Genomic DNA, 144179 nt, shown 5'->3' on the forward strand with positions numbered 1-144179 from the left:
TTAGATTGGAACTGTCTACAGGTAAGGTGTAGGGTGTTTATACATTCTGGAGGACCCATATCTGCTGAATAGAGAGCGGGAACCATTCCTTTTGTTTATACCAGTCTAAGAAAGCGAGTGTATGCATGCAACCTATTTTGCTCTTCGTGACTAGTCCTGTACTATCTCACATTGTCAGGCAAACTGTAGAGTTTTGGATTCTAGGTGCTGGAGAAACACTCAAAATGGACTTTGTTTTCCATTTACACACAGAGGGAGCTGGACCATGTCCGTACAACCAACCACACATTGCACTCAGAGAAAGAAGAAAATCAAAGAGCTCAAAACCCACAAAAGCTGAGGATGAGTTCACCTCAACCTACGTGCATTATGTCGGCTCCTCCAGACAACTTGTTTACTGAGCCTTTGTACCGGTTTGCTTGTGCAGTGCTTGCACAGAGACTTGACAATTGATTTGTTTTCTTTGCCAGAGGTTTCTATGACAATGAACATTCGTCCTGGTTTACTTCTGCTAGGAATGAATGAATCTGCCAGTTTTTGGTTTCTCTCTGTTTCTCATTTTCTAATCTTAAATTCAGTTCTCCCTATTTCTGCAGCAATTTCCAATTTAAAAAAAATCATGAAAATTTGTCAGCATTTAAGTGGAACTCTCTCCTAATGAACACTTTTTATATATGCAGAGTAGTCTAATGTCCACATTTTACAAGCAATTTCCCCTAACATAATTTATGTATATTTTCACTAATATATGCATTTTTATGCATACTTTAACTTAACATATACATTTTTGTACACATTGTTTGATTGAAGAACTGCAAATTTTGGAGCACTGTGAATTTCTAAGGATAGCTGTGTTTCATTTCGCATGTGGGTTTGAGAAGTGTGAATTAGGTAGTTTGTGGCCCAAGGGCGAAATAAGACACAGACACATATGTTGGGTTAAGTAGCGGGCCACTTTTTTAACCATATTCATATTTGAATAATGAAACTGCAGAGGGGGACTTAAGTGCGGGAGCCTCCTGATGAGTCAGGCAAAGCCTGCTTGCAGCTATTCAGGCAACCCAACCTCTGCTGAAGCAAGGGCCTGCCAATTTGCCAAACCCTTGGCCCAACGACACCAAGAGGGTGCGTAGGGAGGGCATCCTGCACCACCGCCCCCCGGTGCCCTAAAACTCTGAGTGGATGAGTCATGTTGGCCCCAAAGGTGACCCATATCCTGCACCCGGGTTGTACAGCCCTAAGCTGCAGGCCTCTAGAACTGCCTATCACCCCCAAAGGTGCGTAAAGGTGTCACCTAGCTGCCCTTCAACTTTAACCTTTCCAGCATTTCCTCACTAAAGCAACTGATTAAAATATTAACACCAAACAGCCAAATCAACCTATAACCCAAAACACCCATGTTAACCCTGAACACCCTCACTGCTAACCACAGTGTGGAGTAGGCAAGAGAAACCTACCGGCAAAGAGCGCAGGCAGGCCAAAAATCCCTAGTTGGCCCCGGAGCAACCAAATTAATCACACTGCAGTAGAGAGAGGGTAGGGCGGGCACCGAAAAATCAAAGAAAGCACGGGGTAGACGGCATGGGCTTAAATAGGCTCGGCTGCCCCACCCCCTGTAGCGTTGCCTTCTCCTTCCCTGGCACACTCGCCCTCTTCCAAGATGGCGGCTCAGGATTCAGCGCAGGCCGCAAAGCATGCCCCGAGACCTGGTAAGTCCCGAGTGCGGAGTGGGATTCTCATTGAAATGCAAACAAAATCAAACTTCTACTACTACACAGAATAACATTTATCTTAGTACACTCTCTCTGTTCCACTCATAATTTTATAAGAGGTCTATCACATTTGTGTCCCCCACTCTCACTGTCATATTTTATTTTGTAAACTTCCTAAAGAACCAAACTCTGTAGCCTTTCCTTATAGGAAAGATGTCCCAGTTCCTGAATCATTTCTCTTTTCCATTCCTATATTTGCAGATCCATTATAACCTTTTTGAGATGGGGAGAATACACAGCATGGGGATATAACATACATAATATTCAAAATTTGGCTACACCACAGGTTTATAATGAACCATATCTTTCTGATACTTCTTTATCATTTAAAAACAGCAGTCTGCTGATGCTCACATACAGATCTATGTAACTAGCCACCCAAAAGTCTCCACTCGTGTTTATTATATCAACTAAGAGATTCATGCCAGTGTTTAGAAGCTGGCAGAATTCGAAGTCATTCGCAAATACCCTTGAGAGTTCATTTCATTCTATTTAACACATTTTTATTCTCTGTGGTTTATAAGCTCTTAAACAAATGTAAGAGGAAGGAAAAGCTCATGTATCTGATAATTCACTGTATCTGACTGACAGCCTCACTGAATTTCCCGTGGTGCTAGCAAAACACTGTTCCAAAAAAGTAATAACATACAAAAAGAGAAAATAATCGAAAGGATCATAGGGATCATGCCGTCAAATTTCATTTCAGAGAACAAAAACATGTAAGATGATTTCTGTTTAGATCAGTCACATACGTACTAGTTGGGAACACTGGTGCCAAATGCTGCAATGGGGTAATGTGATCTGAGCTTAAAATAGCTGCCAAATATACCATGTGGTGACTGACACCATTAAATGTGTTGCAGTGTGAATGATCTGTTTCAAAGTAAAGCCACAGAACATCAAGTCATGCTGGTGTAGAAAGGAAATGCTTTCCATTTTATTCTTCTGAGTTTCATTTTCTTGTACAGTACTTCTTCAGTCTTCTTCAACAGCTGAAAATTAAATTTCATGCAAGTTGTTCTATTTCAGTGTTGTGCCTAAGTGCACACCTATAAGATTTGGTTTCCTATGGCACAGTGGTAGAGCACATGTGTTGCATGCAGAAAGTTCCATGTAGATAGACTCCTCTCAGCCTGAGTCCCTGGAGTGCTGCCGCTAGACAGAGAAGACAGTACTGAACTAGATGGACAAATCATGCCTGATCTAGTATAATGAAACTTCCTATGTTCCACTGGAGCCAGCCTTTGCTTGCTTGGCAATGCTGCTGCTGCCTGCCTTCACAAAAGAAACGTATCGTCCACCTGACCTGTGTGGTTTCCAGATCCAGGCAGATATTAGCATTGCAGCATGGGGTCCCAAAAGCTGTAACTATGCTGTATATGTAAGAGCTGGACCACAGAGAATCCTATACATTATTGAACTAAATAGGACATACTTCTGATTAAACATACATAGGACTCAAGGCTGGTGCCAGGCATGACTGGGCCCTTGGACACCATCTTGCCCGGGCCTACAGTGCCCACCCACATGTCACCTCATCTTGTGTTGTGTTGCATGAGTGCCATGCGTGGGTAGCGCACATACCTGCCATCATCCAAGATGGCAGCAGCAGCAGCATTTCCTTAGGGAAACCATCGCCGCTATCTTAGTTGATGGCAGGCATGCAGCACAGCATGCATGGCATTCTCAGGGATGGGAGAGGTAGGTGGGGCATGCATGCAGGCTTATTGAAGCCCACACTGTCTATATTAGGGGGATGCCTGGGAGCTCCCTCTCCGCGATCCATGGCAGGGTCATGACCTGACCCTGCTGTGGATTGCAGAACAGGAGCACTACCCTCCCACCCTAAGGAAGGGCCCTTAAGGGGTCCCTCTGGGCCGCAGGGACCTTGGCCAGGGCCCAACCTGGCCACCCTCTGGCACCGGCCCTGGTATTAGGACTGCACTGTAACTGATTTGAAATTAAGGGAACAGTCCCATCCTAAGATCCTCCAGGATGAGTCGAGTTTGGAATAAGTGGATCTCTGGCTGAGCCAACTAAAGTCCCTCATTCCAGCTTGACCAAAGATACAGCAGTGTAGGTGCTGCATCCTGGCTGAGCCAAGGCCAAGGCAAGCCCAGAAAAGGGGTGTGGCAGGGGCAGGGCAGGGCACTGGAAGACTTAGCCTTATTCCAAAGTCCTTTCAGCTCAGTCACATGACCTAGTAACCCAGCAGAAGTTACACTGGCAAAAAAGGGTGGTGTAAATCAAACTCTATTTTAAAGGCTTATTTTCCCTCTGCAAGACTTGGGCCAGCTCAGATAGCAATAGCCCCACTCTTGAAAGGGGTTTGGAATAGGAATAAATTATACCAGCATAATGTACCCCAGCATAACTAATATAGCTTCCTTTGGTTTGGATTGCTCTGCTCATGTTTTACAATCCTAGCACTGACTCTAAGCTGCTCAAGCTGTCCCAGTGTCCCACTGCTATTCTGTCTGCTATTGAGCATGTGCTTGAATGCCTCTGAGACATGTTGCTTGACCAGTCCCTGGGTAACAGAATACACAGAGCATTCCAATTAGGAGCAAAGCAAATTGCTCCTCTTCGGGACTGAAGCTCCCATAGGTAAATGAACAGTTACTCAGAGTAGTTGAGATTGTAGATCTACCTGAACTAAGGAGAAAGGCAGCCTCTGCGATGATGGGAATCTCCTTCCAGATCCATTATTTGTTCTTCTCATTGGTGAATGATGAAGGGGTTTGATATTATGCTTGACCTTTTTGATCATCTTTTCTTGGCACTTCACTTTTGCACCAATGAAAGTGCATTTCTACTAAAGATTCTACAAACAAATTAAGATCTATTGGGGTCAGTGATTCTTTGAAAAGTAAGAAAATATGTTGGCTTTATTGGTAGAACACTGAAGTACTTGCATTTTGGGCTCAGGCAAAACCAGAAGGCCGGAATTCTAGATACCGTTAATTCAGTTTAGTTCAAAAATAAAAACAAGGCACCTCTTCTGTAGTGTGAAAACACCACTCATATCATCACTCAAATATGGAGTTCTTCTATTAACAGTTTACTAGCATATCTTGGGGCAATTAGGAACTTTTACTATTAATAGACACCCTGATGAAGTGAGAGAAACAATAACTTTCTAGCTTTCTTCTCTGTTAAATGGGATAATTCTCTTACCTTTTTTTTACCTTAATAAATTACCAGGAATCGAATGAAAGACTTAGCAAGAACTCCAGAAGAGCACCTAGAAGTTAACAAACCAAAGGAAATAGTTTTGCAATTGTCTACAAGGTGTCAGTGACTTTCTTATGAATCAATAAATCCATAACTACTTAAGATGGTTTATTTCCACTGGGACAGAGATATGGTGCTGTGCATATCTCTTGAGCTAACTAGATAATGGCTCATAAGTATAACAAACTCCAGGCAATTAGCAACAAGGGCATAGTCTGACAGAACCACTCAGCTGGTGCCTGGATCAGGTACCTGGATGGGAGACTGCTTTGGAACTCCAAATATATCATCATGAGTTCAATGAGAACAAGGAAGGATATAAATGCAGAAAATAAATTTTGAAAAATCACTACCTCAGGACTTGCCTGGCAGTCTTCCAGGATTTATTCTAAGCTTTATTTCCTACTGCCTGCCCCCAAACTTTTCAAGTAATTAGTCCCACAATATACCATTAGATTTTTATTTTATGTGTGTAACAGTACTCACTAATATGGAGAACCAGCACCTCTTTTTTTTTCTTTTTGCAGCCGATGCCAGCCATTTTGTGATGGCATCCACAGTACTTTTATCAAGATATGAAAACTAGCATCTCATTTTTTATCAAAAAAGCACTGACTAGTAGTATAAGGTTATGAAGATTTGAAAGGAAGCAATATTTATCTTTGTTTTCTATTTCTTTTTAATCTTTTCTCATCTATTTCTTTTTTAGAAACTACCTAGTTCCTTATTAAATTCCATATGCTCAACTGCACAAAAACTTTTTTCACACTGCACAAAATTATTTGATGCTACACAAAATGTGTCTAGTTGCACATTAGAATAAACCTTGCAGTATTCTTGTGCTCCTACAGGCTGAAAACGTAAGAGTGTATGTGGACATTACAGCAAGTGATAAGAAACAGATTAGGAGTAACAAAATGACATATAAGGGCTTTTCAGGGACTTATGGAGATATCTCCAGGCTTTTGTCCAGGGGAATCTTCAAAAGCAGACATCAAAGTGGATAGGGTCCAAGCATAGCATGGCTATTCCAAAGTGGCCCTCCCTTCCTAGTCTGCAATATCTAGTAAAGCAGACACATGTTGGGATACAGCCAATCGTGTCCCTCCGCTGATTGGAGATTCTTTCAACTGGCAGAGGATTCTCTCAGAGGAATGTGAAGGGAGTTGACTTCTTGACCCTCTGTGCCCCCCATGTCACTTCCAATAGCGTTCTGAGGCATCCCACAATCAGCTAGAGCAGATTTGAGGAGTGTGTGTGTGCTTGGGAAGCCTCTGCTATACAGTCAAAATGTCTTCCATCAGCAAAGGGACACCACTGAATACAAACTGTTATGACTAACCGAGGCTGCCATCTGTATATTTCAGAACTACTTAATCCCTGGAATGCAGGACAAAAAACTCACCATCAAACCTGGCTGGCAGCTGTAGTCTTTCTTCTCCATTGTCCAGAAAGAGTTCTTTCTCAGTTACTTTATATTTCTTACCTGAAGATACTGGAACAAGCCAGGAGCATCCTTCATACATAGAAATCATAAGTGTACTACTAAGGCTTCAATACTATACACACTTACCTGGGAATAAACTCCATTGAAGTTAATAGGTTTTACTTCTGAATAGCCATGTGTAAGGGTCATGCTGCATGTGTGTTACTAAGGTCCCCTCTACATGGAATAGTGTACAACAGGCTTCCTCAACCTAGACTACAAGTCTCATCATCCCTGACCACTGGCCATACTGACTGGGCCTGGGACTGATGGAAACTGTGATCCAAAAACATTTAGAGGACACCTGATTGGAGAAGGGTGCAGTATACAGATTCACATGAAGTCTAACAAAATATAATTTAATTTAACATTCTGTTTCCCTCCATAAACTTTGTATGAGTCAACCCATAACTAATGTTAAAATCAGGATTCTAGTGTGGGAGCCAAATTAAAGTTGACATGTCCTGATAGGTGAAAGCACTATCACACCTTGATATATTATATTACCATACAATGTGTTGAGTTAGCACAAAAATTGCAAACTCATGTTACTTTGCAATTATTTCCAATCCTTACCACTTTCAAGTTGCATGCTAAAATACAAAGGGCTAATCTTGATAAGTGAAAATGAAATAAGTAGTAGTAGGGGAAAGTTCCGGACATTTCCCAATTGCAAGGCTTCCTCAATCGGGAGAGAGATCCCATTTATCATACCGCAACTCTTAGGTGATTGCTATTTTCTTGACTTCACTATTCAGAACAGCTGTGGAATGAAACACTACAAGAAACCAACGGAAAATTTCTGCTCCAGGATCAGACTATTGTGCCTAAAATAAATGAAAGCAAACTGTGTAACTTTACCACATGTTCAGATCAATTCAGTTTTAACAAGAACCATTATCTTGGTGGTGGTGGAATCCTCATATTAAAAGACCTCTCTCAACCCTACAATTGATTTGTCCTCACACAGCTTACTGTACATAATTATTTGAGAGCCAGTGTGGTATAGTGGTTAGAGTGTCAGACTAGGACCTGGGACAACAGGATTCAAATCCCCACTCAGCCATGAAGCTCACTGGGTGATCTTGGGCATCACTGCCTCTCAGCCTAACATACCTTACAGAGTTGTTGTGGGGATTAAATGAGGAGCAGGAGAACCATGTATGCCACCTTGAAATCTTTGGCGAAAAGGTGGGGTATAAATGCAATAAATAAATAAAATATGCACCCAAGTCTTACTAATAAGAGCAGCCAAAGGCCCAGCTAGACCAACATCCTGTTCTCACAGTGGCCAGCCAGATGCCCATGGGAACCCCACAAGAAGGACCTGAGTGCCACAATACTCACCCCCCCTTTGATTCCCAGCCACTGGTATTGGGAGGCAGACAGTAGAGTTAGAACCTAACCATCATGTGTTGCTGTATAAATAAGTACTTTATTTTTTCTGTTCGAATCTTCCAACATTTGGCGTCATTAGATGGCCCCAAGTTTGTTCGTTTGTTTGTTTATTGTATTTGTATACCGCCCCATAGCTGAAGCTCTCTGGGCGGTTTACAACAATTAAAAACAAATATACAAATTTAAAAACACATTTTTAAAAAGCAATTTAAAAACACATGCTAAAATGCCTGGGAGAAGAGAAGTTGTAGCATTATGAAAGACAGAGAAAAACGACTCTCCGCTTCAATATTCTCTCTATTATTATACAGCCACAAGAGTGGCTGTATACTGTAGCCAGCATAGATTTTTCGCATTCCGCAATGTTAAATTGAAAATACCCTCATGCCATTCTGATGCTTCCCATAACCACATTTCAAAAGAAAATGTTACAAAACTTATAGCCCTGAACTCAGAAACGCTTACTTAACAACCCTCTCAATTTTCATGGGGATACATAAAACAGTCAGAGAGAATCGAGAGTTCAAAGTCTAAAAAGAGAGAAAAAAACCTCAGAACCCTTTTGGACTTTTTTCTGTGAGAGTTCTCACAATTTGTTGAAATTAATTAAAAATCAACCATGTTCACGAAGTACCTGTAATCCTATTACTGACCTTGCCTCATACTCTGACCTTCATCTTCTGCAGTTTAAAAGTTTAAAAAATGCCTGGCTGATTTAACAGTCAGCCACACTGATTGAAGCTCTGTGAGGGGAACAGGGCGTCTCCCAGCAACTCTCAGCACCCTTCACTAACTACACTTCCCAGGATTCTTTGGGAGAAGCCATGACTGTCTAAAGTAAAATAAAGGTCTGGTGTGGATGTGGCCAGGGACAGCTTTGGTTTAAATTTGGGTGGGAGGCTACATGTGCCTGCTGTAGAATAAAAAGGTGAGGGAAATGCTGAAAAGCAATGATACTGTTCACAATGTTTTCCTTTTGGAAAGGAAATGGGCTTCCCCTCTGCCCAGTGCCCACTCACCCCATCTCCACTCCCTCCTCCTCCCCTCCCTGCCCCTCCCCCAGGTCAGTTTCACCTATCCTAAACATGACTGCACAGAACTAAATCCCATTGAACTCAATAAGCATGCAAATGAACAAACCTGCCCTCCCCTCCTTCCTCCCATTACCTCCCTTTTGCCCCTTCCCTCCCCCTTCCTTTGCCCCTTCCTTTCCAATACCCTTCCACTTCTCTCTCCTTCCACTCCCCTCTCCCATCCCTTTCTCCTTCCTTCTCCTCTCCCCTCCCCCTCCTTCTCCCTCATGGTCAGTTTTACCTATCCTATCCATGATTGCATGAGAGTAAATCCCATTGAACTCAATAAGTATGCAAATGATCAGACCTGCCTTTCCCCTCCTTCCCCTCTCCTCTCCCTTCTTCCTCCTCTTCCTTCTTTCTCATCCTCTGCCCACTCCAGCCCTCCCTCCCTCCCCCAGGTCAGTTTTATGTTTCCTAAGCATGATTGCACTGGAGTAAATCCCACTGAACTCAATAAACATGCACATGATCAAAACTGCCCTTCTCCTCCCCTCCCCCTGCTCCCCTCTGCCCTTCCTCCCCTCCCTCCTCCTCCTCCCCTCCCATCCCCATCCCCTGTGGTCAGTTTCACCTATCCTAAGCATGATTGCAGGGGAGTAAATCCCACTGAACTCAATAAGCATGCAAGTGATCAATCCATTCTCAGCAAACTTGCACAGGACCCCATTTCTTACCTCCCAGATTAAAAAGCAGAGAAATTCACTAATACACAAAAAACCTTGCGATTTAAGAACATACCTATAGACCACAGATATTTCTATCAAACTTTAAAAAGCAGGGAAATTGGGAAGCTATAGTGAATGCACCAGGGGAGCAGGAGACCTGACCTCCAATCTGAGATATTGTACTGCCCTACAAAGTTGTCAAAATGCAAATATAATTTGGGTTGGTCTTTCACAGTCCAATCCACTTCCTGTGTAGCTTGGAAGAATTTGGTAACATGTGCCTCTTAGCATACGGTGAATGGTGGCAACACCTGCAATCCACCCAAATAATGGAAGGAAGACATGTGCTCTGCTGATATTGTTTTAGCAGGGAGGAAGCAACAATATTATGATACAATTGATATAGTTCTTCACATAGTCACTTTAAATATGTTTGATTTACTTCGCAATTTTAGTGAAGTTTCCTACAGTAAATCATTCTCTTTTGCTTTTGTTTCTGTGAATATGTGAGGCACAACAACACTTTGCAAAATATACACTAAAAAACTCCAAAAACAATTGTGGAACAATAGCACTCACTATTCTGCAGGATAGTCTCCAGTGAATATCCAGAGTGTCTCAGTTTGCACAAGATAAAACGGTGAAATATATTCTAGCAAATTTCTAGGTGTACTCTATGTTTTTAATTGACTATGCCCACCTTTCCTTAAATGAAGTGGTTTAAACATAGCATGCTGAAAACATGCATCTTGGGCAGGCCAAGTTTGTTTTTCCCAACAGCTAGAGTCATTGCTTAAGTAGCAATATATTGTAACTAGTCTGATTTTACATCAAACTGCAGTTTCAGTTTAACAGATTCAACTGTTACTGCACCCAAAACAGAAATAGAACATAACCTCCAATTTGAAACACAAAAGGCTGTCTTCACCATCATATGACATTGACCAATAAAAAGGCTTTGAAATTAATAAAAATAAATTTGATACAGGTTTCTAGGATGAATAATGAGGGAAATAAAATTTTCTAGATTAAACTCTCTGAAGAAACAATAGTAACACAGGAAAGAAGCAAAGTAAGAACACCAACAAACATACAAAATGTAATTATGCACCTTTGGAGATGGCAGGTGTTGCCACCACTCACCATATGCTCAGAGGCACATGTTACCCAATTCTTCCAAGCTACACAAGAAGTGGATTGGACTGTGAAAGACCAACCCAAATTGTGTTGACAAATTTGTAGGGCAGTACAATATCTCAGAGAGGAGGTCAGGTCTCCTGCTCCCCTGGTGCATTCACTATAGCTTCCCAATTTCCCTGCTTTTTAAAATTTGATAGAAATATCTGTGGTCTATAGGTACGTTCTTCAACCACAAGGTTTTTTGCCTATTGCTGAATTTTACTTTGTTTTAATGCGTTGGGATTTTGATGCTGCTGTTGTATGTTCCTGTTTGATTGTGAGCTACTTTAGGGGACCCTTGGTTCTGAAAGCAGCACGGGGATGAGGGAAGAGAGGAGAGAATCCCCAAGATGCCAGAAGAAAAGGAACGCAGGTGATAAAATTCCAAATGAATTTATTGAAAAAATAAGCCCAACGCGTTTCGGCCACATAAAACTCAGCCTTCGTCAGGTGCGAACATGGAATCTGTGTACAAAGTCATCTAATAATCAAAATGTACAAATACTGCAAATAAGCTATAGTTTTCCACAATAGAGTGAATCAAGTGTGGAATTTTATCACCTGTGTTCCTTTTCTTCCAGCATCTTGGAGGTTCTCCCCTCCCTTCCCTCACCCCCGTCTTTTTGGATGTCAGCCACTTCTGTTACTCTGAAAGCAGCGTGCAAGTTGAAATATTATTATAATTTTTCCCCTTTGCTTTTAATGCCCATCATTTGTCTCTTTGGATATCTGCCACTGTTCTTTTGTACATTTGCTATCAAAAGCTGATGAGGTGCCATGAGGAAAGAGTTAAAACAATTTATCACTAATAGACTGGCACCCATATTCAGCTTTGTTGGGGGTAGCCTGAGATGTTTCTGCCGCTCCAGGCGCCTGCACCACACTGTATTTTCATTGGAAGTTTTGTAATTGCTGTTTTTTTTAATAATGTTATTTGTTATTTAATTTTGTAAATTGTATTGTTTTATAGATGTATTCCTGTATTTGTGTTTTTCTTGTAAGCCACCTTGAGGGCCTTTTGGCCATAAGACTGGGTATAAATTAATTAATTAAATAAATAAATAAAATAAATATTCACAACTAAATCTCCCAGAAGGTAGTTGCTCCCACTACCTATGGCAAGGCTAAAACATCTACTTGGACATTTCAAGAAACAGGCTGGGAAAGCGACCACATCTTTTATGAGATACTACAGGCCAAATGGCATGTTTGACAGAAACCTGGGTCTAAGAACGCAAGTCTCTGCTGAAACATTTAGAAGTGGCAGTTGGAAAACATAAATTAAAACAGAAAAACACAGGGCAGAAAAGAGGTATTTAGCCCTCTCCTCACTAGCCAGTTTTTCCCCAAGTCAGAGTTCCAGACATGTGCTTGCCATGTTGCAGGGGATGATGGGCAACATTGGGGGAAGTGGGGGGAAACATAGCATGCTGCTTTATCCTGACTCAGCCTTTTGGTCTGTCTAGATCAGTATTGTCGACATAGCGACTGCCAGAATTCCAGGGTTTTAAGCAGGATTCCCCCCCCCAGCCCTACTTGGAGATGCCGGGGATTGATCTTGGGACCTTCTACATTCAAAGCATGTGAGGTACGGCCCTTCCCACCCAAGCATAATGCTGGTTAGGCACTCCCCATCTCTGCCTTCTCTTTTCATGATTTCACATCTGGGCCTGCCCTGACAAGACCTGGATGTCCACCAAAGCGGTTGTGACAGAATAAAACCTAGAAATGGACTCCTAACTGGAGAAACCACTTGGCAAGGAACAGGCTGCACCAATTGTTCTGGGGTATGCCTTAACATTGGATGTAACATTTTCAGCCAATTCTAACATTTCATTTCTTTTCATTCATGACAAGGAATCAGTTTTTTTTTTAAGTAACCCTACCAGTGCAAACATGTGTTTATGTTACATGTGAATTGTCTTTTTTTGCCCCCTGTATGGATCTGTATGTAGGATTCTAAACATTTGTCTGATGCAGTTCATGGCATTTGACTGTGGATAATTTACATGGAGAAGTAGCTTCCATGCAAATTGCTGACAGCACAGACCATGCATAGATGCTCACAAGATCCTTTCAGGCTGTAAAAAAAGAACCAAAGATTGATAAGCGCAAAATGTTATACTGGAATGGGCCAAGAATGTTGCTTGTTTTATATAGGCTTTCAAGTCCTGATCACACACCAAGGAAAGAAGATCGATCAAACTGTTCACATCCTGCTTCTGGGCTTCCCATAAACATCTAGTTGGTCAGTCCACTGTGAAAACAGAGTGCTGGACTTCATGGGCCATGGGCCAGATCCAGCAGGGCTCTTCTTATGTTTATTTATTTATTAGATGTATATTCTGCCCTTCCTCCCAGCAGGAGCCCATGTTCTCATGTTAACAGGTGTACAAGGTATCTAAGAAAAATAACAGAGAGCGCTTCCAGACTGGTTGTTTATTGGGCATTCAGGTTGACATATTGGCACAAAACTTGCACAGAGGTTATAAGGCATTGTCTTTATATTAAGCATTTGTCCTGCGCCTGCGGTTATAGGACGTTCCCAGTTATCCAGCACTTTTCAGTGCAATTTTACATCACTTTTCTGACCGTATTTTTTGCAGTGAAAAAAGTGACAGGATAGTTGCACTAGATAGTGCAGGATAACAGCCACCAAATTTTGTGCCAGTAAACAGCCCACGTCTAACATTTCTGCAGATAAAAAGGGCTACAACCTTCATATCATAAGGTGGTGGTGGCAGCCACTCATCCCCCAGTCTACATAAGGGCAGCTGATTTGGTTGTCATGAAAAGGTAGCAAATTGTTTGATATTTATTTATTGTTATTGTATTTTACTGGGGTAGCACTGCAACAGTGACAGAAGGGAGGGTGGCAGGTAAAAACAGCTGTAGCAGAAGGAAATGTAGCTTGCCACTTGCCTGTTTGCCCAGAGCAATCAGTACGTCCCAGGGAATGATCTGAAGGCAGGGAGGCAACAAAACTTTGATGGATATGCTTATTGTTTTTAACTGCAGTATTGTGTTTTTAGACTGTATGCCACCTTGTAATAATTTTATATGAAAGTGTGATCCATAAATATTTAAACAAAACAAAACAACTTATGTCTGGATGTGGTCAGTGGCTGAATGGGAAATGGCCTGGGATACTATGTATGTCGCTTGGAGGTCCATAGGGGGACGGGAGGGAGAGAGGGGAGGATATAAACAGAAGAACTAAAATAAAGGACCCATCCACACTAAGTGGCAGGTTGTGCTAAAACAATGGAATTCAGCTTCAGTTGGGGCGCTAAGGAAAAAAGATTTGTTTTCACTATTTTCTTAATTAACTTTTTTATTTTTAAAAAAAACAATATATACAGGCATTTTTCATATAAAACGTATGTCAAATATATATATTTATTTGTAATGAAGTCCAATTATCATATATTGCTGGTAAATGTTGACAGAAACATTTTATCTGTCCATTTTTTTCAGGACGTAGATTCGGCCTACTTCACAGTTGTTAATCACTTTCTCCTGGGGTAGATTGTGCAATAAATATGAAGCTGCCCCTGATCTGAAGCTCTGTGCACACAGGTAGAACTTCTGTGCAAGTAGCTTTCCCAGTCACTTCACAGGGAGTCAGCATTGAGAGGGTGAGGGCTGGAGCTGCAGGGAACTCTTAGACTGGGTCATAGGACTTTCATACATTTCTGTACAAGTAAGTCATCATACAAATTTATTTTATTTGTACTCCACCTCGATAACTCTTTGATCAAGTGGTTTATCAGTTTTCTAAATAAATAAATAAATACCCAGTACCATTACAGGAAGGGAGTAGGGAATCTAGAGGATGGGTTTATAGTCTAGTGAAGCAGACATAGGCTCACTATCAGGAACGTTACTGTAAGAAGTGTAGACTATAGAACAAATTACTCAGTAAACTTACAGAAAGTCTTTCTCTCTTTAGCTGCTTTTAATAAGAAACTGGGTAAATGCAGTATCATAAAACTCAGAGGGCTGCCAAGTACCATGTAGTTGAACACAGCAAGGAGGGCTCCGGGTTTGAAGAGCCCCTGGGCAAAGTGTGCTCTGATGAGAACCCTTCTCTGTCAGTGAGCCCTGGTGAGCTTATCTGGTTGTCATGGCAGCCTTCCAACAGCACTGAACAGCAAGCTCTGGCTGCCCTTTAAATGTGACATTGGGGGCATTGTGGGAAATTAAAAGGGTAGCTAAAAAATGGGCCAGAAAAAAATGGGAGGGGTAGGGCAGGCACACTCAGCCCTGGGCAGGTGCCCTAAGACTCCGGGTGTCAACACGAGCCCAGACTGCAAGGCAGGGCTATTTCCCCACTAGCCTCTTATAGATGTGGGGCGGGGGAGAGATTAACTATGCAGAAGCTGCAGTTATCTATAGTCTCGAGCTAATGTGGAAAGGCCCTATCACCTATTATTTCCTGCTTCAAATTCCCAAGCAGCCACATGTGGGAATGGCAAGTTTCTCATATGGTCCGAGGTTACAGATGCCATCTCATCACCCTTTTCATGTGGTGAGGTTCTACACATTTATTGCAGTGTTCCCAGATTTTCTTGTATGCCAAAAGAAGAGACCAGGTTGGCCACAAAAAGGTGACTGATGGACAGAAATTGACCAAAGGAGTCAAGCCATAAAGTACAGGGGAAAGTAAATAATAATAAAATAAATACCCTATAATAGACAACAGAAAAGCATGCATTGCTGTGAAGCCCAGGAAAAAAACTGCATTCACAGAGGACTGGACTAGATGACCCATAAACTTTCCAGTTCTGTTACACTGATTGTTTATGATTTGGACCACGTGAAAGCATACAAACAGTTACATATTCATAGCAGCATCAAAGCACTATTGCATTGACATTGTCTTCTGTACTACTGCCACATTGGCTAAAGCAATACATGGACAACTGTCCTCTATTTTTACGAGCAGAAATATTTGTTCATATTAAAGCTAATGCCACATACTGAAAGAAAGGGCGATTAATGTACTCTATGGCACATTTGTTCTGTTCTGCACAAGCAGTTCTCTCCGGACCAGTTCACACATTTACTTTCTTAATGAGGAAATGCACATAATCAAACTTGCTCTTGCTTAGATTATCCACAGAAGATGGCAGGAAGCAATGCAACTGCTTGTGGATGGGCACCCCCTTATATCATTGACCTTTGCTTTGCTTTGCCTTATGCTCCCAGCAAGGCAAGATACAGCACTCACCTAGCCAGTTTTAACACTTGCCCCTCTGTTACTGACAATGACTATTCCTATTTAAGCACAGAGACTCTCCCCTTGGAAGAAGTCTCCAAGGATGGAGGAACTCAATCTTACATCAAGAAAAAGGAGCCATTGCTAAGATGAGCAAAGTGTTTTTACTGGAAGAGGTGACTTGTGGCAGATGTGGGGCAATGGTTTTGGCCTTGCTGGAAGCATGGTACGAGGGATTAGGCAAATACTGGAAGGGTAATTCTTACATGATTTCGTATTTGTATCCATCCCCCAGTGTGTTGAACATAGAGATATAAAGTTGCAAAATATCTTATGTGTTGCAACCAATTCATCAAGATCTGAAGGAATTTGAAAAGTCTAAATTAGATTATTATTCCTTTATGACAAGGATATGTAACTGAGGCTCCAATCTTATAAATGCTTACCTGGAAATAAGTCCCACTGAACTCAACAGGACTTATATCTGAGTAGACATGGATGGGATTGCACTAGCACCCTAAGCAGATCTAGAATAGCACCAGCAAACACTCTGCTATAAGAAGGATAATATGGTATAAAAATAGTTTTTCAGCAAAACTTCACCATAATTCCAGTATCTCAAACATCTGATTAATCAGGGTGCAGATAGATTGTACGTCCTACCAGAAGGAACAGCATTCCTGAAAACATAGCAAAAAATATTCCAACTGGAGCCAATATAAAAGACCAGCCATAGCGCACAGAGACAGAAAAACCAGGACAGTCTATTTTCTTCATAATCGCATAGTTTTTGAGATCAGCCATTGACTGGACCCAGATGACATACAGCATAACAACCAGTGTGAACAAAATACCTGAAGGAAGAAGGGAAAACAAAGTTTGAGTAAACATATGATAGCTCAATTTGTCTGCATAACAGAAATAGCTGGGAGATACCGGGGCATTTTTAAAGGAATTGTTACTGGTTGCCCTGACATTTGGATTGAGGCAAAAGTGATTCAAACTAAAAACAAACAAACCAGGGAGTGAACATAGCCTTGCAAATGCATTTACAGAACTTACTAGTCTAGCAAAATTCTTACTAGCCTGCCTATCCACCAGTAAATTAATGAATTAAAAAGTGAACTATTTTTTTTAAAATCCTGCTTATGGTCCACACCCTGCTGCAGCAGAATTCTTACAAAACAAAAGAATTACGATACAGAGAACCAAACATCATGATGTACAGATTTTGTTAAGAAGTTTTTCAGAACGACTGGTGGTTTATAATAACCCTAAGAAATATTGTGTAATGTGCCTCTATGTTCTACTGTTTCTATTCAATTTCACTAAAATTTCATAACTCTAGTCAGTCTTTCAGTAGCTTCCAGTCTGAATTTGTGTTCTTGGTTCATTGATGAAATTTTATGTGTCCATTTGTGTCCACTGGGTGTCCAAAAGCTATGAATGAGGGGGCATTTGAACACACAACCGTTACTTAAAAAATGCCTTGGTAGATCCAGTGGAAAGTGGCTCAGTTCTCACATACAACTAAGCCTTAGTTTGGCTTAGCACAAATGTGTGAGGGGCCATTGCTCTCTTCCCCATGTTCTCATGTTGTTCAATGTTCACCATCTAAACCTGGGCTTATAAAATAAAACCTTTCTTTATTACAGTAAAAGACCAGCATAGAAAGCATTCAAAAATAGCATAAAACATATTGTCCAAATACATAAAACAAAATAAGATAGTCTCCTCCAAATAAACTATGAACTGTAGTGTAAACCCAAGAACCAACCTGGTTACAGCTTCTACTGTGTCTGGAGTGAGATAAGCCACAAGCTCAGCTTCAGATGACACAGTAAGCAAAATCATGCCTTAGCTTATGGTGGCACAGCAGCCTCAATCTCCTCTCTAGGAGACCTGCACACTTGCATCTTCACACTAAGCATGCAAACTCAGTCATTGTCAGATTGCTTCACACAGTTGGCTTAATATCGGTGTATCTTCAATAGCCTTGAAAGCTGGGGTAGTGCAGTGACAAAAAGTTGTTGAAAGTTCAGACTAAAATCTGGAGCAGATTCCGCTGGCCCACTAATATGGAGTCACCAACCGCTGCTGGATGAACCACCTCATGCATTAAAAGCAAATGTGATGAAACACAGGAAGCTGCCTTATGCTATCAGACCATTGGTCTATATAGTTCAGTATTATCTACCCAAACTGCCAGCTGCTCTCCAGGGTTTCAGGCAGGACTCTTTCCCAGCCCTACCTGGAGATGCCTTGGATTGAACTTGGGAGCTTTTGTGTGCAAGCCCCACCCCCTACTGCTGATGTGCACACCAGTCACATGCCCCACCAGCCATGCATCCGGTGTCATCTGTGTAAAACTACTGTTCATGAAGTAGCATTCAGTCCTATAACTTGCTGAAGCCACTTCCTATATCCTTAAGCTATCACTGTTTGCTTGCCTCTCTTCTTTCAAAACATTTATGTGCTTTGAAAGGCAGGAAAGGATCAACTACAAGCCTAATTGTAATGTCAGTTCATTATGAAGTGGGAAGTGCCAAATGGAATGTATTTATTTTGGGGAAACTGTTCTCAACCTCTTATGCTGGCAAATGTCAGAAAGGGCCATAGCCAATGTTTTCAAGCCCAGTGGCTGAGATTAACCTCATCCCTGCCATCACTTCAAGAAGTATGCATTTTTAGAAACATTTCAGACTGCAAACATATTTCCTCATTTTCAGCTTGTTAGACCTTTGCTTGAAGCACAAATATCCGTTGTATAGTCAAACAGAATTTTTTAAAAAACTGCAATGAATCACAAAGGACTGGGGGGAATTATTTCTAAAATATATGTCAGAGAGATTAGGATAGAGAACCACTCTTGGTCTTTTCCCTCTCCCCATGCCTTTTCTATTTTGCTAGTTTATTTTTAAAGTAGGCCCATTTTGATACACAGCACTGTGCAGTGAGATAAGACACAGGCTTCTCTGAGGTCAGTCATTTCTACTATTAACATTTATTCTCTTTAATCTGTTTCATACACACATACACACACATACACTCTTCTGCTTATTTCCTTTAGAAATGCCTTATGAATTCAAGAGCAATTTTCTGGCCTTACTTATTCCTTCCACATAGCAAAATGTCTTTTGCTCATCAGCACTGAATGGCGGCTTGTGGCATAAAGCTTCCACTGTACAGACATGAAGTCAACAGGTGCTGAAGAGAGTGACAGGAGCCTCGGGCTGGTGCCTTTAGTAAATGTAGAACTATGCTGATTTGTAAGCAGTTGTTTTGTTCCTGGGTTTACCTCACAGATTTTGCTCCCACCATGGGTGTTGTCAAGCTACATATTGATACTTTTTACACATAAAGCAATAACTGACAAGTTCCGCTATTGAGGCTTTTCATAAGACCCAAGTTACTGCAGTGAGAGGGTGTAATTTAGCATGAGCCGAGTAGGGGGGGGAAACCCAGTCACACAGCTGCTTCTGTAATGATAGCAACTTATAGCAGGAACCAAAGTGCTCTACAACAAGTGGCTGGACATTCCTAGGGAACAGCAGGCAAGGAACATAAACCTAAGAAGGCATATTTAAATCAACCTTGCAAGAGTTGTGCACATAAAGTTCCTTTGATGCCAACTCCAGTCTCTACTTTTAATATAAGAAAAGCCGGCTGGATCAGGCCAATGGCCCATCTAGTCCAGCATCCTGTTCTCACAGAGGCCTATGGGAATGCAAAAGCAAGACCCAAGTGCAACCGTACTCTCTCCACCTGTGATTCCCAGTACAGTAACTGGTTATTCAGAGACACACAGCCTCCCACAGTGGAGCTAGAACATAGCCATGAGGGTTAGTAGCCACTGATAGCCTTATCCTCCATGAATTTGTCTAATCCTCTTTCAAAAGGCATCCAAGTTGGTGGCCACCACAACCTCTTGTGGTAGCAAATTCTATAATTTAAACACGGTGTGAAGAAGTACTTTATTTTACTTTTCCTGAATCTTTCAAAATTCTGCTTCACTGAATGTAACTTAATGAGAGTGTTAAGAGAGAGGGAGAAAAACTTCATCTCTATCCACTTTCACCATACCATGCATGATTTTATACATCTCTGTCATTTCTCTTCTTGCTTGCCTTTTCTCTAAACTAAAAAGCCCCAAATGCTGCAACCTTTCCTCACACGGGAGTTGCGCTATCCCCTTGTTTATTTTGGTGACCCTTTCTGAAACTTCCAGCTCCACAATATACTATTTGAGGTGAGGCAACCAGAACTATACACAGAATTTCAAGTATGGTAACACCGTCGATGTGTATAATGGCATTATGATCTTGGCAGTTTATAACCCTGATATTATACCAACAATGCATTCCTATATATGTCAATTTCCAATAAATTCAGTGTGGCTTAATCCCAAGTAAATGCATATAGGATTACAGCCTCAATGTTTCAAGTACCAGTATTGCAATGCTGTATTCAAATTGTATTATAAATCATAAGTCTTCTGAGCATGACTTGATTCACCACAGTGTTCTGTACAGAAATAAATACCCTACTCATACTAATACAAATTAAATTTTAAACAGTAGTAATATTAATAATGTAGAACGCCTAAATAACTTGAGCTCCTTTTTCTTGTAGGTCCCTCCTACAAAGTCCCAAAAGTACCCAGTACAGCACATGTCAACAGAGTGACATTCTTGTATACTGTCCATCATTCAACTGGAGATCAAGCCTTAATGCATTTCCAGTTTGACATGCCTTTAACAAGCCAAAGTTATTGGATGATGAACATTAAAGAGTTTAATTAATACTGAAATATTGGGGGTAGGAGTGGTCATGTCATTGTTATAGTTATTGTTATAAGTTGGTAAGTTATCCATTGTAAGGTTTTTCATTTTTAAAATGTAGCCTATCTTAACTCATATTGTCACACTGCAGTGGACCTGATGAAAAATTGCTTCAGCTTCTTAGGGCTTCATGTACAACAATAATGTCAGTAGTTTGGCAACATTATGTCTACTTCAGACAAGTTAGTTGCACTTATTTCCCATTGAAATTAATGGGATTTAAGTGAGAAGGGAAGACTGAGGGGAGATATGATAGCACTCTTCAAGTACTTGAAAGGGTGTCACACAGAGGAGGGCCAAGATCTCTTCTCGATCATCCCAGAGTGCAGGACACGGAATAATGGGCTCAAGTTGCAGGAAGCCAGATTTCAACTGAACATCAGGAAAAACGTCCGAACTATTAGAGCTGTACAACAATGGAAGCAATTACCCAAGGAGGTGGTGGGCTCTCCAACACTGGAAGCATTCAAGAGGCAGCTGGACAGCCACTTGTAAGGTATGTATTACCTGGATTCCTGCACTTAGCAGGGGACTGGACTCGATCATCTTGTAGGCCCCTTCCAACACTACGATTCTATGATTCTATGAAATCACAACTAACTTTTCACACTGATGTTGATGGGACTTAAGTGCAACTAACTCAGTCTGGATCTAACTGTTGGTCATGGGTGCGGGTGGAGGGATTAATTTGATGGTACTTATTCTAGCATGAGAAATTTCCATATGACCCTCTAGAATTAATTTCCAGACAACAGAGGATACCACTCAGCCAAATTAGGAGAGGCAGTGAGTAACTCTAAGTCGGTGGGAGATGTTCAGCCCAAGAACTGCATTTCCTCATTTTTTTTAAAGTGTGTTTTAAATTGTTTTTAAAAGATGTGTTTTAAACTTTTATATTTGTTTTTAATGTTTTTAGTTACTGTAAACCGCCCAGAGAGCATCGGCTATGGGGCGGTATACACATACAATAAATAAATAAATAAATGGGAAACTTTTGGGAGCTGCATGACACTGGTGGGAGGGGCCAGAGGAAAAAGTGGACAGAGCAACAGCTGTGACTCTTACTGTTGTACAGTAGGCTGTATTCCAGCCATGCAAAAGCCAGAGGTTTCCACGCACACGTCTCTCTGTCCAAGCAACCAAGAGATATCGCATTCCAGCCAGGCAAAAGAACTCAGGGTGAGCAGGGCACAGAGCAGGGCTTGTAAGGGGTGGGGCCTGAGGGAAAGGAGTGTGACCTGGGGAGGGGCATTGTCTGGGGAGAGCCTCACGGGCCAGACAGAGAGGCCCGGAGGTCACCATGTGGCCCCTGGACCTGAGGTTTGCCACTACAGCTCCAAATACTTTAAAGGAACACATACCAACAGGAAAGGAACATCAGTAAATTCTGAAGAGTACAAGGATTTTTCATCTGTACTTTTAAAATTATTAATAAAACTACCTCATATTTGTGCTGTGCGTGTTCTTGCAGGGAACTCAGGTCTTAATCAGGCTCCTAGGTCCCTTGTGGTTACAAGGCTACTGATTATGCTTTTTGACAAGACTCCAGGGGCAGACAGCGTGGCTTTTTAGCTCTTGTTCCTTTGGGATTGCGGGCAAGCCCTTACAGAGTCTTTTCCCCTGGATGGAGTGATGGCAGTAGACTACCTGGCAGGGCTGTTCTGTGGCTGTAATTTCTCCTGCTTAAGACCTATTACTATCAGACCTACGTAGATGGAATATGAACTCTCCCATTTCTTTCTCAGTATCCATTTCCTTCTATGAGCCTTGTGCCAGAAATTTTCCAGATATATAATTTAATATATATATATATTCTTTTTATGGAAGTCAAGATAAAAAATCCTTCCCAAGTGCTGTTCTTTTAAAAAGGTTGAAAGTTTGTAAAATGAATAGGGTAGCTGAATTTGGATTAAAATGTGGCACTCACCAGCAGTGATGAAAAAGCCTCCTCCTGCTTTGTAGAGCACGTGACTACCAAACGGTGCAGCACAGATTATGAAGAAGCTGGCAACGACCACAGTAACCACTCCCAGCAGCATGATAACAGACCAGAAACCTCGATAAACTAAAGATTGCCGGGGGGGGGGAGGTGGAAGAGATACAGAAAGAGGATTTTTCAAAAACATCCTTAGAGTGTAAGGCAAGTCCCCTCCCATTTTTCTTTTTTTCCTAATCAGCAAGCTGAACACTTATTCCAACACCGCTTCCTGTGCAAGAGTAATCTAAGGCACCATATGTCTTTCATTAGACTTGAATGCCAAATCCTATCAGATGATCTTGGAATGTAATGATGTAAATAAGAGTGCTACGAAACCTGGTTGCTTGATATCTACAGTATATGTGTGCGGTTAATAAGTTCATCTACTTGGTGAATGGAAATTGTTCATAAAATGGTGTGCTGAACTATAGCCAAGATTCTTCTAGATAATTATATGGTTTCACTAGATGCAGCAGGGTTTACCAAAGTAGAAACAGACACAAGAAAGAAAGTAAATCTGGAAATTCCTAGGATAGGGCCAGGATAAGAACTTAGAATCCTTCCCTATTCAAAATATAAATTGACTTGTGTATTTCATAAAATGCATTGACGTATGATTTTTTTAAAAATAAAACTGAAAACACCCACAGGAGAACCAGGGGGAAAATGTATCAAACGAGAAAGTCATATTCGTCTATCATCAGAGCCATTCAGTTCTTTGTATATTATTCAAATCAAAATGCAAAATTACAGAATCTCATTGAGCCAAGGGCAAGCAATGCTGAATTAATGGAAGCAGCTGGTGATAAATGGGCTGAGAGTTTTGTGACATATGGTGGCCCCCAAAAATGGTCATAATACAATAATTTAGCTGCTTAATTACACATCTATTTTTGGAGACACTTTGAAGACTATGGTATTGGAAATAAATTCATTTTGTACATTGTAAAAGGGGGAATATTAATTCCTCGTTAGACAAATTATGTTAGAGTCTGTTTTCCTAGAGCTAAAATAATCCCAAAAAATGTAGGCCTATGTATCACAAGTGACAGCTTAAGTTTAATAAGTGGCTTTCAAAAGTAGTTTAATACCAGGTTTGGTATTAACAGCATTGAGCAAAGACAATCTGTATTCATACAACTAGTCATATGTGACAGAAGATGTTTAATAAATGTTACAGTATATGAGAGTTCTAGCAATCCATACTGTATATATTATCTTCAATGGAAGCAGATATTTATATTTATTGATCTTAAAATATTTATATTTTTGCCCTCCATAATAATTCACTAAGTAGAATTTTGCTGCATGCTTCTTTTCTCTTCCTCACCTCACTTTATTTCAATTAGCATTAGAAAAATCCAACATTTTTGCATTTGAAAGAAATTAGCTTACATCACTTTCATTATCTAAAAAGCAAAGCTCTGCCATATTTTAATTAAGTATGTCATGACATCACCAGCCATCATAGAAAGCTTCCATGTTGTCACAGTAGGTCATCGTTTTTCTCTTCAGGAAAAGGGGCTGTTGCAGATATCTTGGGATTCTGTAACCCTAGAGTTTTTCTGTTGACCAGACTATTGACTTTACATTAGCTCAGTCTCGTAGTATCAATAGGCAATATACAGCTCAAAATTAGTATGATGAACTCCTCTAGATTCAAAAGGAGAGATTTATGTATGCATTCAACTGAAATATAAGACATCTAGTTTTGGCTAGATCTTGTTAAGTCATCTGAAGCTTTATATTTATTTTATGAATTTATATATTTTTTAATCTATCAATAATTGAGCCCTCTTGGCAGTTAACTATTTCAATAATAATTTCAAAAGCTAGAAAACAGTCATAAACAACTAGCACAGGAGCAGATAAAAAGCCACCATTATATATATTTAAAATAACCATCAGCAGCCATAAAACAAGAGTAAGGATACAATACAACTTGTATTTATGCTGGGCTGAAGGGAGTTGGATTCGGTGGATCTCCAGCTGAGCCAGTAGGGCCCTGTCTCAGCCATGCTACACCAACTTAAGTCCCTCAGCCCACCTTAGCCAGGACCCAGACAGCTCAGCTGAGACTAGTGCAAGTGGAGCTGGTGGAGCCCTGGAAAAGGGGCATGTTGGGGTGTGTCAGGGAGGAGCTGAGGTGAGGGGACTTAGGCCACATCCAACTCGTGTTTGGAGTGTTCCTTCAGGTCCCAATCCAGGCAAAAGTTACACTGGGAAAAAGGTAGGTCTAAGAAAATAATTGCAATTGAAGTCAATGGAGGGGGCTTACTCCCGGCTAAGCCGGCTTGCAGCCACTCCAGAGGCTCCTGAATGGCAACTGGATGTGGTGGAAATTTATGCCGGCTTCTCTTGCTCCAGCACAACTTATGCTGGCTACAGATTGCTCTGTAAAATCATAACATATGATGATGATGATGATTAAAGTTTTTAATTGGTGCCTGAATGCATGTTAAATTGAGTCCAATAGGTTATCTCATGGCAACATGTTCCATATCCTTGGTGGTGAGTTGGCCCAGTCCCTCATGCCCACAGACATGCTGGGGCCATAATAAGGCCTCCTTTAAAAACTAGGTCTGCAGGTAGTTCAAATGAGGCAGTCACTTATAGTATCCTTTTGCACATGGCATCTACCCCACAAGTGTTTAGATTATCCAGAATCACAAAGGTCTTAAACTTTGAAATTCTTTTCCAGTGGAGAGTCATCAAAGCCTGTCTTCATTAAGTTGTGTAAGATGTTTTCATTCAACCAGTATTTTGGCTACCAGGAATAGTGCAAGATAGAGAAGGATAGGGTATTGGCATATTGCTATCTACTCTCTCTGACACCTTGAGGTGGGTAAGATATAACTCCAATTAAACAATTGATTCCCAGAATTTGTATTTCTTTCTCTATAAAGTTCTACATTTCCCCCCATGCGTATGTGGAAATGAGCCTATTTATTAATTGTCTTCATATGACTATATAATAATGAGGCTCTACTTAAATACTATCTATTGACTGCAATATCATGTTCCATTCACAGAATGGTATTTCTCATTCCTTTCCTCCCGAAGAAGCCTCCTGAACTTCTCCTAAATCTGTTCTGAAGGGTCCCACAATTCTCCACTGCCAATATTGGGGGCACACAGAACTGCAGAGGGAAGGGGAGGAAGGAGAAGCCTTGTTGTTTCCCATATATCAGTCAGTCAGTCAAGTTTATTTGCTAAAAACCATTGGTCATCACAAAACTACAAACAGGTTGAGCATAAGTGGTCCCCAGCATGCTGGACCCTATGTTGTGCAATGAAATGTTGTCTAACCACTAGGCTGCCAAAGCAAACCTTATACATCACATATTCATCCCCATCCATCAGCAGGTAACAAATTTTCTCCCTACTGTTCAAAAAGAAAACTCTGTAGAATCCTTCTGATAAATCTATTCCTAGGGGAAATATATAGGGAGCAACATAGTACATAATGAACAATATCTTCCACTTTCCCTGCCGCAAATACATCAACGATAATTTACAGATATTCTAGTATATCTCCCATATAGAAATCAGAACTATTTCCAATATCTACATTCAAGATATTTCTAAAGCAGAGCAGTGTAAGAAAGTAGCATAGGAATTTAACCAGTGCTATGCATCTGAAGTCTGACCGCTCTGTGTTGTTGCAACAGGATAACAGTTTCCATAACTTGGCTTCGCAACATTTTTCCTCATCATGTCACAGCACATGCTTTGGCAATATTACACAAAGCTAAAAATATAATGGAGTCGGAACAGGACAAGGGGGATTGGACTGCATGGGATGAACGTAAGTCTGACTTCTGCCATATTGATACTGCCAATCCCAGAAATAATAAATTACTCCTAAAAACTCTTCACAGTATTATTATTACAGACTACATTAGTAATTAATAACAGTAATTGTTCAGTACAAAAATGTCCCAAAGCAACCTAACAAGTTAATATACAAGTTAGTGTCACAGAATTTGGAGAACAAAGAGCAACCCTGGCATTTCTCTAGGCCCATAACCTTTGGCAAAGTGTGATCTTAGCCTGGTGAAGCATAGTCAGGTCATTTTTAGAAAAGGAATGAATCCCAAACTTTGCCAGTGTTTTGGTGTACTACACTGATACAAATAACAATCATGAGTCCTAGGCTGCTTTCACACTGCAGATTATTCTGTTATTCTGACGATTACTTACCTGGTAATTTGTGCATTATATTTGACTTTTCACATGACGTACAAGCTAGCTACGGAATTATAGTGGAATGTAGTGGAAGTTTAGTGCAAATTTCCATGATAAATGATACCAGAAATAATCCTTTAGCAAGGCTGAGAACCTGGAAGATTGCAGGATTTTTTCTCTAGCTGCAGCCACTCATGTGACAGGCATCCCAGCATGCAGTGCATTCCCGCCCTTCAGTTGTGCAGGGGATTTTTTGCCTGATGAAAATTTTACCGGTATTTCAGCATCGGCACAGATAGTAGCATTTCCTAGACATACCCCCCAAGTCGATACAACTAGAATAATTTAAAAAGTCAGATCCTAAAAGGAGAGGGCTTGCATGGCAACGGGACAAGATCTTAGACCTCCTACACAGTGGGGAACAGTGCACATATGTATAATGGGTGAGGGACGAAAAGGAGCCATGTGAAAGACAGTTGCCAAAAATGCCGGTATATTGGCTAAAAAAACTGCTGTTCCTTAATACAACAGATACTGCAGTATGAAAGGGATTTTTGAAATCAGGACAGAAGTGCTACCTTTTTAAAATCTGTTAAACTAAAGCAATCAGCCCCATGTGTGCAAGAAGCCCTGCAGCTTCAGTAGAGAATCTCACTAAGAGTTTGTTGGGTGCAGCCACATTCTATGATTTTACTTGATCTGCTTACTTATTTTGTTTTATTAAATAGAATTTATATACCACTTAGTCATCAAAACCCCTCAGTGGTTTACATAAAATATAAAATATACTTCTCTTCCATTCCTCTCAAAACAAAGCATTACCAACCAAGCTGTGTCTGCTTCAAATTATTTAATTACCCATTGTAATTGTAACCATTTTCAGTATAAAATCATGATTTGTGCTGATTGTTGTTGCTGCTAAAAATGCAGTTGGAACCCCAACCGGCATACTGTGGACAGGCAAAGCATCATTCACCTTTTCAGATCATTTAAACTGAAAGTTTCCTGTTTGCAGGTTCAGTCTATTTTTTTTTAAAAAAGTATCATTAGCATCATTTTGCTTTCCTGCACATTATGACAGGAGGAATTGTTTCCCCTGATTTAGTAAGCTTTCTCCCCTTTTTATTTTCTATTATAGTGAAACTGTGCAATGTGACATAATGAAAGGGGGAAAAACAAACAGTAATTTCACACACACCCGTGGTGGGAACAAAAGCTAACTAACAACAGCGTAATCCTCACCATGCCTACTCAGAAGTAAATCCCAGGTAAGGGGGTTTAGCATTGTAGCTGAACTAGGGGAAATTACTCACCAACTAATCATTAACTCTCCAGATGTGCTAAGCAGAAAAATGATAAAATGGGGTTGTACCTGCAAACTTCCAAGTAACATTAGAAAAGGTCTTTGCCGACCAGAAGGTAGTTTCAAGTAAACATCTTGGCCATATGGGACAGAAGACTGCTGAGAAATGTTTTGTTCATATGGAACCTCCATTTTGATCACACTTCCAGTTGATTGTGGGAAAGTAATGCTTCCTCACCAGCATGCCTGTTGTGTGAAAGCAGCAACCTAAGGCACACTTTGAAAACTTGCCTCTGGATTAAAGCCCCCTACTGAAGGTAAACCAGACATTATCACAAACACACAGCTGCCACTGAAAGGGAGAGGTGGAAATATAAGCACACAGATGCGGGGGGGGGGGGGAAACAACCCAATGCTTTTTATCATAACATTTAGTTCAGTTCTGTAAACCTATCTACACGTGCACTAGAATCATGCGATACAGCTTTTTTTAATCTAGACTTTGGATTATAGGTGGGTAAACCTTTGAAGACAGATTAGTGGTCCCCCGTGAATAAAAAGTCTCTCCACAGTAGAAAAGTGGGACATCAGAGAAAAGGCAAACCTGGACTATTTCTTCCTGACATGCTAGTTTTAAACATGCATAGAAGGACTTGCTTGCTTTTGTGGGTGACCATTCAAACAGATCTGCAGACTAAACTGGTACAGGCAAGCTAACCACATGATTTTGCTGTGTTTGCAATGGCTTCCAGTCTGGTTAGTCATGCCCAGTACTCTAAGATTGCAGGGTGACGAGATCAATATAGTGAAATGCATTAAGAATTGAAGTACATCACTATAAGATTCTCTCACTAGAATAGGAGTTTGCGGACTTTTGTATTTTTGATAAATGAAAATTTTATGGCTGTAACTTTTTATTTTAAAAAAATCAATAATCTGGATGACTGGTTCTTAACCAATCTTTGTTCAATCAATATTTAAAAATCTCAGTCAGGACGCTTCTGAAAGCAAGGGAGCAGTTTTTTGTAAATGCGACATAGTTGAGTCTACTCAGAGTAGACCCACTGAAATTAATGAACCTAAGTTAGTTATGTCTATTAACTTCAATGGGTCTACCCTGAGTTAGACCAACATTGAATACCACCCATAGCTTACAACTGCTATTGCTCACCATTAGCAGAAAATATCATCTTTAACAAATGTTTGCAAATACAGAATTTGCAACTACAAATACCTGTTTGCAAATACAGAATTGGAAATGTTTCACATTAACGCATAGTACAATACAAAGTATAAGCTGTGGAATGATCATGTTTATGTTGATTTCAGTTATGATCTGTCAGGTTCAGTTGCCTGTGGTTTCAGCCTGAAAAGAATTATCTGCTAACTTTGGAAGTAGGAAAAAAAGCTATAGATAAGTTTCTGCTTTATGAAAGTTGGGTAGGCATGTGGGATTAATTACACCAGATAATGCCTGCAATCCTACTTAGATTTACTCAGGAGTAAGCTGTCTTGAACTCAGTGGGATTTACCTCTCGGTAAACATGTGTCTCAGGCTAGAAAACCTGTAGCCCTTCTTTTATGCTCAGTTGTGAAAAGACATTTAAATGTGCCTAATATCACTGTGGCTAGAATTAAAGGGTGTAACAGGAGATATGTTAAACAGAAATGGAATGCTGAGCATCTACCAGTGACAAATACACTGAGAAATGCAATGCACTCGGCACATGTATAATCTGCAGTGTGCACACATTGTGAATAAGGGCAACAAATCCCTTACCACATTCTTCTACTATTAGAAATTAGGTATATAACCTTAGGAAATGGGTAGCTGAGGACACATAAAGGGATACTAAAGGAGAGCACCAACCTCCAAAGATAAAACATTAATATATCAATTGTTCTATAGTAATTATTTCATTACTTCTTTATTGTGAAATTACTCTAAATGGTGGTGCCTATGCTAGATGTTAAATCTCAGTGTTAGAACGCCATATTTTCAATTGTCAGTGGAAAACAACAATTTCAGTTATGAATATTATTTGATCATAATGCTCTTCATAATGAAAATCTTAACATCATAATTAGCAATGTGATTGGCCCAGATGAAGAAATTAAAGGTGGGCATTTCTGAGTCACACTGCTTTCCAAATATCATGAACAGCACAATCCTACACGTTACTCAGAAGTAAGTCCCGCTGAGTTCAGTTGAACTTATTCCAATTAGGTAAGTGGGTATAAGGTTGCAGCACAAGAGTGCCTGTCAGTAAGTGTAAAATAATAGCAAATCCCTTGTAATATTTTCTGTTAGATCAGCAGGCCTGTTTAGAATGGGTTAATGAACAGAGAAATACTCAAGAAAGAGTACCTTGGGGCAGTAACAGACAAACAGCTGAATTTCATTTACCACATTAGTGATGATCTTTTAAAATTAAAGGTAATTAAATTATATTTTAATTATATTTTAATTCATGTAGATGCAGAGGTAGACTATGCTCTGGGAAATCCCCAATCTGCAATTCACCATTATTTTCTCACAAATAAAGTCTGATTTAAGTTTGGAGAAATATATACCTAGACAGATATCCTTTGTAAACAACAGGATTGTGTATATATTCAAACTAGACTTTTTCTGATATATTTTTTTCAAATAGAAAAGTTTTTAAGCGATTTAAGTCAATTTGTAATAGCACCAATGTATAAATACACATTTTATAAAATAGTCTTTTATTCCAAATCAAATCACATGAAATGAAAGCTTACATGATAAAATGGGAACAAGATCTAGGTAGGATGATTCTATTGCAATAAAAACACTTATGGCAGATGAGATACAATACATTTCAATGTACATATTTAAGAGATTATTCTGAATTATTATTTATGAAATGGTAATGGCAAATTATATTGATTGAATTATATGAAATAATAGGATTTTGTCCACGTATGGAAACATGATGGCCATTATATTCCTTTAAGACCATGTTGCGCTTAGTTGCATTCTGCGTTTTTTCATTTTAAAAAAATGAAAAATGGAAATGGACTGCCTTCAAGTTGATCCCGACTTACGGTGACCCTATGAATAGGGATTTCATGGTAAGCAGTATTCAGAGGGGGTTTACTATTGCCTCTCTCTGAAGCTACTCCTTCCCTGCTCAGCCTGCCACAGCTGCACAAGCCAGCCCCTTCCTTGTCCGCATCTGCCAGCTGGGAGGCAACTGGGCTCCTTAGGACTATGCCGCTTGCCCACGGCTGCACAGGTGGGGGTGATCTTTAGCTGACCCTTGACACCCAAGAGACACGAGTGGGGATTTGAACTCACAGACTCTGGACTCCCAGCCAGGCTCTCCTCCCCACTGTGCTGTACCAGCCTACTAGTAACTGATCATATTAATTAATTAATTAATATACTTGTATACCACTATTTCATTACAAAGAGGCATCAATACCATTTACAACAAATAAAAAACCTTGTACAGTAAAAACCATTAAAATATAGTAAAAATAAAGGTAAATTTACAGATTTTTTTAAAAAAGCTTTTCCCATGAAAAAGAACTCAAAACACATAAATCTCAGTAGATCCACATGCATTCATTGCCATCACATGCATTAGGGTGATGTGCACTTGTTATTGGTTTGGATCAAAGAGGGTGGGTGGATCTCAAGGGACCGTTCCACGCATAGAAGCAGTCCAGAGAGGCACCTTTGGTTCCAATCTAATATGTAAGCCAGCCCTTAAGCAAACAACAACAACAAAACTTTAGAAATAGGAATCCTGTATTGGTTCAGAACAAGTTATAGCCTTGGGACTCTTTTCTAGTCTCATTGAAACCATGATTAAAAACAGGCTGACCTCAGTATATGAAAGCTGCAACAGTTGTTTGCAGGGCTGGACATAATGGGTTGCATTCAGCATACACTAAGTCGAACATTCTGTCAGCACAAGGATTTTTCTTGAGCAAAACAACATTCCCCCCCTCCTCCCCTTGTGCACCCCCGAAACCTACTCTGGAGGCTCACCCAACCCTCCAGAGCAGATCTGGGGAGAGCATGGGACGCATGCAGGGGGAAGAGGGGGAAAATCCCCTTGTACTAGTTGAAGTCATTCCACTAACACAAGGATTTAACTGAATACAGCCCAATGGACTTTTTAGCTGACCCAGTAAGGCAATCCTTACGTTATGTTACATATACATCTAGTAGTAAATCATAACTCCATTGTGTTAAATGCCAAATCTCAGATGTCTCAGAGACGGGGAACCTGTGGCCCTCCAGATGTTATGGACTCCACCACCCATCAGTCCCAGCCAACATGTTCAGTCTATGTTTCATCTGGAAGGTCATAAATTCTCCATCCTTGGTCTAATGATAGAATGAACGTTGGTAGTACAAACTGGTATTTTTATATATTGACTGGTATTCCTACAAATAAAATTTTAAAATCCTATGCATGCTTATTCAGGACTAAGACTAATTGAAATTAGTGGGACTAACGTCTGAATAAACATGCCTAGCATTGTGCTTTAAGTATCACAAATTGCTTTGCTGCAAAACCACAGGCACTGATAGATCACATCATGGTCCATCTAGTCTAGGATTCTGTTTCCAATAGCAGCCAGCCAGGTTATAAGCTTGTAAGCAAGGCAGGAGAGTGATAGTGCTATTGACACTCCGGCAGGGATGGAGGAGAAATTCAGCTCAGCTCGCATTTCAAGCTAAATCATTCAACTGTGCACTTTCAGAAACAATATAAGAACCAGAACACAGACATCCTTTGAAATTCACACTTATTTGGATTTTGCAATGCAGTTTGCCACAACCAATTTTTATAAAATATATATATATTAAGGGGAAAGTGTGAACAAAAATTAATATATCAGTGAAAATAGCATACAAAATGTGTTATATGGCAAGAAATTGCTTGCATAAATGTGTACACTAGTCAAATGCCTACAAAAATGTGTTCAGGAGGCGATATTTGCACTAAAATGCTGGAGAATTTTCAGGAGAATTCTTTTTTCAAAGAATTGCTGCAGAAATGTGGACAACTGAATTTATGACTGGAAAAATGAGAAACTGAGAGAACTGAAACTGACAGATCTTTCCATTCCTATACACTAGCAAACAAGAAAATACTTACTAATCGCCGAGTGATAGGCAGTTGAATTGTGCTCATCTCTGAAGAGAGGAAATGGAGAAAGATAGGCATGGGTGCAGTTTTTAGTAGGTGACTGGTTTGCTGAAAAACAACAATGCACATTAAACTACTTTGGAATTCATTCCCATTAAATATTGGACAGGTGCCATCTCTGTTGTCTTTTCAACACCTGCTTGAGACCTTCCTTTTTCAACAAGCCTTTTAAGTAGAGATCTTTTGCAGTCTGCATCTGCACTGGAGTTGTTTTAGATGTTTTGATTGTTTTATTGCTTGTTTGTTTGCTGCCCTGAGCTCCTTTGGGAGGAAGAGTAAGATATCAATTCAACATTTTTTAAAAATAAATAAAGATCCAGTGCCTGCAAGGGAAGAGGACCATCACCGCCCAGGGAGGGAGAGCCATCTGCCTGCTTTGCTGCTGCTGCTGCTTGGCCAACATCTCTGCTCTCTCCTTCTTGGGCTCCTGCTCTGCACGTGGGCACCTTGCAGGACCAGGCCCCAGGTATTCAGCCAGCTGTGCCTGATACTGTTCCACCTGTCCCTTCTCTGGAGGGGATATATAAGCCGGCTGGCTGAGGGGGCTTGGGAGATCCAGTACCTGCAAGGGAAGAGGACCATCACCGGCCAGGGAGGGAGAGCCATCTGCCTGCTTTGCTGCTGCTTGGCTGGCGTCTCTGCTCGGCTGGCGTCTCTGCTCGGCTGGCGTCTCTGCTCTCTCCTTCTTGGGCTCCTGCTCTGCACGTGGGCACCTTGCAGGACCAGGCCCCAGGTGGCGTTTTACGTGGGAAGAACGGTCTTAGAGCTGGCGTTTGGGCGCACAGAATACGGGACTGTGTCTTCTGTGTGGGTTTGAAGTGGATGAATGGGTGTTATATGAGTGTATGTTGTGAGTGAATGTGTATTTTTATGTATATGAGTTTTTTGTATTTATAGTTTATCATGTGCCTTGGGAAGAGATTTTATCATCAAGAGGGGAGACCTGAGGGGGCCCCAATTGCCGTAGTGACGGGTAGAGGGAGGTATGGTGATATGAGAGGGACGTGCCAGGTAAGGAGAACGCGGCCCAGACATGTAGTGGCTGTGCCGCGTTCTGGTCCTTCTCATACCCGCAGGGTTGTTGGTTGTCCTATCAGCCAACTCTCAGATCTCCAGTTGCTGCTCTTTAATGCCAGATCGGTACATAATAAAACCTCCCTCGTCCATGATTTGATTGTGGACGAGGTGGCCGATCTGGCATGTATAACCGAGACCTGGGTGGGCGAACAGGGAGGAGTTAGTCTCTCCCAGCTCTGCCCACCGGGGTATCTGGTTCAGCATCATGGTAGATCTGAGGGTCGGGGAGGTGGGGTTGCTGTGGTCTATAAGAGTTCCATCTCACTCACCAAGCACCATGTCCATGCAATCACTGGTCTGGAGTGTTTGCACCTTGTGCTGGGCCAGAGGGACAGACTGGGAATCCTTTTGGTGTACCGCCCACCTTGCTGCCCAATGGCTTCCCTAACTGAGCTGACGGAAGTGGTCTCGGAGGTACTGTTGAGATCCTCCAGACTATTAGTACTGGGAGATCTCAACATTCATGCTAAGGCTACTTTGTCTGGGGCAGCTCAGGACTTCATGGCCGCCATGACAACCATGGGGCTGTCTCAATATGTTAGTGTCCCAACACATACATCGGGGCATACTCTTGACCTGGTCTTTGCTACCAGACATGGGGATAGTGATCTGGATGTGGGGAGTTTTACATCTCTCCCGTTGTCATGGACAGATCATTGCTTGCTGAAGTTTAGACTTTCAGTAGCCTTTTCCCTCTGCAAGGGTGGGGGACCTATTAAATTGGTCCGCCCCCGGAGACTAATGAATTCTGAAGGTTTTCAAAAGGCTCTGGGGGTTTTTCCGGCTGATAAGACTGGCGCTCCTGTCGAAGCCCTGGCCGATCTGTGGAATACAGAGATGACCCGGGCTGTTGACACGATCGCTCCTATGCGGCCTCTCCTATGTAGAGCTCATACAGCTCCTTGGTATACTCCGGAGCTGAGAGCGATGAAACAAGACAGGAGGCGGCTTGAGCGGAGATGGAGACGAACTCCCAACGAATGCAATTATGAGCTGGTTCGTGCTTCTACTAAGCTCTGTGTAGGAGCGGTGAGGGCGGCAAAAAACCAACATTTCGCCGCCACTATTCAGTCATTTCTCTCACGCCCACGGGAGCTTTTTAAAGTGGTTCGTGGCCTACTCCATCCAGGCCTACAAGATACGGCAGATACATCGGTAGCTCGATGTAATAAATTTGCTGAACACTTCCAACATAAGATCTCATGCATTCGCCGGGACTTAGACTCCTATTTAATAGCAGTTAATCCTACTGAGGTGTCCGGAGCACAGTCTTGTCATGTTTTGTTGGATGAGTTTCAGTTGGTTCAGTTCGAGGACGTGGACAAGGTGCTTGGACAGGTTCGTGCGACCACTTCGGTACCGGATCCTTGCCCCTCTTGGCTAATTAAAACTAGCAAGGAAGGAACAGTTGGCTGGGCCAAGGAAGTGATTAATGCCTCTTTACGAGAGGGAGTGGTCCCTGGCTGTCTGAAAGAGGCGGCAGTGAGACCACTCCTGAAAAAACCTTCCTTGAACCCAGAAGATTTCAGCAGCTACAGACCAGTAGCCAATGTTCCATTCCTGGGCAAGATCCTGGAACGTGTGGTTGCTGACCATCTCCAGGCGCTATTGGATGAAACCGATTATCTAGATCCATTTCAATCGGGGTTCATGCCTGGTTTTGGCACTGAGACTGCCTTGGTCGCCCTGTTTGATGACCTATGTCGGGAGAGAGACAGAGGGAGTGTAACTCTGTTGATTCTCCTTGACCTCTCAGCAGCTTTTGATACCATCGACCATGGTATCCTTCTGGAGAGGCTTGCGGAGTTGGGAGTTGGAGGCACTGCTTGGCAGTGGTTCTGCTCCTACTTAGCGGGTCGCCTCCAGAAGATAGTGCTTGGGGAACATTGCTCGACACCGTGGGTTCTCCAATGTGGGGTCCCGCAGGGTTCGGTTCTGTCTCCCATGCTTTTTAACATTTATATGAAGCCGCTGGGGGCGGTCATCAGGAGTTTTGGAGTGCGTTGTCATCAGTATGCTGATGACACACAGCTCTACTTCTCCTTTACATCTTCTTCAGGTGAGGCAGTTGACGTGCTGAACCGTTGCCTGGCTGCGACAATGGACTGGATGAGAACTAACAAACTGAGACTCAATCCTGACAAGACTGAGATGCTGTTGGTGGATGGTTTCTCTGATCGGATGGTGGATATATACCCTGTCCTGGATGGGGTTACACTCCCCCTAAAGGAACAGGTGCATAGTCTGGGAGTCATCTTAGACTCTTCCCTCACACTTGAGGCTCATGTAGCCTCGGTGGCCCGGAATGCGTTCTACCAGCTTCGGTTGGTAGCCCAGCTACGTCCCTATCTGAGTAAGGAGGACCTCACATCAGTGGTACATGCTATGGTAACCTCGCGTCTGGACTACTGCAATGCGCTTTACGTAGGGCTACCTTTGAAGACGATTCGGAAGCTACAGCTAGTGCAAAATGTGGTGGCCAGACTGCTAACAAGAACTAAGCGGTCTGAGCATATAACACCTGTGCTAGCCCGTTTGCACTGGCTTCCAATATGCTTCCGGGCCAGATTCAAAGTGTTGGTACTTACCTATAAAGCCTTATACGGCGCGGGACCACGATATCTGTCGGAACACCTCTCCTGATATGAACCGGCCCGTACACTACGGTCTACTACGAAGGCCCTCCTCCGGGTTCCGACTCATAGGGAAGCCCGGAGAGTGGTGACAAGATCTAGGGCCTTCTCAGTGGTGGCCCCCAAACTATGGAATGGTCCCCCCGAGGAGGTGCGCCTGGCGCCGACACTATCATCTTTTCGGCGCCAGGTTAAAACCTTTCTCTTCTCTGAGGCATTTTAATTCCTGTTAATTCTAAATTATTATATTTTGATTTTAGACTGTACAGTTTTTTGTACAGTTTTGTATTGTGATATACTGTATTGTGTTATTTTTATTGTATTTTTAATGTTCACCGCCCAGAGAGCTGTTGCTAGTCGGGCGGTATATAAGCTTAATAAAATAAATAAATAAAAAATCTTGTATTTACTGCAGAGGTTGCCTTGTTAACCATACCACTGAATGCGGATGGCCATTTTACAGTGATACAGAGAAGGTATTTCTCCATGGTGACTGGTACCTTGTGAAATGATCTCCCCCCGGGGATCAGGCAGCCACTGGCTGTTGGATACTTCTCCTGATCATTAAAAATATGCCCAATCGTTAACATTGGTTCCTGACATTCTGGTACTGTAACTGATACTGTTATATTGCTGTTTTATTGATAAGGTTTTTGTTGTTATATTTTGTTATATTCTGTTTGTTTTACTGTTCTGTAAACAGACTTGATATTTCTTGAAAGTAATGCTATACAAATTATTGCAATAAATGATATAAATAAATAAACGTAGAGAATGCCTACATCTAAGCAGGCTTTATAAAAGTGATGGACTGGACTTCCCATAGGTTTCATCTCCAAAATTCTGCATTGGGGGGGGCAGAAGAGGGATTTTTCTAATTTTAACATGGTGTTTGGAAGCTCTACAGAACATGAAGCTTTCAGCTTCACAATTTAGGGATACTTAAAGAGTGCTGAAGCAAATGTGCAAAAATATGGTGGCAGTTAATTTAGTAGCAGGAATGGGCTGCATATTGGGGCAGTGTCATGGTGTCACCCTGCCCTGCCTGCGCACTATCCAAGTATCAGGCAGTGATACTGTTGTCAAATGGGCAATGGCTATTCCTGATCTGTAGCAAGTGTTAATATATGGAGCAGGGAAAGTTTGGGCTGTAGCCCTCTACACCTTTACCTGGGAATCGGGAGTAAGTTCCACTGACTACAGTTGGGCTTACTTTTGAGTAGACATGTTTGGGATTCAGAGAGACAGGAGGACCAGAGGTCCCTCCCATCTAGAGTTTTGGGACACTAGTTGATTCATTCAACAGATATATTTTCTTTAAGACAAAAAGAAAATTAAGCACATTATATGGAGGTTCTCCCCCACCCAAAAAAAAATTCACTGATCTTTTTTAATTCATAAAATGTCCAAAGTTCAGAAGATCCACATACTAAAATATTCTTATGAAGAGCATAAGAGAGACATTTCCTTCATCCCATTCTCTCACTGCAATTCTTCTACCCCAGGTCTAGCCACTATTTCTTCTCCCAACTCTTTTGTAGTCCACACTTCTCCAATTCAGTTATTCATCTCCTCTTCCTCCTTCAGCTAAGCCTACAACTCTTGGCATGCTATGTCATTACTATCGCTACTACCTTTCTATGTGCATCAGTCTGAGAAGAGGAGAGCAACAGGGAACAAGGACAAACCTTTATGTACCAAAGTACTTACATAGGGTAAACCGACATGGTGCTATTCATATATTTTCAGTTGAAACTCTCATCAGCCCCAGCTAGCATAGCCAATGGTCAGAAATAATGGGAGCTGTAGCCCACAAAATCCAGAGGGCACAATGTTAATAATTTATTTATGTAATTATTTATTAAATTTCTATCATGCTCTTCTTCCCAAATGAACCCAGTGTGGCAAACAATAACATTGCAAAACAATATAAAATACTTTAAAAATACAAATAATACATTTTATAAACATCTGAAAACATTTAAAAATAGTCACATTTTATTATTTTATGTTGGCTACCCCTGCACTAAGTGGTTGTGTCGCTGTGCATTTCTTTTGTTTTTTGGCTAAAATGTTGCTACTGTTGTTACTGATTATATGGTTTTAAATTATGTTATTGCAAACATTCTTGTGCATTTCATGGAAAGAAAGGACATGCATATTTTCATAAAATAATTAACAATAATTGTTCAATAACTTTTACTCATTTCTAGAAGTGCCTAACTACCACACTTGAACTTCCTAAGCACTGCAAGCAACCAACATGCCATCATTTAATCTGTGATGTTCTGTATACTACCTGTTTTCCATTATGATTTATTATGTTTAAAGCTTCCAGGAAAAGTAGGTGCTCTACAAATTAAAAGGAAGATCATGTCCACCTGCAGGTTTACAATATAAATCAAAGACACTTTGTGCTAGAGTGGTGCATGAAAAAATTGAATCTAAATCCAAATATGTTCTTCTGCTTGTTCGAGAGCTTGTGAAACTTCTTGCACAGGCAGAGGCATCCAAACATCTGGTGCCCTCCAGATATTTTGGACTACAACTCCCATTAGTCCCAGCCAGCATGGCCATTGATGACTACTATAATAGAGTCTTGCAGATTGCAGTTCTTGGGGGGTTTAAATTCAAATTTAGGCTGGCAGATTGCAGATCTTGGGGGTTTAAATGTTTAAGTTTTAATTTTTAATTTCTAATTTTTAGGATTTTGATTATGTCTATATGGAATGTACTTGTGTTTGGTTGTAAGTCGCCTAGAGTGGCAGATTAACCTCTGCCAGATGGGCGTCTAACAAATCTCATAAATAAATAAATAAACAGTGTGAATTCTTGCACAAATTCTTATTCACACATTTGCAGAATGCATTTGGCAAGCTCTTGGGCAAGCATTTGCAGAATAGCACAAAAGGGATTCCTCTGTGGATCATTGTAAATTAACATATTCTTGTATCTCCTAATGTGTGAGTGAACATCTAGGATAACAACCACTTCAAGAAGTGGAACATTATACAGATAGCTTTCCTTTGGAAACTGTATACATACCTTAAAGAAAAGCACCCATTCTAAGTAAAATTATAGTGTAAAAATTAGGATACGTACTGTACCAAAACCTCGACATGCTGTTAGCATTCTGTTCTACATTCCCATCAAACCAGCATCTCCAGAAGAAACCCTCATGGTGGAAAGTAATTTTCTCTTCCTGTAGAAACGAAACATGCAAATTGCCATTCACCTATAAGAACAAAAGTTCTGCTCCCTGTTCTGTGAATATATACATGTATAGGCAACAAACAAATAAAACATTTTAATACAGATTTTTGAAGAAACCTCTATAATTATGTAGGATACGCAACAACTTCTCAATATCTCTGCTAGTTCAGAACATACCTGACCAATATCAGAATCACAGAAAATTATCTCCTGGATATTAATGGGTTTTCGACTGAGGTTCACATTAACCTATACAGAATGCTTCTCATTTCTGAGAGCTTTTTCTGGTGAGAAAGAAATAAACACCTTTGCGATACTACTGCAAGATGCCATTCGCAGAATAAAAATATATACTAACCCTGGTGTCATTCAGACCTTCTGAACACCTTCCAACTTCTGTAGCAAGAAGCCAATAGTCCGTTCCAAAGGCAACCAAAAAGAACAAAATTCCTAGAGCTCCAAATAAGCCTCCAAAAAAGATGCCAACTCTCAATTTCATTGCTAATTAGTTTTGTTTTTCTAAGTTATATTTATAATATATGTTTAGAGGAAAGCAAAAATCTTCCCTCAAAAAAAGTTTGTCAGTGATTAAACTGCTAGACTGGAAGTTCTGAAGAGAAAATGATAGCTTTGAAAGAAGATGGGGTTTTTTTTTATCTTTCTCAATGGATTTTCCACTTGTGCTGTGGTTTGAGTAGGGCTCCATGAAAGTGCAACCTAACGAATGGCCAGGACTTCTATTTCAGGACACGCCATGGAATAACTTGAAAGTCTTTCCCTTAACTAGGCGTGGCCAGCCAAAAATAGCTGACCTTCCCTTAGCTGGGTGTTGACTTGAAATATTGTTGCACTTAGTACATCAACAGACATGGGAGGAGGATGAAGTTACTGTGCCCTTGTTATTTAACGCAGGTTGAGTTTCAATATCCAGTGCCGGCAAGCAGTTCCAGCATGTACACCCTGTAATCAATGCATTTACCTCCCATAAGCAGGCAAGGAATGCTCAGTCTCTGTCACAAACTCACAAAGCATAAAGCTAGACTGAGACCCAGAAATACACACATCACACTAAAAGCTTATCATACGATGCCTAAATATGCTTGGGCCTCATTTGCTAACTGGCTCATTCACACAAATATAAAAAATTGTTACGCAGCTTTCTTGACACATTTAAAAGCTACAATTTGTTGCACATGTAGCAGCCCCTCCCTCCCAAAAAACTCTGAAATGAGGCAATTTTATGCCTCTCACTCCAAAATCCATAATTTACAGTCTACCTGCAGTAGTATATGCAGCCCCAGTAGACAATATATACTTCAACACACTTTGCTGTAGCAGTTAGAGCAGGAGTAGAAAATATTTTAAGGCATGGCCTGGATCCCCACCTTCCCAAGGTCACTTTGACAGGTGGGCAACAACGGCCACTTCTCAACCACCTGATGTCAGCATGGCATCTGATAACAACTTGTTACTACCAATGTGCAGATCGGCATTGACAGTGAGCCCCTTTGAAGCTATCACCTGACATAGATGTCACAAAAAGTATAACTGACAGTGTGCAATTGACAATAAACCTCGTATCTACCCAGACACAAGTCTCATTGGTAAATGGGCATAGAATGTATCCTCAATCATTTTTCTGTTGAGAAAACTTCTTCTGAATGCTCATTGGTTGGATTCTGCTTGACTGCCGTTTGAAGAGAGGCAGATGTAGGTGTTGTTGCAACTGACAGTGCTTGCAACATGTGGAGCGCAATCCCACAAATTGGCCAAAACTGAAGCTTCTTTTTTAATCTCTTTATGATGCCCTCTCCACTTCCCTGGTTTGAAAGGTAAAGATAAAGATACTGAATAGTAATAACAGGCAATGAAAGAAAGGTTCTTGTTTATACTTTGCCTCCCTCGTTTTGAACTTTTAAATTTCTTTTTCATTCTCTGATGGCTGAATGCTCCCCTGCTGTGCTAATTGAACACTGGAGTACTCATATACCCCCCCTTTTTTTTCAAAAGGTGGCACGTACCCTTGTAAAAATTGTGATCCGTAATGGCCTGGTTTTGAGATTTGGCCAATATCTTACCAGCTTCCATTTTTATGCAAGTCACAAGTTCCATTTTAACCAGCTTGTCTGCTGAAAACTTTTCTAGTCACCAGACTTATGCAAGCAATTGAGAGGATATCATTCTGCAATAGTTTGCTAATGATTTCTGATTTTAATTATTTATTTATTTATTTATTTTATTTAATTTATATACCGCCCTAAGCCCGAAGGCTCTCTGGGCGGTGTACATAAAAGGTATATAGTTTTTATGTATTTATATATATTGTAAACCACTTTAGGGTTTTTTATGAATAGCAGTATATAAATATTTTTATAAATAAATATGTGTAAATGTTCCGTTTTCTTGATATGATCCTAGCTGCCCCCAACAGCAGGGTTGTCTAATCTTTTACCTCTGTCAATTCTCATCAATACAATATATGAATGCTCATTATTTTAAAAAGCAGACGTAACAGTATTACAAGATCACTCAAGGAATAAAGACATTGATTGTTTACAATCTTCTAGAAGAGGAATGGGGAACCTGTGGCCCTGCAGATGTTGCCAGACTCCAATCACCATCAGCCTCAACCTGCCTGACCGATGATGTGGGATGAGAATTGTAATTCAACAGTAATAACTAAAGTCTAGAGGGCCAAAGGCTCCCCATCCCTGTTCTAAAATTTGGTAATGACACACCTTGCACCTCTTACTAAGGCAGGAGTTGCCAACATTTGGGGGCCCGCGGGCACATTTGCAAACAGGAAAAACTTGTGGGCACCACAGACACACTGCAACCAAGCACACGCCATAAGTTAATTCTACTGGTGGCAAGAGAATGCTTCTTTCATGCCTCATTTCAGCAGGGAAGCAGTGGGGAAGGGGAGCCTGTGGGCATCAGCGAGACCTTTGTGGGTGCAAGGGTACCTGTGGGCACAATATCAGTGATCCCCGATCTAAGGGACAAATGCATGCACCTTTTAGCCAGATTTAAGAATAGTTTTCTTTTGTGTGCAAATGCCATTTTCTCTTTTATGTCAAAATTGTGCCCGAGATCTAAACCTCTGTAAACCCCACCTACGTTAACTCCTTTGTTACAGATAAACAAATATGAATGAGAGAACTTCAGGCATCCTCAGCGTCTTGGAATAGTGGAGGTGAAGGCAATGTTTCTGTTTTGTGAGGGCCTGGACCTTTTTGAAAACTATCTGCACACACAATTGCAAGGAACTTGGTTTTTTTAAAAAACTGCCCCACACAACTCTGCTTTATTCCAGATGTCCACTACAAGTACTACCCGCCCAGAAACCATCCTGCCATTTTGTAAATTTTTGCTGTTGTTTTAAAATTCCATTCTTTGAAAGTTTTGTAATTCACCTTTAAAGGTTGCTGTTTCATAATCTTGCTTATGAAATGAACAAAATAAACACTGCTCACCTCATAAATCTTCGTAGGAAATCTCACAGTGGCATCTCTTACACTAAAATTAACCCCTTATGTTTCATTGTAAGAAATAAATCATAGTCTGTACAGCCATGGCCTCCAGTCTTATGGAAACAATTATTCATTCTTCTGATAAAGATAAAATCTTCTAAGATTCAGATTTTTTTAATGCATGAGTTACTGGGTCAAATTTATATCTGGTAACCCCCTTCCCCATGCATACAGAGAGATCGAAGCACAACACACACAAGCATACGTTCTATAAGTTTCACTGGGATTCAGTCTGACATATTGCAACTATATTTAAATTATCGTTTGATTATTCTGTCTACAATTGCAATCCTATATGCAGACTTTCATGGAAGAAAGCTCCACTGTACACAGTGGATTGGATCCAGACGAAGTTAGATTGATTAACTGAAGGCTGCAACTTACCTAGAAATAAGCTTCATTGAATTCAATAGGACTTGCTTCTAAGTAGTCATGGTTAGGATTGCACTGTTAGCTTGGATCCAACCCTGTGGGGCTTACTTATGAGTAAGTATACATACATATATATAGACTAAGCAATCTAGGATTTAACACATCCCGCTAAAACCTTTATCTTTTGTTTGTCTTCATTCATTTTTAACAACTGAGTGCAATCTGCATATATTACCCAGTTCCTTGCTCTTTTACATGAGATTATAAATATTAGCAGCCCATAGTACTATCAGTTATGTCCAAATTGCTTTTTTAACAGTCTTCCACAAATTTCCTGCCTAGTGGATAACTTTTTTTAAAGCTGTCTTCAGTTTGTACATAAAATGGTTCAAATGGCTGTTAAACGCCCTAATGATCTGAAGTTGTAAACCAGAAAGAAATGTCAATCACAGCTACATTTTTTCGCAAGATACTCATTTTGAAGTCTTGATCTTCACTATTTTGCAATGTAGAAATTGAAGAATGTGTCCCATTTACTGCAGAAAATTTAAGTAACTGTCTCAATAAATGAACATAAGAACTTTATTTGAAAATTTATATTACTCTTAAATATTTGGAGTTTACGAAGGAGGGATTTTTGTTTTTTAAGGTCAGTTCTAAACCATTATCTGATGTCATAAGAAACACTGCAGGAAGAAACAAGAATTATAAAGCCAGGTCTTAAATACATGTTTTGTGTTTAAGATACAAATGGTCTGGATTTTTTTTTTTAATTCCTAATAGTCAAAATAAGAATAATCCTAATATGATAGAATTAAAGAGCTAATGATTGAGCCAATAATCATCATCCTGTGTGGAAATCCATTCCCTGCAAAGGTATCGAGTAAAAGATTGACAGTGGCATTGAAATGTATTGACTTCCTTTTTGAAGGGCAACAGCACTGCACCGACAGCACAATTCTATGCAGTACATTCCTTTGCCTTCAGTGGGTCTGATTCCCAAGGAAGAGCTTAGAACAGCCTTTCCCAACTAGTGGGCCTCCAGATGTTGTTGGGCCACAACTCCCATCAGCCTCAGCCAGCATTGTCAATGGTCAGGAAAGATGGGAATTGTGGTCCAACAACATCTGATGGCCCACTAGTTGGGAAAGGCTGGGTTAGAACAACCTTCCCCAACCTGGTGCTTTACAATTCCCATCAGCCCAAGCCACCATGGGACTTGGAGTCCAACGACATCTGGAGAACACCTGGTTAGGGAAGACTGGTTTGTAGGACTGTAGCACAAGTCTTCCAAATAGCTATAGAAGTGCACCATTCATTTGAATGGCGCTAGGCAGACAAGGGTGATTTGTTTCTTATACTGAGGAATTAAGGAACGTAACAACTCGAATTCAACCTGGTCAAGAGGGTTTTGACTAGTCTAAAGCTTTGTATTAAGCATTTGTTTTCTTCTGGTTGATAACAGAAATGTATTAAGCAAGTTTAAGAAACATGGTTCAAAATCTACTTCTAGGCTTAGGAACACAAGAAAAGCCCCCTTCCCCTATGTGCAGAATATGTGAGTGTTGACCATCACACTCTTAGTTCCCAGGAAAAAAAATCTAAATGTTTTTCATTGGCTTGAATTAAGATACTGCAAAATGATATTTAGGAACTACCTTAATTGCTGCAAGGTAGTTGTAACCTGCCCCCTTCAATATAATGTATTGTCCTTAACAACCAAAAGATACATAACGCAAATATAAAGATGTTTTTGGCTATTCAGAAGGAAGCAATATGTTCCAAAGGCCATTTGATGTCACATTTTCTAATATGCACTCATCTGTGCATGCAGCAATCCATGCAGGTGGCCTTTCTCAGCACCATTTTCCCCCTAAATTGCCCACCCAATCTGTACTCGGCACAAACCCTCTTTTTTTCCCCAAGGGTCATCCACTTTCTTCAGCCTCAAACATGTAAGAATCTGAATAAAATTTCCCTCCTAACAAACTGATTAGAACAAAATTTTAGTGCTAGTGGGCAGGTGTCCATACACACACAATCGGAGCAATCCTCACTGCAGATTGACAAAGGCACATGCTCATTGTTTGGGAAAGGATGCTTCTTGCAAAGAGCTCAGAACTGGTGAACTCAAAACACTTGCACACTTCTCTGTGATTTGGGTTAATCCTAATCAGAGTCCTATTTTACTATTCTTCACGAAGGAGTATATTTCTGCATGAAAGAGTGGGCCTTCACTAAGACGACATTTTGGGACCCCTAACAAAACAGCGGAATAGGCCTGGGCTTACCATCAGGTGGTGTAAGGCAACTACCTCAGGAACAAATGCTGGAGGCAGCAGCAGTAGCTCCCAGCTTTTCCTCCTGAGTCCCCCCCCCCGTTCCCTTTGTTGCCTGGCCCCCTAATCTGGCCTTCTACATCAGGTGTGGTGGAGGACCCTATTTCATCGATAACATTGAAGTAAGGTTCAGCTCCCAGTCTAGTCACCTTCTGTACATGCAGAAGCAGCTCACACTGCGCCAACCTCCCAGTAAGCGACAGCAGCCCACCTGCCAGAAAGCTAGTACACTGGCTTCACTCCAGTGGGTGAGGTGCTTCTGTGTACATGGAATGAGGGGAGAGAAGCACCTTTGGGCCCATCCACACCTAACTGCAAAATCCACATTTTCCATATTCGGTTGGTGGCCTCAAGATCCATACATGCCTTTTGTGATCGGATTATTGTGAAAACCCGATTATCAAGCGTCCATATGTGTGGACTTTTTTTTTTTTTTTTGCTTTAGCATTGGCCGATCCCCTAAGTCAACCCCTTTTCAGTGATTGGTCCATCACGGTTGTTTGCTTTTTGCACGCTTTTTCAGAAGAGCATAGAAATGTATTATCGATTTAGGAAAGCGTATTGGTTTTTCGGTGGCATTTCTAATGTGGATTTGTGAACGTGAAAATCCGTATTAGCCTGCAACTTCATATGGCCGACGGTGAATTAATGAGGACACAAAGCTGTAACATTGCAGATTACACAGTCGTATGGCTCGGCCCTTTGCCTCAGGAAGCACAGTATCTTGGGCTAGCTCTACAAGGGTGTAATGTCTATGGCAGATCCATTCCTTGGTCAAGACCAGGATTCCAGAATGCTCTGGCTGAGGCATAAGCTGATCCATCCCAGGACTTACAGAGAATTCTGGAAGGAAGAACACTAGTCCATAACTCTGAGCAAGGCACTCAGAAATAAACCGCTTCATTTAACAACCACAGCCTTAGTCCAGGTTCTTATTTGTAAGAGTCCTAGGCCTCCGGACTCAACAAAGGGAAGCACAGCCATGTCAAAATTAGTAGTAGCTTTCTGCTTGCGGCTAATGTTCTCTTAAGAATTTTTATCATTTTAAAGAAACTTTCCCATTTCACTCTTCTTTCAAAAGTTCTGTGTACAGGCATACCCTGCTTAACGTCGCTTCACTTAACGTCGCCTTGCTATAACGTACATGCTCCATATGCCTGTATTGCTCCAGAAACGCAGCACAACAGCAGAGGCTTTAGAGTGTGGGGGTGGAAATAGACGCAATGGCGCCACCGCAAATCAGCTGGGAGGCGTGATCGCAATCAGCTGAGAGGCGCGGCAGCGCAGCAGCAGAGGCTTTAGAGCGCCGGGTGGAAATAGATGCAATCGCACCACCGCAAATCAGCTGGGAGGCGCAATCACGATCAGCTGAGAGGCGCAGCAGCGCAGCAGCAGAGGCTTTAGTGCGGGGCTTTGAGGCTCCGCATAAAGGAGAGGTAAAAAAGTTTTAAAAGGTAGTGCTTCACTTTAAGGACATTTTTGGTTTACGTACTCGCTCTGGTCCCATTGAGTACATTAATGCAAGGTATTACTGTATTTTAATAACAATTTTACTTTAAGTTTATGGAAAGCAGTTAAAAATTCTTCTTCTTCTTATTATTATTATCTTTATTTATACCCTGCCATTTTTCCAAAACTGGAACTCAGGGCGGCTTCCAGATAAAAAATACATATAATTAAAAACATACAAAGTCTACATTAAAATAAGATTAAACTATTTCCAATATTAAAACCATACACACATATAGCTAAAAAAGTTCAAACTAGTTTAAAAATGATATAATAGACATTAGCAATGCAGCACCCTTCACGCCCTATCCTTAGCCTTCAATTCCAAAGGCTTGTTGGAATAGGAAGGTATTTGCTTGTCGGTGGAAGGACTGCAAGGAGGGGGTCATTCTTACCTCCCTAGGAAGGGAATTCCAAAGCCTAGGGGCAGCCACCGAGAAGGCCCTCTCATGCGTCCCCACTAGTCGTACTTGAGAAGATGTGGGTATTGAGAGAAGGGCCTCTCCTGAGGATCTCAGGGCCCGGGCAGGCTCATACAGGGAGATACGGTCTGATAGATAGCCTGGACCTAAGCCGTATAGGGCTTTATAGGTCATCACCAGCACTTTGAATTGTGTCCGGAAACAGACTGGCAACCAGTGGAGCTTTTTTAACAGGGGGTAGTACGGTCCCTGTAACCAGCCCCAGTTAACATTCTGGCTGCAGCACGTTGTACCAACTGAGGCAGCCCCACGTAGAGCGCGTTACAGTAATCTAAACGGGATGTAACTAAGGCATGTGTCACCGTGGCCAGATCAGACAGCTCAAGGGACGGGCGCAATTGGCGCACTAATCTTAATTGTGCAAAAGCTCTCCTGGCCACTGCAGAAACCTGGGACTCCAAATTTAACGCTGAGTCCAGGAGCACACCCAAACTGCGAACCTGTGTCTTCAGGGGGAGTGTAACCCCATCCAGCACAGGCTGTATCCCTATTCCCTGATTCGCCTTACAACTGACCAGGAGCACCTCTGTCTTGTCTGGATTAAGCTTCAATTTGTTCACCCTCATCCAGTCCACCACTGACGCCAGACACTGGTTTAAAACCAGCTTCCTTGGAATTAGGTGGAAAGGAGACATAGAGTATGGCACCGAACACCGAACCCCAAACCCCCGGACAACCTCTCCCAGCGGTTTCATGTAGATGTTAAATAGCATAGGGGATAAAACTGAGCCCTGAGGGACCCCACAGGTCAATGGCCAAGGGGTCGAACAGGAATCCCCCAGCACCACTTTCTGGGTTCATCCCTCCAGGAAGGAATGGAGCCACTGCAAAACAGTGCCCCCAAGTCCCATCCCAGCAAGGCGATCCAGAAGAATACCATGGTCGATAGTATCAAAAGCCGCTGAATAATTCTTATTCACTAATAGGCAAAAAACCTTGCAGTTTAAGAACATACCTATACCCCACAGATATTTCTATCAAACTTCAAAAACTTTAAAAATGCTCAGAGGCACGTTACCAAATTCTTCCAAGCTACACAGGAAGTGGATTGGACTGTGAAAGACCAATCCAAATTGTGTTTGCATTTTGACAAATTTGTATGGCAGCACAATATATCAGAGAGGAAGTCCGGTCCCCTGCTCTCTGGCGCATTCTCTATAGCTGCTCATTTCCCCTGCTTTTTAAAGTTTAATAGGAATATCTGTGGGCTATAGGTACGTTCTTAACCCACAAGGTTTTTTGCCTATTAGTGAATTCCTCTGCTTTTAAATCCAGGGGCTAAGAAATGGGATCCTGTGCAAGTTTGCTGCGAATGGATTGATCATTTGCATGCTTATTGAGTTCAGTGGGATTTACTCCCCCGCAATCATGTTAAGGATAGCTGAAACCGACCACAGGGGATGGGGAGGGGAAGAGGAGGAGGAGGAGGGAGGGGAGGAAGGGCAGAGCTCTGTCAGTGGAATAGAAGTCTCCTCTCAGCACCCTTCACAAACTACACTTCCCAGTATTCTTTGGGGGAAGCCATGACTGTCTCAAGTGAAATAAAGGTCTGATGTGGGTGTGGCCCCCTAATTAGGCAAGCCAAGCAGCTGTGACTCTGGCTTTTAGGATATTGACAGTTGGTTCTTACTGAGCATGCCCGACACTATCATTGAGTTCAAGCCAAAATTTCTTACATTAATTAAAAATCAGCCAGGCATTTTTTAAACTTTTAAACTGCAGAAGATGAAGGTCAGCATATGTGGCAAGGTCAGTAAAAGGATTACAGGTACTCTGTGAACATGGCTGATTTTTAATGAATTTCAACAAATTATGAGAACTCTCACAGAAAAAACTCCAAAAGGGCTCTGGGTTTTTTTCCTTTCTTTTTACACTTTGAACTCTCTATTCTCTCTGACTGTTTTGTGTATCGCCATGAAAATTTAGAGGGTTGTTAAGCAAGCATTTCTGAGTTCAGAACTATAAGTTTTGTAAGGTTTTGTTTTGAAATGAGCTAATGGGAAGCATCAGAATGGCATGGTGGTATTTTCAATTTAACATTGCAGAATGTGAAAAATCCACACTGGCTATAGTATACAACCACTCTCATGGCTGTATAATCATAAATAACATGGTTCTTCCTACCAGTTGCAGTCAAGCTGATTACCGTTGCAGTGTTCTGCATGCTTACATGGAAGTAAGTCCCATTGAGTTCAGTGGGTTTTACTTCTAAGTAGGCCTACATAGGATTGTTGTGCAAGTATGGTTCTTCTTCTGTTCCCACTACCCAACTCCAAAGAGGCAACTTAAGATCGACTTCTCATATTGATCTAATCTTATTATGCCTGTAATCCTATACTCCTGTACCTGGAAGGCCCATTGAACTCATACGGAGTTAGTTCTGAGGGGACATGTGTAACTTTGCCTTGTAACACAAGGCAGTACACTTAAACCTTAATTAAAATAAGCATGGCTAAAAACAGGAATGATTTTTTAAAAAACATGGCTAAGAACATGAAAGAAGGAATAATTGTAATTATATAATTACATATAGTTGTTATAATTACCCCTTTTTCATTTTAAAATATTAGAACACACATTTAACAAACGTTCAAAAGCCACGTTAGTAGGTCCAGACAAAGGGTCGCAGAAGTCGTGAGCACGTGTTTCACAAAAAGCATCATCAACAAAACAAGTCTTCCCGCCGTCTGAAATGAAACATATTTGTTGCGGACCCCCACACACCCTCCTCCCCTCCCAACTGAATTATTATTCGCTTCAAACCTACGACCGAGCACTGCGCAAGCGCCGGCTTTTGTTCCCTCTCCCCGCTCCTTGGCCCCGCCCCCAAGGAGTGGAGACGCTGTCACTCGCCGGGAGAGTCTTCCGCTTCTACAGGGCGGCTACTGGGCGATTCTCCTCCCGGTCTCCCGGCTCCTCATCCCCGTATGGAGAATGGGAGCCCCAGTAGGGACCCGCCGACTCTGCTTTCTCCTCTCGGAATGGAAAGGCCTGAGGAGAAGGAGGACGTGGCGGCCGCGGCGTCGCTGTTCTTGTTGTCCTCGACGTCGTCGTCGCCGCCGGGCGGCGGGGCTTCTTGGCCCAGCCGGTTCGTGCTGTGCCTGTACACTGTGGGCTTCCTGGTGAGCTCGGCGGGGATGGGAAGGCAGCGGCGGTAGCAGCAGGCAGCTCCAGTTCTTAGGGATACATGGCGGGTGATGGAAGTGCTGGCTGTTGAGGGGGCGCAGGGCCCCGGAGCCGTCCAAGGGATCGGGGTGGTACCAAAAAGAGAAGAAATGCCGGGTCTCGAAACACTTTTCCTTGAACTTATGGTGCCCCGTGTCTGGTTCCTGAGGAGAATTTACTCTGCACGTGTTCAAAGACACAGTACATTGTTGGCTCACGCGCCCCTTGGCTAACTCCTGCTACTGAAAAAAGAAAAGAAAAATCAGGTTCCAGAGGTTGATCCTGGCACAAATTAAGCCCTGCAGGAGAACAAACTCAGAGGGCTCTCAGGTCTGTGATAACAATGATGAGACGGATGTTGTTTCCACTAGACCCTCTTACCATCCTCATTCAAAAGAGAAATCTTGATTAAACTAATCTATTTATTATTTATTTATTAGATTTATATCCCGCCCTTCCTCCCAGTAGGAGCCCAGGGCAGCATTGATACCATTTATGTTACTGATGTGGGAGCTCTTTCAGACATACCCCTCCATCTGTAATGCTTGGTACAGTTTCCTGACAGGAATTCTCCTTCATAATGCAAATAAGTCACCCAAACTGAGTAATTCCTGGACTGTATCCAGTGACAGCTAGTGGATTCAAAACTTCAGCCGCACCTTCACTTGTCTGCCCCCAACAGTTCTGCTCACAGAAGCATTTCCTTTCAGACACACTAACAAATGGAGCCTCTGTATTCAGAGGCAGTACACCTTTGGATACTAACTGCTAGAGACAACTGCTGCTTCCCTCATGCTGTGCTTCACAAGTGTCCCAGAACCATTTGGTCTGGCCGCTATTTGAAATAGTGCTGGATTAGTTGGATTTACCCAAGAACACAAGCTGAATACAAGATAGTGGTGAGGTCTGACCCTAAGCATTGCTCCCCTTCAAAAATAATTTACCCATGAATCAATTTCTACCCCTACCAGGGCCAGCTCTAATATTAGGTAGAGGCATTCACCTCAGTTGGTGGAAGATGGGGTGACAGTAGCAGACCACTGCTGTTCGTCCTGAGTCCCCTCAGCAAATTTGTTGCCTTCAGGTGTGTGGAGGATGATGTCCTGTCACTTGTGTTGCAGTAAACCGCTAGTCCAGTTGGATTCTGTACATGGAATGCAGGAGTGCCATCTTGTCCTTTACCTCAAGCAGAAAAAAAACTTCTGTATCTAAAGTCACATTCTGGGGAGAAGAATTTGGATTAACTTTCTCTCTTGACATGCTACAAGTTAAGGCACGTGTAATATTTATAGAACAGTTAAGCAGTTTTAATTGCTCCTTTGTTGAGCTCCAAAGAAGCCAGCAGCAGAAGCCTGCTGTAGATAACATTTATTGGCTGGACTTCTCACAATTTCTCATCCTCCACAGTCACTGAAGCAGTTTTGTACAGGGGAGTAGAGGTGTCACAGACTCAGTAAAGTTAAAACCATTGCAGAGCAGTGAAATTTTCTTGTGGCCTTTTTTGTGTGTTTTGGAAAATAAAGTTCTAGCGACACTTCATCCATTGAATGTAACCATGCTGGGTGCAGGGTAAGAGCATTACAAAGAATCGGGAGCCCTGGCTATGGCCACATTCTGTTGGGAAATGGAAATAGTGCTAAAGTCTGTATGAGTCTGTAATCCTATTGGCTGAACTAGCACTGAGCAATGTCTTAATGTTATGTCTGTCTTTATGTCCACTGTTTATATGTACAAGGAGATTGTTTTCTGATGGACAGCTCTTTCACTTGAAGGGTACAGTCCAGGATAAATTTTACTATTTGATTCTGCATATTGAATAAACAGCTTGAATCAGTTATTTTTAGGCAGAATATTGTTTAACCGGAAGACTGATTACTTGAATGGTTCCCAAGCACTTGTGCATAAGCTTTAAGAAAAAGGGTTTCCAAACACAGTAAATGAATAAAGCTAAGTAAAATGAGTCTTGTGGTTCTCCTTAAAGAGTAACAAAGGACTGAGCAAGAGATTCCTGTATTTCTGCGCATTACTGAGGAATGTAGGAAGCTGCTTTATACCAGCTGAGACAGGTTGTACACCTAACCTAGAATGGTCTATTCCATTGATGGGGACTCGATCCATCCACTGTGGACCACTTTGAAAGGTGGGTGGACCTGTGCGTGGAGATGAATGCAAGTGGGGTCTCGCCCTGTTGCATATGGCAAGTAAGAATTGCCTCTGGGAAAGGAACTTGGCCCCTACTCTTCTTTGTAGAACACACATTATTAAAATAGGCATACATGGTCAGGCAGGCAAATAAAAACATTTACAGATTTAGTTTAGGTTTTACTTGCAAGTCTGAATAAGTGTAGTTTCAAAAAAGGCTTAAACTGAGTGCTAGCGCCCAAGGAGAGTGCTACATGCTTCCCTTCTCCTGAGACATGTACCAAATATACACATTGTTGTAATCAGGGCAGGATTTGGGGGGCACAAGTCCCAGACCCAACTCAGCAGCATGAGCAGGAGGGCTCCCAAATTTGGAAATAAGTGAAATCATGCACACTGCCATCTACAAAGCTCCTTCCTAGAAGACCATTTGGTTGTATTCAACAAAGTCTTATTCAGAGTATACCCAGTAAAATGAATGAACCCAAGTTAGTCGTGTCTATTGACCTCAATGGGTCAACTGCCTTCAAGTCGATGCCACACATTAAATCCCGAGCCTGAAAATCACTTAACTGTACTGTTGAATTTACATGCTACATTCATCAAGATGCCTCAGAATTCCATCCACAGTTCAGAAATATTCCTTAAATGGGTCTTTTATGAGCAGGTGTAGTCATGTGTGTCTCATATTATTGGGACCAGATCCGTTCTGTGAGACACAATAATAGAACATGAAGTAAAAGGCAAGTTGAAGTGATTATACAACATACTATGTTTTTGTTGCTATTAGTGGGAGTGTGAAATTACAATGACAGTACATTTAACAATGCATTTCTGACCTATTTATATATGCTTACGTTACTAAACATCTGTATTGTCTGTTTCCAGGATTTCTTTGGTGTCAGCATGATTGTTCCCTTATTAAGCCTTCACATCAAGTCTATAGGAGCAAGCCCAACAATTGCAGGAGTGGTAGGTGAGCACATTGTCCCGCTTTGTAAGCAATTGGGAAGTGTGTCCCTTTTCTTGAAACCATTAAGCCGATCTACAACAAGAAGTCATTCAAAAACCCTTCATATAACACTTTGTAATTTGTCATTTAAGTTAGCAAAAATTACCCATGGACCTCGGGGTGTAAAATCTAAAACATCCCTATATATCCTAAAGCATCCAGCTATGGGGCTTTTGCTTGAAAAGCTGTTTATGATATTACAAGATGTGATTTCAGAGAGGTTGAGCTAATGTTAGCCAAGGGTGACTCTTGGACAACTGACTCAATTTTAAGTCTTGAATAACCCCTATAGCACACGGTGCCTTTTACTAGTTTTAGCTGATGCACAAGTTGTGGCTTCTCCTGGAGACCTGGACAGACATAGTCTGGGGACAGCTATCCATACTCTTGTAACATCACACCGGGATTACTGCAGAGCGTTATGCATTGAGTTCCCTATAAAAATGATTCAGAAGCTTCACTTAGTGCAGATTGCACTGACCAAAGTTATTACTGAATTTCGGTTTTTATCTGTTGCTGTAATACTGTTTTATTGGTTTTTATGTTGTGTTTCTATTTTTATGATACTGTTTCACTGTGTTTATGTTGTATTTTTGCATACTTCTTAGAGATTTTTTAAATATTAAATGGATGGAAATTCTTTTAAATAAATAATCAAAGGGCCTGTTTCAGGCCTTAAGTGGGACATGTCAAATTTTCTTGGCCTTAGGAAATGTGACAAGAGTAAGAGTAAGATAGGCAGGACAAGCAATTAGAGCAGAAGAGAAGGAGCAAGATGCAACTCATGACTTCCCATAATCAGTGAGCTCTTAATATAAATGGTTTTCTTTCTATAGCAAACAATGTATTTGGGAAACTTGCAAGCAAGACATGAAGGAGATAGTTAGCTATCATACAAAAGATGGCTAAGTCATACTCAGACTATCGAAATCAATGTACTTCAGCCCATTGATTTCAGTGGTTCTACTCTGAGTATGATTTACTTGGATATCACTGTTTGTGATTATCCAACTTTTAGTAATCTAGAGCATCCTGACTGAACATTTCCATTCCATTTTTGGCTATAATGGTTTCTAAATATAATGCCTAAATTTGTTTGGTCTCCTTGAGGGCGGGGGAAGGCTTTAAATTTTTTGGAAGTAATATTATTTAAGCAGTTAGGCCATACTAAAACATATTTGTAGGATCAGTTCAAACAAACAATTTAAATGTAAGGGGGGGAAATGTGCCTGCACAGTTGCAGCAGAAGCTGGATCAGGGGTCACTTTTTGGACCAGAGGGCACATTTAAAATTTTGAGGGAGTGCTTGGGGCACAACATTTACACAAAATTAGAGAGTAGTCATGGTTAATCTTTTCCCATATTTGTATTTCCATACTAGAAAAGGCTGGATCTGTTGAATTTCTGCCTGCCGTAGCTGTTAGACACATTGTTTTTCCCAAATGCTAACCCTAAACCAAAGGCTAGGCTGCCATACTCTACCCACTTACCTGGAACCACAAAGAGACTTACTTCTGAGTAGACATGTATACCATTGTACTGTAAATTAACTGTACAGTGAATTCTTAATGAATCTCTGGTCTTTAGTTCCTGCAAAGCAGGAGACATACCTAACCCTCCTTGCCTTATGGGTGAGGGGGGCTCTTTAGCATTCACCCACACTTATTGTGTAGTACTGTTTGCAGAAAATAATTTCTGGGTGCTACCCGATCTCAGGTGAACCCAGCACAGGAAAGATGCATCCTGGTTGCTACGGAAAAAGAAGGGCAAATTACGGAGATTCCAAGGACTAGTAAAAAAAAAAGGCAGAAGCAGGAAAAGTACAAAGAGGGCAAAACAGCAGCTCTTTAGGACTCCATGGATTGCTATTGCCTGGTGTACAAACAGCTCACTTATCAGTCACAGGTCTCACTTCATTCATTGTCTAAGAACACTGATAGACAGGAGCAGCCAGGTGGGCTCATTTCACAGAAATTGCTTAACAGGGTACCTGTACATGTTTGCTGCATAACTTTTTTACTTTAAAAAAAAATGAACATGCAGATTCTGAGCTCCCTTCTGCAGGCTCCACCTACAGGTAACTCTCTTGTTCATCTGAACATGCTCTGTTTTACTGGGCTTTGGAGTCCCAAAATCCAGGCTTCAAAGGACCTTATCCTGCAGCAATGCACTGCTAGAATAAAGGTCACCTCTCTTGTGCACCTGAATTAGCCTGGAATCAGGTGATGCGGGAGAAGGTCAGTCTTGTTTAGCTCTGCCCCCCCCCCCAGCATAAGGGGGGTGAGGGAGAAGTCAAAGCTTGGGATGGTTGGAAGGGGCAGCTTGCTTTGGCTGCTTGTGGCTGTTCCCAGGAGGAAACAGGCATGTGTGGCCATATTGAGCTATTTGCCAGCTGCCGCTTGGCTTATTTCAGCAATAAACTTGGCTATCCCTGTTGCTCCTCCCCCCAAAAGTCTTTCTTCCCTCCTCTTGGGCTCCCCTCAACTACCGCATCTGCCTCTTCAACCGCCCACCCTTTTCTGCTTAAGCCTTTTCTCTTCCTCCAGCCTCTGCAATCTCCTCCTAATTGTCATCACACTAGTTCACTCCATCTATCAGCAGCCATGCAAATTACACCGTGATGACCCTCTTACACAAATACATTTTAAAGTAGAAATTCATGCCAGTTGTTTGGAGCAATATAGCTGAGTTGGTACTTCACTGAAAAACCTCCAGTCTACCTTCCTGTTCCATTACATATCTACCAAAGAGAAGTCAGATACACAGTTTAAGTCACTTCATAAATAAGCCCACAAAAGTTAGTAGTGTACTTTTTTTTTTTACTACTCTTCTAAGAGTTGGCAGAGAAGAGATGGGGAGTTCTGCCCCAACTTCAGCGGCCTGCTGACTTGTATGCTGAACACAGAGAAGGGGGCTTCCCTCCTTTGCAGCTCAATTTATTTTATGCAAGGCTTACTCTGCCCCTTCACCACCAGTTTGCTCACTTGACTGTATGATATCCCATGCATTTGCCTTCATGCAGTCCCTTAAGCTGCCATGAGAGTGTTTAAATACAAGCTTGCAAAATGGTTCTTCCAAAATGGTTGCAAATCCAACAAAAATGAGATCTTTGGATTCATCTCTTCTTTGTGTTTGATGTGATAAAATTCAGAAACTTTGTTGTATTTCTCAGTTCTGAAAATTTTGTAGTTTTGTAATGCACAATTTTGGCTTTCAGGATATGTGAATATATATTGCACTTACACATTGGAAACTGCCATCATGTTACAGTCTCTTAAGTTCAACTTCTGGACTCCTTTTGCCATCTGTTGACAGTGTCTAAATCAGGGATGGAGAATTTTTTGGTCTACAACTCCCATCAGGAATTGGCCATGCTGGCCACGGTTGATGGGAGTTGCTGTCAGGGCTGTGGAGTCGGAGTCGGGAGCAATTTTGCGTGGAGTCGGAGTTGGTAGAAATGTACCGACTCTGACTTCCAAATAAATTTTGATTGACAAGAAGCAATTTTGCGTGGAGTCGGAGTTGGAGTCGGACAGTAGAAAAATAGAGGAGTCGGAGTCGAAGGTTTGGCGTACCGACTCCACAGCCCTAGTTGCTGTCCATAATATCTGAAGGGTACCATGTCGTAAGGCTTTCTTCCACACAGACTTGCTAAATAGTACAATTTTCCTCTAGTAATTCAAATTTAAAGAATTTATCTGGCCAGAAGAATCTGTGAACCAAAGACTACTATTGGAATAAGTCAGGAGCTATGTGTTTTCTCTTAAATGAAAATTTATTGTGAAATTATAATTCAAATTTGATTTTTTTAAAATGCTTTCCTTACTTTTAGGATCTTTATATGGTGTTTTGCAGCTCATTTCCAGTACTGTAGTGGTAAGTTTATCATTTTTAATGGCCTGAAATGGTATGATGGAGTAGACAAAACGTTGTATTTAAATGCTGGAATTCCAGGTTCAAATTCTTGTTCACCCCTTTAGCTTATTGCCTTGAGTAAGCCATTATTTTTCAGCTGAGCCTGTTCCATAAGGTTACTGTGACAATATATGAGTAGATTTGTGCAAGGCTGAAATATGCTAGGAAAATGATATGATAAAAACTGAGCAAATTAAAGGTATATTTTCAGAGTGAAATGAGCAGAAAAAGAGCTGGAATTTAAGAGCTAAACAAATCAAGGAAAACATCCATTCTTGTTGGGCAAATGACCCCCACATTACAAACTGTTTTTGAAACTCCTCAGAAGCAATTTGCTATGCATTATATGTAGCCCCTTGGGCTCCATGTATTTTTAGAGCCTTTAATTAAACCATTACTGCTATTCCCATGTGTACTTCAGATTAAGAAGCTGCCCTTTCTGTAGTTGGATTTTTATTTATTTTTTTGGCTGCTGTTATTGCAATTACAGGAAATTATCTAATATATCAGATAAATGCCATACAGTTCCTTAGCTTTGACAGTTTGGGCTTCTAAATAGCGTCAGGAACCTATTTAAAAATTTTCCATACACACAGCCTATAAAAAAAGTTTCTCTCCCCCTTTTCCGTAGTTCTAACACCAACATCTGTTCACAAAAGCAAAAATTGCTTGTTCAAACCAGACATCGCAAAACACATTGTTGTAAGCACACCAGTACCTATCAATGCCACTATCATATATCAACTCCTTTTTGAGCTTAACAGTTATCCCATCACACTGATTCCTTCTGTTCAGAATAATTTAGCTTCAGAAGCAAGTTCCTTACATTACGTGGTTGGATTTTTATCTGTTGCAGAGAAATAATTGACAAATTATGGCTATTGTGCGCTAAAATTGTTGTCACAATTTATTAATGAAAAAGATTGAAAATCTTTCCCTCCATTTAATACATTCTTTATAAATGCAATGGAAAAATAACAAACTGTAGACAACTGTTGATCTGAACACACTCTTTCTGTATTATCTAGGGATCTTGGAGTGATGTAGTAGGAAGACCTTATTGCCTACTTGTCTGCATTCTCTTCAGTGCATTGGGTTATTTTATGCTTAGTATATCCAGCAACGTGATTTTATTTGCTGCTGCCCGGATCTTTGTAGGTAGGTAACTGCTTGTCTATTCATACCCAAGTTGTGTTCATTTTTACAGGAATTACAGTTATGTTATGGGAATTACAGCTCAGTTCATTCATATTACTTCAGAGAAGTAATAATTTTGAAGAGTTAAATGCATTACACACAATGCAACCAAAATTAAGCACTTTTAATATCCATTTTTCTGGTGGAAAAGCTATATTTCTCCCATTTAAAATCAAGGGAATTTAAAATTCTTAAAATAGATTATGTCTATTCTTGTTCTGATTATAGAATTATTTTTTATACATAGAAGCACATCTTTTTTGTTTTTTTAATATAGTCTTGGTTTAAAATATTTGCAAACTTTCTTAGGGTAGCTTACATTAAATAAATAAATAAATAAGAGCCACATTCAAATGTTCCAAGAATGCTACTGTGTAGAGAGCAACTTATATTATGGTGCCATTGGTTAGCAAGGGCAGAAGTGGGGGGCAAGCCATGTAGTAAACCTAACAATATATTAGGGCCCCACTCATATGGCGGGTTACGTTCTGGACCCCCGCTGTAAAGCGGAACTCACTGAATAGAATGGTGTGTGGTGTCCGAAAACCGCCATAAAAGCGGAACAAGTGCCGTATGAGTGGGGCTTTAGTCTAATTGCATCTAATTGAGACCGCTGTATTAGCAAATCGTCGTAAAGCGAAGCGCCATAAAGCAGGGCCCTACTGTATAATAAAAGTTTATCCCACTGCCTGTCTGCTAGAGCTGTAGGAATCTCTAAACAAAAACAGAAACAGCTACAAATACAAAGGGCACTTTCTAGTGAGTAGAGCATTGTCCCATGGAGATCCAGGTTCCACTTCTCACTTGGCCATGCAGATAGTTAGGTAATCTTGTGCCAGTCACACACAACCTCAGCCTAACCTCGTTCATGGGGTTGTGAGGGTAAATTTGGGGTCGTGGGCATACATGCCACTCTAAACTCTTTGAAGGCCAGAATAAAAATGTGATAGAAATAAGTAATTCATTATAATGTTTTTAAGGACAGTGTTGCAGTTTCACAATAACAGTTATCTGATTTGGATTTTTAAAATTAGTCTTAAGTATCAAAAATACTTGAGCACTATTTGATAGTATTTGATAGGTCAAATGCCCAACCCTAAATTGAACACACACAGCTAGTCACTTTTGGGGGGGGTGAAGGGTATAGTTAAAAGTTCAAAAGAACATTTATTTGCATTTTAAAATATTCGGTACTCACTTTACTTCTCTCTGCTGCCTGATGACATGGGTTTGACAGTTTTCAATCTATAGCCATCCACACTGTACTTCTCTAAATACCTTCCTTGTTAATTTTTAGGTATTTTCAAACACACACATTCAGTTACAAAGGTTCTCATCTCTGACTTGGTTTCTGAGAAGGAGCGCCTCCGAGTAATAGGACATTTCAATGCAGCGTCCAGTATTGGTTTCATCCTGGGACCTGTCGTTGGAGGGTACCTTACGGAGCTAGAGGGTGGATTTTACCTCACAGCTTTCATCTGTGCTTCCATTTTCATCTTGAATGCTGGTATGTTGTTTGATTTTTTTTCTCTTAAAAGCTTTTTCTTATTACCTTCATAAAGCTATTATCAAAAGTGTATAGGGATTTTGGAGTACCTGCTTTTGGTTCATTCTCTATCCTTATACCTACCCCTACCTGTTTTCTTCCCTTCATTTACTTTATAAATGGTGACTTTGTGCAATTGCATAATCCATTGATGGAGAAGCTCCGGCTTGCCAGCTTAATTAGGCCTGCCAAGCCACATCCACTTGGCCTCCAGTAAATGTCAGATCACCAGAAGGCCATTTTACAGCACTGCTCAAGATAGTGCTTTGAAAAGGACTTTTGAAGACGTCTGAAGGCAAGGTCACCTGATATTATTTCAAAATTAGCCAGCATCACACGGGAGAAATAACAATCAGGCCCACTGGGCCAGATCCACTTCCCCAGGCCTAGCATAAACAAAAACAAATTGTCAATTATGACCATGTTATGATCGTCTGCTTTTATGAAAAAAAAATTTTTTTCACCTTGAGACAAGTACAGATTGATTCAAAGAATCACCAGTGCACTAATTTCCTTTTAAAAGTATTGACCAAGGGTTGGACATGCAGCCACAGAAATCTTCCCTAGTGCTCACATGACCCACCCTGTTAAAATTAGGCTTGAAAGAAGCATTTTATTGTAGCCAGTATAAAAGGTTGTAGTGTATGCTTGGTTGTGGTGTGTATGTTGTGCCCACAACATTTTCTCTGGTTTGCATATGCGCCCATGGGCCCCACAAGTTTAGCTACCTCTGATGTTGGGTCTATGTAATGTGGCTGTACATTGTGTTACAACTGTTGCAGGCATGATGTGCATTAGGTTATTTATAGAAAATGTAGTGCAGACTCAATTTGTAACTTGTGCTACAAATTTCCTTTTAAGGTCTTTTTTGGATGCTGCTGTGGTGTGAAAAAAAGAAGCATGGAGACGAATGGATCATTATTAACAAAACAAAAGACAGTCTCTTAGCAGAGGTAAAACACAGCCTGCAGATGGAATCTTTATCTCAGGAAACTATGAAATACAGTACTCGTACCAAGACCTCTTGGACTCAAGTTGTGTCTGTGCTGAAGAGGGTTAGCAGCATTGCTCGTTCCGATCTGTGGGATGTTTTCCTGGTACGGCTACTGATGTCTCTTTCAGTAATGCTATATCATAGCAATTTTGTCTTGGCACTTGAAGAGAGGTTTGGGATAAAACCTAAAATCACTGGTTACCTCATAAGCTACAGTAGCACACTTGGAGTAGCTGCTGGTTTTCTGCTTGGACCAATTACAAGACTGTATCAACACAATACTTACGCCATTTTACTACGGTCCACTATCCTCACCTGTGTGTTCATAATAATATATTCTTTATCAGAAAATGTATGGGCAGTGATCTTGTCTTCCACATTTTTAGCATTTTCAACCACAATAGGACGTACTTGTATCACTGATCTTGAGCTGACTCTGGGCGGGAACCAGGCCAGTGGTATGCTCATAGGTGTTGGTCAGTCTGTCTCAGCCGTGGGCCGCATAGTTTGCCCTCTTCTGTCAGGAATTGCCCAGGAGTTCAGTCCATGTGGCCCCCCTGTTCTTGGAGGCCTGTTGGGATTTATAGCTGTTGTCATTATGGTCCTCAATAAATCAAAATATAGAGGCATCAGGAGCACCAAACTGAAAAGCACATAGTGAACTGTTTGTACTGCTATTACTTAAAAGCAAGACAACAGAGAAAAAATGTGGATTCTAAGTGTTCAAGAGGGCTGTGCTCTAGTTATAGGACACTTTATAAAGAAACACTATAGAGGCAAGGAAGAAACACCTCCCATTTTTTTCCCCTGGCCTATCAAACTAACAGGTAACTCGAGACTGGCAAAGGGGCATAAGTCACACAGCTAATAAGAAATCCTACTACTTGTAGCACAAAGGGTAAGTTATCAAACATAAAGCATTACATCTATTTAAAAATTGTAAATGAGATTAAAATCCTTTAAAAAGTATGACAATTTGAATAGATCCTGAATCATATCTGGTACTTCAGATATCTGCTGTCATAGTGATACATTATCCAAGTATAGTACCCACTCCAAAAACAGTGGAGAATGAAATGGACATTGTCAACCTCACTGCAGGAAGATGCAGGGCAAGGCTTGGACTTCCTGCAGTGCTGTGGTCCTTGCATGTACGCATAAGAGACTGAATCCCTGGTTACAATGCAGTTTATAAATGTGATGTTCTGCTAGCAGTGTCATCTTGCTCTAGAACAATTGTAGCATTGCACACTATTGGGAGAGGGGGGATTAACAACTAATGTTTAGTTGTTGGGAATGTTTAGGCTTGGGAAGAATACTACTGCTCAGGGTCCAGCAGTGCTGAAGTTTACAAAGCCTGAGCCAAGAATCACAGGCAAGAAGAGGCCATACTGTGTTTCTGAAGGAGCTTCCCACTACCTTTCTTTATTACCACATGACGCTTTAACCAAGGTTTTTCCCCTCTTTCTGATGGTTTACGAAAGTGCTGTGTCTCAAGCAGTGCAGGTGTTCCTTGTACAGTACCTGCAATGTAGGAGAAGTCAGGGAAGAACTTATATGTGCAGCAGACAACCTTGGGGAGGCTTGAGACTAGCACATTCCATCCCATATATTTTGAAGACAGTTTAATTTGCTTGGTGACAATTTTGTTGTTGAGTTTGAGGGCTTGAAGGAATGATCTGATCAGGAAGTACCATTCATTTGTCAGTGAGGAGCATTGGCTTTGTACAAAGTGTAATAACGATGTAACATGAGTGTATTGAAGCTGAAATCTGTGTCATATATAACTTCGGAGCAACAAACCTTAACTCGTGGTATGCCTTTTTGAATAACAAGTGCACTGAGCTCACTTCAAATGTATACAGAGAAGTATATCCCAGTTCTATATGCTTCTCTCTCCACTGTACTCATACCAAAGACTGACTGCTTGAAACAGAAACAATTGTTTAATCAATTCCATCTGAATTATAATGAAATTAAATATGGTCTGCTTTTTAGGTAAATGGCATTGGCATAACTTGTGCTCCACTAAGCGGAATGCATATTATAGACTCTGCAGTCAGAGGCAGGCAGCCAAAACGAGAACCCTCAATAGGCTACACTCATTGTGGTGGGTCACAAGTTGTGTAGGCCTGCTTTAGCATTTAAACAAACAGAAAAGTACATTCCTGCAAAGCAAATGTATTACATTTACTAAACAGATAAGTTAGAAATAAGTGACTTAAGAGGCGTGTAATTGATCTATACTATGACTGCAATTCTAAGCATACTGACTTGGAACCTGTTAGGGCTTAACCACACCTTACATGTAAAAGCAAGTAATTGAACCTTCATGACTTCCCTGTCCCAAGAAAAACTATTGGAGATAAGGAACACTTTTCCTGCCTGCTAAGTCGCTACTCCAAATTTGCTTGTCCTCTCTCTATCCTCCAAATGAAATTCCAGTTGCCCATTTGCCAAAAAAAACTAGAATTAGAATTCAAAAGGAGGTGGAAGTGGTGGTGGTGGGATTTGGAGCAAAGATGTGGTGGGTGAGAAATGGTTAAGTACCTCTGTCCACATGCTTATCCTTACCATATCACCCTTTCCAAAGCAGCTTTCTTGGGAAGAAAAAGCTGTCAGGTTTCAGGAATATGCATTCACTTTCAACATATAGTTAGGCCCTATCTTCAGATTCAGAATGCTTAGGATCAGGGTATAAAAGCAGGTGCATTCTATTTTTATGAATGTTTACTTGGAAGTACCATAATGTCTAGTGAGGCTTATTCCTAGGGAAGAGTGCACATGACACACCTTAAAGGAAGGACATTTATCTATTCACAACACAAAACTAGTCCACAAAGTTTGAAACTGAAAACTCAGAAAATGCAATTGAACTACTTATATTACGTAGCAAAATAAACATGTAGGAAGAATTTTTCATGTGTGTGTAGCATTTGGGACAAAGAAAGCCTGTAAAAAAGTGGCTTCAGGGATGTATTTTGTTTTAAGGCAGTTTGAAATGGTTTTGCATTGTTCTCTTCAAAGTTAGAGCTCTTAAAATTGCACTACAATGTTGATAGTGGGAAATAAAAGGAAAATGTCCACTTTTTCTGCTTGTCTCAGTTATTGTCACCGGTTTGTTCATTATTCCAGCAAGAATAAGTGCTGGTCTTTAATTTACAGTTCCCACACAGAGGCTGTTACAAATAGTTTCCATGTGCTAAGTATCTGACACTTGTGGATCCAATCTTTAGATAAGCTTACCAATGGATTGTTACCAACCTGGAATTTTCACACTCTTACCAGCTGCTTCTAGGACTGTTTAGAGGTGATGGTGTTGAGAATCTTCCTGCGATGGTGGCAATCCATGTAGTTTAGCCACATTCAGTAATAATCGTAAGGCACTTTGAGACATTTTTGTGGTAAGCAATGAATAAAAGCAATAAATAACAATGACAGCCATACACTGGTCTCAGATAAAACATACATCTCACATGCTACTAACAAACCTGTTTCATAGAGTTAGGGTACTTCATAAAGTTTGACCTTCCTCATTTTGTCATTAAGCTTTGTTCCTCAAATGTTGGTTTGTGATGCAAAGTGTAATATACTATCATCACTATGCAATCTTATGCATACTTATGTAGAAGTCAGTCCCGCTGAGTTCATTTAGGACTTACTCCAATGTATGTATAGGATTGCAGATTTGCATCTCAAAATGATCACAGACTCTTCTCCAGAAACACCAGACTTTTAATGGGTCATGATACATGAGCAATTCAGAAGCTAATACCATTAGCTAATTATTTATATTTTTGTATAAACATAGTATTCTTTGTTGATCAAAACAGAATTAACTTGAAAACAAAAAGGTAGTTGTATTTTATACTTTCCAACAGATGGCACTAGAGGCTTGACATTGCTTACATCATCAGTCTTCTCAAAGCATCAGTAACCTTTCTGCAATATGAAAGAAACTAACCATTTTAGCATGAACTGTTAGCACCAAATATAATTGCATTATGGTCTTAGAACTACATGGTCAATGTTAGTCAAAATCATAATTTACCATAGCCCAATCCCATTTTCATGCTGAATTTCACATTTGTCCGTTCTGTAGAATGATTTCATTTATTAAGCAAATACTAGTTAATTTAACTATTTTCCAGCAAATAAAATCTGGCTCCATAAAATCTACTGAGAGGATCAAGTTCATTTTTAAAAGGCCATAAGTGACACAATTTTGGACTGAAAACAAAATATTGAGGGGAATATTGAAGCATGAGCTCATTTACTGATTTATTAAAACTTTCTAACTTCAAGTCACAATTGACAAAAACCAGAAAAGTGCATATATATTTATAAATTAATTTCTTCCTTTCAAGTTATAAGCTTCAACAACCAAATCCAAAGAGTTGTTGAAATTATCAAGTAGAATTTAGCATTTCTAATAATGTACAAGAGCAGCATATTCTCATTTATCTCACACTGTAAAAAACATGACTATAGAAACAAAAGCTTTCATATTTACATCTTTACACAATATTAAAATTTGGGTTTCAGAGGCAACTTCCATATTACCTGGGCAAGATAATATAGTTAAGACTGTGCTGACTAATTACTGTAGCCTTATTTTCTTGCTTTAGCTCAGTTTGCAACGCTTAATTGTGTTTCGGTGCATCAGGCACCCTTAACATAATTGTTTGCAGAGAATGAATTCATTTTTTTCTTTAAAAAAGAGGTGCATTGTGCAATTTCTCAGTGCAACATATTTAAAACTTGCCAGTGTCAAACACATAAACATAATTCACATTTTAAAAGTACAGTATAAAACTGATAAAACTTCGCTTCATTGCAGAAGTTTAAAAACAATTATAAAATAGTTGCATTATTTGGTTCCATAGAAGGTAAGAGTTTTCTCCCCTTAGTGACAGCATGATTTCTGAAAAGTTTTCTTTCCCTCCCATATGCAACCAGTACCTATGGCCCTTAAATGGATCCAGCTGTCCAGTCAAAGTATATAGAACACTTCTGCTGTTCGTTGTTAATTGCTGTGTTTAGTAGGTTTCAATATGGTTTATTCTCAGATTTGTCTCTAGGCCTTTCAGCTTTTGATGCCTGTCGGACTAAACGAGGTGGTGGCAATGGCTTGGCTGATCTATCATCTTCAGCCGAATCTTCGCTCAGTGTGCCAAATGCTGGTCTTGGCAAAAGTGGTTGCCTGAAACCCCTGGTTCTCTGAGCGTGGCTTGTGGTCTCTCTGTTATTCCTGTCCATTTCATTCTTCCATTCAATTCTGCACTGCTGCTGTCGAAGTCTCTGGTCTCTCAAAATTTTTCCTGCTTGTGATTTTAAATTCAGTACTGTGCTATGATCAGATTCAGAATCGCTGCCATCACTTACTGTAAATGTAAATATGTATAGGTATTAATATATATTATACAAAAAAGGTAAGACAAAAATCTCAGAATGCTAAATACTTCACTATATGAAATACAATATTTATGTAACATTAGCCCTGTTTGGGTGGTCTCCCTAACATGATTAACAGTCACGTAAATGGGGAACAGCCATGCCCTCTGGTGCAATCAGGGGTCCACATCATTGGGGCAGCATATTTGTGCAAAGCAGGCTTACTTCTATATTTGTGTGCCTTCCCATATGTGAATCAGGGAGCGGCACCAGAGTGTGGTCCTGCTGCCCCCATCATGTTTTAATCATGCAAGGAAAACTACCCATATTGTGTTACTAGTTTCCTAAACGTCTGATGCATTTCATCACCCATGGCCCATCTTCTTGCTGTTGTCCCACATTATCATTTTTGTTGATAACTGCTTATTTTGAATGTGACCCCATGTCTGCCACACCAGAGATGTCTAATGAAAACAAAAGTTCATCCTGCTATGGTTAATACTCAGTCTTACCACATGAGGGCACAGTCAGTCTCAGTACAGAAAAATGATGGGCCAAAGACATTTTGTGGATGACTTTACCATCAACAACTTTGAAACACATAACACATTATTCCACATTTGTGTAGTGAGAAAGCACAGTATATTGTGCACACTGACTGCACTATATGAAAAATTGCAACTTTTTCTGCCATAATAAGGATCTGTTGTATGTCAGAATAGTAAAAGTAGGCCATTCCATTTCATGGTCAAATGAGGGTACAAAACTAGGAATTGTCCTCTCAGGTAAAAAAGTGTCATATGTGCCAAATTCATGCCCTTTCTATCCAACTTGTCTGAAGAGTAAATTCTGTGCTTCCTGTTATATAGCCACATGGTTGTTACAACATCATAGCGTTTCCCTCCCCTTAAATATTAGGCAGGCGCTATCTCTGCTATCTTTTCGGCGCCTTTTGAAATCTTTCCTCTTTCAACAAGCCTTTTAAGTTGAGACCTATCCCAGTCTGCGTCTGTGTTAGAATTGCTTTTAATATGTTTTAATATGTTTTTAACCCTTTTTTGTTTTTAAATATGTTTTTAACACTTTTAAAAAATGGTTTTAATGTTGTTTTGTTTTAATGTATTTTCAGGTCTTTTTATGATGTTTTAAAGCGTTTTTAGCATTCATTTCCTGCCCTGGGCTCCTGCTGGGAGGAAGGGTGGGACATAAATCAAATAATAAATAAATAAAATAATAGCATCAGCCAGTGGTAACTATAAAATCGTCAAGTGCTTCGGAACTGAGTGCTAATTTATTTTTAAATAAATTCCAAAGCAAACCAACAGAAACAAGGCCATACTTATGCTAAAATATGAAATTAAGAGTTAGATTATTTTAAAACCTGGGGAATCACAACAGGCAGATAAATAAGACCACCTCCATAGTTTTACTATATTACAGAAACTTGAAATATTAGAACAGATGCATTTGGCTCTTACACAGCCCTTCCGAGATGAAAAGAGCCTTTCTGCAAAGGCATGTAACTAACAATAAGCAAGGTCTTAGAATCTAGGAAACTGTGACACTGGATACAGTTGCATGAATCAACTCGACAGTTGGTTAAGTGTCCCAGTCACTATAGCAACCATATCAAAGATGTTGCCATTTGTTTGAACTTCATGTTCACATGACAATCTCTGTGTTTATGATTTTCCTTTCAAACACGTGTCAATATGTTCAATATGTTCCAGTTACAGCTGAGGGTATGAAAGGAACAGGTGAATACACAATGCAATGGTATTGGAAACTCACATTATCAAGAATCTACGGCTGAGATCCAAAGACTTGCACGACTAATTCCATATACCCCAGGCCTTTGGGCTTGGTTCTTAGACAGCTACCTCCCCATACTGCTTGCCAAACTGCTTTGGAAACAGAGGAGACTTTCAAAAGCAGTTTATGGTTGGCAATCTGCAGTTCAAAGGAGCAAAGTAAAGAATAGCACTGTATGCTCAAAACTTTGGGAGTGCCTAAAGTATGTTTGAAGCTAGATCTAGTACTATAAAGTCAGAGGCAGCCAATAGTAAGTTTCCCACCCCCTGAAAATTAAAGGTGTTATGACAGAGCCACTTCACTCATGTCCCACTTTTGTCTCTGGCCAAACAAGTTTTGTAGGTTTCTGTAGAGACACAAAATACATCATGAGGCCAAAAGGATGGATGTGTACCCCACAAGCAATGATGACTCCATCACACCCATTCCACAGCTGACTTCAGGTTGAAAGGTGCTCAGCCAAATAATGTCCTGTGGAGCCCCCAGCTTGTCCTACTAGTGGCACTGCCCTGGTAGAGTCTCTGCCATCGTCTCCTCTCTGGAAAGAATATAGGCAGCAGCTGCTGTTGCTTGCCACTGTTGATCATCCGTCTGAGTAGTAAGGCAAATGGAGGTCGGCTATTATCAAAGGTGCTGTGGACTTCGAAGAAGCATGAATACAGGGCGAACGGGACAAACGAGCTGAGCGGAAGGCACGTCAAACAAATTCTCATCGCGACCATCTTCCATCTGGAAACCTATGTCCTCACTGTGGGAGTCTGTGTGGATCCAGAATTGGCCTCCACAGTCACTTACTGACCCACTGTTAAAGACCTTATCTTGGAAGACAATCTTACTCGGCAACAAGTGATCGCCAAAGAATGAATGAAGGCAGCTGCCATCAAGACAGCTCTCATGTTGCCATCTGAATATACAGACATACTATGTACACAAAATATACAGCCAATGCACAATTGCATAAACAAATAAACAAAAATCATACAGAGTATCTCATCATATGCTGCAAGTAAAATAAGTATGTATATTTTGAGAAGGGGGAGGAGACAATTATCTTGGGATGATGGAAACAATCTATGACCCTCTCTGACATTTTTGTTCATTTTCCAGGTAACCAATTCAGTATAAAATTGCCAAATAATTCATTCTTTTTATTCCAAACTGCATTACCTTTGAAAGAAGATTGGTTTCTTTTCCTTACTTTCTCAGGGAGTTTAGTATTTTTAGGTAGTGACAAGTAACGTGCTGCTTTGGTGGCCACCTGCAGAAATAAGCATTCATTCATTCATTCATTTTATTTACTGTTTGGCCATAGGGCTTAACAGAGAATTCAAACAATAAAGGACAGACTAATGCATACAAATACATTAAAAATACAGTTAAATTAACCCAAAAATCAACGGTCAACATTAAAAACCTATTTATATATCTATCCAACTTACACAGGATTAGCTTGGAGCTTCACTCGGAGTTTCATAGATGCAAGAGCAAATAGAGCCACCCAATGTGTGATCCTTGGATCCATATCCGACAAAAGGAGACCAATGGAAGATGCTAACTGCTCTGGGGCCTGTGTCAAAAACTCATCCAAAAATTTGGCCTGGGGGTGATTGTAAAGGGGGCATTTCAACAAGTAGTGGGGAAGATCTTCTACCTCAGGGGCCCCACAAATGCATAATCTCTGGGCCCGGGGAATCCCTTTATACCGGCCGACCAGATACGCAGTAGGCATTGTCTGGAACCTTAAAAAAGTGAAAGCATGTCGCAATTTCACTGATGTAAGTTGGTCCAAGTACTTTGCTCTGCAGTGATCAAATCTGAAAGAACCATACCACTTACTAAATTTAGAATTTATTATTGCTAGCCTGTCTAACCGGGCGCTATGATTGAAAATGGCCTCCTTAAGGCAAAACTTATTGGAGGGGTCTACTAGGACAAGATGATCAATATGGTATAGTTGGCAGATCCTTGTCAACTGTGCAGACCAGAACTTGTCCGATAAGGCTTTTTCAGCACTTATTTTTAAGGTAGGTCTTGAAGAAGTTTGTGTGCCAACCTTCCAATAGTTTAATAGGGCAAGATGACATAACATCACCGCTGGGGTGGATGAGGGTAAAAACAAAAGTTTTTTCAAAAATTTGTTCTGAACTATCTCTAGCTGATCTAATAATGGGTTCTCCCAGCCCCAAATCGGGGCTCCATATAGTATCATGGCTAATATCTTGCTCTGGAATATTTTCAGTGCAGGTGTGGCTAGATTACCCCCTGCCGAGCGGTAGAAATTGAGTAATGATCCGCTGGATCTCAAAGCGGCTAACTTCGTGGACTCAATATGCTTCCTCCATGAGAGGGAGTCAGTGAAATAGACTCCTAAGTATTTAAATGTCAGGCATTGGTCAATCGGCTGGCCATTTATTGACCATTTATGAATGGAGGACCTCTTGCCAAAGACCATAATCTTGGTTTTGGAGCAGTTTATTTGGAGTTTTTCCGAGTCACAATAAATAGAAAGTCTAGCCAGGACCCTTCTCAATCCTATGTGGGTGATTGATAAAAGAATCATATCATCCGCATAGAGCAGTAACGATACTTTCCTAGAACCCAGGGAAGGAGGGAAAAGATCTAGACCCGAGATAGTCACGACAATGTCATTTAAATAAAAATTAAATAAGAAGGGGGCTAATAAACAGCCCTGTTTTACTCCTTTCGAAACTGGGAAAGGATCTGTTAAGGAACCTGAGGGGCCTACTCTGACTCTTGCACAGTTGTTGGAATACAGTGCCTTTAACAGAAACAATAAACGTCTGTCAATGTTGGAGTTGGCTAATTTTTCCCATAGCCTTGTTCTATCGATGCAATCGAAAGCGGCAGCTAGATCGACAAAAGCTGCATACAAATGCTTTGTCGGGCCACAAAGTGATCGCCTGACTATAAAGGAGAGAGTGGCACAGTGATCTATTGTACTTTGGCCCTTCCTGAACCCTGCTTGTTCTGGATAAATAATTTGGTTGGCCTCTTCCCATTCCTCTAATTTTAACAGCAGAAATTTAGCATAGAGCTTAGCTCCAATGTCCAGCAAACTAATGGGGCGATAGTTATTTGGGTCCTGGCACTCTCCCTTTTTATGGATTGGAACAATGATACTCTGATTCCACCCATCAGGGAACACCCCTGTGTTGTTTATTTGGGTGAAGAGTTTGGCGAGGATTGGTGCCCACCAGTCAGGAAAGTTTTTGGAAATTTCTGGGGGCATCATGTCCTCGCCAGGTGCCTTCCCCTGTTTAAGGGAGGAAATAAGTTCCTTAATTTGGGTAGATGTGACTGGGGGCCAATAGGACAATAGTGACTCTTTTCGCAAAAGGGGACTCGGGATACTGGATAAGAATGAGAGTGATGGAGTTGAGCAAAATAGTCAAACCATTGTCTTGCAGGGATCAGGCAAGGGGCTGAAGGACAGTTAGAATGAGTCCCCCTGGCAACCAGCTCCCAAAACCTGCTTTCATTTTTGTCCTTAACAGCTTGTGCCAGTATGCGCCAGCCGGTTCTAACAAAGCACTCCTTTTTCTGTTTTAGCATTACCTTATAGTTTGATCTAAGGGAGACTAGTATTTCCCGAGAGTAATTTGTTGGGTCTCTTATTGCTCTCCTGGCAAAACTCATTAGATGTTTCCTGACCAACTTGCACTCTTTGTCAAACCATGTCTTAGCCCAATATTTAGAAGTCTCTTGTAGAGAGGGCCGAGTTACCCTTGGTCACAGGGCAGAAATAATAGCTTGATAATGGGACAAGAACTCCCCCACTCCCTTAATAAAATTTTGTCTGTAGAGTTGAAAGGGGGCACTGGCCAGATGTGCAACAGAAGTGTATACCACTGGAGACCAGCGGATACTTTGTTCGGCCAGCAGTAGTCCCAAATGCGGGAACCATTGGGGGGGCAGACAAGGGATAGGGATCTTAAGAAACAGTACAAGGGGGAAATGGTCACTTTCAGACCTATTATCTACTTTAAACCCTGCGACCTCTAAGTACAGGGGTGCTGAAATAAAGATGTAATCAATTACACTGGCTCCTCTATTGGTCATGTAGGTAAATGCACCATTTGATAAATCCACCTCAGAGCCATGGGGACCTGTTTATTAGATTGAGTATCCAGAGATGTTCTGCCTTCTATATGTGGGAGGGGATAAGGACCTCGGTTAGAGGAGGCCTCTGACAGGGTGCTACTGGATCCCAATCTAGCATTAAGATCACCACAAAGAATTATATGTGCATGGGGGAATTGTCTCCCGAGTTCACTTAAGATATCTGATAATTGGTCCCAGGTGGATTCCATACTGGCTATGGTGGGGGGAAAATAAATGTTGACACATATAAGAGAGCCAAATTGGCTACCTACTATCCTCACCACTTGCATATATTGTGGGCACCCACATGACAGTAGCTCAAAATCCGCCAGGAGATCCACTGAGATGAAGGTACAGAGGCCACCACTAGCACGGCCTTTAGTGTTATATTTAGTTGCGGGACAATTAGAAGCATGATACCCTTGAAGATACGGAGTATTCTCAGGTAGCAACCAGGTTTCCTGCAAGCAAATGATCTTACGTTTTTGTAAGTGGGATATCCATTCCGAGTCATGGAATTTATTGTCCCAACCCATGATATTCCAAGATAAGATTAAAAGTAGTCATTTGCAAGAAACACTGATATCATTATCCTTAAAGAGGGCACCGCCAGCTGCATTGCTTGCAGGGCTTGTACTTAGCCCCTCATCCGCCCTCCTGTAGTCCTCAGCTAATTTTGCTGGATTTAGCGTTTTTACCTCGATGGGCATAGGTGGAGGTGATCTCCCCTCCTTTTTGGACCATTCGGGGGGGAGGATTTACCTAGCTCTGCCTCCTCTAAATACCTCATCTTATGCCATGCAGCCATAGGATCGCTAATGGGGAAGGGGGGGGAATCTTGCTCCTTTCCAAATTCTTCGTTGCCTGAAGAAGGTGAAGGTGGAATTGGTATGGGTAACTGGGTATGAATGTTCACAAGATGAAACTTCATAAGATCGAGTCTAGATAGAATCGCAAGTCTGCCTCTAAATGGAAGAGAGGTGAAGGAGCTTAGCAGAGCCTTTTCGTCCTCATCAAAGGGCTCCAAAGACCATCGAAGTGACTGGTCCATTTCTTGCATAGTCGAAATCGGTGAGAGATTAGGTTCGATTGGAGTAGCTGTGTCCTCTGGGACGTTGGAATCTTCAGGGTCCGGGGCTGTTGAGAGCTTAGGTGTTGATTTTTGCTTTCGAGGAGGAGAGATATAGGACATCTGTAGTGGGACCAGTGAGAGGGGAGGTGTTTTATTTTCAAAATAGCGGCGAACGATAACGCCTATTCGTGCTAGCGTCTGTTTGTAATGCCAAAATTTTTTGGCCGTCTTCTGCGAAGCAAAGGAGACTATTGTCTGTGCATTTGTTCCATTGAAATATAAGTATTCCACTTGGGTTATGTCCTTTAGGTGAAGGTAAGTCAGAGAACAGCGTTTTAAGAGCTCCCTCAGATGCAGTTTTCAATCAGTTTGGGGCAAAAAGCCAGGAGGTTTAAGATAGTTAGCGAAAACTAGTTTATATTAAATCCAAACTAGCTGCCATATTGAGGAATTCGATTTGGCTGGCTGGGCAGAAGATAAGATCTCCCTTGATGGGAACCCAGGGCCTAACTTCTGGACATTGGAGTCACCTTCTTGACTTGCTTGAGCTCCCCTTGAGGGTTCTTGTTGTGTTGGCGGGGTCATAATGCAGGGGTTCATTTTTGGAAATGCTGCACCAATTTGTGGCAGCACGTTCTTCTTTTTGTCTTCTTCTTTCCCTTTTGCCTGCGATGTAGATATAGATTGGCCCAATAGTGCAAATAGTTGATGGAAGTTCATTTTGTTAACCCTTGGCATTTTTTGATTTTTTAAGTTCTTTGTTTTTTTTGCCTTAGGTAGATTTTTTTTTTTCCTCTTAAGAGCTCCACCTAGAATTGAGGAGCAGCCCGAATGCGAAGCTTGCGGAAGATGTACTGTCAGAGGGTCCATTGAAGGGGCCAGAGTATTTTGCTGAGATGAAGCAAGGGGTTTTAGATGAAACTCCACAAGAGTTGTTAGAAGCTGGTTGCATTCGGCCAAAAAGGCTTTTATATGAACTAGCTCTTCAGCCAGCTTTGACAAGCTCTCCAATATAGAGGGCTGGCAATCAAAGGATAGCCCAGCGACTTGCGTGTCTCGATGTTGCAAAGCTGATATCTCATAGATATTAGAGGAGTGCCTCCTGAGGCATCCTGCTGGGCTTCTGGGTTCCACCTCCATGTCTGACTCTGAGATAAGACTATCTCTCTCCAGAGTTTCAACACCAAGGGAGAGTAGTGGGGCCGTTTCCAAGTCCTTTATCTCAGCCAACGCCATTTCCAAAGCCAGGTTAGGAACTAGAGATATGTCCTCTTCCCATTGTATATGATTTTTAGTAGTGATTGACCAGTCATTAGGGGTTGAAATGGAATGCATATATGAGTTTGAACCAACCAGGAAAAACTGGGTGATCTTTGTCTGGTTCCCGGTATCTTTGTTTTCTGAGGAAAAGGGAGGAGGTGGCAGTCTTTTCTTTCTCTGTTCGGATTGTTCGGGTTGTATGCTTTTAAAAGGGGAGCTGGCTTCTAGCGCTCTCCGAGCCTTCCTGGTCAAAACCATAATAATGGTAATTTAAAGTTTGAAAGGCACTTATCCGGTGTTCCGGTGCTCAACTATACAAACTATACCAGCCAAATATGCCTGGACAGTAAATTACGGACGGGTCTGCCCCACACAGAGTCTTTTAATCTTTTAGTCAATCCAAAAATACAGATGGGTACGCACGTCTCCAGTCTAGGCTCAGCATTTTATCTTAGTTGATTGACTGCGGCACTCCCTTTCTGTAGATAACACTCAAATACACAGACAGAAGGAAGGCTAGCAAGAAGGCTGCGGCTGGGAGGGAGAGATTAAAGCTTGTAGCACTGGCTTTTGCATTAAAAAATTAAAATTGGGCAGACGATGGGAGCGGGTAAAAGAAGTCGACTCACCCCTCACTGGAACCGGAACCGGAACCCAGAAATAAGCATAATATATGTTATGTATTGTGTTATGTAAAATATACGCATAATGAATATTGGGCACAACATTTTGTACTTTGGTACAAATACAAGAGAATAAAACACATATTACACTGTTATCTGTGAAGAGGCCATTCATCTGTAAATTACCAATTTTCCCTTTAAAATGAGCAGAAGCTTCAGCTGGGAAAGGATGGGTGTTGCTTCCCAGGATTTTAAAAGAGAAGGTGGCAATATACACACATGCTTCTCTCACACAATGGGTATGTCTCAGGTGTTTGTACCAAGGTGTAAAGTACCACTTTTACCAGAATGTCTAATCTAGCTTTGTGGGTCACTGTAGTAACTATTTTAGTCAGGTAGTCTTCGCATCTACTCTACACATCAGCAAGGGGCAATCTAGTCATAGAAATCTCAACCAAACTAAACCTCTTAATCAAAAAAATCCTGAAACTATCAAACCCGGCTCTCTTTTAAATTTCTCTAATCCATGAAGATCCTAGGCCCTTTCCTCTCTTAGACTCCTTTTTTTGTTCTACCAACTATTTCTTATCTTTTTACCCTATCACAGTCCTTCTGCTGCACTTGAAGCAATTTAAACCCACTCCATCAGAGTTTCCTTTCCATGGTTGTTTTGATATCCAGGCTATTGAAAATGCCAACCTGTCAAAAATTTCCAACCACTTAGCTGCTACATTCTACCTCCTACTCAATTCTTCCTCATTCCTCTCCATCCACCTCCTCCATAGATCCTATGCCTGGCACATTCTTCCCACTATTCTTACTGTCCAAAGCCAATTTTAATCTTTTTTTCTTTTTGCTCTTACATTTCAAAGAATGAGGGCAACGCCTAGTAAAATCTTAAAAAGGATTTGCTAAACTATCCGGTTGTCAGAGAGAAGGGCTTCAGAACCCTATATAATTCCTTGCTCCTGCCCATAGGTGGCAGAAGCAAATTATTATGCAAAAGTATAAACGTTACAGAAAAATATGTGCAAATGAGATAAAACACTTTAAAAACTGAACAATTCCGTTTTTCATGTTGTAGGATTTGATTACATCGGTGCAGAACTTTTTATTATTGTTTTTAAGGCATAGCCTTGCTTTAAAGTGACCTATAAGACATATTTTATGTGACATGCTACAAAACAGGGATGGGGAACCTGCGACCCTTCATATGATGTTGAACTCCAACTCCCATCAGCCCCAATGGTCAGAGATTATGGGAGTTATAGTCCATCAACTTCTGGAGGGCTACAGGTTCCCCATTTCTGCTATCAAAGAATGCTAGGTTGTCAATGAGAATGGAATAGAAATGAGGACCACTACCAGGCTCCCACACCAGATGAGAGTGATCACCTTGTTTCACAAAGGCTTACTGAATCTTATTTGTAAGTATGGTCTGTCTTTGTGTTCATATTTTGGAGGGGGCGCATTGCTATTGACACACTGTCTGCCCATGAAGAGCCACTTATCAGCTCACTGTGTTATTCTAACAGATAATAGAGCAATCCTGAGAAGTATCATGGAGCTGGATTCTCTAATACATCTGCAGTCCTAGTGGCTGCTGCTGACCAACGCAGAAAATAGCAAGTTGGTCCTTTTATGTTGCAGCAGTTCCAGGTTGGTGTAGCAGAGGGCCCTGTATCAAACTCCTCTCTGGGGAATAGACCAGCCTCAGATCCAACAAATTCAAGTTTGTCCCTGCTCTGCCCCTGTAACACACTGTTTTTGGGGACTTATGCCAACAGCAGTGTGTCCTCCACCATCCTTTCTGCAACTGTGAGCACTGCAACTTGAGAGTACTGCCGGTGGAGGCCACTGTCTGCTCAGTCCAGCGGTTTGAATTGGGGGTTAGGATTGCAGTCCAATACATCATTTCATCGACTCCCTTGTAGGATACATTATGTCATATAATACAAGTACCGGTCTTGACAAGCTGTTGCTCTTCCTGATACTCTCTCTCAGGCTATGTCGGCGACGAATCAAAATTTCTTTTGCCTGCTTTTCATTTGCATCTTCGGCAAGACTATATCTGTTGTATGATGGAGTCTGAAATTTTAAAAAAGCAACAACTATATTTTTTAAAAACAGTATTAATGTAATGAGTGGTACAGATGCACAAACTGCAGCCGTACTTCAGTGCTTTAAGAAATCTCACAAACAACTCTCAAACCAGCATAGCATTTTAAATTAATTATGTGCAACCTGGGTGTGTGGTTTAATGCTTGTTAATTTTGACACCTGTCATTGGATCTTTGGTGGCGGCGGCTATCCATATAAGAACTCAGAACTAAATATTACAAATGCCAATGCTCCTGTTCACAATATTTATATAACAGCAAGATCCCTCTGCCCAATTTGAGTGATTTCCCTCTTGCCGTGGAGCCCCATATGACACATTCCTCTCCAGGAAGGGCCACAATCCTGTAGAGAGGGTTTGCAAGGACTGCAAGGGAGAGTAGGAGAAGAAAAAGACTATTTGCACAAGGTGCCTTTTGCTTGTACATTCATTGGATACAATCCTCTATTTTTTTGGTTTATTCTTGCCCTCCTTTAAAAATACAGATTTGTAAATTATCATTCTAAACTGTTTTGTTTTGATAGATATAACTATATGTCTATAAATTTAAAAAAGATAATCACCATTAACAGCCAAAGCTTCATACAAACAGGAACATGAGCTAGATGATCCATTCAAACATTTCTATATTATTGCAATAAAACACAGTGGAGTCCATTATTTAGAATTGTATTTAATCATGAGAAAACTTGGGTGATCAAATTCCAGCTTAAATGATAGGATTGCCTATGTAACTGTTGTAATCAACCTAATATATATATATATTATATTAATAATATATATATTAAGGAATTGGGAACTCTCCCTGAATATTCAGAATTTATGTTAGACTCAAAGTTGTTTGTGCTTAATGTTGGGGGGCACATCTTTGAAACAAAGTTCTAGTAGACTGCCACAAACTCTTCTTCTTAAGTCTTTTTATAAAAACTGAAGTACAATGTCTCATATTTCTTTGTCTTCACCATATTTATTTATCAGCTTTCCTATACACTAATCCCAAATACATCTGCCTGGAGGCAAGTCCCACTGATTTTAATGGAAATTACTTCCAAGTAAGCTTGCGTAGGATAACATCCTAGTCCTTTTAATAGGGGAGAAAAAAGCATCACCAGCTGAGAAACTAGATACATTCACAACAGGGTGTTCCATTAATGCTGTTTCCTACTTACTCTCTGCCGTATTTGATAGAGATTCTTTGTTAGAATATCTCTTATATCATCCATCTTGCCAGGATAAGAAGGAATTATTTTTTCTTCTTCCTGATGTTCACTATAACAAGATGAAATAAAATATAGAGCTAAGTATGTAATACTTGTAAAGGAAGAAGTGCCGATAAAGACAATGGGATTTATTTCTTAGTATATAGGATTGCACTGTTATACATTTCTCCACAGAGATATGAGGGAAAACACGCCCATCACTTTTTACCATTTTTATAACAAAAATCCTAGCTGATCTAATTATATTGCAAATCTCTTCAAATTGTTTGAAATGTAAGTAAATAGAATCCTAGTGAAATCCTCAGTTTTCCTGAATATGACTGTATCACAGGTTCTTTCAAATATACTTTACAGACCTTTGTTAAAATAGATTACCGGTAGGGTTGTCAACTGATTCAATAATTTGTAGTAGATTCCCTTTTGAAAAGATTGCTCAAACAATTAAATGTAAATAAATGTTATCAAATGTTACTACTGTTGAGATTTTAATGTTTTAATTTATTTGTATGTTTTTATTCTGTACACCGCCCAGAGTGGCTGGACAACAAGCCAGATGGGCAACTAATAAATCTAATAAATAATAATAACAATAATAAAATCAAAGAACAAATACTGTTTTGAGATCTTGAAGATGTCTGACAATTGAGTTATCTCATTACATAAAGCTCACAGTATCTCACAGCAAAAAGTTTGCCTTCAGCATTTGAAGGAAATACAATCTTCAATATATTCTTTTTTGTTCCACATTACAGAAACATGTTTGTTTGGGAAAGGGCTGTAGCTTAGTACTAGAGCATCTGCCTGGCATGCAGAAGGTCCCAGGTTCAATCCACAGCTTCTGCTGTTAGGGCTGGGAATATCCCCTTCCTGAAACCATGGAAAGCTTCTGCGGAGTGTACACAGTACTGAGCTAGATGGACCAATGGGTCTGACTCAGTATAAGGTAGCTTCCTATGTTCCTAAAACTTTACTCTGAGTTGTGTATGTAATCCCAGTTGTTTGATACCACAATCCTGTGTACTTCAACTTAGAAGAACATTCCACAGAGTTCAATGTGGTTTATTCTAGGTGAGTATAGAATTGCAACTTCAGTTGATTAATTTACCAATTAAACTCTCACTGAGCTTGCTCATTCACTAAGAGCATTATCTGACACCCTTCTTGGCGCACCTCCACTTTTGGGGACACAGTGAGTAGCAACAAGACTTTGGGGCTTTTCAGTGGTGACTGATTTTGGAATGCTCTCCCAAGAGAAGTTCACCTGCCACTTATTTTATCATCTTTCCAACACCAGACAAATATTTTTTTATAAAACAAAAAAATCCCAGGCATTTTAAGTATTTAAGTTAGATTCCTACGTTGTTCTGCCTTTGCTGCATTTAGCTTTTGTAAATTGTTTTTAATTTGTATTTTTCAATATTAACCTATTGTTTTTTCTTCTAGCCACCTGGATTATTTTTTGGGGGACACACAATATAAATCTTTGAAATAAATATACAGACTGGTTAGTCCTAAATGTAGAAAATACTGTTGCATTCACTTGTCTATGATTTGGCAACAGTACAATGCACACTTCAAGGCAAATGCTCTTTCTGCATGCAAACGATTCAGTGCCAAGATTCAAACTGGCGACGGTATTGCTCCATACTTCCTTTAACGTACCTGATAGAAGCTAGAGATGGTACTGTGCTTATCATTCCACTCTCTGCCATCTCGATAGCATGCTTTATTTCAAGTTTCTTGTACAAGGAAACTATACTTGATTTAGGCTGACTTTCCCTAATTAGAAGTCTTCGCAGGTATTTCTTGTCAAATTTTATAAACCTGTGAGTAGCAAAAGTAATGTTGCTGATTAAATTGTCTTGTGAACATACTTAAACTAGAATGATTCCATGGTTAAACTGAAGGCAGATTACTCCATGAAAAGCATTTGTCTTTTGAATGTAGGATTTTTGGAATTTGATTCTAAATGAAATTAAATTTTGATTAGTGCAAATGCTTAAATTAATTAAATATAAGTGTTCAGGTTTGCTAAAATCATATTATCCATGATGTCACACAAATAATGTTTCATAGAACTAGCAAATGTCAAACTGTAAATATTGAACTGAGGAATCTAGCTGGTCCTCTCATTTTTTTCCTCCAGTAAAGTTTCAATACGCTACTTACTTATCTCTCCAAAAGTTGTGTCCCCAGTGTCCACACACATCTTCAATTCCAGCCTTCACATGATCAAAGAACTAAAATGTGGAAATAGATTCATGACTTGTTTTTGTACATGCCAGTGACTTTGCTTCTATATACAGCTTTAACAAGACCCTCGTTCATGAACTGAAAATCGACCAATATATTTTTGATCTAACCTACTCTTAAGCCATTCCACATATTTAATCAAATGCTCCAGTTCTAAGGACATGCTATCCCAAGCACAGCTGAGGGAAAATGGCGTCTCTTCTCTATGCCTCCCCAGTTAACCCTTGGCCATTACCATACACTGCACCTACTTAGTTTCAAAGGGTGGCCTGTGTGTGTCTCATCTATATACGAGAAATTATATCACCCTTCTCCAGGATCCTGGTATACAAGTAGCTCAGGCTCCAAAGTGTATTCCAGGACAGAGGGAAGAAAGTAGCCTATTGAGCCATATGTGCACACTGTGCCTATAGTGGGTAGATCATTTCCCTGCTTTCATCATTTTAAATTAAAGGACAGAATTTAACTGAGCTACAATACTTACTGGGGAGTAAGAACTAGAGAACTCAGTGGAACTTATGTCCAAGGAAACATGCAGGACTAAGCTATAAAGGTTAAACTGGATTAAACTATTGTGGCTAGGTTGTGTGGTTCAAAATCACCATCTTAATATAGCACAATTTTTCACTTGCAAAGAGACGCCAGCCAAGAACTACAGATTGAAAAGATACTTACAGACTCAAAGACACACCACTACACAATACACATACTCAAGGCTTTTTGTGTGTGACAGTACTCACCACTACCAAGTACCAGCACCTCTTTTTTTGCTGCCCATAGCAGCCATTTTATGTTGGCACCCATGGCGCTGTTATCAAAATATGAGTACTGACAGACACCTCATTTGTTTAACCAAAAACTCTGCATACATTCCTAAAATGAATACATTTATATAGCATTATGTAGCACTTTATTTCATACTGAAGAAGAAACACGCAATTTCTAAAACCACATTTCAGTGCAACTCCAACATACCCGACAATAGATTTCTTCACTGACAGCTGGTTGCTTTTTATTTGATCTTTTAACATCCAAAAATTCCACCAGTGGGCGAATTGTTATTCCCTGTGCAGAAAACACAGAAACGTACAAAAATCATGTCAACCCTGAATTTTTTTTTCCATTGTGTTGCTCTCATATTTTATTCAGCATACAGAATATCCAGCAATAGCAGGACTTTGAAATTACATATGAGTCGTCTCAGATTACAATACAATAAAGTCCCCCCAAATGTACCTGCCCTTTTCTTTCTTTTTTTGTACCCAGACAGTACAGACTTTAAAGATCTATTGCTGGTGTCTGAATCTGGAGCTCAAAAACAAGGAATGGTTTGAGAAGGTAACAGATTAGTGAGGACGATGTCCTAATTTAGAAGGATAGGTAGGAAGCGATTGTGAAAAACCTCTGTCTGTGGCCTAGAGACCTGCTGATAAACCATATTGGACCAGATGGACAAACCGTCTGACATGGAGTAAGGCAGCTTTCTGGCTTTCTATTTGGGATCTTAACATGGCAAAACGCAAAGTATGTTCTCTGTGAGTCGCTATATTTTCAAACAAACCTGTTTAGTAGTCAACAAACTTTAAAAACTGCAGGGTTAAATGTATAAATGATATTACTGACAAGCCACAATGTACTGTTTTTATTTTAAAATTTTATTTAACAATTGCCTGTAAAGCTGGGAACAAAGCTGTTAACTAGTTCAGAGTATGATTGACTAAGTTGTGGGTAAGTCCTGTGTGACATCCTTTCCAAATAACAAAGCGCCTTCATTAGACGAGTAAAATATGATCATAGAAGAGATTAGAGGACAAGAGGAGGCATTATTTTGTGCATTAGATGTATTTGGGAGTAAATTCACTTACTACATTAGGAGTGTCAGCTCACTTTTTTTTTTTTGCATAAACCTTGACTACTTGGAACTGGGCTAGTTGCAGGCGTTCATTGCCAATACTTATTTAGTCCCATTGCAAAAATAAGTAATAGGAATATAAACTAGGCTCTGTGCAGGTTTTCAGTGCACATAACTATTTAGTCCCATCACAAAATAAATTAAAAGTAATATTATTTACCTGAATGAAGACTGTGAAGAAAATCACCACAATAGCAGCAGTAATAAAAAGCTTCTTTCTAGGGAACACAGCAGAAGGAAGCAGAAAAACAAGGGAAAAACATATGGCTCCTCTGAGGCCTCCGTAGGCTATAATAAACTGGTCCTTAAATGTTAAAGGAATTGTCCGGAACACATTAATGATTTGAGTCAATGCAAAAACTCCTAAAGAAAATGTAGAAGGACAGCCATGGCTCAGAACCTTAAATTTAAGACAATTGAAAGCTTCAAAAACAAACATGTCTAAAATTTTATCTTCTATTTAAATCATATGATAGAGCTTTATTTACAACTGACATTTTCTCAAGGGCTTCTGTTTCACAGGCAATCTAAATATCTCTGTAATTCTCCTCACTTCTCCCAGAACTCACTCTCTCACACACAAATACATACTTACACACACATACACAACTTCTTCTCTCTGGGGTTGGTGGGGGATTGAACCGAGGACGTTTTCTTGATGAAAATGTCACTGTAACCAGAATCAGGAAGGAGAAGAAAGCTAACATGCAAACAAACTTGAGGTTCTACAGATTCATCAGATCTGAGCAGAGAATTAAGCAAGGTTTTCTCTTGGGTTTTTTCCCCTATGGCACTTTATTTTCCTAATTTCTCATATCACACACGTGTATGAGCACTCTCAAGCACACAATAATAATAATAATAAAATTTTATTTTTAGGCCGCCTATCTGGCCGAATGAACGGCCACTCTAGGCGGCGTACATAATTAAAAATACAACATATAATACAGTTTTAACATATAAAACAATTATAATCCACCAACCTACATCTATACACTGTAAACTAAAATTATCTAGGAGACTTGTATGCCCGCTGAAACAGCCAAGTTTTCAATCCTTGGCGGAAACCTACCAGGGAGGGGGCATGGCGAAGGTCGTATGGCAGAGAGTTCCAGAGGGTGGGGGCCACAACTGAGAATGCCCTCTCTCTGGTCCACACCAGCCTAGCTGTCTTAATTCCAGTTCCTATTTAGTTCCAAAATCTCCCTACATTGCGAGGCTTTTGCCCCTCACTATTTTCAGTTGTCCTCTGCATGCATCTAAAAAAGGAGAAATGGAAGATTCCTCTTTAGCTATGAAGAGCTGGTGTCCAAAGACCAACAGTGGGATCAGGCAGTGGGATAAGATTTCTTGCCAAGACTTCCTAAGAAGGCACTAATATCCCAGCTTGAGAACTGCTATGATTGAGAATTATGGATCTGAACTATACTTCCAATAATTTCTCGTGGCAATTTAATGTTGATATAGTCTGGTGCACTTTCTTAGTAAGCTGTCTTGATTTTCCAGTCTTAAAGAATGGCGAAGGGACGGAATTCTTATATTGGATAAGAGAAAGCACAGCACTACCAGTATTTGATATTTTAGTATAAAATACCTGAAATAAAACTCTTTTTCCTATGGACACATTTCTGCCTTCTCCTCCTGCAAATCCCTGTTCACACGATCAACTCCTATTAGTATAATCTTAATTAAATCAATTGTATATTCAAGAGGTTAATGTAATAAGTATTTGCTTAAATATGGCAATCCTTTAGCTTACAGGATTTGCTCATTCTTACTGTAAAGACATGAAGATTTTTATTACCAATTTAAATAACAAAATGAAAAGAAAAAATTTAACTACTTATCTGCAGCCCACAATTTAACTGGTTATTTCAAATCAAAGTGATTCTTCACTCTGCAATTCCTAGCCATATTCAGCTCTCCTCTGTGTCCATTCTCTCCTCATTTGACTTCTCCTCACAGACTTCTCACTATGATATTTTATTCTCCTTCTCCTCGTTCCTCTGGACTACTCTCCCTATCTCTCTCCCTGCTATCTGCACTTGTTTAAGCCCCTGACTCCAGATCTAAGCTCAGCCACTATTAGAGACTCCCCTCCCTGATGTTAGGAAGTTTCACCATCACCACATCAAAATCTCTTAAGTTCCTTTGAAGGCTGAGCGCTCCAGCTCTTCCACACTATTTTATTTATTATATTTGCATGTCACCCATCTAATCAAGTTCTGAGACACCTATCCAACATGCATTATAATCCAAGAATATTCAAAAGCTACCCTCCCAGGTTCAAGCCAAAGCATTTTGCTGCCTGAAATGAAGGACAACATGCCTCCATGATTCCAAATACAGAAGCCAACCAGCGTGGCAGTTGACTCTTACTTTAATACTGGCAATGGGACAACAATGTTCTTCACCACCACCAAGGGCAGCAGACTAGCTTAGGGGGCAGATGGCAGGCTGCATGGCACACATAGCTCTGTCTCCAAGTGAGTGGAATGGCTAGGTGGCACAAGAGGAAGGCCCAGGGCCATCAGAGCCCACACACATGCTTGTATCTGCTGCCAAATGGCCACCTCACTCTATCGATCATAGTACCAGCCATCTCACACACGCACACTCCAAGGTTATTCTGCAGCTCAAAGCTTTCTCCCTCATTCCTTAAATGGGGATACGATTTAGCTTACAGATTGCCGATTGATCCATTTTAGCTCTTGAAATAACATGGAGCATCATCTGGAAAGACCCATAGACTTCAATGTCAAGAGCATGAATTTCTTTCAGTTTTTACTTTCTTCTTGAGGATAGCTTTTTTTTGGTTAAAGACGCTGTTCCATGAAAGATAAACATGTTTCCATTGTAAAGTATGTTAAAGTACAACCTATAATGTTTTAAGGGTGTCTTACCTAGTGCACGCCAAATCAAACAAAAGAGGAGGGTGAAGCAAACAAAGGCCCAGTTCCACTCATGGTTTTTTCCAACTGTGGACACTCCCATGAAAATAAAGATAAGGGTCTCACTAACACTGCTTAGCATCTTCATGAAATACTTTATTGTAGTGTAGGACTTCTGAGAAACATTCTCCTCCACATATTTATTCATAGTCATGGCACAAGCTGTAATCCTGCAGGAGAAAATCATCTTTAATTCAGCTTCTTTATATTTTCATTAAAGTTTATATATCATAACCCTAAATGCATAGGCTGTTATTCCAGAAAAGATTCTAAGACTCACTCAAATTAGCAAATTCCTGCTTGGGTTCCCATTTCAGCAATCCAGCTGCTGTACTGTTTAAGCATTAAAGATACGGAGAGGTGTAAAAAGCAGTAGATGGTAAGATGGAACCAACGTAAGTGAGAATATGAAGGAAGAGTTCAATGTACTTAAGACTGTAATTCTATATACACACTTACCTGGAGTAAGTCCAACTGAACATTTGATAGGATCATGCTGTTAGTTGATCATATGGACCAGGGTCATTATGTACAAATGAACCGCGTGGATTTCAATGAGACTAAGATATCTGTATGCATCACAGGACATTGTTTCACTGTTGCTGAACAGCAAGCTTCTTGCATAACTTCATACTATATTAATAGTTTCTATTTAAACTCAGGAAAGTTTTAAAGCTTCCTTGCAATGCAGTGCCAGAGAGATGCAGTAAATCAACATGTACACATGGATTCATTCCTAACCTTTTTTAAGGGGATACTTGATTTTAATTCTTTTGTCGAAACAGAAAGTGATCATTCTTCAAGGAAACTCAGTTGCCTTTGTGTTTCTGGAAGGACATTACATGCTGGCATGCTGACTGTGGGTGCCAGCTGGCTATTATAATTACCTGCCCCCACTTTTTTGTTGCTACTCAGTGTGGTGGGATTCAGCATGTCATGATTTCACTTTTCACACAATGCCATTTCATGACAGAGGATGAACTTCAAATAGATTTCTTGTGTGGGTGGACTTACTCCCATGCTTCCTGTTTTAATTTTGAACTCTAAGGTATTTTCCATGGTGCTCAACAGTTGTACTTATCAAATGTCTTACATTGCCAATCAAGGCAGGATTCACACATGAAGCAGCCATCTGCAGCATTATGCAGAAGTACAGCTATATGATGCATATGTTTGAATTACTTGCTGGTCACATTTTCATGTCACATTTTTGAGTTCTGTTTAAAAATTCCAGTTATCAATTAAATAAATTCTAAGCTTAATAGACAAAATAAAAACTGACAATTTTTTTTGTTAAAGAATTCAAATGTAACTTGTCCATCAGATCCTCCATACTTGAGGACTGGAAAGTAGCCAGTGTAACTCCCATCTTTAAAAAGGAATCTAAGGGGATCCCAGAAATTACAGACCAGTTAGTTTAACATCTGTCCTGAGAAAACTGGTTTTGTTGTTGTTATATGCCTTCAAGTCGATTACGACTTATGGCGACCCTATGAGTCAATGACCTCCAGTATCATCTGTTATAAACCACCCTGTTCAGATCTTGTAAGTTCAGGTCTGTGGCTTCCTTTATGGAATCAATCCATCTCTTCCTCTTTTTCTACTCCCCTCTGTTTTTCCCAGCATTATTGTCTTTTCTAGTGAATGAGAAAACTGGTAGAAAGCATTATTAAAGAAAAATTAACCAAGCATATAGAAGAACAAGCCTTCTAACTTATTCGAATTCTTTGAGAGTGTCGATAAGCATATAGTATAGGTGATCCAGTAGATATTGTGTACTTAGACTTTTGTGGTATCCCACCAAAGATTCCTGAGTAAGCTTAGCACTCATGGAATAAGGAGAGGTCCTCATATGAACCAGGAATTGATTAAGTAGCAGGAAGCAGCGAGTAGTAATAAATTGACAGTTCTCCCAATGGAGGGATGTAGAAAGTGGAGTCCCCCAAGAATTGCTGTTGGGACCTGTGCTTTTTAACTTGTTCATAAACAACCTAGAGATAGGGGTGAGCAATGAGGTGGCCCAGTTTGCCGATTATATTAAATTGTTCAGTGTTATTAAAACAAAAGGTGATTGCAAAGAGATGCAAAAAGACCTCTCCAAACTGAGTGAATGGGCAGTAAAATGGCAATTTTATTTTGTTTTATTTCTGCTACCAGTGAGCAGCCTGAACGAAGACTGCTATCCTCCAGTCACAATATCATATGGTGTTTGCGCTTTCTTTAATTCTCCTTTATAAACATTTGGAGGATGTGCGTGTATAAAAGGAGTTGAGAGGCGCAAGCGCCATTCTGCATACCCACAGTTTTGGGCTACTAATCCTATGCGCGGTTACTCAAGAGAAAGTCTTCGTCACACTCAGTCGGAGAGATGTACGCAATTACATTTGTTGTCTAAAGGAAAAGACCCACAGCAGTTCCTGTCAGCCTTTGAGAGAGCAGCCAAAAACTGGGAGGTTCCTGAGGAAGACTTCATGAAGTACCTTCCTGGTCTCATCAAGGGGGAACTGGCTGAGGCTTTTAACAGTATGCAATGCTAAATTTAAAGGAATGGTTTTGACTAGGTCCTGAGTTTGTAGTTAAAGGCAGGGCATAAGTAACCCTGTTGAAAGCTTCAGAACTTGCAGATCAGTTAATTCTAAATTGCGAGGGGTTTGGAAATAAAACATCACGATTGGAGAAAAATGAAAACAAATTCACAGGGCAAAGAAGGTATTTACTGGGGGAAAAATAAATATTGGTACTAAGATTGATCTTCCTAAATGGAGAGAACCCATTTTTATACTGTATGTATATGGATATTGTTTATGTATTTTGCTTTGTAAATTAGATACGTTTTTATTGTACCTTGTGTATTCTATTGTAAACCACTTTGAGATCTTTTAGATAGTAAGCGGTCTATAAATCGAAATAATAAATAATAATAAAAAATTAAATTCAATGTAAACAAGTGTAAAGTTATGCATATTGGAGCAAAAAATCTTAATTTCATCTATACTCTCATGAGATATGAACTGGCAGTAACTGACCAAGAATGAGACCTTGGGATTGTAGTGGATAGCTCGATGAAGATACTGATCCAGCGTGTGGTAGCTGTAAAAAAGGCAAATTCCATGCTAGGGACCATTAGCGAAGGTATTGAAAATAAAATTGTTGATATCAAATGCCGTTGTATAAACCTGGAATACTGTTTACAGTTCTGGTTGCTACACCTCAAAAAGAATATTGTAGAGTTGGAAAAGGTTCCGAAAAGGGCAACCAGAATGATCCAGGGAATAGAGCAACTCCCCTATGAGGAAAGTTTGCAGCATTTAGAGATTTTTAGTTTATAGAAAAGGCGACTCGGAGGTGACATGATGGAAGTGTATAAAATTATGCATGGTGTGGGGAAAGTGGGCAGAAAAAAGTTTTTCTCCCTCTCATAATACTAGAACTCATGGAGATCCAATGACGCTGAATGTTGGAAGATTCAGGATGGACAAAAAAGAGAGCACTTCTTCACACAATGCATAGTTAAAGTATGAAATTTGTTCCCACAAGAGGCAGTGAGGGCCACCAACTTGGATGGCTTTAAAAGAGGATTGGTAAGACTACCAGGGGCTACTAACCATGATGGCTGTGCTCTGCTTCCATAGTCAGAGGCAGTATGCTTCTGAATACCAGTTGCTGGAAGCCGCAGAAGGGGACAGTGCTCTTGCACTCAGGTCCTGCTTACAGGCTTCCCACAGTCATTTGGTTGGCCACTGTGAGGATAGGATGCTGAACTAGATAGGCTACTCGCCTGATCCAGCAGGCTCTTCTTGTTTTCTTAAGGAGTCAGACATACTTAAGTCTACTGATTTCACTTGGTTTCAGCACACCTAAAGTAATCACATTCACTTATCTAAAACCATCTTTAAACCAGGAAAAGGTAAAACGTTTTATAACATAAACTGCATTTCACCATGGAGCTACCAATAACACAAGTCACACTGCATAAACAAGGCAGTTTCTGTCTGGTGACAGGAAAAATCTACATCACTGGATACAGTCATCACGTTTCTTTGACCTGCTACTAACCTTTACAAAAGCTTCAATGTACTTCTAAATTGTTGATAATTTTACTAAGGATCAAAAATAAAAACCAAGTAAAACTTTTTTAAAAATAAAGTTCTGCTTCTTCCATGCAAAAACTAAAAGTGAATATATACAAAATGCTAAATTTTCCAACGCATAAAGGTTCCTGTGCTGACCAATTCTTGTTGATTGTTTGGAAAAAGTTAGACACTAGAGGTTCAGGTTCTCATCTGGATACGATGGTGCTCAAAGCACTGATTTGAAGCTGACCTTTGGTATGCATCTACCCCCCTCCCAACTTGCTATCAGTCAGAACACCACATCTCTAACAATAGCAAGCCTCAGTATAATTGTTATTATGTCTCCATGCACAGCCTATGTCAGGAGCCCTGAGTGAAATGGTAGGCCTGTGGGATTACACTGATCAAGTGGAATTTCTAAATTAATAAACCTTTAGCATAGTGATCTGACTCTGAGCTCAGTTCTGATTACAGCATACCACATATACATACATCTTGTTAGAAAAGAACACCCTTGCAGCCTCTGCCTAGATGACTTTATTAAATCTACTCATTTGTGAAACATAAGCATCTGGCTGATGGTTATTAATGGTTGCATCTGGGAAACCCTTGTGTTCCATGCAAAAATTAAACTCTGAACTGTGCTTAAAAGATTATAGTGGGTCATAGGAAATACCACCACTACCTGAGCTGTGGTTAAATGTTATACTAGCACAGCTTTTAACCAGATAAGCCAGCATTTCAAACCAGCTGTGTTAGCATTTCCAAAATAACTGCTCTGCATTTCATACAGCTAGTGAGAATTTGCTGCCTCATGTATGAAGTAAGCCTTGGAAAAGAAAGAAATGTCTATTCTATTTCTGGTGGGTATAATGTGCTAGTTAAAGTGGTAAGTAACCTTGACTAAGCATCCCTAGATGTTCCCACAACTTTTCCTACTCTAACCATTTCTTAGTGCACTTAAAGATTGCAGATGAAAGTGAAAGAATATCTCAGGAAAAAGAAAAAAATTGGTTTTACTGTAGGCCGTATTTGTATTCATTGTTGGGCTACTTAAATCCCATGCACTTCAGTCTATTTAAGCAGCCTGTGTGCAAGATTGCACAAAAGCAAGCAAGACTGGGAGTAAAATGTTCTGTAAGTTTTGAACTTTTTATTGACAGGTAGATTATTCTGTGTGGCACACAGAATATGGAGCAACATTTCTGTATTCCTGTAAAGAAAAAAATGAGGATCAGATGTGCTAGTTCATACCAATAAATCAAGACCTGGGCTCCTTCTGGGAGCAAAGGCAGGATATAAACTTAATAAAATAAATAATAAATAAGACACAGATGAGACTCCGTATTATAAAATTAAGTGCCACCTTATTAATAACTTGGAAGCTTATTGAAATGGAAATGGACTGCCTTCAAGTTGATTCCGACTTATGGCTACCCTATGAATAGGGTTTTCATAGTAAGTGGTGTTCAGAGGGGGTTTACCATTGCCTTCCTCTGAGGCTGAGAGGCAGTGACTGGTCCAAGGTCACCCAGTGAGCTTCATGGCTATACGAGGATTTGAACCCTGGTCTCCCAGGTTGTAGTCCAACACCTTAACCACTACACCACACTGGCTCTCGGAAGCTTATTATATACCTAATAATATATTCTAGAAGGGTAGTTGTGGTAGTCTGTTACAACAAACACAACAGTCCTGTGTTACCTTAAAGACTAACATTTATTATGGCACAGACTTCCATGGCCTAGAGACAACTTATATCCGGTGCATGAAGTGTTGAAATTGACATCTAAATTTGAAACAGAAGGAAACTGGAAGCTACACCACTGCTAATAACAGAAATCAAGGGAACAGACAGGGCATTTCAGAACTGGGTCAAACAGATTACTGTGCTAACTGTATTTAGGGTGATGTCTAACAAAAAGGCTCACCTAACCTTATTTTACTTTATATATTTTCCACTTTTGCAGTTTATGAAAATCTACTTGTAGTTTTGGAAATTCAAACACCCATTACTCCATTAATGTTTCTTTAAATTACTGCAAGTTGCTATTTCTGTTACATAAAGTAAAATTGATTTCCAGTATTTTTAAGACACTCTTACAGTGTCATATTTAATGTGTGGTATTCAGGGATGGGGTTCAGTGCATGGTGCTGATCCGCATGCAGTTCAATAGTCCATCATTTCTTTACCCGGCCAACCTCCCCCTCCCCCCACTTTCTCTGGCACTTGACGATTCAATGTGCTGTTCGCATTTTTCAGTTATTCAATTTGCAGGGGCTTTTTTTCAGGGCTTGCGAAAATTACATAATTATTTTTGTAGATACTTATGTAAATGACTGCATTCCACATAGTTTTCTGGTGGCAGGAAAAACATTGTGTAATTTTTAGGTAGGTGCCATGAATGACCACAGTGTTCCATGTGGTTTTTTGGCAGCGGGGTAAGACATTGTATAATTTCTAGGTTGCTTACATAAATGAATTGATCACAGAGTTCCATGTGGTTCCCCCCCCCCATTTTTACATATCAGTGAGGCAGATCATTGCCTTTGAGACTGTCTTGCCTCAGGTTTACTGTCTTTTGGATATGGTCTGTGCCAGTTTGGAAGCACTGATATCTCATAGAGGAGAGGACAGTACGCCCACCCCTTTCCTGGGGTGAATGATTGATTGCTACTTGCACCAAACTGAGTGGTTGGTGGGCAGCACAGTGTGTATGTGTGTTGTTCATAATAATCTATTTTTTACAAAAAAAAGGGGGGGTCCTGAAGAACCCTTTGGGAGAAGAGATAATAACGATAATGAGATAATGAATTTTTTTCATAATATATAATGGACAAATGGAAATACTGTGGTTGGCAAAACATCTTAATTACGAAAAAACTATGTAAAATACAGGGAGGATTTTTTTAAAAAAATTGCCGAATGCAGTTGCAGCTGCAAAATCCGTGTCAATTACAGCCACAACCCGCCGCAAGAGACCAGTGCTGCTCCGAAGTAAAGCGAACTAGCAAATTCAGTCGGGATCCGGTACCAGGTTCAATTTTTTCAAATATTCTCCCCCATCCCTTGTGGTGTTGCACAGATGCTTTAAATGCACACCTAAAAGTGTAAAATGAGGTAAAAAAAAAACCAACGTATCGCAGTGGGTGTATCACAGTACTAAGAGGAACACAAAAAAGCTGTCTATTTTGCTATAACACTTGAATATGGCTGGAAAAACGATAATGATAGTGATATTAGTAATGACATGATCCCTTTGGCATTCATTTAGCACTTTGGAGTGTTCAAAACACTTCATGTAAGTTATAATGTGATAAAAATGTAAGGTAATCTAGTATTATTATCCCTATAGTGCTGACTTCCCCGAGCTCCAGATAGGAAAGTTTTGCTGGAACCAAACAGTGAGACTGAGAACAGAGACCCTCTCGAGAGCAATAGAGCATACCTTAGGTCAATACCCACCAGTGAGAGGTGGACTTCGTACAAATATCTGGAACCTCATGAATTGGGTAGCCCCACTCCAATCCAACAACAAACTCTGGCTGGGGGGGGGGTCAAGCATGTGAGCTCAGCTCAGGAATACAATGGCAGCGTTTTTTTAGATGCTGCAGGCCTTCTAACCAAGATAGACCAATAGTCAATCACACAGAACACCTTCTACGCATTCTCTCATGGAATATGGCAGGTTGGTCAAACAAGTTCACTGACCCTGAGTTCATCACTTATATGCAATCATTTGATTTGTTGTGCCTTCAGGAAACCTGGCTCATAGATGTTAATGATATGCATCTCCAAGGTTTCAAAATAGTGGCCCTTCCAGCCTTAAAAACGTCCAAGTATGGGCATGGAAGTGGAGGCCTGGCTGTACTTCTTTCTACAGATACACATCTGGATATATGGGATTTAAAACTAACAAACAATGGCTATATCCAAACCATACTAGTAAATGCTCCCAGAGCTAACCCAGTCATATGTGTGAATGTATATATGCCCCCTAAACTACGAATTAACACAGTAAGCTAGTTTGGCATGTTACAACGTATTGAAAAAGCATTAATCAATTAAACCTCCCCAATAATTGTTCATGGAGGGAGGGAAATCTAATATCACTCCCATCTCACCAAAGGGTATCTACACTTAACATGCCCACCTCAGTCCCTCAGCAGTCCTTTCACATGCACAGATAAATAAAAAGGCACCTCCTGTGACCAGATCATTTATATACATTCTTTCCAAAGGCAGGGCATATTTTACATCATATAGCAGGAAAAGTAGAGTGTTTGCGATTTATAATATGTGAAGGGACAATGAGTCACTAACCCTTGGTATGATACAAAGGATACCTGATCAGGAATACCCTTGTTTTCATCTGTGAAATGTTGGAAATATATAATGTGTGAACTGGACCTAAGATTGCATTGATAAAAACTAGCCAATCAGAAACAGCAACCTCCATCATACAAGGTTTTACTCTAAAAACTCAACCTTTTAACTGAATGGTAATAATAATTTGGGTGGTTATTTTGAAACAATACTCTTCCACAGAAAACAAACTAATCTTGAGAAACCCTGACATTTTACAACTCTAGTGCACCAACCCTACTGAAGTGAATTCTGGCTTCTCTGAATATTTGAACCTCACTACCTACCACACAGAGCTCATATAGCACAGTGGGGAGGAGAGTCTGGCTGGGAGTCCAGAGTCTGTGAGTTCTAATCCCCACTCGTGTCTCCTGGGTGTCAAGGACCAGCTAAAGATCACCCCCACAGTGAGTGGCTCAGGGGTTACATGCCCTGCCACCTGTGCAGCCGTGGGCAAGCTGCATAGTCCCAAGGAGCCCAGTTGCCCCCCAACTGGCAGTGACAAGGAAGGGGCTGGCTTGTACAGGTGTGGCAGGCTGAGCAGGTCCTATCCAGCTGGGGAGGACTAGCCTCAGAGGGAGGCAATGGTAAACCCCCTCTGAATACCGCTTACCATGAAAACCCTATTCATAGGGTAGCCATAAGTCGGGATAGACTTGAAGGCAGTCCATTTTCACCTCATTACATTTTTCCCTGATAATGTCTCTGACTTCACTCCATAGTTCTTCTGGTTCTCTATCAACTAGGTTTAAAGCCTCAAATCTATTCCTTATTTGATCTTTATATTCTTCTGGGATGTTATTTAAATTGTATTTTGGCATTATGATTGCTTTGTTGTTATTTAGCTTTACTCTGATTTTCGGTATTACCAGTTCATGGTCTGTACCGCAGTCTGCTCCTGCTCTTGTTTTTCACAGAAAGTATGGAGCTTCTCCATCTTCTGCTACCAATTATATAATCAATTTGATTCCTGTCCATGGGTACAGTTGTCTTTTCAGTTGCTCAAAAAATGTGTTTGCAAGAAACAAATTGGCTTCACAGAATTCAATACGTCTATCTCCTAATTTCTCACAATTTCTAGTTCTTCTCTGTTCCCTACTTTTGCATTCCAGTCCTCCCATGATTACCAGAATATCTTGTTTTGGTGTGTGATCAATTTCTTCCTGTACTTCTGTGTGAAATCTCTCCAAGTCCTCTTCTTCTGTGTTTGTCGTTGGAGTGTAGCCTTGGATGATGTTAATAAGATTCCCATTTAATCTCATTGATATCACTTGCTCAGACCTTGCATTATAACTTTTGCTACATCACTTCTCACTATTCAAGCAACCCTGTTTCTTCCTAATTTCTTGTTTCCTGCATAAAATATTTTGTAGTTTTCTGACTGAAAATGTCCCATTCCTGTCCATTTTAATTCACTCATTCCAAGTATTGTAATGTTGATGTGTTCCATTTCTTGCTTGACAATTTCTAACTTTCCCTGGTTCATGCTTCTCACATTCCATGTTCCTATTGTATATGTTGTAGAACTCCGTACACATCAGCCTCCAGCCTTCCTTTCAGCTTTGATCTGGTTGCGTCATTAGTCACAGTGCTACTTGCGCTTGTCCTTTGTTCTTCCCCAGTAGCTTGATGAGTGCCATTTGACCTAGGGGTCTCATCTTCCAGCACTATCTTGTGTTGCATTTTGGATACTCTGCTCATAGGGTTATCATGATACGAGGTATTCAGAGGTGGTTTAGCATTGCCTTCCTCTGAGTTTGGATGCATCTTAGTCTGGTGTCTCAGCTTTGGCCATTCCACCTTAGGTGCCCCTGCTAGGAGTCTAGACTCCTGATGGCATTGCTCTCAGCTTCTTCAACACTCTCAAACCCCCTCACCACATTAAGGTGTGCATCCTAGAGTTTATCCTAGAGAATAGAAATAGAAGAGGACAACAAAAAAGGTAAAACAAGAGCCCTATTCCAAAAGATTAGAGAAATTAAAGGGGTTTAAACCAAGAGTAGGGATGTTGAATAATCAACAGGGAAACACACTGACTAACCTAGATGAAATAAAAGGACGATGGAAGCAATACACTGAAGAACTATATAAAATAGATGCAAGGATGACAGATTCATTCATGGAGGAACCATATGATGTAGAACCAGAAATTTTATAATGTGAGGTGAAAGCTGCTCTTAAAATACTTGGAAGAAACAAATCACCAGGAACAGATGGCATACCAATAGAGTTGCTAAAAGCCTAAGACTGAATCTGTCCAAATTTTGACAAAAAATTGTCCAAAAAAATTGAAAACTAAACAATGGTCCACAGACTGGAAGCATTCAATATATATCCCAATTCCAAAGAAAAGGGATCCCAGGGAATGCAGTAATTACTGAACTATTGCCTTAATATCCCATGCAAGTAAAGTAATGCTCAAGATTCTACAACAAAGGCGCTTACCATATATGGAGCAAGAAATGCCAGATGTCTAAGCTGGATTTAGAAATGGAAGAGGTACAATCATATCGCAAACATATGTTGGATAATGGAATGGACCAAGGAATTTCAGAAGAAAATCACCCTGTGCTTTATAGATTACAGCAAAGCCTTTGATGGTGTAGATCATGAAAAACTATGGAATGCTTTAAAAGAAATGGGCATGCCACAGCATCCAACTGTTCTGATGTGCAACCTATACTCTGGACAAGAGGCTCCTGTAAGGAGGGAATATGGAGAAACCAACTGGTCCCCCATCAAAAAGGATGTGAGACAGGGGTGTCTTTTATCATCCTATTTGTTTAATCTATATGCAGAACATATCATACAGAAAGCAAGATTGGACCAAGATGAAGGAGCTGTGAAAATTGGAGGGAGAAATATCAATAATTTAAGACATGCAGATGATACCATACTACTAGCAGAAACCAGTAACGATTGAAACGAATGCTGTTGAAAGTTAAAGAGGAAAGCACAAAAGCAGGACTACAGCTGAATGTCAAGAAGACTAAAGTAATGACAACAGAAGATTTATGTAACTATAAAGTTGACAATGAGGACATTGAGCTTGTCAAGGATTATCAATACCTTGGCACAGTCATTAACCAAAATGGAGACAATAGTCAAGAAATTAGAAGGAGGCTAGGACTGGCGAGGGCAACTATGAGAGAACTAGAAAAGGTTCTCAAATGCAAAGATGTATCACTGAATATTAAAGTCAGGATCATTCAGACCATGGTAGTCCCGATCTTTAAATATGGATGTGAAAGTTGGACAGTGAAAAAAGCAGATAAGAGAAAAATCAACTCATTTGAAATGTGGTGTTGGAAGAGAGCTTTGCAGATACCATGGACAGCGAAAAGGACAAATAATTGGGTGTTAGAACAAATTAAACCAGAACTATCACTAGAAGCTAAAATGATGAAACTGAGGTTATCATACTTTAGACACATCATGAGAATACCTGATTCACTAGAAAACACAATAATGCTGGGAAAAACAGAAGGGAGTAGAAAAAGAGGAAGGCCAAACAAGAGATGGACTGATTCCATAAAGGAAGCCACAGAGCTGAACTTACAAGATCTGAACAGGGTGGTTTATAACAGATGATATTAGCAGTTGCTGATTCATAGGGTCACCATAAGTCGTAATCTACTTGAAGATGCATAACAACAAACCTCACAACAGCGAGATACTAGTGAACAGACTAGTGCAATCCTATACATGCATACTCAGAACTAAGCTCTACTAAGTTCAGTGGGGCTTACTCCCATCGAGATGGCATAGAACTGCAGCTTTAAAAGAACAGGATTATCATTTGCAATACATCCACAATATATGTTCATGGATACTTACGCCATAATGCCTGAGAGATGAAACATTTCAGCTGTTATGTATGACAGGTAACTGTACAAGAAGACAAACAGTGGTTCAATCACTCGAATGTTATGGGTGTAACGAGTAGTAAAAGCTGCTACAAATCCCAGAATGATTCCAATCAAAACTCCGCCGATGCCAACTACAAAGAAATTAGCAATTCCAGCAAATATGTCAATGGCCTCAATTGTACTCATCTGGCAGAAAGACTTGAACAAGTTGTACAGGACCTATGAAGGGAAAAAGTTCACTTTTTTAGAATCCTTTTCAAATCAACTCAGTGCAATTTTAATTGGAAGTATAAATTATGTAATATTGTGACCTAATAATTTTGGACAATAGAACAAATTAGAAATACTAACTATAATGATTTTCAGAATACCAGAAATACATGGATCATGTTCCAGACAAAGTTAACTCTTGTTAGTTTCTCTTAAGGACATATGTTTTAACTCTCTCCCATTGTAATCAATGGGATTTAAATGTGTTTCAAGGATAATACTAAAATGTACTATTTTTATCATTAATTTAATGTTAATATATTATAAAGAAAGTGTGGGGAAACTGGTTCTCCAGATATTGCTGACGTACAGCTTCCATCAGCCCCAGCAAACATGGCCAATGGCCAGGGATGATGGGAGTTGTAGTTCAGCAACATCTGGAGGACCAAAGGTTCCCAACACCTACTATAAAGTTACTATTTTGGCAATATATTGCCAAAAACTTTGACTCTGAAAACTCTGAGATCCTTCTACATATCACATGCATGTAATCACCGATATGTCATGTTTACATTTTCCTTAAATACCTGTGTCTTACAAGTAAGCTCATTTTTCTTGATGATTTAGCGTCTGAGCCTGAAATGAGACACAGTAATTTTCTAGGCATTTTGCAGATCATCCACCATCAGCTGTTTCTTTCTGTTATATTCCATGATTCACATCCTTGGGTGATAATTAGGTGGATTACACACTGCTCTATATTTTAAGCTTTGACCCTTAAAAGAGAATTTATACAAATAATGTGTCTTTCATACTGCCTACATTTTCCCCACTGTTTCCTTTGCTAAGAAAGATTTCAAACATCTGATGCCTAAACTTTCTTAAAGCTCATCCTATCCACCTCAGGCCTTTCTGCATAACACCTTATTCATCATTCCCCCTTCATGTTCTCAAGTGCCAGCTTTTTCCATTGAAGAATCAGCTAAAATTCATCAGTTGCATGCATCTCTATAAACTGTAGACCAGTAACTAAGCTGCAAACAGGAAGTCCTATATTCAGATCTCACCTCTGCCATGAACTTACTAGATGACCGTAGGCAAGCTACTTTCTCCCAGCCACTGCCATCACCTGCCCCAGTGCTGTTGTCATTTTTGTTGTCATTTAGTAACTTGTTACTCAAAGGTCTCCAAGCAATTTACAACAATGTTAAAAACAAAACAATAAAACAACATTCCCATGCAGCCACAGGAAGCTTTGACAGCATACTAATAACAGACAACAATATTATTTACAGGTTTGTAATAAGTTTTATAAATTAATATATGTGAAATGCTTTAAACACTCTAAAGCAGTATATTAATGCAAAAATATTATTATTTTATTATTATTATTCAAGTTAAAGTGAATTTGATTGAACCTTTTGCAATAAAAAAGTTAATTGTATTTCCTGAAGGATATCAAGTCACAATGGAAATGCTTTTGATACAGTGGTCTGGCAAGTGGCACCACAGGACTCTTTGTTGTTTTAGCTTCAAGAGACTAACACAGCTTGATCCCTGGATATTGATTTATATTAATTTGAAACTTTGAAATGTATTTCCAAACTACTTACAATGGTGTGATATAACTGAAGACTATAGGATTATCCCAGTGAAAATGATATGTCAGCCATCCCATTAGTTAGGCAGTGTTTGTTAACAAAAGTGTTTGTTAAGAAAATGGGGGGGGGGAGAACAGAGTATATCTAAAGTATGCTTGCATTCTTTCCAGGGCCACATATAATATATTAAAATATATTTCCAGGATCATATATACTATATTACACCAGAGGTCACTGCTTACAGACTAGTTTGATAATGTCCACCTAGTCAGAACAGTGCAGAATGATAGCTATTTAAAAATGTAGCTGAATTGATGTTTCTTCATATAGCAAAATGTGCTACATCAGAGCCTTCCACAGTTTTGACTATTTTCCTCATACCAGCCCAATCTAGTTTCTGAATTAGGGCAAACTGTGGTTAGTGTTAATTGTAGTTTATCCTGATTCAGACATAATGATGGTCAATTAAAAATGGAAGCAAATGCTTCTGATCTCCTCCTCGTGACCATACCAGAAGAAGAGGAAAGTGTGTGAACACAAGGATCATGCTGCACACATGCTAAGCTATAGCTTGTTGAATGGAACAATGTCCATGTTGTTGGTTTAAAAATGCAGCAATAACAGTATTGATTACAACTGTGAACTGGGCCACAGAAAGTCAGGGAAGGACACAACAGCAGGATTCATTTACTTCAACAGATTTAATTTGATGGGAGTATGCATGACAGAAAAAATGAATATCACGCTGAAGTCCCCAAACTGCATTTCTTTTTAAACATATTAACATTAGAGTTAAATCTACTGTACCACAGACAAAAACTGAACTCTCAGCAATGCATTCCCATCCCACATTAAAACAGCCTGTTCACTTCCTTGTTCCATTCCCCAGACATTCCTTGATCCTATCAAATGTCATCCATTAAACCTAGGCATTAACCCAGTTTATATTCACCAGAATGAAGCAGTAACGCTTTTCTTGGACAGTATCACTTTAGGTGGAAGACAGACTGTTGCATGTTTGAATACACGTTTTTAAAAAAGTACACTGCATGTAGAGAGATAGAAAGCAAGGCAAAAAGCATAGCTGAACCCTTCTCTCAGACATTACAGTTTTATATATGTAAATAAAGTCTTAAAATAGTTCTTCTGACCAGAGGGTGGATGTCCAACCTGTCCTGCATGGGGCTGCACTCGCCCTGAAGGAGCAGGTTCATAGCTTGGGGGTTCTCCTAGAACCATCTCTGTCACTTGAGGCTCAGGTAGCCTCGGTGGCACGGAGTGCCTTCTACCAACTCCGGTTGGTGGCCCAGCTATGCCCCTATCTGGACAGGGATAACCTGGCTTCAGTTGTCCATGCTCTGGTAACTTCCAAATTAGATTACTGCAATGCACTTTACGTGGGGCTGCCTTTGAAGATGGTTCGGAAGCTGCAGCTTGTGCAAAATGCAGCAGCCAGACTGGTAACAGGGACCAGATGGTTTGAACATATAAAACCGATTCTGGCCTGCTTGCATTGGCTGCCTGTATGTTTCCAAGCTCGATTCAAGTTGCTGGTTTTAACCTATAAAGCCTTACACGGCTTAGGACGACAATACCTGATGGAACGCCTCTCCCGACACAAACCCACCCGTACACTACGCTGAACATCCAAGGCCCTCCTCCGGGTGCCTACTCTGTGGGAAGCTGGGAGTCTGGCAACAAGGGAGAGGGCCTTTTCAGTGGTGGCCCCCAAATTATGGAATGATCTCCGTGACAAGGTGCGCCTGGCACCAACACTGTTATCTTTTCGGCGCCAGGTCAAGGCTTTCCTCTTCTCCCATGTGTTTTTAAATTGCTTTTTAAAAAATGTGTTTTTAAATTTGTATATTTTGGCTATGGGGCGGTATACAAATACAAGAAATAAATAAATAAAATAGATGGGAGAGCATTCAAACTTGCTTTGCTTCCTGCAGCCTAAAGTAGTACAGCAGCAAAAGCTTTAAGATTTCACTCCACTGGACATAAAAATCTCCTAGTATCACAAAAGGGTGCTGCACAGAATGAAAGAAGTCAGGTATCCTACAAAACAGTGATCAAATCCTAATTTCATATTGTGGTTTGGAGCCCAAGTTTAAATCCGTTTTGCACTGTGAATGTAACAGGAAGTTCTGCTTTAAGGTAACCACAATACAAGGGATAATGCTAGCATGTGCAAAGGGAGTACGGAGGCACAACACTTGTTCCCAATTTAATATGGTTTATTGAATCCTTACAACCAAGCCAGACCAATGTGAAAACTATTATGGATGTCCTGCAACAGAAAAGGCAGGCAGAGAAAGAAAGCAATATGGAACCCTAGAGGAAAATACCATCCTATTCAAGCTCCATTTAAAATGCCAACCAGTATTTGAACTCAAAGGAGTTTAAGAAGCAATTTAGGAGATCCTAAGCAAGAAACAAAAATGTGGACGCTTTCATAAAACATGTAGATAAATCTATGATGTGACCACATTTTGGGCCGTGTGTATAGTTCTGGTGTCCCCATCTGAAAAGGGACACCACAGAACTGGAAAACATGCAGAAAAGGACACCCAAATTTATCAAGGGGGTAGAGCCCTTTCCCTACAAAAAAACGCCTAAAGCGTTTGGAGTTAGTAAGTATTGGCCATGGTGCTTAAATGGAAGCTTTCAGATTCCAAAGGAGGAGCAACCTTTCCAAACAGCAACTGCTGGCAGGCAAACACTGGAGAAGGGCAATTGCCTTTTTCTCCGGCGGTGGCACCAGAAGCATCTGGCGGCTATAGGAAACGGAAGGTTGGATTAGATGAATTTTTAGTCTCATCTAGTACAGCTCACCTTATGTTCTTAACATAATAGTACATTTTATAAATATGTCATAAATCTCCAGAGCTTGGCAGGTAAAATATGCTTGGATATTATTAGATAAGATACATTATATGGCCGGGGAGAGGGGATCAAGATTTGTAGCCCTTTTCATTTTTTTACATGGAAGAAAGCACAAAAGTACAATTGAGAAGGACTCATGTTAGCAATCTGTAAATTACGTTCTCTCAGTCTGAAATGTGGAAAGACATAAAAGGCTGCTGATTTTATGGAAGCAAGCATTTACATTTGTTTGAATGCTGGACTGAACAGCTTTTCTTGATCATCCCCATGCAGAATATTGCCATGACCATGGCAACTTCACTCAGCAACATGAAAAAAAGACTGGAAATTTCTTGTTAAACTGGAAGCCAGCCTGGAAGATATTTGTTGTCAGGGTTGTGGGGGGATGACATTCTTGGACAGGGCCAGATCAAGACAGCAATGGACCCTGGACCAGCAGGCTGTACTAGGTGTCCTATTCCACCAGTAAGTCAACTTGGAACCATGCATGAGATTTGCATACTAGGAAACTATCTTATGTACAACATTACAGACACACACATATACACACACTACATATCTTAGTGAAATCTCATCTTCTCTGCATCCCTGACAGTGAAAGATTCTAGTACAACATCAAATGACACATTTTTTGTCAATTTACTTTCAATGGATACTTATATCAACACATTGAACCTACTGCACTTTGTTGGTCTAATGTGGGTTGTTTTTTTCAGTGACAAATCCTGGTTCTTTGGATAGCTTAGAGTGGTGAAGCAGGCTAGTGAAAGAGATAGTGGTGAGGCCCCTCCTCAACAGCTCTCTCTGGACCCTGAACTATATGTCGACTATCACCCAGTCACAAACATTCCCTTCTTGGGCAAGATTCTTGAAATGATGGTGCCTATGTAACTTCAACATGAAACATATTATTTAGACCCATTTCAATAAGATTTTAGGCCTGATTTTGGCACCAAAATGCTTTGGTTAATGACCTTTATTGAGAAACAGGGGAATGTGATTCTCTTGATTGCCCTTGATCTCTGGATTTTGATACTATTAATCATGGTATCTTTCTGGAATGACTATGAGGGTTAGGGGCTGGAGACATTATCATGGTTGTTGATGCTGCTGCTGCTGCTATTTAATTTATTACCTGCCCTTTACCCTGTGGTCCCAGGACAGCTCACACCAGTTTAAAATGCATAATTAAAAGCAACTTAAAATCACAACATCACAAAAAATAGGGTGGGTCCTAAAATATATCTCTCTCAGGTGTCAAAGCCCAAGGTAAGGAGATGTGTCCTGCAGGTACAGACAACACTAGAGAGTAACACTGGGAGATCTATATTCAGCCCCTTGGCAATTAAGCTGCAGGGTCCCACAGGGTTCCATATTGTCCCCTATGCTGTTTAACATCTATATGAAGCCAGGCCATCAGAAGGTTTGGAGCATGGTATGATTAGTATGTGGATGGCACAAAGCTCTATTTCTTCATAACATCAGAATCAGGTTAAGCTGTGTATGTGCTAGATTAGTGTCTGGAGGCAATAAGGGGCTAGAGGGCCAAGAATCCTGATGAGACAGAGACATTGAAGGTGAGTGCTTCTTGGGTCTAGGAATTGGGAAAGCAGCCTGTTCTTGATGTAATTGTGCTCCCCTTGAAGAAGCAAGTGGGCAGCTTGGGTGTATTCCTTGACACAGCATTGTCCCTTGAAACCTAAAAGATTTCAATAGCTAAGAGTGCCTATTCCAGCTTCAGATGCCTTGCCAGTTACAGCCATTCCTGAACGAAGGTACTCTAGCCATAGTAATCCACACCCTGGTAACCTCCCATTTAATTTAGCGTAACGTGGTCTATATGGCATTAACTTTGAAGACAGTCTGGAAGTTGCAATTAGTGCAGAATTCAGTCACTAGGATCCTGAATGGTGTATTCAATCACACATATCACACCAATTTTGAAGGAACTGCAATAGTTACCAGTATGCTACCAGGCCCAATTCAAGGTGTTTATGTGAACTTATGAAAGCCATAATTAAATTGGGACCCAGATACTTGAAGAAGCACCTCTCCCAATATCAGCCTGGCCAGGACCTGAGATCTGCACAGCAGGCACTTCTTGCTGTCCCACTGTGTGGTGATGCAAGTTTGGGCTTCTCAGTAATGAAACCCTTTTTCTAGAACTCCCTCCTCTTGGTGGTGCATACATCACCTTTGGTTATATCAGCTTAAGACCATCTTGTCATCCAGACTTATTACTTCATAGTATGGTTTTTAATTGGTTTTATCATTGTCTTATGATTTTATTATTGTTTTAATGTGAATACTGAAAACTACCCTGAGGTCCTGAGGGATGAAGGACAGTTTAGAAATACAGCAAAATAAACTAACAAGCTTTTGCAATAAGCAGAAGTCTTCAACAGACAGAGGATATCTGCACCAGCTCAAAAGCTTATTGTATTCCCATTGAGATCAATTCATTGTAAGATGCTATTTTGCCTGTTTTGTATCTCCCATGCTCTGAGACAAGCACCACAGACATCTGAATGAAAGTTAAAAGCATGTCATTTTAAAAATTTGATTAGAAGATGAATACATATGAAGTATGTTGTGGGGAAAACAGGTTCTTTGATCTGTGTGTGTGTGTGTGCCTGTGCAGGTGTTCAAATATATGTTTTGTGTGTGTGCACATGTACCTGTGAGGCATTACACTATCCATAAAGTGGTAATTATAACAACTGTAGCAGGAAGTTATCAATGAAACCAGAATTTTCCAAAACAAAACGGAGGTAAGTGCAAAGTCTAATAATGTTCCTGATGTGATGATTTACACATATGGAAATTGATGGCTCAGGGAATTGGTAGATGAGGTCTATGGTCTTTCCAAACCTTTCCAGTTAATGATTAAACTTTGCTTCCATCTAAGGGCTGCAAGGTGCATTGCATAAAATAAATTTATAATCTCAGTTCACCTACAAGCAGGTAGGTATCCACAATGGGGATCATAGAATCATAGAATAGTAGAGTTGGAAGGGGCCCATAAGGCCATCAAGTCCAACCCCCTGCTCAATGCAGGAATCCAAATCAAAGCATTCCTGACGGATGGCTGTCCAGCTGCCTCTTGAATGCCTCCAGTGTTGGAGAGCCCACTACCTCCCTAGGTAATTGGTTCCATTGTTGTATGACTCTAACAGTTAGGAAGTTTTTCCTGATGTTCAGTCGAAATCTGGCTTCCTGCAACTTGAGCCCATTATTCCGCGTCCTGCACTCTGGGACAACCGAGAAGAGATCCCGGCCCTACTCTGTGTGGCAACCTTTCATGTACTTGAAGAGTGCTATCATATCTTCCCTCCTCTTCTCCAGGCTAAACATGCCCAGTTCTTTCAGTCTCTCCTCATAGGACTTTGTTTCCAGTCCACTGATCATTCTTGTTGCCTTCCTCTGAACCTGTTCCAGTTTGTCTGCATCCTTCTTGCAGAGACCAGAACTGGATGCAGTACTCAAGATGAGGCCTAACCAGTGCTGAATAGAGGGGAACTAATACTTCACATGATTAAGAAACTATACTTCTGTTAATGCAGCCTAAAATAGCATTTGCCTTTTTTGCAGCCACATCTCACTGTTGGTTCATATTCAGCTTGTGATCAACGACAATTCCAAGATCCTTCTCACATGTCGTATTGCTGAGCCAAGAACCAAGGATGCTAAGTGAAATATATGTTTGTTAAAATCCATTCAATCTGCAGACCTTGTACTTATCCTATAAGTCATTCATTGGTAACCACCTCTCCAGCCCCCTTTCCAGAAGACACCTCTACTTCCTAATGGAAATGAGCAATAAGTGCATAAATCACTGAAAAGATCCAATATTAAAGCTATTAGCATGTATCACAACCATTTTTCTACTCCAGTTAAAGATTTTTCCTAAAACACAATAAAATCCGTTTTTTTACTTTCGCTTAGTTTTATTGTTGAAAGAAATGTGAGAGTTCAGAAGAGTTCAGAAACGTAAAACATTTAAGCAAAGTAACTTACCACTGTTACAGCATCATTCAAAAGTGATTCCCCAAAAACTAGGATGTACAGCTGCTCGTTGACATGAATGTTTTCAAAAACAGCCAACACTGCAACCGGATCCACAGCTGAAATCAAGCTGCCAAAAAGCAGGCTCTGCAGCAAAGTGATATCACTCAGACCAAAGATTTCAATCTGGCAAATGGCGAAGAGGGAAATACCAATGCCAAATGAGTTCCAAAGAGTCCCCACAACCGCATACCAGAAAATTGTACCAAAGTTCTCAAAGAAGAGGCGTGTTGGCATAAAATAGCCGGCATCGAGGACAATTGGAGGGAGAAGATACAAGAAAAAAACATCACTCTTCATCACTGGTGGAGACTTTTCTTGTACTCCAAACATAATTCCACCTAGAATTAATCCAACCAGAATAAGAAGGCAGCTCTCAGGCACTACATGGGGCAACTTGTGGTAGAGGTGAAAACCTTCAGAATGAAAGCACATAGGGGAGACAGGGAGAGAAAGATATGGTTAACTTGTGCACAAAATGAAAGCCAATATCAGGCTGTCCTCCTTAAATTACTTACTTATATATTTATTTTTATACCCCTACCTTTCCACCTTATTGAACGGATGCTCAAGGCACCTAACAACAGATAAATGAGGGAGAGAGAGAAATCATACAATAAGCCAAGAAAGAAAAGCCAGATAGCATACAGGAAAGAAAAAAATCACTGGTAAAACGTGAGAACTGTAAGCCTTCCAAAATAAAAACATTTTGGTCTGGTACATGACGCCTGTAAGGAAAGGAACCAGTCTCAGTCTGACCTTCTATAGCAGGGAGTTCCACAGACTAGCACCATGATGAATAATGTCCTTTTCTACATCCCCACCATCTGAGGATCAGAAAGTATTGGGCCACATGGCAGGGCCTCTCCAGCTTCTGTTAGTGAACAGGCAGCATCATGCGGGAGGATATGGTTCCTTAAGTATTGCAAGTCCCAAGCATGTTTAATTTATTTATTTAAGAAATTGTTATCTTAACCTTCATCATTCTCGACCCCAGGGCAGGTTAAAAAACATATAAAAGCAATAAAATACATGTCACAAGAGCAGCAGATAAAGCCAGTACTAAAAATATAAAACTAACAAATGCCGTGAACGGACATCAAGACTTTTAAAGGTAGTGACCAGTTTGGTACTTGTCTGGTAACTTCGTTTTTCTTGTTTTAAGCTTTGAGAAACAGCTAGAACACTAGGAAAGCCAGGCATTAATTAATCTTATATTAGTTTTGCAAAAAAAAACATTTTAAGGCTTGAATAAGGTATGATATGTTGGGGCACTGTAGATTGAACAACAATATGGGACTGTCTGTACCAGAGATATGAATATGTCATGGCCATAGCTCAAAGTCAAATTCAGAGGAGGAAAAGCCAGCCAGTTTTGTTATACCACCAGCTAAGATAATGGATCAAGATACTGATACCGAACCTGAGGTTCGTTCAGGAACCAATCTGTGGAACTCTTGCACATGCTTACTACCTCAGCCCTGTTCACCTGAAGAGTCAAATACCTCCCACCGAATGTACCTGCCCAACAGCGCAGTGAGCGTGCCAGGCTGGAGGGACAGAAAGGAAGAGAAGCACTCCTCTTCAGACCAGGAGGTTGGCTTTTTAGGAATTCACACTCTTTAAGCAAAGTGAATAGAGCTTATGTCTGTGCTCAAAAGGCTCACTTGTTGCTTCCTATTGCTTGTGCCCTAACAAAGGAAGTTGACTCACAGACATAAAGTACTTCTTAGATTCTAAAGATCTGGGTTAAATTTTCAACAAAGATTTACAAGATATTTCTATCCATATTTGTATTCAAGTAAAACTGAGTTAAATGAGTCTTACTCCCATGCAAGTGTGCACCAGATTCCAATTTTAGTACACTTAGCTGCAGTCTTAAACTAGCCCCACTGAACCCTATAGGATTTACTCTTGATTAAGCATGCTTAGGAGTACACTGCCCAATGGTGAATCAATTATCACCTATTGTTGTTTTTCTTGTACGGCTCGTTTTTTCTTTTTCCATATTGAAGTAGTTCACTGCAAGGCACTAAAGGTCACATTTCAAAAACTGTAAACTCACATTTGACCCACAAATCTCCTTTTCAATACATAACCCATATAATTACACATCTTGATGAACTGAAAACACAGCTACGTAATGGAAAAAGAAAACGAACCACTCCCAAATAGTTTTACAGTTCTTGCTCACGGAAGGGGAATCAGCCATTTGTACTTCGTTGCTGAATTCAACCTAAAAGCCATAAGTAATTGTGTTCTGAGGTACATCCTGAAATGACACATATGTATCCTGTGGCTTCTGGCAAACTCCATAATTTTACAGCAACTTGTCCTAGATGCCTAGGAATAAATATTTTTAAAATGTAGCTTTCCTTGCATTTAACAGCAGAAAGCTGATTAACATCAGCGTCTTGTGAACTGCTTTTTACAATTCTTCTGCATTTTTATAGTTTACAGTGATGAGTGGTACACTTATAAAAATCCAGTGGAAGAGCAATTGAAATGGATTGGGGGAAGGGGGTGGAATCTACACAGTGCTGCCCAAACTGTAATTCAGGTAGCCTCCCCTCAAGATTTCTGCCGAGGGGCAAATCTGCTCACTTAAATATATTTTTCCAAGTAAATTATGCTGTGCAAACATTTCTGCTGTTCCTTCATACTCTCAAAATCATATATTTTAAGAAAATTTAAAATCATGAAGTAAAAACTAATGCATAAATCACTGAAACCTTTCAAGCAGATTTTAGCTTGAATGCTCCCACACATATCCACACACGCACACCCAAAGATAAGATGAGATCCATCAATATTTATTTGTCAATACTATCTAGTTTTGGGATTTCATGTAAACGGTGGTTCCCAATCTGGGGGCCATGGCTACCAGGAGGGCCATGAAGTAATCCAGAGGGGGCCGTGAACAATAAAGAAATGAATTATTTATTAATTTGTTAAAAAAAGTCTTCACTCCCTGGATGCTGTCTGCTCCCCATTGCTGCTGCAGATGACACCTCCCTCTTGCTCCAAACAAGAGAGGAGGACTTTGCTGAAGCGCCAGAGCATCTTTCAGGCACACCAAGAGCAGGCATGTGCCTATACCATATATGGAAGATGCAAAAGGAGACTGAGGTGGAGCTACCTGGAAGAAGAGGGGATTACTATCCCAGGCACCTGGTAGGCCACTGTGAGAACAGGATGCTGGACTAGATGGGCCACTGGCCTGATCCAGCAGGCTCTTCTTATGTTCTTATGTTAACTCCCATCTCCTCGCACTGCCACTGCTGATGATGCCCTTTCTCAGAATGAGAGGAGGCTTTTCATGACGCAAAAAAAAGCAAGGCTGCAAGGAAAGGCTGCTTTTCGCCTTCCTTCGTGGCAGCCAGCCTGCCTGCATTTCTTGACTCCTGCTTCGCTGCCTCCTCCTTTTAAAAATTATTCTTATTTGCGAGGCCGCCCAGATCTCGCCTCCAGCCCTGATGGAGCCAAGGAGTAGTGAGGAAGCTCAGGACTTGCTTGCCCCCCATCTCTGAGGCTAAGTGTGTGTGCCAGTGTCCCCCCTTTCTTCCACCTACATTCCTCCCCCCCAACCTCTCTTTCCAAGATGCTGCAGCAGTTGAGGGCTTCCCCCCTCCCATGTGCCCAAATGCATGCATGCCTGCAGATGCTTGCAGAAGGGGCAGGTGTGTTTGTGTGCGTGCGTGCACTGATCCGTCTTCTGCTCCACTCTCATTCTCCTAGTGCATGCTGACCAAGGCATCAGTTCTGATGATCATCCCAAGGCCTAAAAGCACTACCCCCCCTCCTCAGTCTATCCATCCTTTTGCTTTCACAATCTAGCATCCCCACTGCTGCCACGTTGCTGCTTCTTGATGATGATGATGATTTTTAAAAATGCTCAGCAGGTTGGCTGAGACTAGGGTCCACATACTGCAGCTGAAATTTATGTATGTATTTATTATTGCATTTATATCCCACTGTTCCTCCAAGTTGCTCAAGGTGGTGTACATGGTTCCCCCCCCATTCCATTTTATCCTTATACCAACCCTGTGAGATAGGTCAGGCTGAGAGACTGTGTCTGGCCCAAGGTCACCCAGTGGGCTTCATGGCTGGGTGAGGATTTGAACCTGGTCCAGCACTGTAACCCACTGGTGTTGGGAGACAGGACTGTACATCTTCAGACTATGTGGGGGGGGAGGGGGATCCCAATTTGATTTGCTTTTGCATTAAGAAAAGAAAGCAAACCTCCCTGTCTGCAAGGAGCTTTTTATGGAAAGGGATATTTGGAGAAGTGATTTTGCCACGCACCATTTTTTCAATTAACAGAGACTAAAATTACAACTAGTGGGGGGGTCACCAAAATTGTTGGGCTTCCAAAGGGGGTCCCGTACTCATAAAGGTTAGGAACCACAGATGTAAAGCACACAGCAATCCATTATACAGAAATTATAGTACGTACTGTGTATTGTGTAGCATGTACTACAGTAATTATCACATGCATTCCCATTATATCCTTAATAGTTAGTTCCACTGTGCAGATGCAAAACTAGTACTGCAGTCCTATAAACAGTTACCAGAGAGAAAGTTCTACTGCGTTCTTAATAGATATGCATAAGATTGCATTGCAGGGCTCTAAGTGAATTTTGAAGCTAAATGTCCCAAACTTATCCAACATTTTAGTTGTATTAAAGTAGTGGCCAATTCAATTACCATTATGATCCTGGTTTCTAAACCGGGCTCAAGATCTGTTCCTAAAGAACCACGTACAGATACAGATACAGATTCGTTTATTACGGTCAATGACCCATCAAGAAAATAAAAATTGCAAACAGTTACATTCAAGTTAAAAAAGTAATAGGCATTACATTGTGGGATTAGATAACATACGTTTGCGTTGTGCTGTATAAAAAAACTTAGCAACTGGAATCAAATGGGGGCTATTTTTGCCAGATAGAAGCCATGTTATCCACTGTTCTGAAGATCTGTTGGATTGTTTTTGTATAAGGGGTGCAATATATAAGTCCCTTTCCTCGATATAAAGTGGACAGGCAAACAGGACATGGTGAAGTGTTTCTAGGTGTCCTTTTCTGCATATACAGAAACGTTGGGCTAAGGGCATGCCCTTGAATCTGCCCTCCAAGAGCGCAGACTCTAGGCAGTTGAAACGAGCCTTAGTAAAGGCTAGTCGAAATTTAGGATTCGTTAGGACATCAAGGTATGGGGCGTGCTTTGGAAAGTGAAAACCAAGATTATGCTGGGAGGGGGAACACACTTTAGCTGCCGCCTGTGTTGTAGATTGTCTGTCAATATCCTTAAGCCTATCCTTAATGATCTGTCTGGCCTTACTAAACTCTATAGAAGAAAGGAATTCTATTGAAAGGCCTAAATAGGGTAGTTTGTCCAAAAAGCATTTCATCCAAGTGGATAGGTGCCCTTCTTCCCCAAGAAATGAAAGATAACCTGGCAGGCATGCATAAGTGATTTTGGTCCAAAAATTAAAAGCAAATAACCATGCTAAGCATTCGACTGAGTATGATCCCACTTCCATTCTTAAGGCAGCATTGGGAACACAATTTTGGACTCCGAAAATTCGGCGTAAGAAGATAGATAGCACTGACTCCACTTTAGGGTTGAAAGCATGTATCCAAATCTGGATACCATACAAAAGTTGGGGTAATATTTTAGCTCTGAACACCTGTAAAGCTGCCGGGATGTATTGCCCCCCATTATTATAATAATAGCGGACAATGCTCTTCATCGCTGTTCGGGCCGTCGCAACAGCCGCACGGATGTGAGGCATCCAGGAAAGGGAGGAATGGAATAAAATACCTAAATATTTATATGCTCTAACTTGCTCAATAGCATGGCCATTGATTTTCCATTTGGGAGTTAATGATGATTTTGAAAAGACTAGAATTTTAGTTTTTGAGAAATTGATTGTTAATGCATTCTCTGAACAATATTTCATAAAAATTCTAATCAAACGTTTTAGGCCAACTTTAGAAAAGGAGAGCAAGGCTGCATCATCAGCATAAAGCAAGATGGGACATCTACTTCCTTTAATTTTAGGTGAGTGAAGGTCAGCAGAGAGACAATTGGGGGCCAAATCATTAAGGAAAAGATTAAAAAGGAGCGGGGCCAACACACAGCCTTGTCTGACCCCTTTTGATGTGGTGATTGAGTTGGAGAGATCACCATTTTGGCTGCAGCAAACGCGGAGGGAAGTGTTCTGATGTAACTTATATATCAAAACCAGTAATCTCTTATCCATCGTTGTTTTAGCCAGTTTTGCCCACAGCAAGTCCCGTGGAATAGAATCGAACGCCACCTTCAGGTCAATAAAAGCGACGTATAAACCACTCCCTACGTGATTGCTATATTTTTCCGCAAGGTGATTAAGAAGGAGGCAATGGTCCATAACCGATCTACCACTCCTAAAGCCTGCCTGTTCCGCACCCAGGACATTTTCTTCCTCCATCCAGTTGGCCAATTTGTTCTTTAGATAATTAGCATATAGCTTTCCAATCACAGAAAGTAAGCTGATTGGTCTATAACTGGCAGGGTCGGTCCTGGAACCTTTCTTATAGATTGGCACAATTATGGCTTCCTTCCAGGACTGTGGGAAGTGTCCCTTGTTATTAATCAAAGTAAATAAATTTGCTAAAATAGGCGCCCACCAATCTGGATGTGATTTTAGAAGTTCAGGGGGGAGATCATCACCACCAGGAGCTTTAGCCAATTTTAAGTTTTTAATCAAATCAAGTATTTCTGGCTGTGTGACCGGCGGCCAGATGGGAAGGGATCCATGATCAGCTACAGGAGGGGACTTTGAAGAAAAATGATGAAAGTCCATTTGGAAATCGATGAAGTGTTGTTCCCAAACACTTGGAAGAAAGTTACAGGTGGCAAGGTTAAAGGGTCTAACGGAGCCATTAACTAGTGACCAAAACTTTTTAGAGTTTTTATTTTTAGGTGCCTGTCTTACGGACTCCCATCCCAGCTGTAATGCTTGTCGCTTTTTATTAACTATAAGGGCTTTATAGATCCTTTTGGTTTTATAGTAGGCCTCAGGCAAGACTTTAGCATTTTGATGGCGATAGCATAAATATATGCTTCTCAGTTGTCTTTTTAAATTTAGGCAATCTTGGTCAAACCATTTATGTGGGCCATTGTAAATATTTGTTCTGCTGGGCACTTTATTCGGGATTAGCAAAGGTTGGAGAGTCTCAACCAAGGAGTCAAATATAATTAAAGATTGAGAAAGATTGGAAGAATTCCCAATAGACTCTTGTATATTCTTGGCCAGGGGAGAATCTATGAAATTCTCAATTTTGGAGGCAACTAATGAGGTCCACATGGGCCGTTTGTATTTGAAATACATTTGATTGATAACCGGGTTATACTCTGCCTCTAACCTACAGTTCACCTTTGGTTGTAATAAAAGGGTAATGGGTAGGTGGTCGCTGTCTAGTCTCTTGCCAATCGAGAATTTCATAATTAAATTCAGAAGGTGGGGGGACGTGATAGCATAATCGATCATGCTGCTTCCTCTATTTGAAATGTATGTATATTCCGCACAGGCATCAAAAGGCTTTAATCCATTTAAAATGGTAAGGTTGTGGCTACCAACAGTGCGAGTTAAACAAATTCCCTGATAATTCACAGTATGATCTTTTGAGGTTCTCTCTAGGTCCGTAACTAAATGAGAGTTAGTTTCCCCCCTCCATAATCTGGAGGACAGGAGACTCTCATTATTCTGGCCGATCCTAGCATTAAAATCACCCATGATGATTACCAAGGCTCTGGGGAATTGGGACTCCAACTCCGTGATATAATGGTCTAATTCTTCCCATATTTGGTCCGTAATTATTCTGGAAGTGGCAGGGGGAATATAGACGTTTACTAATAAAAAGGCTAGTTTGTCAAACGTCAAGTGAACTGCCATAGCTAAGTTATGGCATGCTGGGATTCTGTTACAACGTACATTTAGCACTGTAGAGATGAGGATTGCCAGACCTCCTTTAGGACATCCCTTAGTTTTGTCTATTTGATGAACAGCTGGTAAAGTTATAGAGTTAAAACCATCTAAGTTTAGGTCATTAATACACCAAGTTTCCTGTAAACAAATTACATCTTGATGATTTAAAAAATTAATAAAATCTGGAATATTTTGTTTGGCTGACCATCCTGCTATATTCCAGGACAGCAGGTGTAATGGGGTGTCAGTCATCATTGAGGTAATACACTTACGGATGGGCTTGGAAACCCCAGCTAACAAAGGTGACATAATCTGGGGCTGTCAATGTAACTCTTCTATGTGGTTCAGAATGCCCAGGTTGTCATTAAATACCGCCCCTGAAGATGGGCACATTTTCCAAGTTGCAACCTGGGATCGAGGTGCTATATATGAAGGAGTGGTCCTCCCAGAATTGCAAGAGGTAGACCTGTCCCCAATGGAGCCCTTTTGTTGGTTCGTACTACCCCCCTTAGTCTTTGAATAACCATGTCTCTTTCCAGATCTGATAGTTGAGAACATAATGCAGTAAGTTGAATCTCTTCCGGTTCCAATTCACCCAGCAAGGTCGAAAACGATAGGGCCGGAACAGGTGGTGCAACAGGAGATTGTTCCTTGTCTTGAGAATAAGCATAGTTCATATCTATCTCAGATTCTGCGGAGGAAGAGCTCACTAATCTCCCTGTGTGAGTCCATAAGGGTACTGGGGCAGAGGCGTTGATGTAATAACGTTGTATTAAGAGGCCGCTATAGTGTAGCTCCTCTCTTACATGATATATCTGATTAGCTATTATCGAGGAATGGAATGTCACAATCAGACGCCACACTCCAGATTTAGAAGATTCGTTGATCAAAGATCTGACATAGTTAGTGGGTTGCCCAGGATGTAAAAAGCGAGCAAAATAATTGTCCAGAAAGGGCACACTTGGAAAGGGGGGCCATCTTCTTGAAGTCCTCGAGTTGTACGTTATTGCCAATTTATCAGGTTGCAAAACTAGTTCCCAAGGTCTGGAATACGTTTTGGTACAGCATGTCTTTTTGTCCAGTTGAGTGAGCTCTGTGGTAAGGCTCTCGTTCCCCGATATTATTGTAGTTTCGCTTGAAGAGTTTTCCATGAAGTATGTGGTGGAACCACGTACAAACAGCCATATCTTTCACATGAGCAAGTGAATGAATTGTGATTTTATTTATTGTTATTTGTTTTGGATATTTAACATCTCACTCCTCAAAACAAAAATTCTCAAATTTTGTATTTGCTTCCAATTTATTTATTTATTTATTTATTATTTATACCCCACCTTTCCTCCCAGCAGGAGCCCAGGGTGGCAATTTAAAAGCAAAAGTAAAACAAATCCTGACAAAACACAACAGTAACATGACCAAAAGGCCCAGGGAATTGAAAGGGTTTTCACCTGACACCAAAAGGATAACAGACTTAGCACCAAGCAAACCTCTCTAAGAGAATGCCAGCTGGGGTGCCACCACAGAGAAGGGCCTATCTTTAGTCACTCTCCTCCTCACCTCTGATGGTGTGGGACCCAGAGAATGGGCTCCAAGGTGTTATGGAAATTTGTATATATATGCAGAGATCCTCAGTGGTCTGAACTGTGTGTGTACCAGTGTGTGTATTTACCTAAGTAACAGGCTTTTACCCTGCATTTAGATCACTGAGACTTAAGACATAGTAATATAAGAAAAGATATTTTATTTATAATGATCCTCCGTGGCGCAAAGTGGTAAGCGGCAGTAACGCAGCTGAAAGCTCTGCTCATGGCCGGAGTTCGATTCAAACGGAAGGAGGAAATTGAATCTCCGTTAAAAGGGGTCGAGGTCCACTCAGCCTTCCATCCATCCGTGGTCGGTAAAATGAGTACCCGGCATATGCTGGGGGGTAAAGAAAGGCCGGGGAAGGAACTGGCAATCCCACCCCATATATACGGTCTGCCTAGTAAATGTTGCAAGATGTCACCCTAAGAGTCGGAAACGACTCGCACTACAAGTGCGGGGACACCTTAACCTTTTATTTTATTTATAGAAATACATAGTAGATAGGAAAGGCACACCTCGTTCAAACTAACTAAATTGTAGGCACAATGCCCAGACTTGGGTATTGCCCTCGTGGCTCAGGAGAGAGAGCAAATACAAAGATGTCTCCCCTTTCCTCAGACAGTCAGAAAAAAAAGACAAAGGAGGGTGGGGCAGGTCAGCTTCCCTGAGCATATCAGTTCACAATGGAAGGAAGTTAGGTAGAGAACAGCACAGGTAAAGGTAGGCAAGCCTAGCCAGCTGGAGGACCCTAACTCTATCTTCTCTTTGGAATGCAAACAAAGAACCCAAACAGGAGTTGCTCTTGTCCCACTTCCAACATAAGACAGATGACAGTACAGACAAGTTCATGTGGCAAAGAAAAGGTCCCTGTTTTGACATTACATGTGTACATGCACAGACTACACAACAGAAAAATAGAACCAACATCATATGTTTCAGGTTAAGCCATGCAGTGATGCACTTAGCTAATTTTCTCCTCTGAACGCAATAGTTTCATGGGGGGGGCACTCCTCTTCAGACTATTGCTTTCAAAAGTGATAAGCCAGCTGTGCTGCGCTTGAGGACCACAATACTCATTCTGCTGAGTGGGGTCCTGCCCTTATGAAACCAGTGACACCATGAACTCAGTGAAACAATGCCCAAGTAAGTGGTTTCAGCTCAACAAAACAGGTATGAGACACATTCAAAATTATGCACTTTTAAGTCCCATTTATTTCAATAAGAGAATTAAGCACATTCTGACATTTTAAAGTTTATGTAACTAAGGAATGACGTTTACATGGAATTACACTGAAATTGGTCTGAACAAGAGGGATGTCCTATGTAAGAATTGTTGAAATAATAAAAGGATTGCATGGACATTCCCAGCATTATGAAATGCCCTTCCCTCTGCTATACGTGAATCATTATCCATCAGCCATATGTGAAGCATCATCCATCAATTGCTTCAAACATCTGTTTGCCCAGATTTTCCCTGACCCACAAGACTGGACCTTGTTACTGAAATGGACTGCCTTCAAGTCAATTCTAACTTATGGCAAACCTATGAATAGGGTTTTCATGGTAAGAGGTATTCAGAGGGGGTTTACCATTGCCTTCCTCTGAGGCTGAGAGGCAGTGACTGGCCCAAGGTCACCCAGTGAGCTTCATGGCTGTGTGCGGATTCGGACCCTCATCTCCCAGGTTGTAGTCCAACACTCTAACCCAGCCTTTCCCAACCAGTGTGCCTCCAGATGTTGTTGGACCACAATTCCTGACCATTGGCAAAGCTGGCTGAGGCTGATGGGAGTTGTGGTCCAACAACATCTGGAGGCACAGGGTTGGGAAAGGCTGCTCTAACCACTACACCACACTGGCTCTCAGGACCCTGTTATTACTGTTATTAATTCATGTTTTTATATGTTTTATATGTTTTTATAATGCTGTCTTACTGGTTTTTTTGTTGTATCTTTTGTATACCACTTAGAGATTTGAAAATATTAAGAAGTGTAAAAATACTTATAAATAAAATATACAATATATTTACATCCTTTAAAAAATCTAAGCTTCTGAGAAATAATGAAACACATTTTATAGAGGGCAGGAATTATTTTCTCTCTTTCTTTCTGTAATTATGTTTGAAGAAACAAAAATAGAATCTGCCAGCCAAAAGCATCAGGTTACACACCAGCTATTATGCAGGAATCCTCTAACGCGATCATTATCTCCAGACCTTTTCTGGGCACAACAGCAAGAGATGCCTGTTAATTTGTTGCTGGTTTTGTGACAGGCATCCGCCCTGATTCCCTTATGCGAACCAGAACTACTGCGCAGAGAAATCTTTACCACGCGAAGAACCGATGTAGACAGCAAAGTTTAGTAGCCTGGGATTTCCTTACTCTGAGTGTTAATAGTAAGAAGAGGAGCTGTAGCAATTTAACTTCCCAAACGTCTGTCTCGTTGTAGCTGAGAGGGTGCCCAAAGTATCCCTTATGAATGTTGGGTTGAAAAAGCCGGGGGCGGTTAAGGGTAACTTAGGCAATGAGAGAAAATACACCTGTCCCCCCCCCTTTTTTTTTTTTTTAGTCTCACAGGAAAAACTAGAAATCTCCCTGCCGGTTATTCCGTCCCTTACCGATCTTGGCTAAGGAGGCCAGCAGGATCCAGAGGGTGATCTCGAAGGGGATCTGCACGTGGGGGTAATCCAAGGTGAAGACGTGCAGCCTAGTCTCCTCGAAAGGGGTCCCACTTGGTGCCGCCTGCAGGATTTCCGCTCTGGGAGTGGGACTGATGCCCATCATTGCAGCCGACTCGGGCAACCCAGTTTCCGAGAGGCCGGAAACGACGCCAAGCTGCAGGAGCCAAGCCAGCAGCAGCAGCAGCGAGGGAGCGAGTCCGAGGGCCAACCGGGGACACCGAGAACCGCCCATGAGGCTGCCGCTTTTCCTCCCAGCTCAGCTGGAAAGGGAACCGGTGCGGCCGCCTGCCCGCCTCACCTCGAGCATGGTGGCGATAGCGGTGATGGTCCTGCCTTCGCTGCCTGCAGGGGGAGACAGTCAGGCGTCATGAGGCTGGAAGGCGGGCAAGTCGCGCACCTGTTTCACAGCTCCTCCCCTTTCCCAATGTTTTGCCCCCACTAGGTGGGGGTCACCCCAAGGCCACAGCTAGGCTCGCGACTTCCTTCCCCGCCCCCTTCACGCTCGCCTTACAAGGCGCTTTTTCATGCCCAGCGGGGCGTCAGCGGGCCACAGATTGCTCAAACGCAAGGAGAAGCGCAGCGCCAGGGCGCAGCGCACCGGCAACTACCCCGATTACTCCCAGCTTTGCCCAGAGAGTTTCCCAAGCAGGCGGCAGCACCGCGCTCCTCTCCCTCAGCCGGAACAGGTGCCACGGGAGGACCTGGCTCGGGTTCACTGAAGGTCACCCACAGGGCAGGTTCACAATTAGACACGCGCGCGCGCCCGCCTACCGGTCGGAAACGCACCGGATTCTTCTGTCACAGCGCGCGCGCGCGCCAAATCCCTGGAAAGGGAGGGGGGAAACTGAGCGCTCTGCTCGTCCCCTCAGTTTCAGTTTCTTGGGAAGGTTGGAGGCACACAACCTGAAGTGAAAAACTCAGAGACCTAAACAACGGCAGCCAGCTTGATAATTGGATACATCCTGGAGCTCAGCTTACCTGTCAGCTCAGCTGGTACCTATTTGGCTGAGACAGTCCGTCCCCCACATTTGGCTTGGACAACGGATTTCACAGCTTTCCCAACTGAATTCTGAAAATCAGTACTGGGGCAAGTAGGCTCCTATGTGACAATAAAAACATGCAGTTGTGTGACATTTAAAGATGAGCCTGTACTTATTCTATGCCCCTGACAAAGTGGGTGACTGTCCACAAAAGCTTGTGCCACCATAAAGGTTAACCACTATTATTCTCATTGCAACAGGACTAACAAGGCTAGCCCCACTGTGAGGTGTGTGGGTGTAATGAGGGATGGGAAAGCTATGGCTCTTCAGCTGTTTAACACCACATCCTATCAGCCCCAAGGAGCATGGCCATTGGTCAGGGTGATGAGAGCTGTAGTCCAGCAACAGCTGGACTGTCCATCTAGACTCATTATTGGCAGTGATGGGCAACTGCTCTCAAGGGTTTCAGCCAGTGGTGACTCCCAGCCCTACCTGGCAAAGCTGGAAACTGAACATGGGACTTTTTACATGAAGAGCATCAAGCTGTGGATCTTTCATTCACACACACACACACACACACACACACACACATTTTATTCACAGGATTCTGTTTCCCATGATATCCATGACCAGATGGTCATAGTTTTGTGTTATTGCAGAACTAAATACTAGGAATCCAACTTTCTCATAGCCTGGATAATCCAGGCTGGGTTACTCTGATTAGTAGGGAGCACTGGAAGAACATTGTCCTATAGAATCAGGTCTTTAAAAAAAAAATCATGGCATTCAGTTATGGCTTTTGGTTTATTTTCACCTTCTGGAAAAGATTATCAGGCTATCCACCAGTACATACTTACCTTTTCACACTTTAAATGCAGTCTTAAACTCCATACATGAATATACATTATCACATTATATCAACAGAATGTAAGCCTGATTCACACTTTGTAGCAAATAATGTAATGAGAGCTGGTGTAATCACTAAGAGACAAATCAGGAAGCTGGTTTTCAACTTCAATGAATTTGCTAGGTGGTGTTATAGCACTGTAAATTATATGCCAAGATAAGCTATGACTACTACAATTACTGATGATGGTGATGTCCAGACTCTACCTCAGAGGAAAACTCTCCCCATCATGTCTGTAGAAGTGACTGTTTTTGAATATTTAAAAAACATTATGAAATGAATTCATCCATACATCATTATTTACCTCAGGGCACAACCGAGCACTCAAGGCAATTCACAAAAGTGTCCACATATACAAGAACAGCAAATGCCAATTGCAAACAAACTCATAATTATTTAATCACAGCTGATAACAGCATAGCATTTATAAACGCACAACAAATAAATATCCTCCTCCTCATTTTAAAACTGCCACCAGTCTTACTCTCAGAACTTGTATTAAAATAATTTATTTTAAATCGGTTCTGAAAAGACGTGTAGTTTGATAAGTTTTTCAGTTCAGTTTCAAAGAAAGGTTGTTAGCCTGGGAAATCCCCACTCCTTGTCCCCTGCCAGGCAGACCTCTGACAAAGGACCACCAGACTAGACATGATAGTGGGAGGTCTTTTTTTAAATCCAGGTCTGTCCCAGCCACATATAAAAGAGGTGTGTCAGACTAAATCACCACCTTCCTGCAATCTGCCTCCTCTAGTGCTTTTTTTTTTTTTTTTGCCTCAGCCAAACTCTAGTACCAGAAGCCAACTCTGCTGGAAGAAAGGTACCTGGGGAAGATGGACTATAGGAAGATCAGTGGGCATGAGAAGCAGAACTGGTATGGCCTGTTTTGGTAACAGCCTGAAGCCTGTTCTGAACATCTTTAATATGAAGTAACTGCAGAGAGTGCCTCTGAGCACATGCAGAGCCATTCCCACATTAATGTTTCCCTCACTGCTGCGTAACAGCAGCTGTTCCTGCACATTTCTAGGAAAGCAAGGGCCTCCTGGGTCAAAGGGCCTGATTTCAAAGTTTTGAGTCTTAACGCTTTCCAGATGCATTGCTATGGCAGAGGTAACAATTTAAAGCAATTAAAAATCTTATGGACCAACATGTCTGCCTTTGTTTTGTTTAAAGAAGGCCGCAACTTCCACAAAGTTTCCTCAGATACAGTTCTTTCATTACTTTTAAACCACTTAGAGGTTTGCTTGTTTGTTTTTACAATCAAGCAGTATACAAATTCTGCTAAATAAATAAATAATTGAGAATGGATAGGCTTTAAAGTTCTCTTCCTCCAAGCTACCTCTCCTTCATTTCCATTTATACACATTTTTCCTCTCTTCATTCTACTCAGACTCCTCTCCTATTATTTTGTCTCCACATTCTGTCCTAGGCCCCTGGTCTGGTCCCTATTTTGATAGTTCCTGTGCTCCCTTCCCTGTTATTCATTAGGCAGCCACACCTTCAACCACTGCTCAAGAATAACCTCTGTCTTTGGCACAGTCTTTCCTGTCTGATCCTCGCCTCATTGTACCCACTCTGCCATAATAATTTGACACCTCCCATTCCCACATATCCTTAAGTCCTTAAACTCTCATGACAATCAGCACAATTTTGTAGAGGATAAGCCTTCTAGGCAAGCTTCCTCTATCATTTCAGTGCCTGGCACTCTGTTGGCACCACCAAATACATATTTGATTGCAACAGTATTTATTTAGCTTGTTATTTGTCTTAGCTAGTGTAGCATAGCCACTAAGAGACTAAGCTATAAATCAGAAAATATCTGGTTCAAATTTTGACACTGCTGTGAAGTCCCTAAACAGCATTAAATAAGCCAGTATTAACTAGCCTCAGTTCTCCACCCCATCTACCATACTGACCCCTTACAACATTGATTGTACTGCTGCAAAAATTATTGAATGTTATGAGCACTAAATTCTAAATAGCAATAGCAGTGCTGTTTATTTTTAAATGTTTTATTTCTGTACTACCTTTCTGACAAATTGATTGAACTGCAAAAAATATAAATTATTATTATTGATCATCATCCACTACCAAAGTTCAGCACATTGAAACTCCATTTATTTCAGTAAAACAGTTAAGCACATTCTTAATTCATTCCCATTGAAACCAATGGAAAAGTATGTTAGCTAGATCATGCCCATTCTTTTAGCTTTCAGGGCTAGCAAAAGTATTGATTGGATGTTCTAGATCAAGTCTTCCCCAACTGTGTGCCCTCCAGATGTTGTTGGGCTCCAGATCCCATTGTCCCTGACTGGGGCTGATAGGAGTCTGGCAACACCTGGAGGGCACACGGTTAGGGAAGACTGTTTTAGATCATGCTTAAGTTGTACCAAAGGAGAAGAGACAATGTAGTTTTATTTATTATTATTTAGTTACATTTCTAAACCGCCCTATAGCTGACAGCTCCCAGGGCGGTGTACAACAAGATAAAATCACAATAATTAGTCAATTCTGTCTGGAAAAATCCTTCTGAACTGGATGTTTTTCTCCTAGTCCCCCCTCTGTAGTTACCTAATTGTGAAGGAAATGCAGTCTGTACCGGCTCAGATGAATTTTTCATCTTTTTTAAAAAACTTTATATGTTCCAGAGATGAAACCTGTCATTGAAAACAGTTGCTAAGGATGAGCCCTGCCCTAAATTAAGCCCTATTGCTATTTATTGCATTTCAAGCCCACCCTTCCTCCAAGGAGCTCAGGGTGGCATACATGACTATTTTTATCTCACAGCAGTCCTGGGAGATATATCCGGCTTAGAAATGGGGACTGGCCCAAAATCACCAGGGAGCTTCATAGCTAAGCTCAGATAGGAAGATCAAAAGCAAGGGCAACAGTTATAGTAGCAAGCAATAATTAATGTTGTAGAAATAAAAAAAATGAAGTGCACTGCTATATGTAATGCAATATTTAATACACAATAATTGAAAAATAATGCTTCAAGGCACTGCATATTAAAAGGTATACATCACACTGAAATATGTTACAAAGAACTACATATAATGAAGGGCACTGTATAAAGAATAAGACACTACTGTCAATGTGATTGAAACAAATGAGGTGAAAGTTGCTGTGACAAAATAAAACCAAATGCATGTGGGCTTTTTAAAAACAAAAACAAAAAGGCTCTGTAGCAGTCTATGAAAACATCAAATAATCAGTGCAATGACCGCCAGCAAAATGGATACAAGATCCTCAAAGGTGTGAAGAACCAACAGAAGCGCTACAAGTTTTCTTAACTAACAGTTCTTCAGAAAAGGCCTGCATGGCAGGCTCCAGCTTCAAACTGTCTCTCTTGTTCCAAAGAGCCGTTTATATTAACTATATTCTTGTAAAGCATCACTTTTTGTAAAATGCAAACATTTATTTATTTATTAAATTTATATACCGCCCGACTAGCAATAGCTCTCTGGGCAGTGAACATAAAATAGCATAAAAATACAATGAATAACAAAATAATACTAAAATACAATCAACAATCCAATACCATAAACATTTTTAAAATTAAATCAGTGTAACTTAAAATGCTTCAGAGAATAGGAAGGTTTTGACCTGGCGCCGGAAGGAGAGCAGAGTCGGCGCCAGGCGTACTTCCTCAGGGAGACTGTTCCATAGTTCGGGGGCCACCACTGAGAAGGCCCTAGATCTTGTCATCACCCTCCGGGCCTCCCTGTGAGTTGGAACCCGGAGGAGGGCCTTCGTAGCAGAACGTAGTGCACGGGCCGGTTCATATCGGAAGAGGCGTTCCGCAAGGTATCGTGGTCCCGCACCGTATAAGGCTTTATAGGTTAATACCAACACTTTGAATCTAGCCCAGAAACAGATTGGCAACCAGTGCAAGCTGGCCAGAACAGGTGTTATATGCTCGGACCGCTTGGTCCTTGTCAGCAATCTGGCCGCCGCATTTTGCACGAGTTGTAGCTTCCGAACTGTCTTCAAAGGTAGCCCTACGTAAAGCGCATTACAGTAATCCAAACGTGAGGTTACCAGAGCATGTACCACCGATGTAAGGTCCTCTTTACTCAAATAGGGACGTAGCTGGGCTACCAACCGAAGTTGGTAAAACGCATTCCTAACCACCGAGGCTACTTGAGCCTCAAGTGAGAGGGAAGAGTCTAAAAAGACTCCCAGACTACGAACCCGGTCCTTTAGGGGGAGTGTAACCCCGTCCAGGACAGGGTATATATCCACCATCCGATCAGAGAACCCGTCCACCAACAGCATCTCAGTCTTGTCTGGATTGAGCTTCAGTTTGTTAACTCTCATCCAGTCCATTGTCGAGGCCAGGCAACGGTTCAGCAAATCGACAGCCTCACCTGAAGAAGATGAAAAGGAGAAGTAGAGCTGCGTGTCATCAGCATACTGATGACAACGCACTCCAAAACTCCTGATGACCTCTCCCAACGGCTTCATGTAGATATTAAAAAGCAGGGGGGACAAAACTGACCCCTGCGGGACCCCATATTGGAGAGCCCGCGGTGTCGAGCAATGTTCCCCAAGCACTACCTTCTGGAGACGACCCGCCAAGTAGGAGCAGAACCACTGCCAAGCAGTACCTCCAACTCCCAACTCCGCGAGCCTCTCCAGAAGGATACCATGGTCGATGGTATCAAAAGCCGCTGAGAGATCAAGGAGAATCAACAGAGTTACACTCCCTCTGTCTCTTTCCCGACATAGGTCATCGTACAGGGCGACCAAGGCTGTCTCAGTGCCAAAACCGGGCCTAAAACCCGATTGAAATGGATCTAGATAATCAGTTTCATCCAATAGCGCCTGGAGCTGGCCAGCAACCACCCGTTCCAAGACCTTGCCCAGGAATGTTCATGGGTAGCGTGATGCTTACAAGTGAGGAGAGCAAGTACTGTAGAGGCAAAGCTTGGCTGTGATGGCACGGCAAGAGGAGGCAGCAACAACGACAAGAGGGGTGGCGGGGGTCTAGCCGGCCCCAGCCTGGGTCTAGCCAAGGCCAAGTGAGTGAGCAGCAAGGCCATAAGGTAAGTAAAGAGTAGGGAGTGGTTTGGAGACCTGTGGAGAGGGTGGGGGAGGTTTGGAGATCCATGGGGAGGGGAATGGGGTAGGTTTGGAGAGAGATCCATGGGGAGTGGGGGGAGATTTGCAGACCCATGGGGGAGATGAGGGAAAGTTTAGAGATGCATGGGGAGTAGGGGGTTGTTTGGAGACCCTTGGAGAGGGGGGGAGGCTTGGAGAAGGGAGGGGAGGTTTGGAGTGGAAAGGGGGAGGTTTGGAGACCTGTAGATAAGGGTAGGTTTGGAGACACATGGAGGGATGGTGGGAGATTTGGAGACCGTTGGAGGGGAAAGGGGAACTCTGGAGATCCATGGAGGATGTGGGATAGGTTTGGAGACCCTTGGAAGGTGAAGGGGAGGTTTAGAACCCTTGGAGGATGAAGGGGAAGGTTTGGAGACCTGTGGGGGTAGGGGAGGTTTGGAGACCCTTGAAGAGGGAGGGAGAGGTTTGAAGATCCTTGGAGGGGCAGGCGGAGAGCTTTGCCAACCAGTGTGCACATGGGGGGGGGCTCTGGTGACCAGTGTGTGGTGGGGTTGGTGAGGGGGTAGGGGGACAGCTAGGGGCACCTGGCAGACACAATTGGGGCAGTGGTAGGGGGGCAACAAGGGAGAGGGGATGGAGAGATGGTTAGGGGGCACTTGGCAGAGGGGAAAGGCCTTGGGGGTACTGTAGATGGGGTGTAGGCGGGGTTCATGAGCAAAGTGAGCAGAGGCAGCAGCCCCTAGTATGGAATAAGAACCTTGAGACCACTCAAATAAACAGGTCATCTCCCCAGAGATAATCCAGCTAACTACTGCATGTGCTACATTGGGTTAAGTTGTAGATTAGCATTTCAGTTCCTTCTCAGGGCAACTTTATGCAACACCACAAACACACACATCTACAGAGGCAAGTTTTATCCTAAGGGAAGTCTTGAGCAGTATACCTTTGAAGATATGTGGTGAGATTGTACAGGAAATGTGTGTGGATATGAGGACTGTGGCAATATCCCACTGAACAGAAAATTTCACACCCAAGAGTTTACACTTAGAAATGCTGGCATGTGTGCAGTTCTGACTATTTTTCCTACCACCACAGGAATAATTGGGAATTCATCACCCTTTTCCCATTGGGACACAAATTGATGTATTAATGAACTTCTTGAATGCTTCCCCTTTTGGAATACCATACGTTGTAAAAGGATGTCACAGACAATTTATCAGTGTAGATCCAAACTAGAGACCACAAACAGATCTCTACCCTGTGTAATAACCTTTCAAGTTCAAACAGGACTACCTTGCTGCTTAATAGTTAAACAAATGCTATTTAAAAATTGAAAAGCATTGTTCACCTCCTAATGCCATATGCCAAGTTCCAGTACAACAATTGATTGGACTCTGATGTCAACCCCAGCCACTATAGCATAAGAATATAATTATTTTTCCATCAATTTTAGGAAATATTACTTCAGATATTTATATTCCGATACACTATGCAAATCATCTATTAAAATTAGGCTGATGAAAAATAGGGCATTCTCCAAATGTGGTTCTAAGCATCATTTTAAAAAATGTTTGAATCCCATTTGGGAAATTGTCTGAGGCTGAAAAGTAAACTGTTGTGTTTATCTTTCTCCTGTTTCTTTTAAAACCAAAATAGCCTCAGGAAGCTGCAACCTTGAGTGGATAACTGGGAGGAGAAGGAATGCTTGAACCTTTCCTTTCTGCCATTTTTCTGGTTCAAATTTCCCCACCTGCAAACTGCTTTTTCCTCTGCAAGGGGAAAAATGCAGATACTACAATCTTTTCTACTATGGGTACAAAGCAGATATGGGTGATTTTGAGCAGAAAATTGGCCAGAGGGAAAAGTCCCTGCCTGTCCCAACTGCCCCCAAGTGCCAGGTGCACTCAGTAGCTGGCCACAGGTGCACATGATGTGCCATTGGAGCAAGGACTGGACTATCGTGATGTAGTTTATAGACCAACTTACTTCAATTGAACAATTTTTACAGGCAGGTGGGTTGCTACTGTATAAGGCATCACAAAATCAAGACCTGCTAATTCCATGACCCATTTAATTTAATTTTAGACCTGTTCCTATGAAGGAAGGAGCCCTAGGAATGGTAGTCCTGTGATGGTTCCATGATATGCAACAAAAGGGCCCCATAGCTGAGTAGTAGAGTAGGTACTTTGCATTCAAAAGACTGGTTTGTCCATGGCATCTCCACTTAAAAGGAACTCAAGTAGTTGGGCTTGGAGAGGCTCATCAGCACAGCCAGGATGTCTGCTGGTGCCCATTTTCATATATAGATAGAGTTGTGTGGGGGCTAATGAACTCTGTGTGCATTTACTTTAACCATGCTGCTCTGAACAGGGGGTGACAATGACATGCTAAAAGGCATGTAGTGCAGAAAGTCTGCTAGCACAAGTGGCTCTTTGCCATAAGGTCTCTTGAAGACGTGTGCTTAACAGGTGGTGGTGGTTGTTTCCCCCCCCCAGAAGACTTCCTTGTTGTTCCTTGTCTTGTTGGCTATTGAAGGCACATTTCCTGCCTTGATTCCTTAATGTCAGGCCTAGCGTTCCCCTGGGATTTGGGACTTACTTGGCTGACTCCACCAAATATGTGTTCTCTGTCTTTTGATCCTGGTACCAATCCTGATCATCCACCTGTCTCAAATCCTAGTTTCATACTTTTGGAAAGTAATTGGACTTTAGATTCACATGCTTATGCCTTTGCTACAGAAGGTTAAGACAGTTCTACCCTTGGCCATGGGAATAAGACGGGGATAAGACTCTGCCAGCCAGTCTTTGTGAGGTTATGTACAGCAGATTCTACGTTACGTGATGAAAGCTTGAGTGAGTACACAGGATCATGAACAGGCTTATGAAGTCTCTCAGAGAACAAGTTCTTTTCTGTGTATTTGCGCAAAACTTTCCTGTGCACACATCATGTCTTTAACTTTCATAATACTGCAAAGGTTTCTATTGTTGGTTTCTAGCCTACAGAGCTTAGCATCTTTCATTATGGCATCTTTTTAATTTTTTATCCTGTCATTCCTCTGTGGAGTCAGGGATGGCACCAGCCTGCCGCGGACCCTCAGGCATTAGGTCGCTGCGGGGCCCTGCCTTCCTTCATGTGTGCATGCAAGCTGAGGGGGCCTGGCAGAGGGCCCATGCTGCTAGCCAAGGGCCCCCATGGCTTAGTTCTCTAAAAGCTTTCTACGTAGTCTCTGAACAGTTTTTACTGACGCTTAACAGATTTGGAAGGAGGAAAATCATTGTTGAATTTGTAACATCTGGATCAGATTCATTCCTTCTAGGGAAGATTGTATCTTCTGTACTTGAAACAATCTAACTGGTTAAATAAGAAATGGTGGAGTGAGCATATCTCATTATATGATCTTATTTGGCTACATCAAAGTCATGGAATTAATCTTAAGTAGGGTTCACAGTATGGTAGAATACATTGTTCATAGGTATCACTGGAGGACAGAAGTATTCTTGGAGATTGTGCCAATCCATTCTGAGTCCTTTGTCTTTAAGAGCACATGTACAGCTGGCTGATTATTCTGTGTGGTTGCTTCCTAACAAGAATGAGGCATAAACATGTGAATTATTTATCCAATTGCCCTGGATTCTGGAAAAAGGGTTCATAAAGCTCTGATTGGTTTCTAAAAATTACAGCAGCAGTCTTCAGTCACTTATTTCAATATTACAAGTAGAATATAAATTGAACTAGTGAAAGCAATCTTGAAGCATACCAAAGCAAATTGTAGGACAATAGTTTTGGGGTGGGGAGAGAGAGCAGTGTCATAATACATGCAAAGACAACCTTTCAACTGTTAAGAAATAAGTATTTGTTCATTTTTTTGGCAGAACATTATTTCTCTTAGGAGGTACATCTTTGTGAAAAATATGTCAATGGGATATTGTGATTGTTCAAAAGTAATGGCAGTTTTTGAAACTGTCCATCCCACACATTTCCTCACAGTTGGGTTGGCCATGAAAGACAGTTTTGAAGAGCCACAGAAGGACTTTCTATATAAGGAAACATAATCCTGCAAGTGCAGTAATTCAGCACTTCTCTAGTTTCCCCATAGTAGAGTAGCCATTTGTATGCTATGAATTGCTTGTTTTTCTGTTTAACTCATGTATGTGAATAAGCAAGATCCCTAGAAGGTGATATTGTCATAGGGATATGATGTAATGAGACACACTTCTTTCTTTCCTTCCAAGTAAAGATACCTTTCAATTTTAATACCTATAACCAATGAAAGGATTTGCATTTTGGTCCAAAATATTGCTATTCTTTCAAGAGATATCTAGCATTGTGTAATATTACTGCATGCTTGGTATGATCAGTAGTGTAGTGGCAAATTCAGAAGTGCAGGGTCCCTTCATGACAGTCACAGCCACACCCCTCCCTCTTTTTATGCTGCTGGGTTGAGAATGAGATCCTTGTTAATGCCTTCTCCCACAAGAAGCGACACCCCATGTCAGTAAGCATGAAAGAGGACAGTGTTAGCTTCTGAAAAGAGTCTTCTCAGTGGCTGACTCACCTCCTTTCACTCCAATTGGTTCCAATCAGCAAGAAAGAACAAGGAAGCATGTTAGAAGACTCTTCTCAGTGGCTAACACACTCCCCTTTTATGCTGATTGTTTCATGGGATGCTGAAGACATAGGGACCCTGCTGGGACCCTTCTCCCAAAAAAGTAAAGGGTCTAAGTCCCTTGAGACCCTGGATGACTACATCCCTAGGTGTGACTAAAGTTCCTCAGTCTTCTGCCACACACTTGCCTATGAATGGTGATGGCCCAACAGATATTCATTATTCTTTCCTTCATTTCTTTATCACCACTAGTGAAGTGGCAAATTCAGAAGTGCAAGGTCCCTCCACGATAGTCACACCATGCCCCCTCACAGCCATGCCCCTGCATAGCCACTCCCTCTTCTAAGATTATACAATAAAATTAGCTTTCAGTCTCTTAGTTTGTTTGGAGTACTTTCCCTTACTGATGTATTACAATTGATGCAGATCTCCATGTGTTGCCTTTCAGCTAGATCTATTTTCTGTGCATGTACATGAGCAAATGTTCTAAGATGCTATAAGGTAAGGATCTTCCTTTGCTGAGTTTTCCTTCTTGGTTGTCATACTAAGACTCAGAGTAACTGCATTTGGGCAGAGTTTACAAGTTTTAGGAGGAAACTTAAGCATGGAAATTCCTGATCCTAACCTCTGGTGTTGGCTGCACACACTTAGGCATATTCATTTGCAGCTCATGTTACCATGCATAGTACACATATATAGAGCACCAATAAAAGCTGAAACACCACACCACACAATCCCCCCCACCTGAACATATTTATTCTCTCTTTCCCTCCTCGTTCCCTGCTACTCCTGGCTTTGGCTGGAATAAATCCACAATCTTGCCCTCCACCCCCCTTTTGCTGCTGGGTTGAGAATAGGATCTTTGTTAACAAACAAACTAGAGGCAATGCAGCTGAGAGAGAGAAAGATCCCTTCAGCCCAAGTTCTCCCCTCCCCTAACTCCCTTTTGACTTTCCCTTCCTTGCTTACCTGCTCTCCATCATCATCTCCACACTCCTCAGTCCTTCCTCCACACACCTTCTCCCACAACAATAGACATCCCTAGAAGCCAATCAACATGAAAGGGGAGTGTGTTAGCTACTGAGAAGAGACGTCTCAGTAGCTGACTAGCCCCCTTTCACACTGATTGGCTCCAATCAGCAAGAAAGGATGCTGGAGACATTTGGACCCTGCTCTCAAAAAAGAAAGGGGACTAAGACCCCCCCTGGGACCTGGACACCACACCCCTGTTTATCACTGCTTATAATATGTCTGCATGAGGCAATTTTGGTGGATCAGATATGCATCAATCCACATTTTATATCACTGCAAGCCAGCTACAATTACGTTCGAATAAGGGGGAATTTCAGGTTAAATCCTGGTGGTAAAGTCCACAAATGAAACACGTGATATCGCATATTTGGTAGGCACTTCATATCTGTAGTATTAAACAGGAAACCCAGAAGATGAAAAAGGAGTAAGGGACCCCATGCTCTGCCGTGTTATCATTTCATATGCCAAAAACACATTTTAGCCATATTTCTGAAAGTTACACTCAGTGACAATAAAGTAAAATACAGCCTGCTCAAAACAGAAATAGAGAAATTCATATGCAAAGCAGCAAACTTGAAATCAGCTCCAACAACAAAGCATTAATGATGTATACTGAGTGTCTGAAGTAGAAACTTCCACTAATTCCAGCAGTTGTAATTACACAGAGACACACTGCACTTGTATTTCACATTTCAGCAATAGCTTTTAGAGAGCAAGGTGGCTTCAAAGACTAAGGTAGGCTTTGTGGGCACATTCTGCCTAGTCTTCCATAAATCACAAAACAAGGTACCTCCACTGACAGGCTTACTGGGGCTGGATTTACTTTAGTTCAAAGCACCAGACTAGAAGGTGGCATAAACAGAAATGGGCTGCACAGTTCATGATCTATCAAGCTGAGTGTGCCCTCCAGCCATGCACAGAGGCCTGCCAGTTACTTGACAACTTCCCTCATGCTGTTCTTGCAATCCAAGGAAAGGCAAAATAAACAGGTTGTTGCCTAATATACTTATAAACATGTCTTTCCTGTGTGACCTGGTTCTCTGTATTTCCTGTAAATCAAGACAAAAAGCCCTGTTGACTTCAGATCTTTCAGGACTGCCTGCAGCTAGCATTGCCAGGTTCAAGGCCTGAGATGATCCTGTATCTTTAGGAGAAGAGAAAGTCAGCCAAGTGCAGGTGGTCTTGCAACACTGTAATGGGAAAAACCACAAGGTGGAATTCTCCCTTCCCTCTGCTCAACTTTTAAAGATACAAAATACCTCTTGGTTGCCAGGCCCAGCCTTGAACCTGACAACCCTACCTGCAGCGAAGCACTGGGCCAATCACTGTCTCTGCCTTAGCCTACAGCAAAGCATTTTCATTGGCCACACCTGGTGGGGCAACAGGTTGATCTACCAATCATTTGCAAAATCTGTCTGAAGCTGAATTTAAAAAAAAAATACACTAGAGCTGATCTGACCAGGTTTTAGAGTAAAAAGAGGAGGAGTTTGACTAGTGTTGTGTGCCCCTTTCAGAAAAGAGAGGTGGAGACACACTGGAACCAGCACAACAGTGTGTCTCTACTCCAAGTCTCTGAGTACATATTATAAACACAGATGCCCAGTTTCTCCAAGTTACCAGAGTAGTTGGTTTCCTCACCCCTGCTTAGTGCAATGTCTTGCCCAATGAAGAGTTCAGAAGATCTCAAATGTATGCCACTATTGTGTGACATGTGTTCCTAATAAAGGTATTGCCCGAATGTGGATTTTGGAGTTCATTACAACATGTTATCAACAGAGGTCACTGCTGCTCTTTGAGTCTGTACTAAAAACATTCCATTACAAGCAGATGTGAAGAGAGAATCATCATCATACATTACATGTACATCATGTGTCCTCTGTGCGCCAAAGCTGTTCTGAAGCACTTTCTTAGAACAGAACTGGAATTGCTTTATTTGAAAGCTCAGGGCTTATGAATGTATAGGTGGTGGAGACTGAAGGATATATAAGTGGCAATGTCTTCAGTGAACAGTCTCCCATTCCTTCCCATCCCTGTTTTTGGGCTCCACAAAGTGGAATTCATGGGTGTAGCCAGGGGCAGGAATAGTGCAGAAGGAGAGAAAATGTCCCATCACTGGCTTTAGGTTGCTCCATTCATAGCTTTCAGCCTGCAGTCTGTGTGGTTTTTCCAGTGATGCATTCAATTCCATTTAAGTGATGCATGATTCTTATTAAAAACGTTAAGCCTGCTTGTCCATTATTTCTTATGAGTATGCTAAGAGAAGGCATCTGAAAGCAGTTATCTGTCTTTGGTAAGGAATTAAGTAAGGAATAACCACTACATTAGATTTTGTGAGAGGCAGACACATGAAACATCAGTCAGAGTGTTCTCTCATGTTGAAACTATGGATGGATGGATGGATGGATGGATGGATGGATGGATGGATGGATGGATGGATGGATGGATGGATGGATGGATGGATGGATGGATGGATGGATGGATGGATGGATGGATGGATGGATGGATGGATGGATGGATGGATGGATGGATGGATGGATGGATGGATGCACAGTTGAGGATGCACAATGAGTTGGTACTGCTGTTGATAAAATTGCTTTGTTTAAAATGAATAGGGGATGGGGAAAGATTTAATAAATTAAGTGTGATATTGATTGAAAGAGAAAAATGAGAGAATCTGTTCCCTACTATAGCTTAAGGAAGGATCCTTACACATAAAAGTAAAATTAGAGGTAAGCTATTTAATGCTTTGTACATGGTGGAAACAAGAGAGCAGGTGAGTGCAACATGACTATGATGTACACATGCCTACTCAGTCCAGATTGGTTGCTAATACCAACCATAGATTTTGGGGAAAGCATAAAGAGTCACACCCTTGCTGTTTAGTGGCTGATAAATTCAATTATCTTTTTTAAAAAATAAAATATAAAATTGAGATGCCTTAAAAATAACCTAGTGTCCACCATCCTGAAAGTGAATAGGTAGGTGCTTCTTGAGTACACATACATATGCTCCCTAAAGAGAGTGGATGTTGCCAGAAAGTGATTCCAGAAGGGGGATTGCCTTCATCTCTGGCCTATTACTCACAAGGGGCAGGGTCGTCTCAGTGGTGACACCACAGTTTATTTATTTATTAGATTTATATCCCACCATTCCTCCCAGTAGGAGTCCAGGACAGCAAACGAAAGCACTAAAAACACTCTAAAACATCATAAAAACAGACTTTAAAATATATTACAACAAAACATCCTTAAAAACATATTAAAACAAAACATCTTTAAAGACACCATTAAAAAAAAGTTATGGAACATTCTCCTGGGGGAGACCTGGTAAGCTCAATTTCTTCCTGTTTTCAGATGGTCTTTAAAGACATTATTGTATTGTGGATGAGGATGATGGCAGGCATTCAGCTTTATTCCAAACTCTGTTCAGCTAAGTCATGAGACCTGGCAACCCAGCAGAAGTTACACAGGCATAAAGGGTGATGAAAGTCAAACTCTATTTTAAAGGCTTGTTTTCCCTATGCCAGGCTCAGTACAGTTCAGCTGGCAGTAGCCCCGCTCCTGAACAGAGTTTGGAATGGGAGTCAGTTACACCAGCATAATTTACCTTAGTGTAAACCATGCTGGCTTCATAAGAACATAAGAAGAGCCCGCTGGATCAGGCCAGTGGCCCATCTAGTCCAGCATCCTGTTTACACAATGGCCAGCCTGTGGGAAGCCTGCAAGCAGGACTGTTATGTTAGCGTTTACTGGAGTGCAAAAGCATTCTCCCTTCCTGCAGTTTCCAGCAAGTAGTGTTCAGAACATACTCCTCCAACTATGGATGGGAGCAGAGCAGAGCCATCAGTTAGTAGCCATTAATAGCTTTATCCTCCATGAATTTGTCTAATCCTCTATTAAAGTCGTCCAAGTTGGTGACTATCACTGCCTCTGGTTGGAGGAAATGCCATAGTTTAACTATGCGCTGTATGAAGAAGTACTTTCTTTTCTCTGTCCTGAATCTTCCAACATTCAACTTCATTGGATCTCCATGAGTTCTAATGTTATGAGAAAGGGAGGAAAAACTTTTCTCAGTCCACTTTCTCCATGCCATGCATAATTTTGTACACTTCTATCATGTAATCTCTTACTTGCCTTTTCTCTGAACTGAAAAGCTCCAACCTTTCCTCGTAGGTGAGTTGCTCCATCCCTCTCATCATTTTGGTTGCCCTTTTTCTTTCTATAGTGTTGGTCACTCTTCCCATGAATAATTTGCTTTATGCTGCTTTTGTTGCTGCTGTTTTATTTTTTCTTGCTTCCTTTAAATCTTTGCATTTGGTAATTCTATCAAGTGCACTAGTTTTATTGATGTTGTTTCTCTCATTATTTTCACTGTTGGGTGGTGGATATTTGCATTGTGCGGTATATATGGTGCTACATGTTATCTCACTTATCGTAGATAACATTAGATGCTGTTTCTTCCAATTCAAAGGAGATGTACTAACTCAAATATTGACTACTTTGACACATTTGATTGCTCTGACTCATTAGATTTGCAGATATGCAGCATGAAATAAAGGGGGCTAATGTTAATATAAGCAATATTATTTCAGCTAGCTGATCATTTAAAAGTGTTACCTTCCTCTCAACAAAACAAATGTACACTACAAATAATGTGAGAAGAACCCTGTTCAGCTATATTAGCCATAGAATCCTGAAAAACAAACGGTTTTGAAGGGGGGACACTTCTCTAAATTCCAACTTATCCTGGGGCACTAAATGTCTCAAAACTACTGTGCGGGTGACAATTTCTTAAAAGGACTGCATCGCAGATCTACTTCTGTGTAACTTCTGTGATAAAATGTGTACTGGTGGTGTAATTTTAGCGCTGGTCACATGTTTTGCATCAGAAAAAGAGAAGTTAGGTCTGCTTCCCTGGATCAGTTTTTATCTGAAAAAGCCATCAGGGGTCCTTTTTAATTATTGCAATACATTAAAATTGGCTAAAGAAAAAAAGTATCCCAGTGGCAGAGATTTCTGAGGACAGTATCCAGCACTCCCTTTCCAGCTTGCACAAGACTAGCACTAGACTTGCACTAGTGCACTAGACTTGCACAAGACTTGCACGAGCACAACAGACCTTTCCCCATCTCTCCCATCTCCTGCAGCCCCCCCACCTTCAAACCCAGCTCTGGAGGATGCACAGGGAGAGAAGAGGACATGGAAGTGGTGCTGCGCCAGTGGAAATCCAATGCTGCTGCTGTGGATACAACCCTTAGATTTTAGTTTTGTCCCAGGCTCTTTTTGGTTTTCAAAAAGAAATTGGATGCTTTAACCAGCATCACTAGATCCGTTTTTGTTGGGGCAAAGTTACTTCAACCCATTATATCGGCTGGGACAAAAAAAACCCCCACTCCATATGTAAAGTTCAGATGGTTTTCTGAATATTTTTTGTCCTGTACATGTGGGGAACCTTTGACCCTCCAGATACTGCTAAACTACAGTTTCATCATCCCTGGCCATGCTTGCTGGGATTGATGGGAGATGCAGTTCAGCAACAGTTAGAAGGCCAAAAGATCCCACACCTGGTGTACGGAAAGAAAACCATAAATGGTAAGCGGCTGTAATTTGGGGACATGGTTTACTATTGAGCAGGTGACAATGTCTTAGAAGGACTACATTATATGTTTACATCTGTGTAAATTCTGTGGTGAAAAGTGCATTGGGGGTAAGGGCATTTTTTAAAGAATTGTTACTGGGTGTCCGTTGTTTTTTTACATTCAAATGGCTTGCACCTGGAAACCTCTCTACCATGTACAAGCCCTGACATTTGCACTGAGGTGAAAGTGGTTGAAAACATCAACAACAGGGAGTGAATACAGCCTTGCAAATGCATTTACACAAGTTACTAGCCTAGCAAAATTCTTACTAGCCTGCCCATCCACCAGAAAATATCTATGAATGCAAGACTATTTGTTTCACTAAACAGCATGGGAACTGCCACTAATGATCCACATCCTGCTGTAGCAGAATTCTTATGGGGGGGAAAGAATGAGGATACAGAGAACCAAACATCACAGTGTAGAGCAGCCTTTCCCAACCAGTGTGCCTCCAGATGTTGTTGGACCACAACTCCCATCAGCCTCAGCCAGCATTGCCAGTGGTCAGGAAAGATGGGAATTGTGGTCCAACAACATCTGGAGGCACACTGGTTGGGAAAGGCTGGTGCAGAGGGAGAAATACTTTGTTAAGAAGTTTTTCAGAAAGACTGGTAGTCTGTAACAACCCTAAGAGTTCTATATATTCCTATAAGAGTTCTATGTATCCCTATATTCTAGTGTTTCTGTTCAATTTCATTAAAATTTCATACCTCTAGTCAGTGTTTCAGTGGCTTCCAATCTGAATTTGTGTTCTTGGTTCACTGATGAAATTTATGTGTCTATTTGTGTCCACCAGGTGTCCAAAGCCTACGACTGGATGTCTATTTGGATACACAACTATTACTTTAAAAATGCCTTGCTGGGTGTCTAATTTTACCCCCAGTTGTAAGCTAGGCTAACTAAGCAACATGCTCAGCAAGAAACAAAAATATGAATATAACAAAATGCTAAAGGCACTTCCACCACAAATACTGTTTGACATTGATCAACACTCTGTAGCAGGGCCGGATTATCCATTAGGCTTAGTAGGCTGAAGCCTAGGGGCCCGGAGCTCTTGGGGGCCTGTGGGGCACTGGCCCAAGGGCCTCTGGAGCTACAGGGGGCCCTCTGCTCTCCTTCCGCAATCTGCAGAAGCATCCGCAGACCGCCATCCCCCCACTTTACCTACCTTTCTGTTGTTTTTTGCGGCGCACAGATTTGCCATCAATAAAGATGGCAGCCGAGGTTTCCTAAAGGGGCTGAAGCCTCTGCCGCCATCTTGGCTGATGGCACGCATGTGTGCTGCACGAGCGCGTTTCTGCCATCAACAGAATCAGCGTTTCCCCCATCTTTTTATTCTATAAGCAGGCACATGTAGCCTTCCACCCAAATTTAAACCAAAGCTATCTCTGGCCACATCCACACCAGGCCTTTATTTCACTTTGGACAGTCATGGCTTCTCCCAAAGAACCCTGGGAAGTGTAGTTAGTGAAGGGTGCTGAGAGTTCCTAGGAGATGCTCTGTTCTCCTCACAGACCTTCAGTCAGAGAGGCTTACTGTTAAACCACTCTAGCTGCTGGAGCTCTGTCGGGGGAATAGAAGTCTCCTCTCAGCCCCCTTCACAAACTACACTTCCCAGGATTCTTTGGGGGAAGCCATGACTGTCTCACGTGAAATCAAAGTCTGGTGTGGTTGCGGCCCCCTGATTAGGCAAGCCAAGCAGCTGTGAGTCTGGCTTTTAGAACACTGATATTGGTTCTTACTGAGCATGCCCAACATTATCATTCAGTTCAATGCAAAATTTCTTATATTAATTAAAAATCAGCCAGGCATTTTTTAAAACTTTTAAACTGCAGAAGATGAAGGTCAGAGTATGGGGCAAGGTCAGTAATAGGATTACAGGTACTCTGTGAACATGGCTGATTTTTAATGAATTTCAACAGATTATGAGAACTCTGACAGAACAAAGTCCAAAAGAGGTCTAGGGTTTTTCTCTCTCTTTTTACACTTTGAACTCTCTATTCTCTCTGACTGTTTTGTGTATCGCCATGAAAATTTAGAGGTTGTTAAGCAAGCGTTTCTGAGTTCAGGACTTTAAGTTTTGTAAGGTTTTGTTTTGAAATGAGTTTATGGGAAGCATCAGAATGGCATGGGGGTATTTTCAATTTAACATTGCGGAATGTGAAAAATCCATGCTGGCTATAGCATTCAGCCACTCTTGTGGCTATATGATCTATCACGGAGGGTGGATTTGTCATTCCTTCTCGTGGTGAACTCAGCTATTGACTGCCAACAAGATTGCAGCTGGAGATGGGATCAGCATGCTCAGATGTACAAAAAAAATAGGAAACAATAACCTAAGGAAGCTAAAAAACCTCACAAACCAAAACAGTCCAATAATAACTGAACATGCTCAGTAGCCACAGAATGATATCTGGAGGATTGGGGCAGGGGTGGAATGGAATGGAGTATTCTGGAAGAGAGCATGGCTGGCTAGCTGTAACCCTGTACAGGATTACTCCATGCTGCAACATTTTGTTACAGAACTCCCACTTCTCTATAACTCTGAGGTATTAAATAATATATACAACCTCCATAGAGCCAGCATATCATTGAAGTCTATATACTATAGGAAAATGCCATTACTTGTTTCATGCCCTGATTGTGAATATCCATTGGCATCTGGCTGAATGTTGTTGGAAGCACAACGAAAGATTAAGAACATAAGAAGAGCCCTTTTTCTTCAATATGTAAGTTGTTAACATATTTCAAAGGAGATGATGTCCCCATAAAGTCCAGGGAGTGTTTACCTAACTCATCAGCAACTTTTTCATTCAAGTTCTTCCACTTTCACTGCCTTAAGAGTTCAAGTTTCAATCTTTTTCTTTGCTTACTTGAAAGAAAGTTTCAGGTCTGTAACCTGTTTGTTCAGCTATGGAAAGAAAGAAAGATGTCACATGGAGTCAAAGTACAGGCACTCTCACTCCTGGTTTCACAAGAGAATTCAATGGAATGAGCCTCGTCCAGCACAAAGCTTGGTTCTGAGATATACAAGTTAAAATCACAGTTCAGCTGCAAACTTGCATATCAGGCAGCTAAGATCAATTCATTATCCCACAGTCTCTCAGACAGCTCCCTAACTGTGACATCAGAATAACAATTATGAATGATCTGCTTCATATGTATATGTATATATATATAAAGATTTATAATAAGTCGTAATCGACTTGAAGGCATATAACAAGCAGCTTAGTCACTAAAATAGACTAATCATCTACAAAGCATTTAACAACATTTAGTGAAACAGTTACAGTTGGTGGAAATTTGTATTAATACAAATGTATGCTATTGCTACGGACATCAACTTATTGCTCTAAATCAGTGGTTCCCAACCTTTATGAGTACAGGACCCCCTTTATAAGCTTAATTTTTTTTGTGACCCCCTCCCCCCAAGGGAGGCAGGCTTGCTGCCAGGAAGGAAGGGGGAAAGCAGCATTTCCTTGCAGCCTTGCTTCTTTTTGCTTCACAAGAAGCCCTCTCCTCTCATTCTAAGTAAGGGCGTTGTCAGCAGCAGCAGTGCGAGGAAACAGGAATCAGTGATAGTAATCCCCTCTTCTTCCTGGTAGCTCCACTCTCAGCCTTCTTTGGCATCTGCCATGTATTTTATAGGCAGATGCCTGCCCTTGGTGCACCTGAAAGACACTCTGGCACTTCAGCAAAAGTTCTCCCCTCTCATTTGAAGCAAGGGGGAGGTGTCATCTGCAGCGACAGTGGGGAGCAGACAGTGTCCAGGGAATGAAGACTTTTCTTTTAAAAAAATAATAAATAATTCATTTCTTTACTGTTCACGGCCCCCCTTTGGATTACTTCATGGACCCCCTGGGGGTCCTGTCCCCCAGGTTGGGAACCACAGCTTTAAATCCATTCTCCTCCCCCACCCCAACTGCTCATTTCTGTTTGAAAGAAACAAGGAAATGGGATCTAAAGTGCACTGAGAGAAGAATGGGCTGCAATAAACAAGGACTGATGTTGACTCTTGAAACTTTATAGGGATGAAACTAACTCTGAAAGGTTTCATTTGCAATTAAAGATCAGAAAAACATCTCAAAAGAAAACAAGATAGCAGGCCATTGAGCAGTAACAGATTTCCAGCATTTTTAAAGCAGACAGCCAAGCCGACATTCATGCTATCTAAATCTTTTTCTTTCAAAACTGTTCAGTATACAGAGTGTTTTGGAGCAACAAATAGCAGTACTGACTTCCTCCTCTTTTGTCACATTTTAATTTAAGACAAGATTTAGCATTCCCATCACATCCTTTCAATGCCACAATCTGAAGTTGGATGTTAGGGTACTTATTTCATCTAGCACCTGCTAGCGCCAATCTCAGTATCCATACCTGAATCTGGTGTAAGACCAGGTAGATCTCAAATGTTCTGCAGGGCTGCCATATATACATGAATACCTCACCCTTGATGTTATAACTTGCGTATTGCTACTACTGTTACCTATGTGGCATGACATGACCCACAAGACACCAGTTCTGCAAACCAGGGTTCCATGACCTGATTGGATTGAATTCTAAACAAGAAGCAACTTAACAGAACATCTGGCCTCACTTGACTGAACATAAACATGAACCGTGCACCATGCCATAATCTAGCAAAAATGTCCATCTGGCAGATGCCCCAGAGATCATTCAGAATGTGTAGTTTGTCTCTGAGAAACAGATCTGAAGTACGAGCACAACCACACTAAACAGCAATTAATACTTAATTCATGATTTGCACAGCAGGTATGAGTTTAATTCTTGCTCTGAGCATCATTAACAGTTACAAGAAGTATTCTCTAAAGGGCAGGCATATTGTTTTTTTCCTAGAACCCACCACGAAGACTGATAGAACTGGTCATGTTTAGCCTTGAGAAAAGGACTGAGGAGAGATATGATAGCAGTCTTCAAGTACTTGAAAAGTTGTCACACAGAGGAGGGCCAGGATCTCTTCGATAATCCCACAGTGCAGGATACAGAACAATGGACTCAAGTTATAGGAAGCCAGATTTCTGCTGAACATTAAGGAAAACCCCCAAACTGTTAAGGCAGTATGACAATGGAACCAATTACCTAGGGAGGTGGTGGGCTCTCCAACATGGGAGGCACTCAAGAAGCAACTGAACCGCCACCTGCTGGATATGCTTTAATTTAGATTCCTGCAATGAACAGGGGGTTGGAGTCAATGGCCTTATAGGTACCTTCCAACTCTGCTATTCTAT

The 144179-nt window shown here is 41.0% G+C and overlaps 3 protein-coding genes across 6 annotated transcripts; 1 reads left to right on the forward strand and 2 right to left on the reverse strand.

Annotated features, from left to right (window-relative positions):
- Positions 1 to 10975: 10975 nt before the first annotated feature.
- Positions 10976 to 41194, reverse strand: TMEM182 (transmembrane protein 182). Of its 2 annotated transcripts, XM_061626794.1 has the most exons (5): positions 40815 to 41194; positions 40346 to 40445; positions 33483 to 33581; positions 22800 to 22937; positions 10976 to 16885 (listed from the first exon to the last, which is right to left on the reverse strand). In XM_061626794.1, exons 1-5 carry the CDS (start codon positions 40953 to 40955, stop codon positions 16662 to 16664), a joined length of 702 nt encoding a protein of 233 aa, XP_061482778.1. In that variant the 5' UTR covers positions 40956 to 41194; the 3' UTR covers positions 10976 to 16661. The 2 variants fall into 2 exon arrangements, with proteins under 2 accessions (XP_061482778.1, XP_061482779.1); XM_061626795.1 differs by lacking the exon at positions 22800 to 22937.
- Positions 41195 to 51495: 10301 nt separating this feature from the next.
- MFSD9 (major facilitator superfamily domain containing 9) lies at positions 51496 to 65751 on the forward strand. 2 transcript variants are annotated; one of them, XM_061626796.1, is made up of 6 exons: positions 51496 to 51813; positions 54887 to 54974; positions 58843 to 58886; positions 59954 to 60083; positions 61420 to 61629; positions 62530 to 65751. In XM_061626796.1, exons 1-6 carry the CDS (start codon positions 51619 to 51621, stop codon positions 63318 to 63320), a joined length of 1458 nt encoding a protein of 485 aa, XP_061482780.1. In that variant the 5' UTR covers positions 51496 to 51618; the 3' UTR covers positions 63321 to 65751. The 2 variants fall into 2 exon arrangements, with proteins under 2 accessions (XP_061482780.1, XP_061482781.1); XM_061626797.1 differs by lacking the exon at positions 51496 to 51813 and adding an exon at positions 51832 to 52186.
- A 643-nt stretch (positions 65752 to 66394) lies between these two features.
- LOC133384908 (sodium/hydrogen exchanger 2-like) lies at positions 66395 to 121399 on the reverse strand. Of its 2 annotated transcripts, XM_061626798.1 has the most exons (12): positions 120644 to 121396; positions 108423 to 108886; positions 99677 to 99927; positions 87353 to 87570; positions 84610 to 84812; positions 83513 to 83602; positions 82454 to 82524; positions 81947 to 82108; positions 80234 to 80333; positions 78908 to 79033; positions 71036 to 71126; positions 66395 to 68046 (listed from the first exon to the last, which is right to left on the reverse strand). In XM_061626798.1, exons 1-12 carry the CDS (start codon positions 120936 to 120938, stop codon positions 67712 to 67714), a joined length of 2406 nt encoding a protein of 801 aa, XP_061482782.1. In that variant the 5' UTR covers positions 120939 to 121396; the 3' UTR covers positions 66395 to 67711. The 2 variants fall into 2 exon arrangements, with proteins under 2 accessions (XP_061482782.1, XP_061482783.1); XM_061626799.1 differs by lacking the exon at positions 71036 to 71126 and having other exon boundaries at positions 67963 to 68046; positions 120644 to 121399.
- Between the last annotated feature and the right edge of the window lie 22780 nt (positions 121400 to 144179).

Source organism: Rhineura floridana, chromosome 5 (genome assembly GCF_030035675.1).
Source record: "Rhineura floridana isolate rRhiFlo1 chromosome 5, rRhiFlo1.hap2, whole genome shotgun sequence".
Classification (NCBI taxonomy): Eukaryota; Metazoa; Chordata; class Lepidosauria; order Squamata; family Rhineuridae; genus Rhineura; species Rhineura floridana.

What these genes read in the sequence shown, in the direction of transcription:
- TMEM182 (XM_061626794.1), bottom strand. Translation starts at nt 40,955, where the DNA reads ATGAAATTGAGAGTTGGCATCTTTTTTGGAGGCTTATTTGGAGCTCTA. An exon ending in AAGGTCTGAATGACACCAGG is followed by an intron (nt 40,446 to 40,814) that starts GTTAGTATATAT and finishes TCGTTTCTACAG; the next exon opens with GAAGAGAAAATTACTTTCCA. An exon ending in TGCCTATCACTCGGCGATTA is followed by an intron (nt 22,938 to 33,482) that starts GTAAGTATTTTC and finishes GGCAATCTTTAG; the next exon opens with TTTATCGAGGTTTCTGGTCT.
- MFSD9 (XM_061626796.1), top strand. Translation starts at nt 51,619, where the DNA reads ATGGAGAATGGGAGCCCCAGTAGGGACCCGCCGACTCTGCTTTCTCCT. An exon ending in TGTACACTGTGGGCTTCCTG is followed by an intron (nt 51,814 to 54,886) that starts GTGAGCTCGGCG and finishes GTCTGTTTCCAG; the next exon opens with GATTTCTTTGGTGTCAGCAT. An exon ending in CATTTTCATCTTGAATGCTG is followed by an intron (nt 61,630 to 62,529) that starts GTATGTTGTTTG and finishes TTTCCTTTTAAG; the next exon opens with GTCTTTTTTGGATGCTGCTG.
- LOC133384908 (XM_061626798.1), bottom strand. Translation starts at nt 120,938, where the DNA reads ATGGGCGGTTCTCGGTGTCCCCGGTTGGCCCTCGGACTCGCTCCCTCG. An exon ending in TGAATGATGCTGTAACAGTG is followed by an intron (nt 99,928 to 108,422) that starts GTAAGTTACTTT and finishes TTCCCTTCATAG; the next exon opens with GTCCTGTACAACTTGTTCAA. An exon ending in CCATCTCTAGCTTCTATCAG is followed by an intron (nt 80,334 to 81,946) that starts GTACGTTAAAGG and finishes ATCTTGTTATAG; the next exon opens with TGAACATCAGGAAGAAGAAA.